The sequence below is a fragment of the Patella vulgata genome, chromosome 1 (assembly GCF_932274485.2).
Source record: "Patella vulgata chromosome 1, xgPatVulg1.2, whole genome shotgun sequence".
NCBI lineage: Eukaryota > Metazoa > Mollusca > Gastropoda > Patellidae > Patella > Patella vulgata.
In genome coordinates this window covers 10,653,995-10,798,173 of record NC_065879.2, presented here as the reverse complement: position 1 = coordinate 10,798,173, position 144,179 = coordinate 10,653,995, and the positions used below count along the sequence as shown (strand labels likewise).

General features: G+C 36.9%; 4 protein-coding genes and 1 long non-coding RNA gene across 6 annotated transcripts; 4 read left to right on the top strand and 1 right to left on the bottom strand.

The window, feature by feature from the left end:
* The first annotated feature begins 4,063 nt into the window (after nucleotides 1–4,063).
* Nucleotides 4,064–5,417, top strand: LOC126814714 (uncharacterized). Its single transcript, XR_007677721.2, has 2 exons — nucleotides 4,064–5,144; nucleotides 5,212–5,417. It is a non-coding gene; the product is annotated as an uncharacterized LOC126814714 (long non-coding RNA).
* Nucleotides 5,152–62,374, bottom strand: LOC126814502 (laminin subunit alpha-3). Of its 2 annotated transcripts, XM_050539681.2 has the most exons (25): nucleotides 61,477–62,372; nucleotides 42,968–43,602; nucleotides 42,144–42,328; nucleotides 37,583–37,750; nucleotides 36,774–36,956; nucleotides 35,761–35,912; nucleotides 35,131–35,450; nucleotides 33,921–34,114; nucleotides 32,902–33,099; nucleotides 32,088–32,231; nucleotides 31,199–31,345; nucleotides 21,230–21,551; nucleotides 20,117–20,347; nucleotides 19,231–19,391; nucleotides 18,453–18,593; nucleotides 17,698–17,862; nucleotides 16,422–16,685; nucleotides 15,762–15,905; nucleotides 14,783–14,958; nucleotides 13,681–13,897; nucleotides 12,700–12,881; nucleotides 11,788–12,051; nucleotides 10,280–10,517; nucleotides 9,347–9,525; nucleotides 5,152–9,136 (listed from the first exon to the last, which is right to left on the bottom strand). In XM_050539681.2, exons 1-25 carry the CDS (start codon nucleotides 61,756–61,758, stop codon nucleotides 8,645–8,647), a joined length of 5,784 nt encoding a protein of 1,927 aa, XP_050395638.2. In that variant the 5' UTR covers nucleotides 61,759–62,372; the 3' UTR covers nucleotides 5,152–8,644. The 2 variants fall into 2 exon arrangements, with proteins under 2 accessions (XP_050395638.2, XP_050395646.2); XM_050539689.2 differs by lacking the exons at nucleotides 5,152–9,136; nucleotides 9,347–9,525; nucleotides 10,280–10,517; ... (9 more) ...; nucleotides 20,117–20,347; nucleotides 21,230–21,551 and adding an exon at nucleotides 25,700–28,257 and having other exon boundaries at nucleotides 61,477–62,374.
* An 11,666-nt stretch (nucleotides 62,375–74,040) lies between these two features.
* LOC126814558 (mitochondrial-processing peptidase subunit alpha) lies at nucleotides 74,041–86,621 on the top strand. Its single transcript, XM_050539803.2, has 12 exons — nucleotides 74,041–74,134; nucleotides 74,984–75,192; nucleotides 76,123–76,202; nucleotides 76,486–76,568; nucleotides 77,193–77,295; nucleotides 77,856–77,948; nucleotides 78,547–78,828; nucleotides 80,168–80,379; nucleotides 81,210–81,300; nucleotides 82,364–82,426; nucleotides 83,176–83,320; nucleotides 84,741–86,621. The coding sequence occupies exons 1-12, from the start codon at nucleotides 74,079–74,081 to the stop codon at nucleotides 84,908–84,910; spliced, it is 1,587 nt and encodes a 528-aa protein (XP_050395760.2). The 5' UTR covers nucleotides 74,041–74,078; the 3' UTR covers nucleotides 84,911–86,621.
* Nucleotides 86,622–89,083: 2,462 nt separating this feature from the next.
* LOC130014428 (laminin subunit beta-1-like) lies at nucleotides 89,084–96,995 on the top strand. The gene is made up of 6 exons (XM_056103534.1): nucleotides 89,084–89,972; nucleotides 91,430–91,633; nucleotides 92,766–92,886; nucleotides 93,750–93,947; nucleotides 96,799–96,822; nucleotides 96,991–96,995. Exons 1-6 carry the CDS (start codon nucleotides 89,274–89,276, stop codon nucleotides 96,993–96,995), a joined length of 1,251 nt encoding a protein of 416 aa, XP_055959509.1. The 5' UTR covers nucleotides 89,084–89,273.
* A 1,590-nt stretch (nucleotides 96,996–98,585) lies between these two features.
* Nucleotides 98,586–136,017, top strand: LOC126814485 (laminin-like protein epi-1). Its single transcript, XM_050539656.2, has 30 exons — nucleotides 98,586–98,744; nucleotides 99,320–99,432; nucleotides 101,132–101,350; nucleotides 102,413–102,565; nucleotides 104,350–104,485; nucleotides 105,554–105,648; nucleotides 106,328–106,508; nucleotides 107,223–107,372; nucleotides 108,153–108,281; nucleotides 108,796–108,919; nucleotides 110,363–110,505; nucleotides 111,760–111,982; nucleotides 113,290–113,542; nucleotides 114,223–114,345; nucleotides 114,961–115,077; nucleotides 115,755–115,971; nucleotides 116,488–116,669; nucleotides 117,427–117,589; nucleotides 119,647–119,837; nucleotides 120,789–120,888; nucleotides 121,984–122,130; nucleotides 123,006–123,041; nucleotides 124,142–124,264; nucleotides 125,160–125,293; nucleotides 126,637–127,269; nucleotides 128,534–128,814; nucleotides 129,903–130,044; nucleotides 131,586–131,762; nucleotides 132,152–132,308; nucleotides 134,063–136,017. The coding sequence occupies exons 2-30, from the start codon at nucleotides 99,361–99,363 to the stop codon at nucleotides 134,200–134,202; spliced, it is 4,941 nt and encodes a 1,646-aa protein (XP_050395613.2). The 5' UTR covers nucleotides 98,586–98,744; nucleotides 99,320–99,360; the 3' UTR covers nucleotides 134,203–136,017.
* The last annotated feature ends 8,162 nt before the right edge of the window (nucleotides 136,018–144,179 follow it).

Here is a 144,179-nt window from a genome sequence, read left to right as displayed (position 1 = left end):
CAGGGTCCTCTGGTTTCCTCCCACTGCTAAAGAACCCTACGCACAAGCGAATTATTGAAATAAAATTGAACCATGTTAGTCCCGAAATGACCTAGACCCATCTCTCTCTCTCTCTCTCTCTCTCTCTCTCTCTCTATGTATTTAAGTAATTGAGTAATTAACTGATTAATTAACTGATTAATTAGGATTCCTAAGAGATAAATTTACCATATGAAAACGACTTTCTCAACTGGCCTGAAAATAGGCAACACCGAGTTGGTGTCAGTCTTTTAAATAGGCTACACTGAGGTAGTTGATGTAACTTTTTATAATTGACAACACTGAGGTAGTTGACGTAACTCTGTTAATTAGGCAACAGTGAGGTAGTTGATGTAACTTTTCTAATTGACAACACTGAGGTTTTTGATGTAACTCTTTTAAATAGGCAAAATCAAGATATTTGTTGTAACTCATTTATCGGCTATTCTTGTACCTTGAGTTAACTATTCTAGTCATTAAGAAACAAGTTTTAATTTAAATTTGTTCATGCAGATTATACGAGATTATTTTTCATGGATAAGTTTTTCTTATCAAACCACTGAGTCACAAAAGTAGTGGCTGGTGGTTTAATGTTTTCATCCACAGTAGTAATATCACACACAAGAGAGTCACAGAACCAAGACAGAGTCACAGAAAAAGTTCTGGAGCTTTATATTGGTGCTCCACCTAGAGTCACAGAACCAGAACAAAGTGACAGAACTTCTTTTTCTGGGGCTTTACATACAAGTTATTATTTTGCATACAATATTTGAGTGAAAATATTATCAATATGTTGTAATTTTATGATTTTTGTTATCGTTGATTTTATTATAGTGCTGAAATAACTTAAATATTCTTGCTCTTTAATTATTATTTGTTTAGTAGGTGATAAACAAGTTACTAATGTTGTTAAATTTCTTGTGAAAATTCCTTATTTAAAAAAAAAAGGTTTACTAATACAGACAATTTGTTGTACACCCACATTAGAATATAGTGGTTAACACTGCTTCTGTGGTGTTACTGTACCCAGTTTATTATGACTTGATTCCATCAAAGTTTTATGTTATTCAATTGTTTGGATTTTCTCTCGCCCTATTTTTATTTGGATTCATATTAAAATATATTCATATCTTGTCTCGACACCTACACCCCACCCACCCCTACCTATATCCATCCGACATCTTAAAATTCTTTTGGAGGTTTCGGAAGGTGAAGTTATCTTGTGTTTATGTTCATGAGAGAAGAAACCTATTGATTTTCCAGAACTCGAAATTTTTATAACTGATGCGTGTTTTATAAAATAATAATGAGTGGAAGCAAATCAAATTTTAATTATTTCTGATAATTATTTTATGGGTTGCTAATTACTCTGATCAGTTTTAATGTCTTCAAAATTCCCTATCCACCCCAACCCCCGTATTACCCACAAAGATAACTATGTAACAGCCTTTGTGGACTGTACATAGCTACTGTGGGCTGTATGTTTTGTTGCCTATAATGCATGCAATTCTATTTAATTTAGATGTGTATTATGAAATTATATGACCAACCCCACCACAACCCCCGTATTACCTACAAAGATAATTATGTAACTGCCTTTGTGAACTGCTCAGAGTACTTAGCTGCTGTTGGATGTGGGTGGGGAGGATGTTTTGTTGCCTATAAAACATGCAATTCCATTTGATTTAGATAAGTATTATGAAATTATATGAATAATGTTACAAAAAGTTAGTTGAAGTCAAATATATTACTACCATTGATCTATATTTAGTAACAGGTTTATCACTTATTACAAAATATATATTTACTTGGGGAATAAATTGACTACTTAATCTCAATTAGAGATGCCAATAATTACAATATGAGTTTTTAAATTTATGTTCTGTTTTTATACGCCCACATTGAAATGTGGACGTATATTGCCGTCGTCCCCGTCCGTCCGTCGGTCCGTCCGTCCATCGTCCACAATTTCTTGTGAACGCTCTAACGCCAAAAATTATCATCCAATTGTTTTAAAATTGATATATGTTGTTGACATTAGTGAGATGAAGAAGCCTATTTAATTTCAATAATTTCTGTTTATTATGTCTAGAGTTATGGCCCTTGTTTTTTTTTTATTTATTGAACCTTGTGAACGCTCTAACGCCAAAAGTTATCATCCGATCTTTCTGAAATTGATATGCATTATTTAGATTACTGAAACGAAGAAGCCTATTGAATTTCAGCAATTTCCGTTAATTATGTCTAGAGTTATGGTCCTTGTTTCACTTTATTGATCCTTGTGAACGCTCTAACGTCAAAAGTTATCATTCGATCTTTCTGAAAATTATATGCATTATTTAAATTAGTGAGACGAAAAAGCCTATTGAATTTCAGCAATTTCCGTTAATTACGTCTAGAGTTATGGCCCTTGTTTCACTTTATTGAACCTTGTGAACGCTCCATCACCAAAAGTTATCACCGAATCTTTGTGAAATGTATATGCATTATTTAGATTAGTGAAACGAAAAAGCCTATTGAATTTCAGCAATTTCCATTTATTACGTCTAGAGTTATGGCCCTTGTTTCACTTTATTGATCCTTGTGAACGCTCTAACGCCAAAAGTTATCACCCAATCTTTGTGAAATTTATATGCATGATTTAAATTAGTGAAACGAAAAAGCCTATTGAATTTCAGCAATTTACAATAATTACTTCTAGAGTTATTGCCCTTGTTTCATTTTGTTAAACCTTGTTAATGCTCGATTGATGAAAGTTATCATCCGATATGTATGAAATTTATATGCATTATTTAAATTAGTAAAACGAAAAAGCCTGTCAAATTTCAACAATTTCTGTAGATTACTTCCAGAGTTGAGACCCTTGTTTCAGTTTGTAGAACCTTGTAAACCCTCAAAACGACAAAATTTATAATCTGATTTGTATGGAATTGTCTTGTAAAGACCCCCAATTACCTACAAAGGAATAAATATTCGACCACTCGGACGATTTAGCTGCTGTGGGCGTATGTTTTGTTGCTTGGCAACCTATCTTATATCATCTGTACTGTCAAAAAGATATCAGATATTTCATATAATTTTATATTTTACAAACCATTAACAAAGATATGTTTTACTTATTAGCTGTTCGTTATTTGTTGTTTTTTGTACCCAATTGAGGTTTTCCGGGTATGTTTTACGGTGACTCAGTGAGTAACCACGAGATCTCGGTTCGAGAAATTTCATCGGTTCAGGACAGAGTGTATGGTAAGGGACAATGTATAGTCGTTCAAATGGGATATAAAAAAAAACGAGGTTATACACACTGGCGTACATGTAAATGAACCCCTGGCAGTTGTAATTTGATATAAGAGTAGGCAATGACAATGCTGTATGTCAGTCTTTATTAGACCAGTCGGCGCAGAAAAGTAGGACGTTAAAGGGACTATAACACTATTGCTGGCTTGACAGCTCCAGAAAATAAAAAATAGCCTTATTCTAAGTACTAGATGTGTTAGTGCCCTACCTGTTGTGTAAATTATCCATTAAATCCTATTTTACTTGTCCAGAGGGTTCAAAAATATTTTTAAATCCAAGTCAAATTTGAAAAGCTTTACGTCAGGCTTTTCAAATCATTTAGTTGAATTTTTCCAATTTTTTAAATTAGGTGTGTTAAGATGAAATTTGTATCATCAATTAATTGGAATATTGTAAAATAGTGCAATTTGTTGACCAGAATAAAGATTGGGACATATTATTCAGTTACAACAAGAGTGGTATTGAGCCTTTAAACCCTATTTCATTTCACTATACTTTTAATTTCACTATTTCTATATAATTACCCCGCTTTTTCACAAAGCTTCGATTCTGGAAAACCGAAGGTCCTTGTATACTATTGGCACCGCATGACAAACACAATTTATTTCCTGACACTCTACATTGTGTATGCCAGTCTATAATATCCAAGTCGGTGCAGAAGACTAACTTCCCATTTCCTTCCAGTTCCCAATGTTGTTTTTTCTCCCAAATAAAGTGTGACAAGATGTTATGTGCAAGTTTTTTATTTGTTATTTATGAAATATAAAATCAACATATTCATAGTAAATTATGAAATAATCAAGGCAGGTGCTAAATAATATATGTTGCATGATAAATTGCATCTTCAGTATCCCCAGTGGTCCTATTCCTGTCTACTCTGGGTTTATCCATGGGATATTCTCATAATCTTAATTATCTTCCCTTGATCGAACCAATAAAAAAAAGGTTACAAACCAGTCTTGGCCTCATTGTTTACGTTCACAACCCTATATGACGGCTTGTTCGCTACAATATGAAAAAGGCTAATAGAAAACAAATGACATGCACACAAAATGTATTTAACGATTTTTTGGATCGGTCGATAAAAATAGCACAATCATCAAGGGCAGATAATTATAATGCGTCTCTACCCCATGGATGAACCCAGTAGTTAGTGGAGTGGGACGGAATTGGACCACTGGGAATACCGAGCATAGATAAAATTGTAAAACATAAACAAACAAAAAAAATACCACAAATGTGCGTTGCGCAGTGGTTAATGCAATATGCCCCCTGAATCTCTGAACTGTCGTCTAGATAACTTATTTTATTTATTTATTTATTTATTTATTTAAAAAAAAAACAACCACGTCCAGTCTTTGCATGGAGTTGCAACATCTTTAAATTGATTGAATCTTACAAACCCCCTTATTTCTCAAATACAAACGTTTGAAATCTTTTTAAATTGGCGGTTGGCTTCCCAATTAATATTTGTTTTAATTGAGTGACGTTACGGAGCGCTGAACAATGGGTATATTATTCAGGAATATCACAAGTACCAGAGCTTTAACATTAAATATATGGTTATTTAACATTTGATAAACAGCTGATAAATAACAATAAATTAAACTGACTTACATAGGCTGACACCCAAATGTTGATAATAACAGCTAACCAATGAATACTTAATTAGGATATTAATATTTTTTTCTGAGATGATTCCACAAGGCCATACTGGGGAATCCATGATCAACTCCATGCCATAAAAGCATACTATTTGAATTTAATTTGTAAACCATCCATATTGCATTATCAAAATTAGTTGACAGTCAAGAAGTTCAGCTCTGAACGTAGGTCTCATTACACTCGAGTGTAACGAGACCTACGTTCAGAGCTGAACTAACAGTCAAGTGGAAGTATTTGTTAAGCATGTGAGTAGGTGGCACTAAAACCTACCCGAGGAGTTATTTCCCCATCTGAAAACTGTGTTGTTTTCAAATCATTATATTATATTTTTTTTTATTTCTGAGATCATTCTATCTAGACATTCTGGTATAATCACAAGAATTTGTGTCATAAATAGATAATTCAATTTGCAAACAATTCATGGCGTTATGAAAATTGCCTGACAATAAAATATTTGTAATGGAAGCATTGGTCAAGCATGTAGATCAATGAATTTTCAGGGATAACGTTTAAGTAAAACTAAAGTATTTTAAGAATTCGGCCCTTTCATTGATTATGAGCTACAAGTTGTTCTATAATTTCAGCGCTCCACCAATGAAAAATGAGTATACTTAGTTTAAAGAACTTGTTATTCTGTCATTGAGAGCTTCAGAGAGCATTTTACACAAACCGGTGAATCATTTTTAAAGACAAAGAAGACTGTAGTGGAAAGTAATTTTACAGTAAATTATTAAAAATAAAATATTTAGCAATATATATATGATTGACCAATTTTTAAAATACATATGTATTTTAATCAGCTTTAATCAAAATTTATAACACAGAAAATGACAAAAAATAACCAAAAATTTAGATCAATTCGAGGAAACATATTCAAAATAAGACAAATAAATGAAGCGAAAACAAAACACTTAAACCAATATATACAAATAATTTTTAAAATATCATTTGGAATATAGCTATCTTATTTATCGAAGCACAATAAACTTTCAGCACAGAATAGCAATTAAAGCCGTTGCTCACCTTTTGCGGATTTTAGACAATAAAACAATTTGAAAATATATAAGGTAGATAATCTGTCTTGGATCCACTCGACACAAACTAGGTCTTTTCGGGACTAACATATGGTTCAATTTTATTTCAATAATTCGCTTGTGCGTAATGGTCTTTAGTGGGAAGATCCGGAGAAAACCCACGAGGTTGGACAGCTGGCGACCCTACCCTTGTCACGTACAAGCGAGTGTCGATTATAGAATCCGCGTGAAGCTGGTACCACGGGGGTATAAATGTGAATAAAAACTTTGAGATCAATAGGTAAAAGCATAATACCAGGAGTGTAGTTTTACAGGAAATCGAAACTAGCTCCATGACGTGCCTTGTTTAATGACAATAAAATACATGTACAACCAATCTTAACCCTTTCCCTCCTCGGGCTTCCATAGACAACTATCATCGGTGTTAACCTGTTAGCACCCGGACTTCCAGAAACTCTTGTGCCCCCCATACTGCTCGAATAGCTGTCATCTATTTAAGGGCGCATATGTACTTTGGACGATATCATTTCGATGGAAGCCGGCGTTAAATAAAGCTATTTCACACGCTCAGGCGATTGTATTCTAATAACATGAGCAAGTTTCTACTCGTCTGCGATATCCCTACAGTGGTAGCAGACGTTAATCATCAACGAAGAAGAAGAATCGGACGATTTGAGGCGACTCGTGAGCCGTAGTTTCTGGCAGTTTTAGGAGGTTTAACGAGCAGCAGTTTCGGCGATTTCGAAAATTAGCTACAGATACAAAATTCAATGTAAAAACATCACCTTTCTTTAATTTTTACAGGGGACACCAAGTGCTAATAGGTTAACATGATATAAACATTATATTGAGGTTCTCTAATACGGTGGACACACTAGCCGAATGATTCGCCCAAAACAAATATGTTTGATACATTCCGCTTCGCCGAAGCATTCTCCCGAAAGTAGAATTTATTAGCCAATCACCACTCACCCACCATCCACACATATCGAAAAGTTATGTGATTGTTTGAAGACATGGTTGCCGCCAAGTTAATCGTGTGGCGAAAAAGGTGATGCAATCGACTGGTGTCCACCCATTCGGCCGAATAAAATTAGGCGCCGATTGATTCGGCTAATGTGTCCATCGCTTAACTGGCGAACCGAGAGTAAAGCTTAATAAGAGAATACAACCATGTTTCGTCTGAAATTGAATAAAAAAATATACATTTATATAACTAATATCTTAAGGTTTAAAAAACATGAACATTTTTATTTACATATGAACAGGTTAAAATAATGATGAATAAAGGTTGTTTTATGTTGCTTGGATTATGACGCTGATATCTGAACGTGGGGTATTAACGGATTCATAAATAAACGTAACAAGTTGTACAACCCACAGCGTAATTCAAACAATACAAAACATCCATAGTTTATACACAATATTCGACATACAATCTGATTACAACACAGATCTGTATTTTAATAAATCTGGTTAAAACACAGATCCTATTTCGTTTCGTTTTTATAGTTCAAAATTTAGTGTAGGCCATCGAAAGTATAAAAAAAACGAAACGAAATATAAATCTGTATTTTAATCAGATCGTTCGACATGATTAACAGCTCGACCACTTAAATAAAAATCTGAAAACGTGGGCTTTTTAAGACAAGAAGAACAGTGTTAGCCTAATGATTTAATCAGTAAGGAATAATTTATGAATTCTCACTTGGTAAACCTCGGCAGATGCCGTTACTCTACATCAAGCCTCGGTTGTATGGCAGTAAGTGATATGTACCTACGCCTATACAATTGCGATGCGGCATCGGTTTACTTATTAGGAAAACCTGTCGCTTTTAAAAAGAAGTTTTCAAAACCGAGTCGTTCGAAGCGAGTGGTAGTTTCTGAATGGTAACTCAGGCATGATAAACAGAATACTTTTTTTATTAAAACTTACAAGGTAGTGTAAAAATAAGAAAAATAACCGAAGCGAAACTGTAATCAAACATAGCCTGCACCATCGCTTTTTTTTTTTAAAAAAAAGAAGCTCGAAACCAAACAGGAAAGGCAGATGAATATGCCTCTTGATCGGAAAAATGTAAAATCAGAAAAATAGCAGAAGCGAAATTGTAATCAAATAAATAAAAAAAGTTTGAAACAGGAATGACAGATGAATCTGGCTCTTGATTGAAAAAATGTTCTTTTTAATAACAGAGCCGTGATGGTTTTGACAGCCGTTGCGTAGCGTGGGCGGGACCACCGGGTCAATTTCCCTAGGTATAAAATTCTTAGGGCACGCAAATTTCTAAAGAAATTAAAAATAAGCAGTAAAAATTAAATACTATAAATGAAAAATAGCGCGCCCTCTGCTGCCACAGAAAATCTCTCAATGTTCGAATTTCTACAAAGTTTTTCAATATGACGAAGCAAAGTAACGTTGCGGATACTCTTTGTGGGTGCAGTACTTGCTCTGCCCATGGCAACCCATGATATGCTACGCCACTGACAGACAGTACGTTGCGTTGTGAGGAAACAAAAAATACGTTTGAACCGATTGACTACTCAAACGTTTTAAAAAAATAAATATCACGGCGATGGTTCTAATAGTATCGTGCGTTGTGAGGAAACAAATAATACCGAGTTGGAAATGGTTATCTTATTTGACTGCTTAAACGTCTTAAATAAGCTATTTGAGTTTCCAGATCCGCCTTTTCTGTTCTAAGTGTTTGGAGCCACGTGCGTTGTGTGTCGAGGGACTGTTTAAGATCGGTCAGGATGTTTGTCAGATTTAAAGCAGTGAAGGCAGTTCGTGCTGCTTGGACATCGGACTGCAATTTAGCTAATCTTGTAGCATCCGCTGTGAAGTCGATATCTCCAATATTTTGAATCTCCAACAGAAGTTGATCCGACCGCGTTTTGGTCTTACTTCCAGCTGTCGTTAGATTTTGAGCCTTTTCGTCCGCCCTGGCAGCTCTGGTCTGGAGGTTTGTGATTGATGGCGTGAATGCTTCACAGGTTGTTGCCAACGGCCCAACTGTGGCGTTGGTAGATCCGACCAGCTGGGCTCTTTCCTCCAGGTTGGTCAGTTCCGTGTTTGTACGTGTTAAAAGAATAGATGCTTTCTCTGCAACTGGTGTCAATGCCTGAAATATACGTAGAATAGTTCATTAAAACCCCAATATACCAGATTAAAGCAAATTTCGACGTGATCTGAAAAGTCGATGCAAAAAAGTCGACCCTACTCCAATTGGCGGAGCTTTATTCCTATTTTGCAGAGCGTTGCACCCAGAGCAAGAACAAAGATTACCAAGTGTATGCAAGTAGTCCCTGGTTCACAAATGCCAATAACTTACCGTTAATTTAGTTTGAATGGAAGTATAAGCTTGTCGTGCAGCTTCTTTAGACAGGGAAGAATCTTGTTGGGCCGTGGTCAAAGATGATCTTAGATTTGCTGCTTGTGTTATGACTTCTTCGCTCAATGTTTTCACGTTATTTACTGCTTGTAATGAGTCATTGGCTGTAGATTCCACAGCTGTAAAATCAAAGAAGAAGAGTGATTGGACCAGGCACAATAAACAATTCGGGGGTGAGGGGGGTGGCCGAATGATTAGCACGTGCGCGCTGTATCATAAGGTCAGCCATTGAGTCAACTGGCGTGGTTTCGATTCCCCGGTTGTACGTGGCAAGGAGTAGGGATGCCTGTTTACCTTGTGGGTTTTCTGCGGGTCCCTTGGTTTTCTCCAACTGCTAAAGACCCCTACGCGTAAGCGAATTATTGAAAAAAAATTGACCTAGTTAGTGTCGAGTGGACGTTAAACCCCATCTCTCTCTCTCTCTCTCTCTCTCTCTCTCTCTCTCTCTCTCTCTCCCCCTCTCTCTCAATTCAGAAATAGTACGGGATCGATACAATATGCCGGATTACACAGTACCTCAGTACTGGAAGTATTATTGCACTTTCGAATACCGAAAGTATTATTATAATGCCCAAAACTTACAAAATATGATAACGCTGAATGCATAATCAATCTAGGGCGAATCAGGGAAATTAACAAAAAGAAATTGAAATCTGATTTTAATTAGACTGATTAAAGGGATGTTCATACTTCCACAAAAACATCGGTTATTCTAAACGAACGCCAGTTCGTTTACCCGATTTTAATTAGACTGATTAAAGGGATGTTCATAATTCCACAAAAACATCGGTTATTCTACCCAGTTATTATTCTACACGAATTCCAAGTAATTTACGGAAATGTTATTATCCACAATTGAAAAATCATGCCTACCAGCCCTTCTTGCATCAAAATTTCTCATTGTCTCCAGCATGTTCTCGGCATCTTCAAAAACTTTCAATTCGTTGGCTTTGGCCTGTTTGGCTAGATCCAGAGCATTGCTTGCCTTAGTATACATGTTGTCCACTGTAGTAGCCAGAGTTCTTGTATCTGACAACAGAGTACTGGATAATGTTCTGTCGACGGGTATCTCAGAATCTTTGCTACTTAGAGTTGTTTGTGCAGTTGTTAGCTACAATTAAACGTGATCAATAAAAATAAATAAATGTGATACATAAAGTCTCGATCACCCAATCCTGTCGCTTACAACTCATTGTTAGATTTGAATTCTTACTGCGCCTATGGTTGAGTCATGACGCTGGCGCATTCACTAGTCGGACCAATAGGTTCCGGGATTGATGCCGGCGTTGGCCGAGATAGTTCAGGGGTATTTTCCTGCCTGGTTTTAGGACACACGATCTGGCAATGAAAACGCTACGGCCGTTTGGGTGCAGGTTAAATGAAGAGTAGGTAAGTACACTGCATGGCGTATAACCGGTAGGTGCAGACGAGTAGGATGTTACACCATTTCATTTCCGTATCGGCATCTCTCTCATCTTGATGATGCAGAAAAGCGGGATGTCAATCTGATTAAAACATAGCTCCTATTTCGTTTCGTTTTTAATAGCTCAAAATTTCGTTTTACTTGTCTTTACTACACTGGGCTTCATGTAGTGGAGGGGGGGTTGGATGGCTGAATGGTTAGCGTGCGCGCGCTGTATCATAAAGTCTGTCATTGAGTCGACTGGCGTGGTTTCGAATCCCCGGTTGTACGTGACAAGGAGTAGGGTCGCCTGTCCAACCTCTTGTTTTTTCTCCGGGTCCTCCGGTTTCCTCCCACAGCTAAAGATCCCTACGCGCAAGCGAATTATGGAAATAAAATTGAACCATATGTTTGTCCCGAAATGACCTAGTTTGTGTCGAGTGGACGTTAAACCCCATTTCTCTCTCTCTCTCTCTTTCATGTAGTGGAAGAGTCGTCGAAGGTAAAAAAAAGGAAACGAAATATAAATCTGTATTTTAATCAGATTGAGTGGGACGTCAACCCCCTTTTCATTTTGTTTCATTAATACGTCTATTCCATTACTTAGTCTAAAGGTAATCATTGTAGTCATCTATGCCGGGCATATTTGTTACCGATTGACCGGTGGGTCACCCAAATCACCCAAAACTAGTGGGTCAGAATTTAGGGACTATTCATACCCTGCAACATCAACGGTTCATCAAAAACTCAAATTACCCTTTTGCAATCTAGTGTGGTTTTTGGATGGTAGGACACAAAAGCGATTAAGCAGCTGTTTGATCCGGGAGATATTTCAGAATGCTTCAAATCACGTCTGATCTTTCAAATGATCCTCGTCCTTCTCCATCCACACTCTCGCTAACAGGTCCACGTTTCACACGTTTAATCCCTACAAAAATGGCCCGTAGTTGTATAGTAAAAAACAATACGTGATAATTACCTGTGGTTTTAAACCATTCGATTTTTGTAAAATTTCTGCGATTCTTGTCTTCAAGGCAGCTATATCTGGATTAAAGCTTTCAATAGCTGACACGTCGGCGCTCAGTCTAATTGCCGTGTTATACGTTATATTACTTGTCATTCGAGCATCCCTAGACTCGGATAGAGCAGTCTCTCCGATGCTTTTCAAAAGATCATTTTGAGATTTTAAGGAGGATAACTGTTGAGTGTTGTTCTCGTGACCCATTAAAGATATCTGAACATCCTGAAATAAATAAAATGTTTAAAAAAAAACATTAAGAAAGTCTGAATATTTAGTGATATTAACTGTTCAAATCGGTGACAGACCCATCATATTACCCGTGAACTTGTCCCACAGTACATGTAATGAAAGAGAGAGATTGGGGCATATGTCATATTGAAGCCATATATAGTTAACAATGTATTCAGATAGCTAATAATGTATTCACATAGCTATCAATGTATTCATATAGCTAACAATGTATTCACACGGCTAACAATGTATTCACATAACAAAGAATGTATTCACATAACTAACCATGTATATATTCACATAGCAAAGAGTGTATTCACATAGCAAAGAGTGTATTCACATAGCACAGAATGCATTCACATAGCACAGAAAGTATTCACATAGATAACAATGTATTCCTCCTCTAATATCTGAGGAGCCGCGTTGGCTCAGTGAGTAAGATGCTTACCAGGAGGACTCGAGTTCTCTACCCCTGTTCACTGAGAAAGTTCCTCGGGATATTTCGACGTGCCTCCTCCCCCAGCAGTGGTGTATTACAGAGGGCCTGACAAGGACTGAGTCTAGTCGTTGAGATCGGACGAAAATCCAAGGTCCCACACAATAGTATATCTCTAATAAGTCTCAATATATATACCCTACCTCTAATATTTGATTAGCCTGTGCATTAGCAGTAGAACTGATATTTTCCAGTGATGCTATAGATTTCAATATGTCTGATAATCCACTTGTCGTATTCATGGATAACGTCTCTAAATAAGTCTCTGCTGATTTCAAACTGTCCATTAATTCACGTAGTCTTACCAACCGTTTTGATATGGGATCTGAAAATACAAATAATTTCTTCATTATTATTGATATATAAATATAGTTTGATGTATTATTTCAATTCTTTTTTTCATTTTAAATTGGTCGGGTTTCTTTTAGGTGTATTTTACTTTTTATTGCCCGATGGAGCTAGCAATATACCGGGTCTAATCGTCCCTCGCGTTCCCTTCTCGTTTTGTGAACAGTTCGCGAGTGACCGTAATTAACCGTATCTAGAACTCGACGAAGTTCGCTGGAAATCAAGGGGTTGATCAAGGCGGCGTCAAACTTGTTCAATTTATTGGTGTATCTTCTTGAATCAAACGTTTGTTGAAAAAATAATTCGAAATCACTTCTCAAATCCAGAGGAACATCGTGGAAGAACTCCCGGATCGAACCCGAACTTCTTGGTTAGTGGGTCAGCGCCATAGTCACTGAGCAATCGGACATATAGAAATATGGCCACTTATTCAGGTAGGGGGTTGGATGGCCTAATGGTTAGCGCGTGCTCACACTGTATCATGAGGTCAGTCATTAAGTCAACTCGCGTGGTTTCGATTCCCCGCTTGCACGTGACAAGGAGTAGGGTCGCCTGTCCAACCATGTGGGTTTTCTACGGGTCCTCCGGTTTTCTCCCACTGCTAAAGATCTCTACGCGCAAGCGAATTATTGAAATAAAATTGAACCATATGTTAGTCCCGAAATAACCTAGTTTGTGACCGTTAAACCCTATTTCTCTCTTTCTCTTTACCTTTTCAGGTGGTCTCTTAAATTTGTGAGCACACGAGAAATAAAACAAGAAAATTTTCTTTATACCGATATTGGCATTTGTGTCCTTGACAGTCACGTCTACCATGTCTTTCTTATCCAGCCCTTCTTGTAATTTTATATCTCCTTTTTGTAAATACATCTGTATAGAAACCAGTTTGGTTGATTTGGTGGTATCGATCCTAGTAGAGGCATCAACTGTATGGGCCTTAAAGGCGCTAATTTTAGTCTGAGTTGTAGTTTCTGCTTCTCCTGCTTGAGTTAACTGCAAACAAGATATATTTCACTGATGAGAGAGAGAGAGAGAGAGAGAGAGAGAGAGAGGGAGTTAAACGTCCACTCGACACTCGGGACTGATACATGGTTCAATTTTTATTTCAATAATTCGCTTGCGCGTAGGGGTCTTTAGCAGTGGGAGGAAACCGGAGGACCCGGAGAAAACCCACGAGGTTGGACAGACGACCCTACTCCTTGTCACGTACAACCGGGGAATCGAAACTACGCCAGTTGACTCAATGACAGACTTTATGATACAGCGCACACGTGCTAACCATTCAGCCATCCACCCCCACCCCTCTTTCACTGATGAAAGTAATTGGTTTGAAGTTGGAGAAATGATAATAAATAATCCATTCCATTTCTGACCAAAATAAAATGTTAGTACCATAGAAGGGGAGGGGTACGAATGGTTTAACACGTGTGAGCATTAGATCATAAGATCTGTCATTGGGTCAAGTTGTGTGGTTTCGATTCTCCGCATGTAAGTGACCAGGAGTAGGGTCCCCCCCCCCCCGGTTTCCCCGCAGTGCTAAAGACCCATATGCTAATTATGTCCCATGTTAACGTACAGACTACATGATAGAAGCAAGCCTGACCCCTGACCCCACCCCCTCCAAACACACACAGTCCCCATTAATCATCAATAGATCCAATCTTAAACATCTCTAGCATTAAAATCGTTAAAAAGCAGTCAGCCGTCCACCAACAAAAAAAACCCCACGCACCCACCCACCCACACCGCCCCGGCAACGCAACCTAAGCTTTTTCTGGTTGCCACTACCTGGGTATTATCCCATTCTAAAATATGTGCCCCCTCTCAAAATCCCAACCTTCTTCTTCAGCGGTCCTGTGAAATATATAATCAACTTACAAACGCCATTAGTTTATTCATGTCTGATTTAGTTTGGTCTATCCTTGTGGTAAAAGGTCCAAGTTCTTCATTCATGTCATTCTGTCGTAATCTTGTTATTTCACTGGTTAAATTATCTCTCTGTGATCGTAATACATCCACTTGTGTTAATATCAACTTGTAACATTCATCACACTCTAAAACAAAAAATCAAACATTAACCTATAACATGCATCACACTCTAAAACAAACATATCAAACTTGTAACATTCATCACACTCTGAAACAAGAATTCAAACTTGCAACATCCAACAACATCTAAAACAAAAAATCAAACTTGTAACATTCATCACAATCTAAAACAAAAAAAAACAACTTGTAACATTTATAACAATTTGAAACAACAATCAAACATGTAACATTCATCACACTCATATCGAGCATCAATTATAGCCACAAGAAATCAAACTTGTAATATTTGTCACACCCTGAAACAAAAAATCCAACATCAACTTGTAAAATTCGTCAAACTCTGAAACAAGAAATCAAACATGTAACATTCGAAACACTCTGAAATAGGAATTCGAGCACTAAATTACAACGTTCGCCACTCTCTGAAATTAGAAATAAATACAGTACCACACCTTCTTGTGGTTAGATAAAATTCAGGTACCTTAAAAATATGTCCATTTTCATCCGTGATTTAAATATTCTTAGCTAGCACTGCCCTATACAAAAAAAAGATTGTTAGTAAAAGTCGGACAGAAATAAGGACGGGCAGGTTTTTTGATGATTTTAGGTGGCATACTCAACACCGGGATCGAACACGGGACCTCCCGGTTAACGAGCAAACCCCTTACTCACTGAGCCACACCGGCTCCCATCACAAACCATTGTATTAATACACTACACAAACCGGAAATTATAGGGTTAAGGGGGGCTAAGTGATAAATAATATCCGTCTCTTCTGACAGAGAATATTCTAAGTTGCTCCACTCACCTGTACAGCCTGTTGTAGTCAACTGATTATAATTATCTTTGCATTGATCACATTTTCTTCCAACCACGTTTGGTTGACATGAACAGTTTCCCGAATCTTTAAGACAATCAGTACCAGTAGATCCCACTTTATCACATTCACAGGCTGTAAATATAATGATAAAACTTTATTACAATCAGTACTATCACATTCACAGGCTGTAAATGTAATGATAAAACTTTATTACAATCAGTACTATCACATTCACAGACTGTAAATGTAATATTAGAACCTTATTACTATCAGTACTATACATTATCGCATTCACAGGCTGTAAATGTAATAATAGAACCTTATTACAATCAGGACCAACTCTGTTATCCTTCCGCCTCAAAATAAAGATCATTCAATAAAACCTGGCAAAAATGTACACCCAAATCCTTTTTCTTCGAAATAGATCGCGAAACAAAAAGGCGAAATGGTGAAAGGAACAAAAGTCTCTAACTAGAAGGCATACTTATACATTTGTACAAAAGTAGTAGAAGAATTAATAGTGGTCAGAATCCACGAGAAATAACCGTCTTCAAAGTTTGGACAAGTGGTAGTCAAGAGCACCTGCTGCAAGATGATGGCGAATTGATTAAAAAATACGGGAAGAAAATCTTTAATACTATAGATTACCTTTACATCCATCTTTATCCAAACCATAGAAATCAGTCATACAGGCATCACAGTTTGGTTCTTGTACATTGGCTGAGCAGGATTCACAGTGATCTCCCATGGTCCCATTTCTACAATTCAGACAGACTCCGCTCCATTCATCACATACAGGAGGAGTTGTTGCCCCTCGACTGTTACAATCACAAGCCACACAGCTCGCGTAACTGGTGTCGTTGTAGGAATTTGGCCGTTTAAATCCAACAGCACACCGCTCACATGAGGTTCCTGCAATTGCAATATTATGAGGTTATCAAATCTAAGAATACATCCTGCTGCTTAATGTATCGAGGTTATTCCCTACCTGCAAATGGTTGAGAGCTAGATTTGGGTTAATTAGGTATTCTGGAAATAAACTCGTTCAGTGACGTCAAGATATCTGGCAATCCACATTCGGTCATAGTTTTGGCACCCAGCATTACCCCCTAAGTAAAAAAGTACCTCATATTTCCCAGGGGTCGTTCTATGACTCATTTATTTAATGTCTTTAAAAAGGCGTTTCTAGGCCGGGGTAAGGCATCATTGGGCGTACGTAGGAAGAAATCAGACCATGATGTAGCGTTTCAGAGGGCATGTCTGATTTCAGGGCTCGAGGACTTAAGACTGTAGAAAAACATTATTTAGAGCTCTTAGATACTATAATGTGATGTGTGATACCATAGCTATTAACTGTAACTTGTATATAGTTTCCCGTATTTCTAATATGAACAAGGTTTTAGAACAAAACGGTGTTCCAGAATTCCATGCATTGCTTACTAAAAGTACACAACATGAAGTCCTAAATGAAGTTAAAATATAGAAATCGAGAGGGGAGTGCAACAAGAAGGATGCGAGCGACACATGATAGTGTCACATCGCAAAGGATAGTGGTTTATTATCGATTTGTAAGCCGGATTGTATCTCACATGGTTATCGATCATTCCACATTGTTTATTTGAAAGCCCGTGATCAAAATATTCTTAGAGAAATCATTTTGGCTGCTGCGATCAAGGATCGTGTCACTCGTCATTCTTCATGTTATATACTAAGTTTCCCAGAGTGTATGACATGCAAAGAACCGAATATGTAACAGTTAATAATTTAAATGATCTATCTAAAGACACCGCGAACTTATTTTGGGCTTGCTATATCGATAAAAAGAAAAGGGAACTTGCCGAATTAGGTTTATTTAGAAAAGTGTTTCTAAAAATATATAACAGAAACTTGTTTGTCTCTTTAAATATATTAACCCTTGACCTACCTGCAACATTATCGTCGGCAGTATTACAGACGCATTGCTCAACAAATGTAGCTGTACCCTGACCTTCGACCTTCTGGGCTGTGGTCATCATCAACTCAGATATAAACACATTGGTTCCATTTACATCTTGTTTCACAGAAATCTTCGATACGTTAGATAGGATTCCTGGCAAACAGAAAAACTCACAATATTGGTATCAGACGAGAAGTACAGCAACACATTGACATCAAACTACTCGACCGTTAGTAATTCGACAATTATACATCAAACCAAGGGTGGAATTAGTGGGCCGGGGGCGCGGGGGACACCCGACTCAAGCTCCCCGCCCTAAATATGGATCCAGGGGCCGCACTTTAGAACCCGATTCGTGTCTCAGATCACTGGAAATGGCTTTTCCATGCTTCTGGTTTCTGAAATTTTTCGGATCCCCTGTTGTGCGCTTCGCGCCGTCGGCGCTCGCGGCGTGAGGCTTCGACGCTCGTGCCCCCCCCCCCTTCCTCCATGGTCTCTGGATCGCCCTGACATCAAGCATTACCAAGGGTAGCAACCGGGTTCGATGCCGATATTGGCCATGCAAAGAAAAGCGAAAAACCAGCTGTAAATGGAAATAAAAGTAGACTACAAGATATTTCAGTCACTTTGAGACTGGAACATTCTACACAATAATCTATGCTATGGCCTATGCAGCTCCACTACCACGTCCCGATATTCTTGAAGGCACGGAGAAAAAAACAACACTTTTTTATGAAACTTACTGTAAAATTCTATAGCTGTTGCCTGTGATTGTGTTCCGTTAGACATGTACATCCAGTTCCATTCGTACATAGGTACAACCATGGTCATCGCTGTTTGATTCAGTATTAATGATTCGTTTAGGGAGTACGTCATACTTATATCTATAATAACAAAAATAAATGGTTTTCTATACACTGCCAATAGAAGTATAAGTATAACGAGCATATTATATGAACCAGGACCCGAGCATAACGTCATCAAAGCCATCTTGGAATTAGAAACGTTATATCAAAAGTTCGTCAATCCATGCAATATCCAAAGAACACAAATACCAAGTTTCGTGTCTATCATACCCGCACTGGCGAGCGTCGCCCCAAGAAGAATAATAATAACACGGTTACTATATGATTGGAACAAGTTCTCGGTTTAAATGGCGTAAGTTCTTTAGACGGCGTAAGTTTTAAAAATCCTATATGTTCTTTAGACCGCGTAAGTTAAAAAATCCTGTATGCTCTTCAGAGGGTGTAAGTTAAAAATCATGTATGTTCTTTAGACGGCGTAAGTTTAAAAATCATCTTTAAATCATACACATTTGTGATTGTAAAAGCTGTTAAGATAATTGTTTTTGGAATTTTGAGTTTGACTCAAAACAGTTTCATGTCCTGATATTTTCCGCTTGTATTTCCACTATTCCAGACAATAAACGTCGAAATGGATCTACTTGATGTCGACATATGCGAATATATCTGCCCTATTTCGAACTTAATTATTATCATTTTCTATCAGTAAAATATATACCTTTGTTTTCTATTTTCACCAGTTCGACATTCTGGAGATTGATATCAGCGTCATTGTTTTGAATAACAAATGTAAGGGATTGACCATATGACCAATGGCGATCTCCAAGGAAACTCGGTGGAGCTGAATAATAGCCATTTTGAGGTACAAGACTTTCAGACCTGCAAAACATATGTAATATTCTGAAAATTACAAAGTTGCTTACAACACAGACATGTAGACATGGAATAAATTATTTCAAGTCGCTTATCCCGACGAGGTAATTTTTGGACAATAATTAAATTTTGCATGGCTTAATTAAAGTAGCTAAGTCCGTAACTCAATATCATCCAAAATCTTCGACATTGAAAACACGAATTTTTTTGCAATTTAAATCAGCATTGGTGTTGTGGACTTACCTGGAAAAGATGGGCTTCTGATATCCAATATTTAAGACAAAATAAACATTTTACCATTGGTACACGAATCGTGTACCACTATGCGTTTCGGCGCCATTTGTAACAAGGTGCTCACAGAATGAGGCTAGACATATTCCACAAGTCATGTCAAACGGTGATGCCATATTCTTATTTGGAGAGCGTACGCAATATATACTATCGGTGTTGACTGGCATAACCAGGCGCTAGAAACTGTCTTTCGGCTGAGACTTCTGGCGTATTTCGCCGAACATAACTGATGACAATTCACAGTAAAACGGAAACGATTGAATATAAAACAGTTTATATAAATTCATATTACATTATTATATGTGTTGCGACCCATTTGTGCCAATTTCTAGGCCCAAAATATTAGCTTTTTAGCTCCTTTAAGGTTAAAATGTACTCAAATTTTTATTTTAATTGGGCCAAAACAAGTAAACCGCTCTTGTTACAAACAAACGACTTACCCAGTAACCGTAAGTTGAAGTGGCGAATAACCGGAAGCTGAAGAACAAGTGGACCCATGGCGGAAACAAAAACATGGCTGACATCCTTTTGGTTTGGTAGTGACCAGATTAAAGTAACCAGATTTACACGTATCACACTTGTCACCCTGTACGTTATCTTTACAATGACACGCACCTGTTGTTATATCACATGATCCGGTTGAACTTCCTTCCGAAGAACAACTACACATTCTGAAATAATAAAAGATCGAGATCATGCTTTCAGAACTTGGTCATCCGTTCTTTCAAAAAATAGGCGCACTATATCCCGTTTGGTTCTGGTGTGCCATTAAACACCATTTCATTCATTCATTCATTTCTGTCTAATATATTAAAACAAACTCTAACACTTGCGAGGGAAAACTAAGATAATAACGGATCAACAATGACGAAATACTTAACGCAAGACCTGACAAACCAGAAGGAGGAATGGACTAGGCACCAGATACACCAAAACCCACAGAGGATTAGTTGTACCACTCAATCATTCTACTAGACATTGTCAAACGACCTTAATTGATGTATGTCTAAGCTTTTATTTTTGTAATGTATCATCTATGCCATATCTTTATTCTGTTAAATCTATTATCGTATTTTCGTAAAGGTCTGCGATATCACCACTATGGAAGCGGACGTTAAATAAAGCTATGGTGGGCAGATTCAGGTATTTAGCCAAGAACGATTAAGTGGGATACTTTATCTGGTGTAGTTGGACCTGACTTATACAACATAGTAAAGGACTTGACTAAATTATGATAACAATTCATAACGTTGATAATTATTATGTGCACTGAATGTAATTTTGCTTATCTATGGAAGCATTTAAAAAAACATATATTTTCCAGGCGAATACTTGCTAGAATTGAGATTAGGTCATGATAAAGATAATGGTTAATCTGATCTGTTATTTTAATTATTGATGAAACAAAGTCTACACCATTAAATATTCGTTTCGAAATATTAACCGATGAGGCTATTTTAAATTTACTAATTTTATTTTCGACATCGACCTAAATTTTTTTACCCAAATCAAAAAAGTTTAGCCATTTTGAATGGATTTTCTTTTGTACTTACACACATCCATCAGCGGAGAATTTAAAATAACCCGGCTGGCAGACATCACATTGTTTCCCGCCAATTGTTGGCTTACAAGGACATTGCCCGTCTGCAGCGCACTGGGAAGCGGTACTGCCACTTGAATTACAGGAGCATGATGAACAACCCTCTAAAGATCCAAATCCGTAAAAGTCCTGGACACAAGCGCTACACTGTTTTGAACTCGAGTTTCCAGTCACGTCAATCTGTCCATCAATGGCGACATTAGTTTTACATGGACATTGTCCATTATTTCTATCACACGCACCATTGAGTGATCCACCATCAACACAGTTACAGGCTGCAATATAAAGCAATACAGATAACACAAGATAATAAGCGAATGGTACAATAGGGGTTACTGGCATTGGTGGAATGATAAGATGTTACTGGCATTGGTGGAATGATAAGAGGTTACTATTATTGGTGGAATGATAAGGGGTTACTGTTATTGGTGGAATGCTAAGGGGTTACTGGTATTGGTGGAATGCTAAGGGGTTACTGGCATTGGTGGAATGATAAGATGTTACTATTATTGGTGGAATGATAAGAGGTTACTATTATTGGTGGAATGATAAGTGGTTACTATTATTAGTTGAATGATAAGAGGTTACTATTATTGGTGGATTGATAAGGGGTTACTAGTATTGGTGGAATGATAAGGGGTTACTAGTATTGGTGGAATGATAAGGGGTTACTGTTATTGGTGGAATGCTAAGGGGTTATTGGTATTGGTGGAATGATAGGGGGGGGGGTACTATTATTGGTGGAATGATAAGGGGTTATTAGTATTGGTTGAATGATAAGGGTTTACTAGTATTGGTGGAAAGATGGGAAGTTACTTGTGTTGGTGGAATGATAAGGGGTTATTATTATTGGTGGAATGATAAGGGGTTACTAGTATTGGTGGAAAGAAAGTCTAATGGGTTACTATTATTGGTGGAAGATAAGGTGTTATTGGGATTGGTGCAAAGATAAGCGGTAAGTGTTATTGGTGGTAAGAAAAGGCGATATAGTACTGGTTTTGGTGGAAAAATAAGGGTAACATTTATTGGTAGTCGCAGTGTTCAGAATGCCTTGTTTAAAGATCAAATTACAAACTCTCTTGGGAAAAGTCTAACAGGAAACTATGTTAATTAGAATATTTCGATTTACAACTGTCATGGAATCTTTAACATGCTGCTATAGAATGATATAGACGAGACCTCGGTTTTTCTTCTCGCTCGAACAACTAAATGCCGTTCCTTGTCAAGCTCCTTCCCCCACCCCCCGCATACATCACTGAGAAAGGGGATATCAGACTGGACAATCCCTCTCTAACAACATCGTGGTTGACCCCCCCCCCCCCCCACGGGAACCTCCTGGTTGATGAGCCAGTGCCTCTGCTCACTCAGTGGCGCATGCAGTCATTATAAGAATTGAAAGAGAGCGAAATGGGGTTTAAAGTCCACTCGACACAAAATAGGTCAATTCCGGACTAACACATGGTTCAATTTTATTTCAATAATTCGCTTGCGCGTAGGGGTCTTTCGCAGTGGGAGGAAACCGGAGGATCCGGAGACCTTACTCCTTGTTACGTATAACCGGGGATTCGAATCACGCCAGTTGACTCAATGACTGACCTTATAATACAGCGCGCACGCTCTAACCATTAACCCCCATCCCCGATTACAAGAAGAAATGGCTACACGGCCGTCCATGGATTTGAACACGGGAAAATCCATTTGTGGGTCCTAGCACCTAAACTCCATAGATTCATGCTCTCCCATAACCAAACAACAGAAAATACATGTAATTAAAATTCCACCATTAGTAGTTTGCACATTCTTCGCCATGTCAAATATTTACTGAGTCAATAGTAAGTTTATTAAATCCTGGATGTCAATCAATATATTTATTGCTCAATATCAAGCTGTTCTATTTATGCAGAGATTTTAAAAACATTAAATCGAAACTTCGCCATGTTTGTTCAACTTTGTCGACCAATCCTTGATTTTTAAAGCGATGGTGCATATTTGATTTATATCATCTAAAAGATTAATGTGATGAGAGGGAATACTACTACTACTGTCTGGTGCTTTAACGTCTGCTTCCACAGAAGTAATATCGCAGACAAGACATAGGGAATCTTTATACTCATAATTTCGCCAGTGTTTACTTAAGCTGTCGACAGTTTAATCAATTATCAGTTGATCGACATTAGTTTGTTACCACGAACTTTAACGTGTAGGGCTGTCCACCAGTGTTGAGATCTTATGGTTTCAGTAAACGAGAGGAAATGCTCAATTCTACCAGACCGCTTTATACTCATAATTTCGCTAGTTTTTACTAAAGCTGTCGACAGTTAAAACAATTGTCGCTTTATCGACATTGGTTTGTTATCACGAACTTTAACGTGTAGGGGTTGCCCACCAGTTAGGTGACGTTTAAAACATAGTGATTAAGGTCACAGAGGTTAGTGATCGCTTCCACCGAAGGTGACAGCACAGGTATGTGTAGGTGTTAAAGGCTCAATACCACTCTTGTTGTAACTGAATAATATGTCCCAATCTTTATTCTGGTCAACAAATTGTACTATTTTACAATATTCCAATTAATTGATGATACAAATTTCATATTAACACACCTAATTTAAAAAATTGGAAAAATTCAACTAAATGATTTGAAAAGCCTGACGTAATGCTTTTCAAATGTTACTTGGATTTAAAAATATTTTTGAACCCTCTGGACAAGTAAAATAGAATTTAATGGATAATTTACACAACAGGTAGGACACTAACACATCTAGTACTTAGAATAAAGCTATTTTATATTTTCTGGAGCTGTCAACCCAGTAAGAGTGTTACTGTCCCTGGTTAGGCTTAAGTATAAACCCCTGTTGCCGAAACGCCCTACAGATCTAAATAAATGTGAATAACACTTGGGGTGAATTGTTAAAATAATATATCAGGTCTAACTAGACCTATTAAAGCCGCATTAGGTAAGATTAAAGAGCTGATAGGTCTCGCTATAGTAGTTTAGAGAGAGAGAGAGAGAAATGGGGTTTAACGTCCACTCGACACAAGGGGTTTAACGTCCACTCGACACAAAATAGGTCAATTCGGGTCTAACACATGGTTCAGTTTTATTTCAATAATTCGCTTGCGCGTAGCGGTCTTTAGCAGTGGGAGGAAACCGGAGGACCCGGAGAAAAGCCACGGGGTTGGATAGGCGACCCTACTCCTTGTCAGATACAACCAGGGAATCGAAACCCCGCCAGTTGACTCAATGACAGGCCTTATGATACAGCGTGCATGTGCTAACCATTCGGCCATCAAACCCCCTATAGTAGGTTAAAAAATAGATATTGAAAATATAATATGCTGAAAATGATTTTTGTTGTCGATATTTAGAAAATACGACACCAGACGCACGTGCCACTGAGGTAAGACGTACCTACATCACCTCCGTTATTGATTTTAGAGGCGAACCTGGATTCTTTCTTTATAATCCATTTTGAAATATGAGTAATGGTATAAATTTTATTTAATTATACAAAATCACGCCACACCTATTTTAATAGCTAGATAAGTAAAACGTGTTACCTATCAATCAATAGTAATTGTTTGAGGAAATAATCAATAAAGTTTTATCTACATAATATACGTCATAAAGGTAACACTCGTTTGGCGCATGCACGGTGTTTAAAGTGGCAGTTAGGTCTATGTAGGGAGTCATTCGGCCATGGTCGCCAATTTGGTACCCAAATAAAACAAATATATGTCATATAGGTGACCAAATTAAACAATCATTTATATAAGGCGTGTTTAAAGTTCCCATAGGTCTATGCAGACAGACATATATTAAGAGAGTCTGGCCAAATGCGACCTTGATCTCCAGTTTGTCACTTATTATTATGTTGCAGCGCCGGGTCATCCGCTAGTATCCTTTAAACGAGTCCATGTAAACTAGCATAACTTATGGTCGTTGAACCACACAAACTGTTGAATATCCATATTAGATTTAAAAATGTTAGTTTAGGTTCTAGTACATTCAACATTCTGTTATAATATCCATTGATATCTCGATAAAATCACAAACTTTATTTTTTTTGCCAACTAATTAAAGTATTTAAGTTTTCAAAAGATTTATTTGAGAAATATGGAGGTTAGTAATTTGAACCCTATCAAAAAGCTGGACATGGTTGTTTTTTAAGGAACTAACATATGGTTCAATTTTATTTTCATAATTCGCTTGCAGGTTGGGGTCTCTAGCATTGGGGGGGGGGGGGGCGGAGGGTCCGGAGAAAACACACGAGGTTGGACAGGCAACCCTACTCCTTGTCACGTACAACCGGGGAATCGAAACCACGCCAGTTAACTCAATGACAGACCTTATGATACAACGCGCACGCGCTAACCATTCGGCCATCCAACCTCCACAAATTAATAAAAATAACGCTACTTTAATTTATCAGTATTTCAATTTGAGTTTATTTATTTACAGTTTTCATTGATCGTATAATATTTAAAGTACAGAGGCATTTTACAGAAGAATGCAGGAATTATAATTAAAATTTGGATTCATTTACATATAATTTTTAGTACCCGTATATTATTTACAGTTCAGAGACACTTTAACGAATAATTCGTGAATTATAATCCAAAATTTGATTTTGTAAAAAGACAAAACAAAACAACATTTGAAGGATATTAAACTAATAATGGAATGGGGTTTAACGTCCTACTTTTTTGCACCAGCTGGACTAATGAATACGGACAGGCGTCATGCAGTGTGCTTTGAGGGATTCTTTGCCCGAACAGCAGCATTTCAGGGACCACGGTCTTTGGTACCAATTCTTTACCACGCCCAAGACCAGCTGCACCACAGAGAATGCGAAACCAGAAAGGAAGATCCCGTGAAACTTTCTCGATTTCAAAATCACTATCCAATCACTGGTAAAGTGAAATAAAGCATTTCGACTTTTCAAGCCTTAATTAAAACGAACGCTATTTATCCTGCAGACTTGCAGATCAGTGTCAAGTCTTGGCCAGTGTATTAGAGCACAAAATCATATTACAATGTATTGCGATATAACTCTATTGCAACAGATTGTGAAATCCGTTTCATGAAGGAAACCCTTATTTTTATTAGATCAACAATCAATGTACTTTTAAATAACATTTGGGAATTAGAATCTTGAATGGTGTTATAAAATACGATACAAAAATTTAAAAACAGTGAAAACATAAAATCATTATGGTTTGTTAAAAAAAGGGCGTGTATTAGTATTATGTTGAGTGAAGCTTGCATCATTACAGGAATGTACTGCGCAATGGGCTATTATGCAAGAGGATTGACCGATCGTCCCGCTGCGAGCGGAGAAAAATATCTGATTTCGATGAAAATATTCAGAAGAATACGAAATTTACAAATAAACATAAATATGTGTAAAATCATTAATAGTGTATACAAGAATCTTCTTTTTATGCTATATTTCCGTAACATATAAATTATTGTTCATAATCAATTCATGGTAATCTGGCGAAAATCTGATGTTCTGATGACTCTTTGATACAACAGTAAGTCCACGAGGACCGCACCACACATAAATATAACCCATACGACAAAACCGTGGACAAGACACATAATATACACAGATATCGCAAGCTCTGAACAACAAACGTATATATCTGATCCAGTGAACGGACTTGGGGAGGGGAGAGAGGGGAGGCAGCCGTAAGAGTCCATTGCACTGTACAATCTTGTTATGATGCAGGCTGGACGAACCACTTACGGATGATTATAATATAAAATTTAAAAAGATGACAATATGTATAAAATTTTGGCAAATGTTCCTGGAAGACTAAAATTGTTTATTAAGTATTTCAAAGGCCGTTAAAATGAATACTTTGATCTTAAAAGAATTTTCGCAACTATCATAATATATTATTCCTATTTTTATTTAATCTTCGGCTACACAGGGCATGATGTCTGTAGGCCCGTTTGATCGAGTCACACAATCGAGCCGTTTACTTCATCGAATTCACCAAAGTCTGCATATTGGCGCGTCTTGTTTGATCGAGGCAACAGTTCCTGTCTGGGATTGTTCGTGTCCTTTTCACGATTAAAGAAATCTATCTTTTTACTCGGTTTATCTGTCGATATTTTCGGTCTAGCACCAGCTTCAGCCCCTAGTGATGGCCTAACGGGAGATTGTTCTCGTGGCGGTGTAAACCCATTGTAATCTTCTGGGTACACATATTCCATTGTATTTGACGCCGGATTGATCCGAGAAGCTCTCAACGATGGCATTGGCGACACATTCTTGTCTTTCGTGAGGTTTTTCCGTTTTGGTTTATCAGGCGCTTGTGTCTTTAACTTGTCTGCAAACATTTCTGGCACCCTTATTGGCGAGTTGGCCTTAAATGTATTAAACGGACTTTTCACTGAATCCTGCAAATTTGTTAATTTATTTTTTAGTTTATCCGCTTCTATGTTCACCGTTTTTGGAGCTTTCTTGCCGGGTTGAGATTCCGCATTTTGAACATTTGTTTTATAGGCCGCTGTATACGGTGAAGCTGATTCTTCATTTTCTACGGACGAAGATTCCTCGGGGATGCTATCTAAATCACCAGAATCTTCCGTGTCATATGCCACCCAGCCCCGCGGATTTATACGCACATCTTTGGGGTTTAGTTGAAAGCCTTTATTCGCTCTCTGTTTATTTTTAATTTTTCTGGTCGCTAAATGCTCATTGAAATCGTAACTGTTGGCATTTTTTGCTGGCACAATGTTGTCGTTAATCCTAATTGTTTTATTTTGTTTGGTGTAACACCAGCATATAATTATCAACAGAGGGATGAGCAGAATCCCGACACCAACACCAATAAATATCCCCAAATATTCATCAGCACCAGATCCTGCCACCAGAGGCGTTGTTGTCGCCATTGCTGTCGTAACTACGGTGAGTTCAACTGGAATAACGGGAGTTGTCGTGAAGACTGGACATGGCAACACAGGGCATCCTACCATATGCAAAAGAAAGAAAAAAAAAGCACCGAATTACCAAAATGAAAAAGAAAAAGAGTTCATCTCAAAATCTGCTTTATTTACAAAAAGTACATAGAAAATTTGCGAACTCCTCAAATGAGAAGTGGTATGGGTGGTTTTCAAAGTAGTGAGAATATCGTGCCTCGTGCTCCACACGTATCCGCCATTTATCTCTGTCTATTTCTTAATGATATGGATACTCATATACATGTACGATCTATTTATAGATAAATACCAAAAGCATCGACGCCAGAGGGTTATAAAAATATAAAAAAGCAAGTAGCAAATTCGAGTAACACTTACTCGAATTTTCCATAATGGAAAATAAAATATATTTCCTAAAAAGCTATGGCATTAAAATTATAATGGATTATATCAACATCGGGGCAGGGATTAGGCATGTATGGTTCGTTAAATTAACGGAATCAACAGGCTAAGATATGTCAGTCTACTTCCAAGGTTTGTTATGGTCACCTTTTGAAATTAACAGATTTAACAGGCTGTAGGATATGTCAGTGTTCGTCCTAGGTTCGTTAAAGTCACCTTTTGAAATAAACATTAACAGATTTTAACAGGCTAGGATTAGTCAATGTTTGTCCTAGGTTTGTTAAATTCGCCAATTCAAATAACAGAAATATATTTCCTTAAAAGCTATGGCATTAAAATTATAATGGATTATATCAACATCGGGGCAGGGATTAGGCATGTATGGTTCGTTAAATTAACGGAATCAACAGGCTAAGATATGTCAGTCTACTTCCAAGGTTTGTTATGGTCACCTTTTGAAATTAACAGATTTAACAGGCTGTAGGATATGTCAGTGTTCGTCCTAGGTTCGTTAAAGTCACCTTTTGAAATAAACATTAACAGATTTTAACAGGCTAGGATTAGTCAATGTTTGTCCTAGTTTTGCTAAATTCGCCAATTCAAATGACAGAATCAACGGACTAGGAGTCATTGTCTACGATATCACCTTAGGTGGAAGTGGACGTAAAACTCCAGAAAGGAACGACCGACGACTAGGAGTCACCAGGAAGTTATTGTCGCCTTTTTCATCAACATAATCTAAAGTGGTTATTCAGGGCTAGTCAACAGCGTGGGATTAGAGTTCGTCACTGCTGTGTATTCGATTGATAATCAAGATGCTGGGATTAGTCAGGGTGAGTCACTGTTGTCGATTTGATCAATAGAATCAACAGTGACATCATGATTTTCTATGGGTTTTTTTTTACCTAACAAAATATGTACAGTTTAAATGGCGGAAAGCAGATTTTGAGTTGTAAATCATAAAATTGTACCAAAACTGAAAAAGGACCAACCACCAAATAAGAAGGAACATTAAAAGAAAAGTGTAGGGGAGGGGGTAATAGACCGCGAATTGGGTTATATTAATCTACATTATTATTAGACAAGTTTAGTCCCAGCTCCAACCCATTCAATAAAATAGCTAGGCCTCTTCAAATTAGACACACACCCCGCCCCACACCAAATAAAAACTTTTAAAAAACAATAAGTAAATAAATGCCGATATCACTGGATTTTATGTGGTTTTGATCAGTTCAGTTCAAGAGAACTATTTTTGAAATTCTGCTCCAATTAAATTGTTTTTCATAAACGCGTTGTGTTTCATTCAATGTGACAAATTACTAAACGTCACTTAAACAACAATCTGCCTTCGCTCAAAATGTTTATATTCATAGCTAAAGCCAAGCTTTTCTAGTACTACAGGTAGTAATCACTGAACAATTGTCAGAATGGGTGGAGGTGGCGGGATGGAGCGGGATGGCCGAATGGTTAGCACGTGCGCGCTGTATCATAAGATCTGTCATTGAGTCATCTGGTGTGGTTTCGATTACCCGGTTGTACGTGAAAAGGAGTAGGGTCGCCTGTCCAACCTCGTGGGTTTCCTCCCACTGCTAAAGACTCCTACGCGCAAGCGAATTATTGAAATAAAATTGAATCATGTGTTAATCCCGAAAGGACCTAGTTTGTGTCGAGTGAACATTACCCCCCCCCCTCTCTCTCTCTCTCTCTCTCTCTCTCTCTCTTCGCGTTCAGAAAGTCCATTACTATGAGAAGTCAAATTGTTTTTGAGTGTGTCAACAGTAATTCTGTGTCAGTTTTAAAATTTAACCCCCAGAAGCTCCAATTCCTTCTTCACAACAGCATATAGTCTGTTGATCAAATAAATAGTCTGTAATACCTAACATGAAGCTAGTATAGTTAAAGGAGTATTATGGAAGATTGGATAAAGAGCTGGCAGATCTCACTTTAATAGTTAAGAACTAGATAATGTAAAGGGAATATGCTGAAAATTTCAGTCAAATTTCCTCCACTCTGAACCGAGATATTAGCGATTGAATTTTAGGCTTATCCTCGTTCATCATTACTAAAGTCGGTATAATAAAAATCATAGTCTCGATTATCCAGTTGTGCATTTAATCATCATTGACAGTTGAGCATGAGATAGGATTCAAATGCAGTGAAAATCGAAGACACAAGGTGGTATCGAGAGTTGATTAAGGTCTTTTCATGTTAATAAATGTCTAATTAATAGTTTATATAACATTTCAGGCCTAAAGAAAGACCTGCAATAGGCAGATTTAGCTCTTGCATAATGTAAGTTTAAGATTTGGGTAGATTACGCAGGATATTGTAAGTCTTTAGATGAAGACAGGCCCGGGGCTACTTCACTGATGATACCACCCCGATTCTTACGAATGTGTGTTTCTAAAACAACAGAACTGAGCAATGACGGATGTTTTAAGACCAAGATTGTGTAAGACGGGCTTTTGACAGTGCTATGATACTTTATATAAGATGGGATGAATAGACCACCACCTCCTTAATTAACTAGCATTCGCTTAAAGAATTTAAAGATACAGGATATTGATTGAACGGATAAAATCTACTTACGTTTGCATCCATCGATTGTCAGATTGTAATATCCCGATAAACATCTGCTACATGTCCTTCCTCCTACCCCTGGTTTACATTGACACTGTCCTCCCACAGCATCACAAACAGTACCAACTACAGTTCCTGTAGGATCACATCCGCAGACTGAAATATTGAGTAAATAAAACTATTAGACAGACAGCTTTTCAGAGCAGGATCACAAATCACAAGCAGTACCAACTACATTTCCTGTAGGATCACCTCCACAGAGCGAAATATTGAATAAATAAAACTATTAGCCAAACATCTTATCAGAGCAGTATGAGAAACATTATCAGCCACAAACTGAAACATTACAAAAAAAACCCCACCAATTAACAAACAGTCAATAGCCTATACAAAGTGAAACAAATGACGCCCTCCACCGAGGATTGGAACATACTCCGAAACAATGGAGATACAGCTTCTGTGAATATATAAAACAGGACCACAAGCAGTATCATCTATAAACTGAGGAACGTTGGTCGCTGGGTTCGTATTGCATTTAATGAAAACTTCGCCAAAGTCACCCATTGGGGGACTGATTCTTTCCCCAATGGGCAAAGGCACCATTGGGTGCGCCGATGTTTTCCAGGGGAGGCAGCTGTCCCTCTTGCACCCCCCCCCCTCCCCGCTAGCCAAGGACCCTGCTAATCCCCACGGACGAACTCATGGAACAGACTACAGATTCTATATAGAACAACAAATAACCAATCAACCACAATTACGATCTTCACAGAATGCTTGTACGATATGAATAATAATTCCAAGGTAAACGTAATTCGAGCCTCTAATCTTTATAACATAAGTCTGATTCCGTCTTTATAAAGGTCATTTGACGTACAAGACATATGATAAAATAACTTACCATTGGTTGCATTATTTATTTCAGCTCCCACGGATCTGAGAAGTGCACTGCACGTTGTTTCCTGAAGAGTCGCATCTCTCGTATTCAGTCCCACCATTTTACTTGCGCATCTCTGGTACAAGCCTGTAGTCGCTGCCATATTCGCTAAAAACAATTAATGGAAAGTCATCATTTTGTTAGTTCCCTTGATTAACTATAACAGTTGTACCATTTCTCTGATCATACTAATAATTAACATCAAATAGCATTTATTTAATCCCATTTCAAATTATCTTTCTTACGGAACGTTTTGATGTGGTCTAAAGTTTTACTCGTCTGCTCCAACTGGGCTAATGAGAAAATATTGTTGCCAGAACAGTGGCGCAACGCCCACCTGTTATTTCGGTTTTTAAGGGGGGTTGGATGGCTGAATGGTTAGCGCGTGCGCGCTGTATTATAAGGTCTGTCCTGGCGTGGCGTGGTTTCGATTCCCCGGTTGTACATGACAGGGAGTAGGGTCGCCTGTCCAACCTCGTGGATTTTCTCTGGGTCCTCCGGTTTCCTCTCACAGCTAAAAACCCCTACGCGCAAGCGAATTGTTGAAATAAAATTGAACCATATGTTAGTCCCGAAATGACCTAGTTTGTGGCGAGTGGACGTTAAACCCCATTTAACGTGCTATTGTTCTGCTCTAACATGGCTAATGAAGACGGACATGCACAGTGGGCTCTGTGGCCTACTCTTATATCGAATTTAAAATGTCAATGGATCTTTTACGGGCACGCCAATATGTACACGGTAATAGAAATAAGGAAACAGTGATAATTATACATACTGCTTTCCTCATAAGTCCGGAAGCTTGCCACGACCGTAGAACCATTCATCTTGGTTAGAGCTGGAACCAATATGGCGGAATCTATGTTGATATAACTGGTCGAGCCTTGAATACCTTGTATAGCTAGGGATACTGTATAGGTACTGCGTAAATCTATATCCACGGTAACACCAGTAACAAGTACTCCAGTTGATATACCTGTGTACATAATTACAAAATATTATTATAATATTATTCAAACAAAGAAAATGAAATGAAATTGGGTTTAACGTCCTACTGTTCTGCTCCGACAGGACTAATGAAGACGGACATACGTCATACAGTGAGTTATGAGGGTTATTTTGTCCAGACAGTGGCACTACAGCCTACTCTTATTTCGAATTCAGCTGTCATGGGTTCTTTTACGGGCGCGCCAATATGTACACGGGACTTCGGTTTTTCGTACCATCCGAACGACTATACGTTATCCCTACGTCCTGCACCACACTGATAAAAGGAAATGGCATGCATGGGGCATGTTTCAATTCCAACACGTGTACATTGCAAGGAGTAGGATCGCCTGCCCAACCCCTCCGATTTCCGCCCAAGGCCAACGGCCGCAACTGGCTAGCGAAATATTGAAGTGCAATTCAACTATATCTTAGCCTTAAACCCCGTTATACAACACTGGTTCCGAATAACACTCCATAAAAGTAAATCGTTAAAAAGAAGGTCTGGATAACTCGAATAACATCCCGGTAACGTAAATTGTGATAGACCAATGTATCGAATAACATCCGGGGTAAAGTAAATCGTGATAGACGTGTACCAATATCTCCAATAACATCCTGGAATATTGAGTCGTGAAGCACTTGAACGAAAATCCCGAATAACATCTCGGTAAAAGTAAATCGTGATAGAGATAGTCTCAAATAAGATAGCCCGACAATACAACTTGTGACTGGGATAATAAAGTATTTCAAATTACATATCACGGTCTATGTGGTTTCAATAGATTTACCTGAAAATGGCATACTCACCCATCGTTAAATTTAATGGTATCTCAACCGAAGAATTGTCCGGTATGTTATAATCAGCCGTAGGGAGAGTTACACCAGTTAGACTTCTAATATCTTCTACAGTGGCACCGCTCGCTCCAGTAGCTTCAATCATTAGCATAGCCAAAATGGTTTCTGTCGTGTTCACACTGTATCGTATACCCGCATAATAGGGCCTGTAATTCAAAAGGAGAGATATCACTTGTCTGCGATATCACCTCGGTGGAAGCGGACGTACAATACAACTAACTCAAACACAAAAGGAGAGAATACAGCAACTGGTCGTTGGTCATAATAAGGTTTCACTAGTCGTTAGCTACCTGGATAGGGGCTGCGAATTCCTGCTTCGCTAACCATTCATAAACTACGGTGGACCCGTCTCTCAGTCACCAATAGTAAGTTTGTTAGGAAACATATGCCCGCGATGTTATCCTATGTTGAAGCGGATGTTAATCCCTATAGTAGTAGTATTAGCAATATAGATCATCAATCAACAACCAGACGATTTGAAAGGCATTGGAATAGGATTTATCGGTTAGGTCTAAAAATTAAGGTCACCTGCAGATTTTGTCAAGGTCACGAGATGTAAACAGGGCTAGCGCTGACCCTATCTCTAACCATAGACTTAGCCCTAACCCTAGCACATAATCTCGTCAACAAGAGAAATTTATTTCAATTTCCAACTGCCTGAGGATCTTTATCGTCATATCTGTGGTATTTAGTCTTGAAACATCCCGTGGAACTTTCTCGTTCAACATCGGGACCTACGACGTGGTTGTTAAGAAATGCCATTTAGAGATGTAAGAATATTTTTCTCGGGACCACAAACTATCAAATTCTTACGCATATAATTGTGAATGTTATTTGACATTTTGTGGTGAGGGGTTGGGATGTTCTAGTAGTCATGGTTTCAATCGCCGATGTGTGCGTATGTGGCTTGAAGATAGGGGCACTTTCTCAATTTCGTGGGTTTACTTAGGGTACTCCAGTTTCCTCCCAAACGAAAGACCCCCTGCGCATGCTCTTAGCATAATAAAATAAGACAACTTGTCTGCGATATCATCATCGTTGGAAGTGGACGTTAAACATTAATAAAAGGAGAAAAGGGCATTTTGTTAGTAAAACGCTCTTGTATCTTGAGGATCCCTTTCTATGTAATTTTTAAAAGACCTAACCGGTAATGAGAACATACCAAGATACATCCATTTGTTTCCTGGCTGTCACGATTGATGCAAAATTCAATGTTACATTTTTCTCTAGAGGACACTTTGCAAACTGTGTTCCATCAAACGGCTGTTCTTGCGTCCAAAGATCCTCGTTGACGGTGCAATCAGATGCCACTCCCCCCTCGGGTTCTAATCTGAAGTCGTCCACGGTAGGAACATAAAAATTGGATTCAATGATGGTACATTTATCGTCGGTTATGTGGTCCTTACAGAGACACCTGCCAGTAGCTTTATCACAGGCCTTACTGACGGAACCACCTGGATCACAACCACAGGATAAACAACCCTGTAAGAATATAAACACACAATATAAAACATACATTATGTAATAGCTAAATCTGCCTACTGCAGGTCTTTCTTTAGGCCCGAAATCTTATTTAAATTATCACTGAAACATTTTTCAATATGCCAAGCCTTTAATCAACCCTCTAAAGTTGGGTACCGGGGTGGTGGTGGTAGGGGGGGGGGGGTTATTGGCAACTAATTTACGAAAGATATAATAATTAATGAATTACATATTCTAATGAAGGTATAATCCACACAAAATAAATCACATAACCTAAGTGTTCGAAATTTGGAGATGGCTGAAATCTAACCTGTGCCGGGATTCCTCGCGGGAACTGGTAAAAACCATCTTTACAGACGTCACATTTCCGATCATCTGTCGAAGGCTTACAAGGACATTGACCATCTGTTTGACCACACACGTTACTTCCATCTACAGTACCATCTGTATCACAATTACACACTGAAACACATTTCAAAATCCATGTAAATACATATAGCAATCACTCGTATCATTTAGGAAATAATAATCATATTATCGTTTACCTTGTGCTTTTTAACGACAAGAAGATTCTTGTTGAAACGTTGCACTATTAATGTTGCTAGCAATTGTTATCCATAAAGTTGTTATTACTATCACTAAATGCCTTATAAACAATATAGTAAATAATTGTCTATAACAAGTGTCTGTATTATACAATATACAGAAAGGGTTTGTATCATTACATTGCAGTAAGCATGCGTATCATTACCTAATATAACACTGCAGTAAGTATCTGTATCATTACATTGCATATGTGCATCGTTATCTAATCAAATAAGAAGCAAGCTTCTGTGTCATTGCATAATAAAATAAGCATATATACATTTGCATATCATTACATAATAAAATAAGCAGCAAACACCTGTCTAATTACAGAATAATTAAACATACATTATGCAAGAGCTAAACCTGCCTATTGCAAGTCTTTCTTTAGGCCTGAAATGTTATCTAAATTATTAATTAGACATTTATTAACTTATCCAGACCATAATCAACTCTAAACAGCGATATTTACTGGATTAGGATCTGATTTGCTGCTCAACTTTCATTCATGATTAAGTCATGAAATGGATAATCGAGACTATGTTTTTTTTATCGTACCGACTTTAGTAATGATGATCGAGGTTAGGCCTAAAATTCAATCGTTAAATTCTTGGTTGAGAGTGGATCAATTTGACTGAAATGTTCAGCAAATTCCCTTTACATTATCTAGTTTTTAACTGTCAGCATAATGTATTTTTAATAGAAACAGCCGCCAAACAATTAATAAATGAAACTCACTTTTGCAGGTTCCAGGACTGTCAGCCATTAACAGTCCATAATACTGGGGATCACATGCATCACATCTTCTTCCGGTTACTAATGGTTTACACTTACATTGTCCAGGTAGTTGTCCCAATACGTTGGTAGTCTGGATACACGAACTGTTTGTGTCCGTGACACCCAGTACTTCACATGAACACTCTGTAATGAAATGTAATGGGGTTTAATGGAAATGTAATGGGGTTTATAACGTAGTACTTTTCTACACCAACAGGGATAATGAAGGGGGCTATAAACCATTCCATAAGGCCTGTCATTGAGTCAACTGGCGTAGTTTCGAATCCCCGGTTGTACGTGACAAGGAGTAGGGTCGCCTGTCTAGCCTCGTGGGTTTTCTCCGGACCCTCCGGTTTCCTCCCACTGCTAAAGACCCCTATGGGCAAGCGAATTATTGAAATAAAATTAAACCATATGTTAGTCCCGAAATGATCTATTTTGTGTCGAGTGGACGTTAACCCATCTCTCTCTCTCTCTCTCTCTCTCTCTTTCTTGCCCTCTCTCTCTCTAAGCCATTCGGTACACAATGGACGACATTGTTGACTAATCCTTGTCGAATTCCAACTGACAAGGATTCTTTTACACCCACTCCAGGACAAGTTTCCATCGATTGTCCGTGATCACCTGGTACCCAGGGACTCTTCCAGCGATTGTTCCACGCACTTGGTGTACTTGCAATAAGAGTTTATTTCATTACATTCTTGGAATTTTGAATATTGGAAATCCTTGGATCTTTGGATAATGAATCACAAAATACAAATTATTCTTACCGGTACATCTCTGCGTATCGTTTAAGGGCAAGGTTGTATTAGGGAAAAATCCCTGTACACACTCTTCACAATGCTGGCCTGTTGTATTATGTTGACAGTCGATACACACGCCACGCCCTACTGTACTGTTATACATACAACTAGTCGCATGATCATTACATTCACATTCTGAAAAAAATAGTAAAACATCATCATTACATTCTGAAATATTGCAACACGATTATTACATTCTCACTATGTTCATTACGTTCTGTAATAATAGACCATAATCACAACATTCAAATTATGCAATTACGCACATTGGTATTACATTTTTATAAAAATAGCTCATGGTCATTACATTATGTAATATAGTACACCATGATCATTACATTATGTAGCCATACACTATTGACATTCCATTATGTAATAGTACACCACGGGCATTACATTATGTAACCACTAGAAGAATGCCTGGCTTCGCTCGGGGGTCATAACTCCGAAACCGGAAGTGGTAGACTAACGCCACCTGGCCTATGTTACTCCCCGGTCCGAGCTACCCCTATACCCCAAATTTCAGACTCGGGGCAGACCTAGTGTAGCCGCCAACCCCGAACAGACAGACAGACAGACAGACCAACGACAGTCACAAATATTAGTATATAATAGAATAGATACGGCATTACATTATGTAACAGATACGGCATTACATTATGTAATAGTACCACGTGACCATTACATTATGTAACCATACACCATGGTTATTACATTATTTAACAGTACACGGTGACCATTACATTATGTAACCATACACCATGATCATTAGATTATGTAATATTACACCACGAGCATTACATTAACATAAACTAGTAATAACTCATGGTCATTACATTATGTAATAATACACGATGATCATTACAATCTGTAATAGTACACCATTATCATTACATTTAAATAATGTAATGCAAACTCATGATCATTACATTCTGTAAAAATACTTCATGATCACATTCTGTAAACTAACCCATGATCACGTTATGTAAAATCATTTCATGATCATAGCATTCTTTTAAAAATACACTCACAGTCATTACATTCTGTAAAAATGCAGCATTATCATTGATCATTACATTATTTAATAATACATAAAATCGTTAAATATACACTCTGGAATAATAGAGAATGGGCATTACATTCGGTAAAAATAACCCATGATCATTGTCTAGAAAATATATTTATTTTTAATAACATTTCAACTAGATCTCATTTTTACATATTACGTGTAATGTCATTGGTAACGTGTAATATCCAGGGCTCGGGAACTTGAAATCTGATTAAAACACAGGTCCTATTTCGTTTCGTTTTTTATAGTTCAAAATTTCGTTTTATTTGTCTGTACTACACTAGAGAGAGAGAGAGAGATTGGGTTTAACGTCCATTCTATACAAACTAGGTCATTTCGGGACTAACACATGGTTCAATTTTATTTCAATAATTCTCTTGCGCGTAGGGGTCTTTAGCAGTGGGAGGAAACCGGAGGACCCGGAGAAAACCCACGAGGTTGGACAGGCGACTTAAAATACAGACACTCGCACGTGCTTTGCAATAAAATACGTCCAAAATTTTAACTAGTATAAATAATGTACGCTTGGCACATTACCCGTACCATTATTTGAAATAATGATACACCAACATCAAAGGATGACGTCACATCTGAATTTTAATATATATATAATGTATGACATTTCTAGTTCTGATATTGTATTAACGGGATCAGCTGTTACCTGTTACCATGAGTAGGTAGGCTTATTTCAAATAGGTAAATACCATATAAGTGGACCATTTTATTATCTGGGATATTAAATTTAATAGCTCATTGATTTTCTTGACTCAGATTTCAGTTAGTCGGACATTTCTATTAAACTTCCAAGATGTTTTAATTTAATGGAAATTAGTTTGCGTTTTTACAAAAGACTGGAAATTTAATCTCAGCTATTAAATTGGTAATGTCATTTTAATTTTTGACAAATAGTGCTTTTCGTTTATGCAATAAAAACCGAAATCCAGCTGTCGTTAGTTTTAGGTGGAATTAAACTTAGTTTCACAGAATTCGTTTGCACTTTCTCGAAGGAAAGAATTAAAATCTCAAATATTTAAATCGTAATGTCATTTTAATTTTGACAAAGAGTGCTTTCATTTTATGCAATAAAAACCGAAACCTATGCTGTCTTGAGTTTTAGGTGGAATTAAACTTAGTTTCATAGAATTCAAAAGAAAGAAATAAAATCTCAAATATTAAAATCGTTATGTCATTTTTTATTTTTGATGGATATTTCTCTTAGACTTTCATTGAATAAAACCCCAAACTACATTAAAGGCTCAATACCACTCTTGTTGTAACTGAATAATATGTCCCAATCTTTATTCTGGTCAACAAATTGTACTATTTTACAATATTCCAATTAATTGATGATACAAATTTCATCTTAACACAACTAATTTAAAAAATTGGAAAAATTCAACTAAATGATTTGAAAAGCCTGACGTAAAGCTTTTCAAATGTGACTTGGATTTAAAAATATTTTTGAACCCTTTGGACAAGTAAAATAGGATATAATGGATAATTTACACAATAGGTAGGACACTAACACATCTAGTACTTAGAATAAGGCCATTTTTTATTTTCTGGAGCTGTCAAGCCAGCAAGAGTGTTATTGTCCCTTTAATATCAAGCTGTCTGGAGGTTTACGAGAAATTGAACTAGTTTCACAGAATTCGTTTGCATTTTATCAAAAGAATTATATAAAATCCCAAATATTAAAATTGTAGTGTACTTTAATTTTTGACGGATATTGCTCTTAGAAGAAAAGTCTAGTTGATGAAATAAAAACAGAAATTAGTATAATTATATCAAGTTGTCTGGGGTTTTACGTGAAATTGAATTAGTTTTAAAGAATTCGCTTAAATTTCAAGTTTTGACGAATATTGCTCGTGGAAGAATAGTCTAGTTTATGAAATAAAACCAAAATTACATTTATATCAAGCTGTCTCGAGTTTTACGTGAAATTAGTTTTTACAGAAATTCGGTTTGGCTTTTTTTAATTGTAATTTTAGATATTTAAATCTTAACGTTTTGACGAATATTGCTCATAAATTTTTTTTGCACTTTCCCAAACGATATTAAAATCGTGATGTGATTTTAAGTTTTGACGAATATCTCTCCTAGATGAACAAAATTAGTTTAATGGAAATTCGTTTGCGCTTTGTTTAAAAGAAATGAATATCGTCTCAAATATCAAAATCTTAAAGTTACAATTTCATATTTTTTTAAGAAAGTCAAAACATAATTATTTCTATGTCTTTTGCTCAATAGGTTGTCAACTCACTATTATACGATCATAGGTTATCTTTCTCACACTTAAAAATCTTTACACCGGAAATAATAATACAATTACCTCCCTTGTTTTCTATTCTCCACCATGGAGTAGCTATCTTCAAACGTTTGAAATGGAAGTTGAAAATGATATTTTTGCCAATTTCTCAGCTGGCAATAGTGAATTATAGGATTAATAGGATTATTCTTTAACAAGGTAGGATTGTTTATAGATACCATCTATTTTAAGGGCTTTATTTTAATACATTTTAAAAATATAACTTAAAAATATGAAATTGTAACTTTAATGTAATTTTAATTTTTGACGAATACTTCTCATATAGATAAATAGTCTAGTTTGCGAAATTAAAACAAAACCGACAATAACATAAGATGTCGAGATTGTTACGTGAAATTTAACCAGGCATTATATAAGAGCTAAATCTACCAAATGTAGACCTTTCTTTAGGCCTTAAATGCTATATAAATTATTAATTAGACAATTATTAACATGACAAGACCATAATCAACTCTCGATGCCATCGGATAGCTCTGAATTTAGGTAGATTAGAACGGTTAGCCATTTAATGACTTAATTCAAAAATGGAGAAGCGAAGCTAACACCCGAATGATCAGTAAAGTGGTTACGATCAATGCACACATCGTGTCAAAACTACAGCTATTGATAACTTCGCTCAAAATAAAGTAATCTGAATGAAATTTTTAATATATTCATTTTGCATTATCTATTTTTGAAATGTTATATCGAGAACGGTCTGCTCTTTATCTAAATCTTACATAATATGCCTTTAACTAGTTTCATTTAATTTCGTTTGTGAATATTTAAAGAATGGAATTAATATACAGTAGAATCTGTGTGAGCAGCCACCCCTTTTCAGCGACATCTCCTTGTAAGCGGTCACGATAAATTGCCCCCATAAAAATTCTATTGAAAATCCTTAAGGTCATTTGAAGCTTCAAGCATACTGCTCGTAGAAGAATAGTCTACTTTATGAAATAAAAATCGAAAACTATATCATTTCAAGCGAGCAAAACCATAAATTTTGTTTCTAAATTTTAAAATTCTTATTTGTTAGACAGGAAACAAAAATTAAACCTTTATTTAAAACGCAAAATTTGCATTTAACATCCATTCTAGTTCCGAAAATCGTGTTTGTTGAGATGTAAAAAAATTAAAATGAAACCTACTAGTACATTCATTCGGTGTTCCGTTAGGATAGGGTGAATAGGTTCCGGCCCTCCAAGGTCGATCGTTGTACATAGGTAGACATCTTTCACACTCACGTCCGTCAGTAAAATGTTTGCAGACACACTTTACCTCGCCGTTTTCAGTTGAAGTTGTACACGATGAACCATGTAAGTTACAAAAACATCTGAAACGAAATGAAAAGGGGGTTAACGTCCTTCTTTTCTATTCCAATTGGACTAATGGAGTCAGGCATACACCGAACATTTCGAATTCAATCTGTCATGGGTTCCTTTACCCTGACCCCGACCCCGACCCCGATCACACACATCCCTACTATCACTTAGATAATTCAAGCTATTATGTCCTCACTACACCCTTGTTTATGTCTAAGAAACAGCAGGATTTAACATTTAAGTCAATTTGAAGTAAATACCAGTCTGAATCCATATTGCATTCCGAGAGTTGTCTCCCTTCATACCGGTATCGTAAATTGCATTATTAGGAGCAACTGTCCTTTGTCACTAACCGGTCCGTGCGAGCGATTGCTATGGGGGCGGGACGGGACGGGGCGCGGGGGTAGGTGGGTGTCATGTGCCCGAACAGCGGCGCTACAGCTTACTCTTCCATCAAATTCCAACTGTCAAGGGTTCTTTCTTTTACGAGCACGCCAATATGTACCCGGGATCTCTGGTTTTCGTCCCACCGAACGACTATACGCTGTCCCCTGCCATGCACTCGCCCTGCACCACTGTCATGAAGCTAACTCAATTTAATGTTTCCAGACCAATTATACAAACTTATATATTATACAAAATGTCCATACCTTCCTGTTATTTCAATATTAGAGATAGCATAGTAATAATTCATGAATTTAGTGACACTACGGGAAGTCTCGTCTGCATCTGTAGCCGGGTAAATAAGCCTAATTCGTAAATCTGTAAAACTCAGGAAATTCAGAATATCCGACTGCTCAATCGAGTCGTAGTAGGTTTTATAGTCGGTTCCTGCAGCTCCTAACAGTTGGAGTAATCGATCGTTGAACGCAGCAAACTTTACTTGACCTCCTGGCTGAGGGTTGAAGACGTTTCCACTGTATCGGGTCGTGCAGATTACTTGATCAAGTTTTTCTTTAGTAACCTGTGAAGCTACACCATCAATACTCAAATAGTTCGCACAGTTTCTCGCGTAGTACTGAAGAGCTGTCCATGTTTTTCCGTAATCCATAGATTTCTCTAAAATCATTTTTCGCGGTCTCCCGGAATTGAAGGTAATGGTCATATCATCGGCAAAACGATAGAGTTTATTGAAAGATAAGATTATACTGATTTCGAAGCTGTTGGTATTGTCATAAGTTGCAATCGGCCACGTGATGGACTGCCACCATGTTGCTTCATCGTCATCAACCATAGCACTCACAGGATGTTGACCGACGCTGCACGTTCTTGCGGTAATGGGGCTCTGAAAAATATATAAAAAATGTAATGGCATGTTTGTATAAAATATTTATCAGAATTTTAGGAGAAAATTCAAAGATACACAGGGCCATAGGGAATTTGTCTTGCATAATCTATTGACGATGTTATTCGTATCCACAGTAGGATGATGGTTGAATTAGGGTTAGGGTTAAAATTAGGGTTAGGGTTAAGCTTAGGGTTAGGCTTTTGTTTAGATGTAGATTTAGGGTAGGATTAGGTTTATAAACTTTGGTTTAGATATGGGTTAGGGTAACAGTGTGGTTATTTATTCGTAAACAGTGTGGTTACGTGAGTAATCTTTATTCGTAAACAGTGTGGTTACTGGAGTAATCTTTATTCGTAAACAGTGTGGTTACTGGAGTAATCTTTATTCGTAAACAATGTGGTTACGTGAGTAATCTTTATTCGTAAACAGTGCAGTTACTGGAGTAATCTTTATTCGTAAACAATGTGGTTACGTGAAAAATCTTTATTCGTAAACAATGTGGTTACGTGAGAAATCTTTATTCGTAAACAGTGTGGTTACGTGAGTAATCTTTATTCGTAAACAGTGTGGTTACTGGAGTAATCTTTATTCGTAAACAGTGTGGTTACGGGAGTTATCTTTATTCGCAAACAGTGTGGTTACGTGAGTAATCTTTATTCGTAAACAGTGTGGTTACTGGAGTAATCTTTATTCGCAAACAGTGTGGTTACTTGAGTAATCTTTATTCGTAAACAGTGTGGTTACGGGAGTAATCTTTATTCGTAAACAGTGTGGTTACTGGAGTAATCTTTATTCGTAAACAGTGTGGTTACGGGAGTAATCTTTATTCGTAAACAGTGTGGTTACGAATAACGTTATCCATTGGTTATACGCGCCGTTATTTTGCGACTGTCAGATTAAAGCTGTTAACATTTTCGAGGAGCACAAGCGCATTCACTGCATTACTTGCCTTTACGCATTTTTAAAATCATAAAACGCGAAAATAAGTGTTAATGCAGTGTTGGATAATTTATTTCTATTTTGGATGATTTCGGCGCTTTCGACTTTTATAATCAGTTAATCTTACGTAAAATGGAAATAAAATGGAGTTTAACGTCCAAGATTTTCTGCATCGACCGGGCTAATACACACGGGCATACACCATGCAGAATAGTAGGACGTTAAACCCATTTCAGAATAGTAGGACGTTAAACCCCATTACGGAAATAGTAGGACATTAAACCCCATTACGGAAATAGTAGGACGTTAAACCCCATTTCAGAATAGTAGGACGTTAAACCCCATTTCAGAATAGTAGGACGTTAATCCCCATTTCAGAATAGTAGGACGTTAAACCCGATGATTAGTTTATATGCTTAAACCCAATTTTATCAGCACTGACAAACTAGGACTGTGTATTTAATTGTAAATAACGGTATAAAATATAGTAGAACATCTAGATAAAATTTACAGCCGGGATTTTATCAATATAATACATAAAATAACCTTATGTTTATTATAATTTGATAGACTAGCCGTGTTCATAAAATTTTTATTCAGTATAAGGATCAGACAGTCGTATATTGATATTTCTCTCTCGCAATTTTAATTTCATTTAAAGGGCCTATCTCGATTATATTTTGGAGAATAAAACTACTTTATTTTGTGTAAAAAGCCCTTAAAATCCTCCAACTTAGGGCCGAACAACTAGCTCAATATACGTGATACGTTTTTAAACAACTTAACAGTCTTCATCTGGAAACAAGTACAGAACTTGGTCCCTGCACTGTATAGACCGCCAAAGGAACGGTAATCGATTCTCAGGTCACCCAACGAAAAAATGACCCGAAATCTGAAAAGGGTTACGTGTCCAGATAAGCGGGTTTGACGTTCACGTCGAAACGACTCAATATTTTGAGCTGAAATTTTGAGACAAGGTAAATACATCTTTCATCTGTATTTTGGCGCTTAAATTTCATACGTACACAGAATTTTTATTTTTGAGACTCTGTTCAAATCGGGATAGCCCCTTTAAATATTATATTATATTTTCAAACAAACTATATATATATACATGTATATATATATCCCCCTGGAGAAATCAAGTTGTACCGGAAGTAGGTGTGTATGTAGTTTTATGGTTACAATGACTATGCCTTCTCGATTTGGGTAAGAAACAAAATTGTTGATTCCATTGCATTTAATGTGTTTGTTAGTTTTGTGTGTTGCCAATCTGTCTTTGTTGAAATTTTAACGTCTTTTGACAAAGTTATCTCCACTGTTGACAGATTCAGACAAAATGTTAACCAGAATCAGTAAACATGCTTCCGCTTAATTGTCCCAGACATTTTGTTTTTAATCGTATAAAGCTTGTCCCATCACTAATTGAAAAATAATACACTAAATTCAGAATTTCTGAAAGGAATATAAAGTCCAAAGTTAAATTTCGTTTGGTATTTAAAAACATTGGGCATGTTTAGCATACGGCAGAAACATGCCAGTCGCATGTCCAACCTCGTGTGTTTACTCCTGTTCCTCCGAAAACAAATAGAGCCATATGTTAGTTCCAAAATGACCTAGTTTGTGTGAAGTGGATGCTAACAGCCCCCCCCTCTCTCTCTCTCTCTCTCTCTCTCTCTCTCTCTCAACGCCAAAATAATAATAAAAAGAAAAACGTGCAGAATAGACTGTCGTTCAATTAGAGCTGTCGTTCAATTATTTCACCGAACATACTTGTTTAAAAATTATTTTTCATAATTGAATATTAATCACTTTACATACACTCATATTACATTAATAATTATATGTTCTTTAAACCAACGCCATACGCCCTTTAAAAGGCCAATATGTTGGGGTTTTTTTCAAAATACTTTTGATCGATACCTGTTGTATTTTCAAATAATAAATTTAATACATTGTTATAAGTTTTCCTGAATTGATTTACTATATACCCATTTATCAACCGTACAATACAAACTTATTGAATTAAATAATAATATATAATCAATTAATAGAATAACATTTAGATCAAGGATCAACAAGTAATAAATATATCTACAATCCTTAGTCTCCATGGAAGAGACGGTAAATATATAATTTTCAATTTGAATTAGATAATTAAATCGGGGATGTATGAATAAGAGAGAGAGAGAGAGAGAGAGAGAGAGAGAGATGTGTTTTAACGTCCACTCGACACAAACTAGGTCATTTCGGGACTAATGTATGGTTCAATTTTTTTCAATAATTCGCTTGCGTGTAGGGGTCTTTAGCAGTATATACTATAATATTAAGTCAAGCAGTATATACTATAATATATAGTCAAGCGGTAGTAAGAAGTTTTATTTTAATCCCTTCAAGTGTCTGTGGTTTATAATATACTAAGCGACGTTAATCTCAGTAATTATGTATCTATAAAATTGTACCTTGTGTTAATATATTCAAGTAATAAATGCCAATCAAAAAAAATCCATTAAATGTGCTTATATGTAGGCGTTTATCAATAATTTTATTAGTGAAAAACTTCACTGAAACCTGTTAAGAGGCCGTAAAATATCTCATTATTTCAACACAAATTACACTTCTGTGTACTGAAATCAATAAAATTCTATCCAATTAAAACTTATTGTTTACTGTGGATATGCATCAATAACTTTATTGTTAAAAAATACCTGAAATTTATACAGCGGTGATAAAAGCGGTGGATGTTTATACAGAAATGAAATGAAATAGGGTTTAACGTCCTACTGTTCTGAACCGACTGGGCTAATGAAGACGGACATACGCCATATAGTGTGCTATGAGGTAAATTTGGCCCGGACAGCGGCGTTACGGCCTACTCTTATATCGAATTTCAACTGTCAAGGGATCTTTTACATGCACGCCAATGTGTACACAGGACCTCGGTTATTCGTCCCATCGGAACGACTAGACGTCTGTCCTTTCCAGCTCCACCGTTCTGCACCAGTGACAAGGGGAAATAACTCCGGAAAATTCAGAGGAACTTCTCGGCCAACACTGGGGTCGAACCCGTGACATCCAGGCTAGAGGGCCAGCGTCTTACTCACTTAGCCACCGTGGCACCCGAATGTATAAATACAAACTGACGCAATAATCATTTTCCTACTTATTAATGGATCTAATTAAAATGAATACTAGACTAGAAAAATATCAAGCATTTCGACGGGTAGGCCTATAACTAATCAGAAACGAAAAATGTGTTGTTTAAAATTTCAGCTCTAGTATATAGGAAACGAAATAAATTAAATATGCTGAATATCTAATAAAAACAACTAAAACTTTAGAATATTTTCAAAACTAAATACAGTTTAATATCTACATCAGGTCGGATAGCAATGCACAATAAAATAAGAATAATATATATAATAGCTTTTCATTTGAATATAATGGCGTTTTGATCACAGCTGGTAGTGAAACGAATTGGACCCCGAAACTAGGTGAGCCGAATGCAACAATATTCTAGAAAATCAAGCCAATTATGAAATCAAAGAAAAACAATTTGGGTAATAGAAAAACAAGGGAGATTATATCCTTCTGGGCACTGACCTCTCTCCATGGGATGTCCCGGGCTTCGAATCCTGGCGCGCAGGCTGATTGGAACGGAATATTTTAGGCCCTCGTGTTTTCGTCACTCGTCCTTCCTGAGGTCCAAATGTGTACATATTGGCGCGCAGGTAAAAGAACCCTTGGCAGTTGGAAATGACGTCAGTGTAGCCGGAAACGCCGGTGTCTGGACTAAAGTCATCGTCTTGAAACCATACAAGTAAATGTTATCACGTGACCTGAGTATTATGATGACGAGAGTTTAAACCCCATTCCTCGGAGCTGCGGTGGTTCAGCGAGTAAGACGTTGGCACGGTAACCTGGAAATCCCGTATTCGATCCTGGTGTTGGTCGAGAAAATTCTTCGTGATTTTTTGGCGTGGTTCCCCCTTGTCAATGGTTCAGGATAGAGGGCCTGGCTAGAGTAAAGGTATAATTGTTCGGATATGACGTAAAACTAATGTCCCGTGTACTCATTGGCGCACACGTAAAAGAACCCTCGACAGTTGGAATACGATACAAGAGTAGATCGAGGTAAACGCCCCTTCACAACACACTGTATGGCGTATGCCCGTCTTCATAGGACGTTAAACCCCGTTTCATTTTCATTTCATCTTATCAAAGCCTTCGCGTAATACTCTACATTTTTCGTCACTAATTTCGATTGGTCTAGGACCCAGCTCTTGACCTCTCAGATTGTTCGATATAAAATATCATTGCGCTTTCCAACGGAAATGTCTTGCTGTGATAATCGGGTTCAAGGTTCGTTCAATGTCAAGATTGCTGACAATTTTCCACTCCAACATCCGCTTTTCCTCTATGATTATGCTATGACCCACTTCACATCTTAGTCCAAACCTTTCTAATTCATTCTTCTGTTTTTCCATTCTGCTAGTAAATTTAATTTTTCGTGAGGTTTTCAACTAAAAAAATGCTTTCAACGGCTATAAATGTATGTTTTCCTTTGTGTTTTTGTATCACATGTCTGTGGTAAAGGGAGATAACGTACCTAAAAGTTTGGAAATTTCAGACTAATCTAGCAACAGCTAGATCTTGTAAGATTCGAAGCCATATGTATTTAGCTACATATCGGTCCTGTATTGATGCATTAATATTTTAACCAGGAACTCGTTACACACACTTGGTAATCTTCTTCTTCATCTTGGTGTTGATCTTTAGGCGATGTTCGTCATTTCGAATACGATCTTCATGAAAATCGGCATTCCTGTTATTTGGTAAATGCGTATCGTTACAATTCCAAGATGGCTGCAATGGCGTCATACTCGGTTCCTGATATACGTCTCTCGTATGTTTAATTTAGTTTCGTATATTACAAATTATTAGTTTAGAAGATTCGTTGAATTAAAAAGTATCAAACATTAAAAACTTATATAAATATTACAGCTGACGACATAAAGACGGGGGCGAAATGAATATTGTTCATAAAATAAGTTAGGCATATAATTTATATCTATGATAAACGATCTATATTCCTGATTGAAATTATAATTTTATTAATGAGAACCTGCTGGATACTGACAACATTAATAATGTGAGAGATTTATGTCTACAAATGAATGATTAATAACAAAGGATGTGATAGACGATAACAACAGGCCTTATGTACGATCAACAACTTTGAAGCCTCGGAACAACCTACCACGTCATCTTTCCTCATGAAAAAAGTCCCGCAGTGAGAGATGTATGTCTAGAAATGAATGATAAATTACAAAGGAAATGATAGACGATAACAACAGGCCTTATGTATGATCAACAGCTTTGAAGCTTCGGAACAACCCACCACGTCATCTTTCCTCATGAAAATAAAGTCCCGCAGTGAGAGATTTATGTCTAGAAATGAATGATAGATTACAAAGGAAATGATAGACGATAACAACAGGCCTTATGTATGATCAACAGCTTTGAAGCTTCGGAACAACCCACCACGTCATCTTTCCTCATGAACAAAAAGTTTTGACATAGTGGTCCCGCAGTGAATATGAGTTATGAATATGGATTAATAATAATAATAATAATAATGTACATTTATATAGCGCTTAATCCATCCAAGAGCATGCTCTAAGCGCTGTAAGTTTATAGCTCCTGTGGATAATACATCGTGAACATATGCGTCTTAAGTCTAGATCGAAATTGAGCAACTGTTTCTGAACACTTTATTTTGTCAGGTAAGTCATTCCATAGTCGTGGACCATATACACTGAAAGCTTTATCACCAAAAGATTTTAATTTAGTTGAAGGTACAACAAGTGATAGATTATTCTGTGAATGGAGTGGTCGGATTGGTACATAAGGCTGCATAAGATCTGTGATATAGGATGGAGCTGAATCATGCTGAGACTTGTAGACCGGTGTTAGGATTTTAAAGTTTATACGAGACTCTATTGGTAACCAGTGAAGCGATTTAAGGACCGATGTTATATGTTGACGTTTTGCTGTTCTTGTGCTGATTCTGGCACAGTTGGTCTGAATTATTTGAAGTCGCTTTAATAAATGTTGAGATATTCCAGCCAAGGCACTATTACAATAGTCCAATCTTCAAAAAAATAGAGACCGCACCAAAAGATGACAAGCAGCAGTAGTCAATAGATGGCGAATGTTTCCTATACTACGGAGATGAAAATTACAAAAACGGCATAACTGATCAACTTGTTTTTCCATTGTTAAAGACGGATCAAACATAACACCTAGATTTTTAACCCTTGTTGCAAATTCAATACTAGAGTCGCAAATTACAAGACAAGACCCGGGAGTTGATGCGAGACGCTGTTTTGTTCCAACAAGTATTGCTTCTGTTTTTTCATCGTTTAACTTCAATTTATTATTATTCATCCAGGATTTAACAGCTTTGGAGCAGCGAGTGGTATTTTCGAAGGAATCATGAGCATTGTCTTGTTTAAACTTACTGATTAACTGTGTACCATCAGCGTAGGAGAAATGGCTTATATCAAACTGGTCTATAACATCCCCCAGACATCGTGTGTACAGTATAAACAATACAGGGCCAAGAACAGATCCTTGGGGCACTCCGCAATTAAGGTTTGCCAACTCGGAATGAGATTTGTTTATAATGATCTTCTGTCTTCTGTCAGTAAGATAAGATTTAATCCATTGTAAGGCCGTACCAGTTATGTGAAAAGTTTGATAAAGTCTTCTTAAGAGAATTTCGTGATCGACAGTATTGAATGCGGCAGACAAATCTAACAGGGTCAAAGAAACAAGTTTACCACTATCTACGGAGCACAGCAGATCATTTAGCACACAAAGGATAGATGCCTCAGTGCTATGATGTGGTCTGTAAGCAGATTGAAATTGGTCTAAAAGATTTCGAGAAACTACGAAGGACTGTAGTCGATTGTTTATTGCCTTTCAATGATTTTAGAGAGGAATGACAAATTTGAGACGGGTCTGTAATTCTTAAGCACATTCCGGTCAAAAGAAGTTTTCTTAATAAGGGGTCTTACAACGGCATCTTTATATATTAAAGGAAATACTCCTGTGCTAAGACTTGTGTTCACAATCTGAGTAATGACTGGAAGAAGCAGATCAAGATATTCAACAAGGATATTTGTTGGAAGAGGATCGAGTAGACAAGTTGTCTTCTTAGATGATTTGATAAGTTTTTCAATTTCATCGTTAGAGAAGAACTCAAAATCTGTTAGATAATCTCCACATGTGGCTGAAAAAGGTGTAATGCTCTCAGCTTCTTCATTTTCACTGGGGTGATCTAATTGTTCACGTATTTGATTTATCTTGGATGAAAAGAATAGCAGAAAGCGTTTGCAAGATTGTCATCATCGTCAGATTTTGGTAGAATTGTCTCAGTTGTAGTACCAAGTAGTGATTTCATAAAATTATGACACTGATTGGGAGACTTAAATTCGTCCGTTAGCTTTTGGGCGCAGTATGCGGATTTTGCGTCTTTGATTGTCTTTGAGTATGCACCTCTTGCTTTTTGGTAGATTTGACGATGGACTTCTAGCAGAGAATGGCGATATTTTCGTTCCGCTTTACGGCGTTCTTCTTTTGCTATGAGAACATCTTTATTGTACCAAGACCTGCCAGGCCGGAGATATACCTTCTTAGTCACAAAAGGGGCATGCTTATCAAGTAGGGCAAGTAAAGTGCTATTAAATTTATCGCACAGTTCGTTAAGCTCTATGGGTATATTTGACAGGAGATCTGAGGAATTAAGGTCGTTGCTGAAAGCTTCCCTGTCTAATGACTTAATCTTCCTAAACGAAATGGTAACTGGCTGCAACTTCGGTTTTTCAAAATTCCATAGGGTTGAAACGAGACAGTGATCTGATATTTGAATATCAGTAACTGATGCACTTTGAATGAGGGTACATGGCTCTGGGGTCAATTAACGAATTAAAGATGCATTATGTAAGATTTAGATAAACAGCTGGCCGTTCTTTCTATAATATTTCAAAAATAGATAATTCAAAATAAATATATCAAAAATTTCATTCCAATTAATTTATTCTGAGCCAAGTTATCACTGCTTGAAGCTTTAACAAGATGTAGGAAATATTGTTTAGTACCGTAGCCCCGTTTTTAAATTAAATCATTAATGGCGATCGAAGTTCAGTCGGTTTAAGTCTCTGACATCTATCGGTCTGGTGAAGTGATTATAGGCTTGTCATGTCCATAGATGTCTAAATAATACTTTATGTAACATAATAAAAATCTGCAAGAGTCAGCTCTTGAATAATGGATCTTTAAACATATATTATGCAATAGCTAAATCTGCCTATTACAGGTTTTTCTTTAGGCCTGAAATGTTATCTAAATTATTAATTAGACATTAATTAACTTATCCAGACCATAATCACCTCTCGATGTCATCCCTAGCCTGTGATATTTACTGGATTAGGATCCGATCTGCTGCTCTACGCTCATTCATGATTAAATCAAGAAATCGATAATCGAGACTATGTATTTTATCGTACTGACCTCCACCGTCGTGAGTCTGTATAGAACAGAAGCAGGTGTACATATACATATATATAATCACACTCGGTTTATACGAGTAAATATCATTATATTTATTCTAATCTTTATACACAAAATAATCGATAACCGAGTTCATAGACCCACGAAAAGTGCGAATCTGGAAAAAAATCGATTTCAACAGAATGGACCGTGCAATAAATCTGACAAACCGAGACAGCAATAACACAAACTCATAAATATTACTTTATCTTTTAAAAGAAAAGTAGATTTAAGTATTTAAATCTGTCATAAATTTTACGGCACTTATACATATTTACCTGGTCTCGAATATTCCAAATATTTATTCACTGGGAAATTTTCTAGGGATAAGCTCAACGACAACGGCAACGGCAACGACAACGACGTTACGTAATTCATTTAAAGATGCATTATGTAAGATTTAGATAAAGGACAGACGGTTTGTTCTAGTGATCAGTTCAACGACAACGGCAACGACAACGACAACGACGTTACTTAATTCATTTAAAGATGCATTATGTAAGATTTAGATAAAGGACAGACCGTTTATTCTATAATAAAGCAAAAATATTCTTAGCGAAGTTATGAATGTTTGAAGTTTTGACGATAAAGAGAGTAAATAGTCTCGAATGTCAAGTAATATTGACAACCCATAATACAACAATGCGAGCTGACTGTTCTTGTTATATTAGTTCAAAATATTCTGAGCGAATTTATGTATGTTTGAAGTTTTGACAAGAAATAGGATAAATAGTGTCGATTGTCAAGTACTAATATCAACCCATAAATAACAATATTTAGATGACAAATACACACACACACACACACACGCACACACACACACACCTGCTTACGTGTGTGCGATATCACCCTAGATGGAAGTGTACGTTAAACCCCAGGAACGAATGAACACGCTCCGATTCTCAACTCGTGGAGGCAGACATGGACGGGGTATGATACTTTCTCTAGAACCCCGAATACCACTTCTCGTTGGCCGCGGTGGCTAATTGAGTAAGACGTTGGCTCGTTAAACTGGGGGTCCTATGTTCGATCCCGGTGTTGGCTGAGTAAGTGGTGAAAAATGGAGGGTGTGAGAAGGGTCAACGTATACCCGTTCGGGTGGGACGAAAGAGAGAGAGAAATGGGGTTTAACGTCCACTCGACACAAACTAGGTGATTTCGGGACTAACATATTTCAATAATTCGCTTTCGTGTAGAGGTCTTTAGCAGTGGGAGGAAACCGGAGGACCCGGAGAAAACCCACGAGGTTGGACAGGCGACCCAACTCCTTGTCACGTACAACCGGGGATTCGAAACCACGCCAGTCGAATCAATGACAGGCTTTTTGATACAGCGCGCTCACGCTAACCATTTAGCCATCCAACCCCCCAGGTGAGACGAAACACCGAGGTCCCTTGTAAAAGAACCATTGTCAAATGAAATGAAATGAAATGGGGATTAAAGTCCTACAACACCATTGACGGTTGGAATTCGATATAAGAGTAGGCAGTAGCGCCGCTGACCAAACAAAAGTTGCCTCATAGTTGCCCCTCTTCATTAGGCCAGTCGGAGCAGAAAAGTAGGACGTTAAACCCCATTTCATCTACACTTCTCATAGAGTTGTGAATGTCACAGTTAAAGATTTTCGTAGTAAACTTTATAATAGTTTAGAAACACATGTTGGATACTAGAAGACCATTATTTTATAAAATCAATCGTGAAGGTTGTTTATGTGGTTACAGATGTTTTTTTTATATATATTTCGTTCCAGGTGGTACATTTTTAATACTATTCGTTTATTTTATATAAACACTATCAAATACATTAACGCATTAACCCATTTCCCCAGATACACCCAAGTATTTTCAGTATAAAAAAAACGAAACGAAATATAGATCTGTATTTTAATCAAATTGTTTCCCTGCAAGAAGTAAGTACATCCATACATTTTCAGTAAATACTATCAAATTAACACTGCACTCTACTTATACACCCAAGTATTTTCAGTATATACTACCCTGTTCAAACATATTTACTTTGCACGCTGATACATACATGTATTTTAAAATATATATTATTATTATTAAATTAACTAATTTCCTCACAAGCAGTAATACACACGTGTGCATTTTCAATAAATATTCCTTGATGCTATCAAATTAACACATTTTCCAACAAGTAGACATTCCCACGTATGTTCAGTAAAAACTATCAAATTAACTCAGTTCCCTATACAAGCAAATACACTCACGTACTTTCAATTATGCTATCAAATCAACTCAGTTTCCTATACAAGCAAATACACTTACATGCTATCAAATTAACTCATTTTTCTATACAAGTAGATACACTCACGTATTTTCAATACATGCTATCAAATTACCTCATTTTCCTATACAAGTAGATACATTCACGTGCTATCAAATTAACTCATTTTCCTATACAAGTAGATACATTCATGTATTTTCAATACATGCTATTAAATTAACTATTTTCCAAAAAACTATTCCAATCGATCAATCCAAACGCAAATTATGTCATCTTATGTTCCCAATGCGTTCCATTGATTTTATGCCGCCATATTTTTTTTTCTGTTCAACCGTAAAACATGCTTCAACAAACCTTCATCCATGAAAATCGACCGGAAGTTGGCAGTTGACATTTACAGAATATTTTTAAAGCATTGTTTTTTGGTTAGATTTAAAAAAAAAAGTAAATTGACGCTTTAAGAGATTTGTTTTATAATGGCCAGATAGGAATTATTCAGGAGGAAATGAAATGAAATGAAATGAAATGGGGTTTAACATCCTACTGTTCTGCTCCGAACTTGGCTAATGAAGACGGACATACGCCATACAGTTTGCTATGAGAAAAATTTTGCCCGGACAGCGGCACTACGGCCTGCTCTTATATCGAATTCCAACTGTCAAGGGATTTTTTTACGTGCACGCCAATGTGTACACGGGACCCCGGTTTTCGTTCCATCCGAACGACTATACAGCTGCCCTTGATATTCAGGAGGAATAAAGTAAAAGTAAATAGTATAACATGTCGAATAAATTAACCCTCTTACACGTCTCTTGTCAATGTATATTTCAACCTAATGTGTCACCGACGTTTGATCTTGCATATTCCTGAAGCAAACACCCGAGAAACCCCTCTCTCTATATCTACTCAAACGAAACATTGCGAGGAATATGTTAATCTTGATGTTCTTATGTATGGTTTTGGTTGTTGTTATAATTGTCTTTATATTTGTCTCGTATCTCTGCATTGCTGTATTTTTTTTAAAAATAATATTTTTATTTCAAGAAGATTATTTATGATTATTTGCAACACTGATGTAATGGATTAGAAAACAAGCCGAAGCTTATGTAAATTCGTCTCCATGTAAATTATACATTTCAATACAATTACTAAAATATACAAAATGTACAAGTATATCATTCATATTTACATTGATAAATAAACAAGTCATCATCATCATCATCATCATCATCATTTAACATTAATAACCATTAATCACTATCATCTGCCAATCATAATCATCATTCATCTTCATTCATCATCATTCATCATCATTTAACACTTATAATCATCATTAATCACTATCGTCTGCCAATTCTTATTTATTCAAAGCGTTAAATTAGTTTAAAATACTTGTGAACTTGATTAAAAATGACCTCCTGGTACGAGTTACTTTCGCTGGGATCACCATAAAGAAACGCTTTTGAGTTTTGGATTTAAGTGGGAGGGTATTTAAAGGACAATATTGGTGCCAGTCATTATCACATATGTGATAGAATTAATTAAACACGTCCCAAATATAATTTTAACTCAGAGATCATTGCTACGATAGCTGGGTTAGTCCGACCCCATTCATATCTCGTGCCCACTCGGCCAAACCTCAGCAGATTCCAGTACCCTACATCTAGCCTCGGCTGTATGATGAAGTCCGCCATTGGAACTACTTTCAAGTTCCTGATTACCAACGCCGTTGCCCATGACGACGCATTTAAAGAATGTTTTACCATACAAAGATTTCAAAGTCTGAAGCTGTTTTTCTTTCAAGTTTATCCTATTTCCTTTAGACGCGGACCAGTTTGAACTGAAAAGTCTACATACGCTTCGAACGACGCAGTTTTGAGAACTTCTTTCTAAAAGCGGCAAGTTTTCCTAATAATACCCCCGTCAGACCGGGGTAGCGTCCTTACTTCGCTGCTACGGCGATGGAAAATAGTTTTAGAGCGGGTTTGTTCCTAAAAAAAATAAGTCAACGAAAGTGTTCTTTGGAAGCGATCGGTTGCCTGGGTGATGGGGTCTATGGATGTTATTGTGGGGGTTGGGATGAATTTAAGGCCTTTATCAAGAATGTTCATTTCTAGGGGGTTGAGAAGTCTGTCGCTCAAATTGACAACTGTCTGTCCTAAAGACGGCTTCTCATTCCTTTTCCCTAATCCTAGTTTAAATTCCTCATCCAGCAGTTGATGATCTCTCTGGCCGTGTCTGGGCTCCAGTGGATTGCGTCGTTACCTTTCAGTTCTATTTTGCCCTTGAAGGTTGGTAATGTGGTGGCGTTTGGTGAAGGTGCAGTGGAGATCAGTTGGTTGTAGCTGGTGATGTTTTGGTAGGCGATCGGATTTTCTTGTCGGAGTCGAGAAGAAGTGGGGATCTGTGTGGCGAAGAGCTTGGTTGTTGGGAAAGTTGCTCTGGTCACCTTGAGTCACCTTGAGTAGATCTAGCATCTGCTCGTGTATCCTTGGTCCACTTTCCTCCCTGTTGTTGAGCCCGACGTGTATCACTAATTCTTCTGGTGCAGGACCCATGTAGTTCTGGAGTATTTGTTTGATGTGGCTGATCTTGGCTCCAGAATAGCTCGTGATTGTTGGCGAGATTGTAGGTTAGGGTTAGGGTAAGCATTAGGGCTAGCTCAAGGGTTAGGGTTAGGATTAGCTCTGTTTACATCTCGTGAACTTTGACCAAACGTGAAGTTGGCCTTATCAAATAGACCTAACCAAGAACTAGAGTAAGGGTGAAGGTCAAGTTTTTCTCTTTGTTCGCCGAATTTTGTAGCCTGTATATGTTACCATCCAGGCCGGACGAAGAAATCCTCAAACTACTCGACATTTGTCTGAGGAGGAATGACTTCGCTTTTAACGACCAAGTATACCTTCAGTCTTCCGGAACTGCGATGGGAAAACGATTTGCCCCGAGTTATGCCAATCTCTTCATGGCGGAGTGGGAAAGGGAAGTTCTGCCACTCTGTCCATTAAAACCAGATTTCTATGGGCGGTTTTTAGATGACGTTTTCATAGTCTGGACGTACACACTAGACGAATTTTGGACGTTTTTCAACATTCTGAACAATCATCATCCATCTGTCAAATTAACCGCAAATGTAAGCCATAACAGCATAGATTTCCTTGATACTACCGTGTTTAAAAGTAGCAACACCAAAATCACAGGCCAATTGGAAACTAAAGTATTTTTCAAAGAAACCGACACACATCAATTATTGTTCAAAAGCTCCTTTCACCCAAAACATACATTCTCTGGCATCATAAAATCTCAGATTCTCCGTTTTCATAGGATATGTACTCAGAAGACCGACTTTGAGTCAGCATGTACATTGGTATTTAGCAAACTAAGGGAAAGGGGATACTCCAAACGCTATCTACGACGTATAAAAAACAACACTTTCGCTGAGCTTGTCGCCAAAGAAACAAATAATATACAATCAGCAGTCAAAACCAAACTTTGTGGCCATCCAAGATGTCAAACATGCAAAATCTTAAACATATCCGACCATTTCCATAATAAAACATCTGGCACAAAATTCCCAATATTAGACCAACTTTCATGCAGTAGTTCAAACATAATTTATCTAATTTCATGCAGAAAATGTGACAAGCAATACGTAGGGGAGACTCAAAATGCACTTATGGAAAGAATTAACGGTCACCGGTCAGACATAGTCACCAAAAAAGACAAACCTGTCTCAATTCATTTCAACCAACCGAATCATGACATTTCTGATCTCATTGTCACGCCAATAGAAAAGACCAAGAGCGACTTTGAAACTTCAGAAGAAATTAAAACGTTTAGGCTAACTAGAGAAAAATTCTGGATTGACAAATTGAAAACAACAGCCCCCCTAGGTTTGAATATTCATGCGGCTAGCGCAATAGCTCCTTTTGTAGTTCCATTTAGCGCAACAGCAGCAAGTGCATCCAAAATCATCAGAAAACACTATACTGATCTCCAAGAAAATCACCCGAAAATATTCACACAGAAACTTTTAATTGCATATTCTAAAAATAAAAATCTGAACGACATCCTAGTGCACAGTAAATTAGATTAAATAAGACCAGTCTCCACCCTGACCCAAAACAAACCATATATCAAATCCTATCCCTAACCGTTAGTAAATAAAATCAATTAGATATAAGAATCCCTAGCCCTAACCCGGTGACGTGGAACAAACACGATTTTTTAGAAAATCCAATCTGTAGTAAGAAACACACTAATGTGGCTCTCTCCCGAGAGCCTCAAATTTCTTTTCTTTTTTCTTCAGAAACAATAATACCAGAATACCAGAAGCACCACCCAAGGAAGACCATCAGCGCCACCAACACCAATAAACAGTGAAATCGCCTTTGTATATAAATCTAATGTATTGTATGTATTTTTAATAAAACTAGGAAATATCACGAACTAATTTTTCATCATCCTAGGTCAGTGCTTATGTGGAGACTTAACCTCTCCCCCAAATTCTTAAACCTAACCTACAATCTCGCCAACAATCACGAGCCCGAACCGTATTTACATCTCAGCTACCTTGACGAAAATTGAGCTGGCCTTAACAAATAGATTTAGCCCTGGTTCTTTCCAAAAGAAACAATTAAGAACGTGCCGAATTTCCCGTTTAAAGTCGCTGATCGCCTTTTGCATGTTTCGGGCAATATAAAATATTTCTCAGCATAATCCACGGGAAATTGTACCCAAATGGATTATTGAACAAAATCAAAATATCTCAGTTTTCATGTAGTTGAATAAAAAAAGAGACCCAACAAAAGATATATCTTATGAGATGAAATGCCGAATATTAACCATTTTATCATATATTTGTAAAGATTGAACATAACTGAACTGGTATTCCTTTTAGCGATTCAACTTCACAATATTGTGAGTTGCAAGCGATTCACTATAGAAAGTAATTCATTAATATAAATAATATGTTTTAGACTAGGGGAAGGGGGGGGGGGGCATTGTTCCCGGCTCCACTACCCGAATTGAACTTTGAAATAAAAAAAATCCGCATTTTGAAAAGTCTATGATTTTTAAAAATATCTTCTTGCTGTCAGGTTAATATGAATATGATTATTTTAAAACATTTTGATCATGTAAGTCCGTCAGCAGGTTCATGGCTTGAAAATATGAAATCATCAATATGATTATTTTAAAATATTTTGATTATGTAAGTCCGTCAGCAGGTTCACGGCTTTTCGGGTTAATGATTACCATTAACAGTATTTAATTTGTTCAACCCCCGAATTTCCAACAAACAAAATAATTACAACGGTTATTACACCCAAGAACAAGAAGAACAAGAACTACAGGATGAGTAGTGCTTGGGGCTCCAAACCCTGAGTTCACAAAGTATTCAACCCCCGTATTTCCAACAAACAAAATAATTACCACGGTTATTACCCCCAAGAACAAGAAGAACAAGAACTACAGGATGAATAGTGCTTGGGGCTCCAAACCCTGAGTTCACAAAGCATTCTTAGACTTTACTCAACTTTCAATCACAGTTTATGACAAATATCTTTGATCCAGAAACACTAAAACATTGCACATAGTTTCTTACTGATGCATTTGATACATTAAAACAATAAAAGTTTTACAAAAGGGGGCATTTTATCATTTTAGTTAAAATAAGGCGAACAATTTTGAGTAAATTCTTAACTTAAAGAGGCATTTAATTTAACAATGGAGAGAGAGAGAGAGAGAGAGAGAGAGAGAGGGAGGATAACGTCCACTCGACACAAACTAGGTTATTTCGGGCTAAAACATGGTTCAATTTTATTTCAATAATTCGCTTGTGCGTAGGGGTCTTTAGCTATGGGGGGGAAACCGGTGTGGTTTTGATTCCCCCTGTTGTACGTGACAAGGAGTAGGGTCGCCTGTCCAACCTCGTGGGTTGAACCATGTGTTAGTCCCGAAATGACCTAGTTTGTGTCGAGTGGACGTTAAACCCCATCCATCCATCCATCTCTCTCTCTCTCTCTCTCTCCTTTAAAAATCTTCTAAAAATATATATCTAGTAGTTCTTACCTCGCCCAATCTAAAATAAGTATTAGAAACCGTTTGACCACAGGTATATTCAGGTGGATCCACTCGGATAGTGTAATTGTCATTTTTAGAAATATCTAAAAACAATGGCTCGGTATGGCAGGCAGAAAACGTGCCGTTTTGTTCACATTCTGCGTAAGGTGCCACACATGTACGGAACATCGTTAATAACACAATAACGATGATTACTCGAATATTTAGACATCCAAACATTTTGATTTTTACTTGAGATTTGTTTATTTTTGAATTTGAATTGATATCCATTTTTCACTGTATTTTAGACGCGGCTTGTTTTTGGCCACAGAAACAGATTTGAAATATCACTTAGACACCGCCCTTTGCGGTTTTGATCACAGAATGAGATTTGAAATAGCAAAGCACACTTGTTGTTTATCGGAATTATTGTTAAATATTATAGAACCGATCTCTTAATTCATTCTATCATCAGTCACAGGTGATTCGTCACGACAGAACCTCCTAGTTTTTACGACACCATTTTGAAATATGAAGTCTGTTCCTCCCCTCTCTTGTTTATTGAGTCAGAAACGACATCCGCATTTTCTGTTATTAATGACGCAAACGTCCACGTGGTTAAAAATAAATCTGACTTTTTCAATTCGCAATTTACAGGTATGATTAATCCTAGAGACTTGACTGATGTTTACGTTTGATCACCTGTTGCACATACATGTATATATCCACAGAACAGCGGGACAATTGATCTCTTACAACTTACTATTTACCATATATTTTTAAAGTTATCCCCGAATGACTCTCTGTAAAAACGTCTCGAGATGGAATTCACCGCTTCCGTTTGGGTTCGCACTGCTTGTCACAATCTGGTGAACTCCCCTATTAATTATCGTAAGCGTGCGATAAAGCAAATTAATACAATGCATTAGCATATAGATATATACGTATAGGCCGTAACATAGAAAGCATATTTGTTGAAATATATACATTATATGACTAAACCTTATTGATCGTCACCATAGTCACGTACGTCACAGCTTACTAACTAAAAACTTTAAACAGCTGTTGACACCCACCCGTCAATCAAGGCGGCTAATTTGCATACTAGTGAATTCATTGAAATAAATGGGCGGGGACAAGTATATGAACGGTGTTAATATGTGTGTTACTTCTATCGCCATATCTTGTCAACGATATCAAATGAAATGAAATGAAATGAAATGAAATGAAATGGGGTTAAACGTCCTACTGTTCTGCTCCTATACTGGGCTAATGAAGACGGGCATACGCCATACAGTGTGCTATGAGGGAAATTTTGCCCGGGCAGCGGCACTATCGCCTACTCTTATATCGAATTCCAACTGCCAAGGGATCTTTTCCGTGCATTCCAATGTATACACGGGACCACGGTTTTCTGTTTCATCCGAAGGACTAGACAGCTGTCCTTGTCAGGCCCTCCGTCCTGCATCACTGACAAGGGGAAACCACGCCGAAAAATCGGGATGAACTTTTTCGGCCAATGCAGGGATCGAACACCCGACCTCCAGGCTAGCGAGCCAGCGTCTTACCCACTTAGTCACGTGATCCTCTCTACGATATCACCCTTGGTAGAAGCGGACGTAAAACTCTAGAACGAACGAACGAACGAATCGCCATATTGTTTAATGTCAAGTCCTTCGAATTCATACCGGGACATCATGCGCGGAGTGGGGTATCCCAGAACGAATAATATCCATACATCCTCGAGTGATAAGATCAGAATTTTAGCATGAAAGTATTTGTCAAAAGTCAAAACTCTAAAGGTGCGCAACAAAGAAAGAAATCTATCTTGTAACACAGATCAGTAGGCTGTACACAACAATTACATTACTTCATCATGAAGATTTCTGTCATAAAATCTGACATTTTACAATCATTGTCTGTCAATACAGCGTTGTTTTTTTTTTTTTTTTTTTTTTTCATTTTGGGAAGACGCGCAAAAACTAAAGGGAACGCAAAAACTCTAAACATATGACGCAAAGTGCGTCACTGCGTCCTCGTGACTTAACCATTGTAATATTATATCTTTATCAATAAAGGGTCTTAGTTTTCAAAATGTTATAGATATAAAAATTAACTGAAAGATAAAATATCGTTTTTCTTCTTTGGAAAAATAAAATGGGGTTTCACGTCTGCTCCGACTGGGTTATTGAACCATTTTAGTATTTGCTTCAAATAAGTTAAATATATTTAGGAACACGGGGGCAATATGCATTTATACCTCACAGTTGTATTTTACTAGTTAATCGAGATTTTCCGGCATGGCTGCCCCTTGTCAGTGGTGTAGAGCGGCGTGTCTGGCAAGGGACAGCGTATAGTCGTTCGGATGGGACGAAATACCGAGGGCCCGTGTACATATTGACGTGCACGTAATAGTATCATTGACAGTTGAAATTCGATATAAGAGTAAGCAGTAGTGCCGTTGTCAGGGTAACAATTTCGCGTCTTCATTAGCCCAGTCGGAGCAGAACAGTAGGACGTTAAACCCCATTTCATTTTATTTCTCTATAATGTGATTTATTTTTTTAAAACGGGAAACATAACAAATCGTGTGTGTACAGGCATTATGCTTGTGTGAATATTTTATAGATTGATGTTAATCATTAAACAAAAACGGCATCCCACTTTATTAATACAGTACTTATAGATAAAAAGGGCAAAATCTATTTGTTAAGGCCAGCTCAATTTTCGTCAAGGTCGCTGAGGTGTTAATAAAGTTAGGGTACATGATTGTTGGCTAGATTGTAGGTTGACCTTTGACCAAACTTGGCGCGGCAATCTGATTAAAATACAAATCTATATTTCGTTTCGTTTTTTTATACTTTCGATTGTCCCCACTAGTGTAGTAAAGACAAGTAAAACGAAATTTTGAACTATAAAAAATGAAACGAAATAGGATCTGTGTTTTTATCAGATTGTGGGCGTGTTGAGTGTTGATTTGCCCCCCACCCCACCACCACCACCCCCGTCCTGCACCTTAGACAAAGGAACACCACGCTGGAAATTCCCGAAGATCGAACCTGGGTCCCCCTGAGCCACCCTGGTTCCCAACAAAAGAAATGAGAAAATAAAATGGAATGAGGTATGATGCCCTACTGTTCTGCTCCGGCTGAGTTAGTGAAAACGGATATACGCCATACAGTGTGTGCTATGCTCGAAGAGATGCGTCACGGCCTACTCTTATATGGAATTCCAACTGCCAAGGGATCATTTACGTGCACGCCAATATGTACATGGGACCTCGGGTTTTCCTCCGATCCGAATGACTATACATTGTCCCTTAGCAAGCCCTCGGTCCCGCGCTCCTGACAAGTACACCAGAAAACCCCGATGAACCAAACAAAAGAAAAAAAATCGTTTACGTCAAACAGGGTGTGGTCATGAACACGTGTTACTTTACAGAGAAAGTCATTGGGGTCAATTGATTTGGATTGTGCAAAACAAATTATAGCTTGTCGATAATGCAGCAGCTCTTTTGGTCTTATACAAAACCGTCTAGTTAAGGCAGACCATTTGGGTTAATTAAATCAGTTCATACAAACCATTAGTATATAGTCAATAAAATGAAACAATTTCAAACATATTAATGTCTAACAAAATTATTGATCGATCCGGGGAAAATTCTGATAACATTGTAAGTTTAAATGTTTGGCGCACTATAGAACTACAGTACTCGCGCACGAGGGTCAATATCCACGGTAATATTCTTAAATTCAAGATAAGAACATAAACGTTCAAAACTGTTGTCAGTTTCCTCCCATTGCTAAAGACCCTTACGCGCAAGCGAATTATGGAAATAAAATTAGTCCCGAAATGACCTAGTTTGTGTCGAGTGGACATTAAACCCCATCTCTCTCTCTCTCTCTCTCTCTCTCTCTCTCCCTCTCTCTCTCTCTCCACCGTGTCCACCGACCGATCAAGACAAAATATACTGTTTTATCCACCCCTCCCCTCCGGTTAGTGCTAAATCATAAGGCCAGCTCAATTTTTTGTCATAGGTCACGAGATATAAACGGGACTAGCGCTAATCCCAACCCTAACCCTAACCCCGGACCTAGCCCCAATGCCTACCTTAGCCCTAACCTACAATCTCACCAACAACCACGTGCCCTAGCCTTATTTACATCTCAAAGACCTTAACAAATAGATTTAGCCCCTCCCCGTATCAAAAAATGGGCTGTATAAAGGTCAAATTTAAGAGCTAAGTCGGCAATTTATGAAGACGGAAGGAAGTTTGTGTAATATACTTAACTAATAACCTATCGTAGTATACTTAGTATATATAGACCTACATATATTGTTTTCCTACAATGTACCTTCAGTTTAAAGGGAAGCCACAGTGCCTCAGTGAGTTAGCCACTGAGTCACAAACCAGGCTGGGAATCCCAGTTCGAGCCCGGTTGTAAGCCGATAAAGTTCCTTTGGATTTTACACCTTGTCAGGACAGATGGTCTTGCACGGGACGTTATCTATAAGTCGTTTGGATAGGTCGAAAAACCTTGAGAATTGGAATTCGATGAAACGCCGATGTTTGGAAAAAAATTCTACATGGCGTATATACCCTTGTTGAAAAAAGCATAACACGGGACTTTAAATCTAATTAAGAAGCAAAAATGGCATCCACTCAAGCTCCTTGGTTTAACCCCATTTGATTTTATTACTGGTGTTTTATACTCAGACGTCATATAGCAACATTATAGAAATAAATCTGATCATTTTACTTATGAGGCAAATTTTGGCCCTGTTTGGACCTTTTCATCTGCCCCTACCTACTAAATGCCCAACTCAAATTTCGTCAATCTGATTAAAACACAGATCCTATTTCGTTTCGTTTTTTATAGTTCAAAATTTCGTTTTACTTGTCTTTACTACACTAGGATCTGGTAGAGTTGTTTTATTACTGGCGTTTTGGTTGAAGTGAGGGGTAAGCCAATGAAACGGTCTGTTACGGCGACTTCTTGGCGTGCCATGCACGGAACTGTGGTTAAACCACTACAAACGTCAACGCTGATTGATTAATCAATATCTGGCGTCATAGGGTCAAAAACCGCTTGAACGATTCCTGACACGACCTCCGAGTACATATTGTCAGATATTCATGTAGTGTAGGCCATCGAAAGTATAAAAAAACGAAACGAAATATAGGTCTGTATTTTGATCAGATTGAAACTTCGTAAGACTGGATGTTTTGAATTTGACTCAACAAGACCGGCCAATTAACATGGTCAAACCTTCTATTACTTATATAGTAAGTGCAGGGGGACTGCATCATACATAATTTACACACACACAAAAAAAAAACAACAACAAATATACGGACAAGACACATTACGCAGAAATCACAAACAAACGCACAATTCAAATAAAGTGAATGGATCCGGGGGCTAGCCGTAAGCATCCACTTTGCTGTAGTCACTCAAATTTGAAAACAATCAGGAATAAAACCCAGAGAAACCATTGTGTAATGCCAGCATGGGTCATGATCTGCTATATTATGTAGGCATGAGGCAGTTTTTTCGTCACTGACTCTTGGACTATTACTTTAAACCTAGATAGAACAGTAAGACGTTGACCTTATTTCATTTCTGGTGCTACTTATAAATTATTTATATATGTTATAAGACATGGATATCCGCCCCTCGCCCACCCACATACTTACACAATAGGATATCTTGAAGGCTATATTAATTAATTATGTCATTCATTCAAGAGCAACCGATTATAATGTTATAATACTTGTTAACATTCCTTGCATACCACTCTTTTTATTTGTATTTTATAATTTTCCCACCAATGATTGACATCAGCGCACCTGTGCGATCATTTGTCGTTGATTTAAAGTTTTTGGTGTCTTTTTAGTAGGTTGTAGCGTGTTCTCTGGTCAAAATTTCTATCATTACATCATAGCACACTGCATGGCGCATGCCCGTCTTCATTATCCTGGCTAGAGAATACATGTAGGACGTTAACCTCTACCCCACCACCCATTTTACTTCATTTACTTTTACATTACATACCACTTTAAATTGGGGTGTTGAAGGGTTGGGGGGTTGGAGGTCCGAGTAGTTGGATCAGACAATCTGTCATTGAGTCAAGTGGAGTGGTTTGGATTCCCCGCTTGTACGTGACAAGGAATATGATCGCCTGTCCAACCTCGTAGGTTTTCTCCAGGTCCGCGGGTTTCCTCCCACTGCTAAAGACCCCTACGCGCAGCGAATTATTGAAATAAAATATGTTAGTCCCGAAATGACCTAGTTTGTGTCGAGGTCAATGTTTGAGGTTGTTGGTGTTTATTGCTATGTGAATATGCTATTTTAACCATAACAATATTTTCTGTGCAAAATCCACCTTGTTTATAAATTCATATAATTATTGTATTTTGATATTGTAGCATATGTAACTATAGAGAACTTTAACAGAACATTATAAATACATATAGAAGCGATATTATCTCTGATCAAAGGGCTATAGTTATTACTACACAGATAGGATGTAATGTTTATTTTAAATAAATCTATAGATCTACCATTTTTGTTTATTCACCACTAGACTAATTTAACCGTTAAATGCCGGTAAATTGTCACGGGATACTCGTAGATTAGACTTAAACATACATTATGCAAGAGTTAAATCTGCCTATTGCAGGTCTTTCTTTAGGCCCAAAATGTTATATAAATTATTAATTAGACATTGATTAACTGATCCAGACCATAATCAACTCTAGATGGCTTCGAACAACCAGTACGGTGGTTGAAATTATTGCACACATCTTGTCAAACCTTCAATATCTTCGCTCTCGCAATAGAGTAATTTGAATGAAAATTTCAAATTATTCCTTTTACATTATCTATTTTCGAACTATTATAAAAAGAATGGCTAGATCTTTATCCAAATCTTACATAAGGTATCTTTAAATAATGCAACAAATTGTTGAAAAGCATGAAATACATTAACTGTTTTTCATTTAAAGAATTAAGCTGAACTTACATGGAAATGAAATGGGGTTTAATATCCTATTGTTATGCATCGAACGGACTAATGAAGACAGGCCATGTATTAATATGACATTTTTCTGGATAGCGACGCTACGTTCAACTCTTATTTCCTTTTGCAACAGTCAGGCAATCTTGAATGTACTGCCAATGGCATACAAGGGACCTTGTTTTTCGTCCCATCCGAACGGCTAGACGATTTTCTTGCCACGACTGCAAAGTGGAAACCAGATTCGAATTTTCTTGGCCAATATCGGGGCCTCCTTCTTAATGAGCCAGTGTTTTACTTCCAGGGTCGCCACGAAACTCCGATTTTGGAGCATTGTTGCCAATTTGATGAATAAATTCAACCATAATTATCAGTTAGCCTGGTGTCTGAAGTGTTCAAATTTGGTTGATGGATTTCCGGGTTACTTTGCTAAATTCCATGTTTACAGCCCTTGTGGTATCAGTTCCAGCGATGGACTGAAAAGGGGTATGATAGTTTCAAGGATCTCTAAACTGGCTAATGTTCTTATAGACTGATAGTAACCCACAAGTTCATTTAAGAAAATACACATTTAAACAACATTTAAATATGGCCTACCACCAGTAGCACTTTCCCTCGAACTAGAAATAAATTATTTATTGAAATTTTCGATGAAACGGAAAGGTTTGTTCCCATAGGAATTAGCTCAGAAGGGACAAATACAATTTGTAGAACCAGATATTTGATGTTAGTGAACCCATTTGTTTCCAGGACACAGCTGTTTAACACAAACTGTTATTTTCTATCCAGACAGACCTTCAGTATAATAATCCATCTGAATACAAAGTTTATGAAAATAGACATTTAAACAACATTTAATATGATCTACCACCTTCACACTGTTAGAAATTTTTGTAAAATTACAGTAGTACAAGTAGTTTTTGTACCTTAATTATCGGTATATTCTCCACAATATAGTAGTTTTACCAAATCTGGCGTCTTTTAACGGAGCTTCGTGTATGTTTACAGAGTTTCGTGGGTTTTTTTTTAACAATAGACGGTGATGAAATCAAAGACACATTCAAAATCAGTAAAAATACATTCTTACATATGTAATATTTCCAAACTGAACTGAAAATAAACAAGCAAGCATGTAATTTTACAGATCTTACGTTTATTCACATTATTTTGTAAATTTACTTTTAGGTTAGAAATATAAATAAAATTACAGCAGTTCTCACTATAATACTTAAAAACTAGATAATGTAAAGGGAATATGCTGAAAATTTCTGTCAAATTGCTCCACTCTGTACCGAGATATTAGAGACTGAATGTTACGCCTAGCCTCAATCATCATTACTAAAGTCAGTACGATAAAAAAAAAACATAGTCTTGATTATCCATTTTTGAATTTAATCATTAATGAGCGTTGAGCCCCAGATCGGACTCAAATCCAGTGAAAATCCAACACATAAGATGTTAATAAATGTCCAATTCATAGTTTATAGAACATATCAGGCCTATAAAAAAAGACCTGCAATAGGCAGATTTAGCTCTTGCATAATGTATGTTTAATTTATTGGTAATTATCGTATTCGGTAAATTTATTGTCTCTTAGCATGCAATTTTAGAGATTTTACGTTTACTCACATTATTTTGTAAACTTTCGGGTTAGAAATATAAGTAAATTTACAGCAATTAAATTATTTGTTTTTACCATAAAATGTTCGGAATGTTTACCAAAATGGTGTATATTTACCAAGTTTCATTCTTTTTTACAATAAACTTTGATGAAACCAAAGGCACATTAAACCCCGGTAAAAATACATGCGTAATATTTCAATATTGAAATGAAAATAGCAAAGCCAGTAGGTAATTTTACAGATTTACGTCTATTCACATTATTTTGTAGATTTACTTATTGGTAAATTTACTGTCTCTTATTTTATTTTAGTATTCCATAGCAACGAACCATTCCTAATAATTATTTTCTTATAGTATTCATTCTAATTTACTAACCATAATATGGACAATCACATTTTGTGAAATGTGGTATATTGCATGTTATATATATATCTAATTTCCATTATTTATACGATCTACAACGTGTATAATTATTCATCGTACGTTAATCAGATTGTAAGTATGTTCATAAACGTATAAAAAAAATGTTTTGACTTTCTAGCCATAGGTTGTATTATCTCGTATTCAAGCTTACTTGAAGACGGTTAATTAAACCGATTGGCCAGTGTTAGCTTGACTGTCTCTAGAGCAGAGTTCCAATGTCTGCAGTAGACAGTACCGCAAGCTTACATCTGAAAGCCTGGAACCGCCACAATCATTGAGCGGCGGTTTCGACTTGTGTTACCTATTGCCTTACAGGATGTATTAGTCTTATGTTTACAGTACAATAACAAGCCTCTTATTCAACTGAGATTTTATTTCTCTTACGGTGAAATTGTTGTTTAACTAAAAACAAAAGGGGGGGGGGGTAATTTTCATGTAAATTTACCAGATTTTTTCTAACAGTGTAGGACTCTCCCTTCAATTCAAAAATAAATAGTTTATTGGAATTTTCGATTAAAAGTAAACTTTCTTGTAGCTGTAAAGTACTCGACTAATATACCAGTTGTTAATTTGTAACACGTTTAACACCATATCTTTCTACGCGAATTAACAATAAATTGTTCATTCGATAAAACGGAAACATGTTTATACCTGTAAAATATTATACCAATTGATTCATATGATAAGTCTACCATGGAATGCGGAAAATTTGCAACACATTTTAACACCACATCTTTCTACACGACCTAACAATAAATTGTTCATTGAATAAAATGGATTTTTTTTATTTTTATATAACTGTAAAATAATATACGAATTATCATTTTTACTGATACATGTAATTAAAGTAATCAAGTAATTAGGGAATTTGAAACACGTTTTAACATCCTATCTTACCCCTCCCTTTTCAGGGATGGACTGAAAAGGAGTCTGGTAGTTTCGGGGGTCCCTAAACTAGTTAATGCTCTTGTGTAGTCATGAATTCGCGTCGTTTTTGATGAATTGTTAAGATATATGCATAAGCTAAAAACATCAGGATATACTCTAGAAAGCACGATTTACAGTCATTTTTTTCAAAAGAAATTTCGAGTCTGGTTGGAGAAAAGGTCTTCTGTTATCAAATTTGGCAGCCATTAGCCGTCCATGTGAAAAATACATTTTCTGTAGGGTTTTTGTTGGGGTTTTTTTTGGGCCAAATTCGTTTTTTCGGTACATTTCGCCTCTTTAGCTACTTTTTGTTTGAAGAATTTAAAAAAAAAGAAAGTTATTCTTCCACCACTAAAACACACTGGTTACGAGATATCGCTCTCCGAAACTTTCTGAAGACCGTCATATTGACTAATGTTAATTACGTTATTTCGCCTTGGCCGAATTCAGCCGAATTTGAATTTGATGTTGTATGACATATGTATAATTAAACTAAACTGCATTGGTTTCTTTATCAATTTGTTTTGGTAAGAAATGCCCCGGATCCTTACTCAAAGTCTAGGGAATGAAAGTATCCACTACATATAAGAGCCTGCTGTTTGTCTATTTTCTCAATGTGACTCTGAAAACCTTATAAAAGAGATATTACAAGCTATATGAAACAGAAAATTAACGATTATCTAAAAAATCATTTATTTTAAGAAAATTCTGGCCGTCATTTTGAATTTTCGCCATCTTGGATTTTCCAAACTCTCTGTTTTGGTTAATTCCAAGTTCAGCAACACTGGGAACTCTTTCAATTGGACATTACATGTCATATCAAAAAGTGAAATGACTATTATCTGACAAAATGTCTATCATAGCAAATTTGGTCGCCATTTTGAATTTACGCCATCTTGGATTTGGAACACTCATGTTAGAGATTATTTTTTATGATCAATGTTTCTGACGTCTAGTAGCTAACACATGGTTCAATTTTATTTCAATAATTGAAAATGCACGAGGTTGGACAGGCGACCCTACTCTTTGTCACGTATAACCGGGGAATCGAAACCTCGCCATTTGACCCAATGGCAGACCTTATGATACAGCGCGCTCGTGCTTACACCCCCCCCCCTCGTTGGACTAAGAGAACGACAGTATCTGCAAATTAGTCTTTTTGAGTAAATCGACTTGTCACTTTCCTACACTCATAGTATTCAATAAAATAATTAATGAATTTTTTGGAACGTAAGGAAATATTTTGGTTCTCTTTCGGTATAACTTCTCGATTTTCATATATTTCTCTGTGGGACTTAGATAATGCTGATACTGCCCATTTTATGACTCTGGACCACTTCCGGTGCCCATTGAAAATCAAGGTAAAATGCAATATCTACATATGCTCTCTATAATTGTTTCTGTGATGAACGGACAATTTACAAACTGCATATTTTATGCATAAATATTGTTCTAGACATTTCCACATTCAATTGAGTCTAAACCCTTGAAATAATTACTGTTTTCTCCTTAGTTAGGCCTATACCAGGGCAACTTACGTTTAATTTTTTTATCTGTAACATCTTAAAAATAAGTTAATTTAATACTATTAGAACTTACTAAACATACGCAGTCCAATCAACTGAAACAACTTTTATTTATCAGCAAATATTGACAAGCATTTTTTTTGTGAAAATTGATACGGACATTCATAAATACGATGTATTACTCCTGCGCAACTCGGATCAGGTTAGTACTTTGACTGGCTATTGTACACAAGGCCCCGCCTTTATGTGTTAAAGATGTAAATTTAAAATGTCGGAGAAAGCAATCAAAAAGAGCAATCTATTATCGCTTCGATTTAAAAAGAGGGGATTTGTGGCCGTGTCAGGTAGGATTTTCTGCTTAATTGTTGGTGACAGAAATGTTATAAATAATAATAATCAATCGTTCTTTTGAAGAAAAAATTGTCAATTTTGCTTATTTGAATTCCGTTGTGATTAGCGTTGGGAGTTTGACACTTGAAACCATATAGCACCATCTCTTACCTCGAAACATGGAGGGTTGTGAGATGAGGTTTCTTATCTAGGAGAACGTCACCGTATCTACACTTACTGCTTTCTCCGTATTTATACCAGTGCATTCTACATTTACTGCCAAAATCTCGTCCTGAGTTGTCATAGATGTATCAAGGAGAATGGCAGTAGCCTATCTACACTTACTCCCTTAGTTATAAATACCGGGGCAATTTACATGTACTGCCCAAATCGACACTGTATATCTCTTTACCTTATTGATATGCATGAATGAAATCTTTTACATGCGACAGAGCAGATACTGCTGATCACAATGATACCATAAAACGTATTTTGCCCTAAGTGTAGATACTGTCTTCTTCCTTTGCATAAGCATCGTTTTTGTGTTTTCCATAGCCTAAGCCTACATAATATACAGCCTTACTCAAAAGATTATTTTAGTGTATTAAGTTGTTTATTTCACAATAATTATTGAACTCTTGTGTGTTAATCTTTTGATTGGAGGCATTTCACATTTACTATGAATATAAAATTTAGGCCAAAACGGTTTTCCATAATGGTTGTATCATTGTCGTAATCGAAGACCTATCCACGACAAGCAAGATGGCGACTCGCATGGCAAGTCATGCTATCAACCGCACGTGCTGTAAATATGCAAGGTAATTAACTAGGTTAGACTAAAAATAAAATTTTGTTATTGATACTAAAAGGAGAAATATTTGTCGACCGATTAATATCGCCTTCAGTATAAAATATGTCACCACTTTAATTTGGCAACATCATTCAATGTCATGAAAAATAGAAATTCCACAAAATGTCATTAAATTTTTCTGTTCAAAGTCAAATGATTGTTTACAGACAAAATGTTATCATTCTTCTTCTGAACCGTACTTACTTTCTCTCCGCCATATCTTGGTCGATCAATGGAAATTGTGGTTAATATTGCTACAAAGCTGTCAATTTTTTTCAAGGAAATTCTTATTTTGTTTTACTATTACTAATAGTATTACCGGTACACAGACATCCAATTTCATTGACACTCACACTGGGACCAAAACTTGGTGACTGCCATGGTATTTTTTTCTGTTGTATTAAACATGCATTACATGCAAGAGCTAAATCTGCCTATTTCAGATCTTTCTTTAGTTAGGTCTGAAATGTTATCTAAATTATTAAATAGACATTATTTAAAGACCATAAACAACTCGATGTCATCGCTAGCCTGTGATATTTACTGGATTAGGTTCCGATTTGCTGCTCAACTTTCATACATGATTTATCGTACCAACTTTAGTAATGATGATCGAGGCTAGGCCGAAAATTCAATCGCTAAAGTAAAATTCTTGGTTCAGAGTAGATCAATTTGACTGAAATTTTCAGCAAATACCCCTTACATTATCTAGTCTTTAACTATTAGTATTATAACGAGAACTGCCAGCTCTTAATCTAATCTCCCATTATAATGTATCTTTAAACTTATATTTTGATGATATTTAATTTTTTTACAGAAGACGCTTAGCAAGGGCATTTAGCAGCGATGGTGGTAAATCAATAGAAAAAATTACAGATATTCCTCTATCGAAACCATTACCTAATTTGAAATTGCCCCAGTATTCAGTTTCTGGAAATACAACGCATGACACACATGTCACTGTGTTAGATAATGGACTTACTGTGACATCAGAAAATGTATTTGGTGAATTCTGTACTGTTGGAGGTTAGTATACGTCCCTGTCATTTCTAAGACCACAGTCAATAAAGTGGGGGTGGGGGGTGGATGGCCGAATGGTTAGCACGTCCACGCTGTCATTGAGTCAACTGGCAGGGTTTCGATTCACTGGTTGTACCTGACAAGAAGTAGGGTCGCCTGTCCAACCTCGTCGGTTTTCTCCGGGTCCTCTGGTTTCCTCCCACTGCTAAAGACCCCTACGCGCAATCGAATTATTGAAATAAAATTGAACCATGTGTTAGTCCCGAAATGACTAGTTTGTGTTGAGTGGACGTTAAACCCCATTTCTCTCTCTCTTTCAATAAGGCAGGGATAGGATTTGGGTTAACAGGAAAAAAAATCTTAAAGCAGACAGAAAAGTTCATCAATTTTCACAGGCAATGTCAAGAAAAAGCTTGTTAAGAAAAATGGCCAGTCATATTTGAGTTTAAAACTGGACCACAAAATCAGAAAATGGCTGATTTATTGTATATGCATGTACATTTAAAATCATACACAGACACTACAGTGTGAGAAACATAAGCTTAAAAATTAAATGAAATGAAATAGGGTTTAAAATCCTACTGTTCTGCTCCCTAACTGGGCTAATGAAGAAGGGCATATGCCATACATTGTGCTATGAGGGAAATTTTGCCTGGGCAGCGGCACTACGGCCAATTTTTATATTGAATTCCAACCGCCAAGGGATCTTATACATGCAAACCAATGTGTACACAGGACCTCGGTTTTTCGTACCATCCGAACAACTAGACAGAAGACTGGAAAATCCTGAGTAAATTTCACTGTCCACCCTGGAATTTAACCCAGTAAGCCTTTTGAAAGGGTACATGTATATTTAGTTAGAAATGTAAATTAACTTTGGTGAATCGAATTATTCTATAAGAATAAAAGACGAATACATTGTTATGTTATTTGCAGTTGCTATTGATTCTGGATCACGGTATGAAGTAGCTTATCCTAGTGGAATTTCTCACTTTTTGGAAAAGTTAGCATTTGGGGTGAGTAAATTTCATTGAATTGGTTAAATAGTATTTCGGGGAGAGGGTTGGTATATATAAAACTTTGAAAGACTGTTCAATAAAAAACAAATTAAATACATAGAAAAGATACAAATTTAAACTGTTCTAAGAATTGGTCACATAGAAAAACTAAAAATTTAGCAAAAGTCATCTTGATTAATTAAATTTGAAGATATATTTAAGATATTCAGGTTAATTTATTATAATTACTGTAGATAATGAAAAAAAATGTTCGTTTTTCTTTTTTTATATATAATTTTAGGAAACAAGTCAGTTTGAAAGCCGAGATCAGATTTTTCAAAATTTGGAGAAGCATGGTGGAATATGTGATTGTCAGTCATCAAGGTTCAGATGAATATTTTTTTGTATTGTATATATATCCATATACACTTGTGGAAAACAATTTTTATATGACCTCAAATGAATAATGTAAATCCTGCAAGACGATTAGATTGTTTTGTTTTATTAATTGCTTATTATTATGATATAGTCTAAACCTTTAGATATGCTGTTCAAAATAATTGTTTCCCATGCTTTATAGTGCTTACACAAATAAATAAGGAGGCACAGTATTTCAGTGAGTAACATTTTTGCTTGCTAACCCAGAGGTCACATGTTCGATCTCCTTGTTGTCCAAGAAAGTTCATGTGGAATATCCGGCGTGGTTCCTCTTCGTCAGTGGAGCAAGACCGTGGGCCTGGCAAGGTGCAACGTATGGTTGTTTGGATGGGATAAAAAAAAATCATGATCCTGTGTACACATTGGTGTGCACGTAAAAGAACCCTTGGCCGTAGCACACTGTATGGCGTATATGCCCGTCTTCTATAGCCCAATTTGTGCAGAACAGTAGGATGTTAAACCCATTTCATTACTCTTAAGGTATTCCTCCATTCCTTAAATGAGAATCCTTAAGTCTGTCGTTTAATATTATTGGTCCCAATCTTACTTAATATACTTGATTGCTTACAGAGATACGTTAATTTATGCTGTATCAGCTGAAAGATCTGGTCTACCAGCCGTCATAAATATATTGGGAGAGGCAATTTTACGTCCTAAAATTACTGACCAAGAGGTAGGTATTGGTAAAATTCTGAAAAAAATAGAACCATTACACAAGAGACACATCCTTTCGATGCTTGGACCCGAAGTTTCGTTATAGCACTTGTTCAGACTATATGTATTTGAGTCTGCTAACTGGGGTTTGGATGACCGAATGGTTAGCACAGGCACGCTGTATCATAGGTCTGTCATTGTGTCAACTGGCATGGTTTCCATTTTCCCGGTTGTACATGACAAGGAGTAAGATCATCTGCCCAACCTCGTGGGTTTTCTCCTAGTCCTCCTGTTTCCTCTCACTGCCAAAGAAAGACCCCAACGCGCAAGCGATTTATTGAAATAAAATTGAACCGTATGTTAGTCCCGAAATGACCTAGTTTGTGTTGAGTGGAGGTTAAAACCCATCTCTCTCTCTCTCACCTGTGGTTATCTTGCAATCTCAGAATTGAAATTTTGGAGCATAATAGAAGTTAGAAATGAACCGAAAGACTAGTTTGTTAAAGGTTGTATTTGTGGGGGTTTTCTGTGAATGTTCTGACAATTATTTTAACTCACTGTTTTTTATTTGTTAACCAGCTTGAAGATACAAGGACAGCTATAGCATTTGAACTGGAATCTTTACAGATGAGACCTGATCCAGAACCTATACTTATGGAAATGATTCATGCTGTAAGTTCATGTACACACTTGATCATTGTGTTCTGGATACAAAAGGAACTATGGTGGTTCAGCAAGTATGACCCTGGCTCACTAACCAGGGGCCTGTTTCACGAAATTTTAACTAAGATGAAATCCAGATTTTAGTAATTTGATTGGATAATATTAGATTGATTTTAGTACTTAACCAATCAAATTACTAAAATTTGGATTTTATTTTAGATAAAATTTCGTGAAACAGACCCCAGGAAATCCTCGGTTGAACCAGGTGATTGTATGAAAGTTGCTCGGGATTCCACATGTCTGGATTCCCCATGTCCAGAACAGGAGACCAGGCAAGGAAAAGGTGTTGAATTGTTTGGATGTGTCAAGACTGTAGATCATAGAACCCGTTATCTTTGCAAGTCATGGGTTTAATCCGTAGCTTTCAGCCGTGTAATCATTTAAAAAATTTTTGGGTATAATAGCAGCCACCTACTTCAGTTCTATGCCGAAGCAAAATTTGAAATAAAAAGTTACCATATTTTAGTCCCAAAATGACATGGTATTGAGTGGTTGTTAAACCCAATTATTCCATGGACATTAATTTTGTATTTTCTTTTCTTTTTAGGCTGCATTTCGGAACAATACTCTAGGATTACCCAAGTTCTGTGCACATGACAATATAGAAAAAATAGACCGTAATATTTTATATACTTATCTTAAAAACGTTCATATACCCAGTCGTACGGTGATAGCGGGTGTAGGTGTTGATCATGCACATCTTGTTGATTTAGCTCAATTATACATGGTGAAAGAAAAACAACCAATCTGGTTGGAGAATGATGATTTGATTGACAAGAAGAAACGAATGGATGAATCTATGTCACAATACACTGGAGGTGTTGTTAAAGTAAGTTTTTTAAACAAGCCATCTGAATAAAATACAGATCTATATTTCGTTTCATTTTTTTTTTTTATACTTTCGATAGCCTACACTACACGAAGATCTGATCAGATGTTTTGGGAGGTCCGGTCAGAGGTCATAAGAGCGACTTTTGACCCCATGGCGTCAGGCATTTGATTAACCAATCAGCATTGATGTTTCTAGTGGATTACCCACAGTTCTGTGCACCTCACGCCAAAAGCTCGCTGTAACAGACTGTCGCTCACCTCAACAAAAACGTGGGTTATATAACAACTCTTCCAGATCATAGTGTAGTAAAGACAAGTAAAACGAAATATTGAACTATAAAAAACGAAATGAAATAGGATCTGTGTTTTAACCAGATTGTTGACAGTACCTTCCATCTTGTTATTATGATTGACAATACACACTGTAACATGGGTGTTGTTTAATCTTGCGTATTTAGCCATTTTTCTATCACATTCATTCAATATCAAATCTTTCTTTGAAATTTCGAAAAAATCGCCTAAAATAACTAAAAATCATGTAAATTGTACGTGTATCAAGTGTAAAGCTGGCTGTTTAAATGTTACCTGGGTTACAGTGATATTTCATCACATTATCATTGGATTCACAGTGATTGTTATCATTAGAGCCATATTGGTTACAGTGTTTTCAACTAGTTATCATTCCACTTCGATATCATTAGAGCCATAGCAGTTGACAAGATCATCCACAGTGGTTGTTATCATTAGATCCTTGGTGGTTGACCGTATCATCAACCTCATGGTCATATGAGAGAGAGGTCTACTGGACATCTTGGTCATTAGAGCCAGGGTGATTGTTAATATGGCAATGTCTCACAAGTCAGTAGTTTTTGATTCTTGTTGTTGATAGACTTGTCTAACAAGTTAAATTATATTCACTTTGGCATTTAACCCAGACCCAAAGAAGCCTCCAATAAAGCTAGAACAACAATAACAAATTTCCAATGTTATGTGACAAACAAACTTTTGGGTCTACTGAGCTACATTGACTTTATTAGTATGGGGCATAGAGGCTCACGAAGCAGGAGCTCTCGAGGTCATAAGTTGAATCCCAATGTTTTAATTGAGAAAGTTCTTCTGGGGTTTTCTTGCCAGTATTTATATTCACACAGTAACTCCATGAGTATGTGGCATATAACGGCTCACGAATCAGGAGGTCATAGGTTGAATCTCAATGTTTTAATTGAGAAAGTTCCATTGGATTTTCTTGCCCGGTTTCCCTTTGTGTTTATCTTCACAGGTTCCGATGATAAGTCGTTGAAATGTGTAAATTGACAGTATGTTGATCATGTTTACAGGTTGAGAAAGATTTATCTAATGTAAGTTTAGGACCAACACCGATGCCAGAATTAGGACATGTGGTAATTGGGTTAGAAGGCTGTTCACATAAAGATCCTGATTTTATAGCCTTCTGTGTGTTAAATATGTTGATGGGAGGAGGGGGTTCATTCTCTGCTGGTGGACCAGGTAAAGGGATGTACACACGATTATATCTCAATGTCTTAAACAGGTAAGGCGTCAAGTACAAAAACATTTAATGTGGACTGTTGTTACCTCCTTCCAGCATCCATCCAGCGGGGTTGGATGGCCGAATGTTTAGTGTGTGTGTGCGCTGTATCATAAGGTCTGTCATTGAGTCAACTGGTGTGGTTTTGACTCCCCTGTTGTACGTGACAAGGAATAGGGTTGTGGGTTTTTTCTGGGTCATCCGGTTTCCTCCCACTAGTAAAGACCCCTACTCGCAAGCGAATTATTGAAATAAAATTGAACCTATGTTAGTCCCGAAATGACTCCACTATTTCTTCAGAGTTCTTTATGGAGTTTTTTTTTTCAAATTGGTCATTGTGTTATGAAGAAGACCTTTTAGGACCCCAATAACAGCAAGGGCTGTATATAGTTAGATAAGACTTCCTAAACCAGTGCACAGCACTTAACTACAGTAAAACCTTTTGTGATCAGAAGCACATCTCTTACTTTAGCTAGGGTAAGACTCTTAGGGATCCATACACAACACTTCCTTCAGCTAGGGCAAGACTTTTTAAGGACCCACTAGCTCTTCAGCTGACTCACTAACCAGGAGGTTGAGGTCTTAATTTTTCTTGAGAATTTGTCAATCTTGGACCTCCTTGCCAGTTGTACCGTTAGGAGAGCCTGGCAAGGAAATGCATGGGACAAAGACTTTAAGCCCATCTTTTACTGTTTGTCCCTTGTAGCAAGCACACTGCATGGCTTATGTCATCATCATTAGCCCAGTTAAACCCATTTTGTTTTACTGAAAGTAGTTGGACAAATGAGATTCCCAAAAAACATTTGATGTATCTGTTGTTGATTTTATTTCAGATATCATTGGATTTATAATGCTACAGCATTTAATCATGCCTATAATGATAGTGGTTTATTCTGTATATACGCTAGTGCTCATCCTTCTCAGGTAGGTTTTTAAAGGAGATGATCCATGAAGTTGTACCTTTCTTAATTACTTTCTTAACCCTTTGGACACCGGTACCCTGAAGGGCATTAGGCCTGCATACCAGTCTCCCAGGGTAAAAATGGATATTATGAACCTTCAGGACTCGAAAAACCAGCTTGAAAACCTTGGCTATAACTACATGTACCAGATCTTTTGAAATGGCATCCCAAAGCTTAAAAATGACAAAATTGCTAGTAAATTGGTCTGATTTGTTTATTTTGTTTGTCAAAATTAACTGTTTACTCATGATTATATCCTTTCTAATGGACAATAGTTACTATTGGTTCCGTCATGAAGACAATATTTAATTTATTGTAGATTTGAATGGAGTCATCTAGAAAGCTTTTAACAGTAGTAGCTGTCCGCCATTCACTGTTAAAATTGTTGAATATTACACTGGTTCAGCCATCCTGGATAGCGATGTTTAACCTTTTCAGGGGGGTTTGATGGCCGAATGGTTAGCACGTGCGTGCTGTATCATAAGGCCGGTCATTGAGTCAACTGGCGTGGTTTCGAAACCCTGGTAGTACGTGACAAGGGTTAGGTTCGCCTGTCCAACCTCGTGGGTTTTCTCCGGGTCCTCTGGTTTCCTCCCACTGCTAAAGACCCCTACGCGCAAGCGAATTATTGAAATAAAATTAAACCATATGTTAGTCCCGAAATGACCTAGTTTTTGTCGAGTTGACGTTAAACCCCATTTCTCTCTCTCTCTCTCTCTCTCTTTTAACCTTTTAATTGCGTGGGGCACCATCACAGAGTCATCACACACCACAGAAACATCTTCTTTATTAACCCATCCATTTTTTATGTCATATCTTAAATGTTGACAGCATTTTGCTTTTGATATTTTAATGTATAATTGTACAAAATCTTGCATCTTTTGATTGTTTGTTACTATTTTGTCTGTTTGATGTACCGGTATAATTGTACAAAATCTGGCATCTTTGGTTTGTTTGTTACTATTTTGTCTGTTGATTTGTAATGAGTATTTACTAATTAAGAATTGTTTTGGTTTTTTTTTCAGCTAAGGGAGCTAGTAGAAGTTGTTATAAAAGAATTAGTGAACACATCTGGTAATATCTATGAGGTAGGTCTATTGATTAGAACATTTGTCTACAAGAACAAAGGACAGTTTATAACAGTACAGTCAATTAATTTGGGAATTTTAAATATTATTCACCATATCTTGATGTCCGATTGAGCATATTCCTGGTAGGACGTTTAGGAAATAGCGTAAGGACGTGTCCGGAATATATGGGTGAAATAGCATCAATGTTATAAACCATTGCAAAATTCTCATCAACTGCAGGGGCCATGGTAGTTAAGGGGGCAAGACACTGGCTTGCTAGCCTGAAGGGCGGGTGTTCGATCCCTGCATTGGCCGAGAAAGTTCATCCTGATTTTCCGTCGTGGTTTCCCCTTATCGGTGATGCAAGATTGAGGGCCTGTCAAGGACAGCTGTCTATTCGTTGGGATGGTACGAAAACCCAAGGTCCTGTGTACACATTGGCGTGCATGTAAAAGATCCCTTGGCAGTTGGAATTTGATATAAGAGTAGGCCGTAGCGCCACCGCCCGGGCAAAATTTCCCTCATAGCACACTGTATGGTGTATGCCTGTCTTCATTAGCCCAGTTTGGAGCAATAGGACGTTAAACCCCATTTCATTTCATTTCATCAACTGTATTACACACTATGGGATAGTCTTAATATGATTGAAGTATTGTGTAGATTATTGAACTAAGACAGGAATACTCAAAATAATTGTTGCTATGTCTGAAAAAAAATAATGTCTTTAAAGTGAAATATATTATTTCTTTTTTTAATTTTCTAATTAGAAAGAATTAAAACGAGCTAAAAGACAACTTCAGTCTATGCTGATGATGAATCTAGAAGCCCGACCTGTTGTGTTTGAAGACTTGGCTCGACAGGTATTGGCAGCTGGAGTGCGTAAACCTCCAATGTATTATTATGAACAGATCGGTATGTCTATATGTTTTTTTTATTTTTGTCCCCATGCCTTTCGAAGAAAGCAGGGGAGACTATTAAATGGGTCTGTTCGTTCGTCTGTCCGTCACATTTTGTGGGACACAATAACTCTCCTTCTAATTGAGCTAGAATGTTTAAACTTGGTGTAGGTGTTTATTAGGGGAATGCCTTAACAGTGTTTGATCATGCACATTTTCCACTTGGGCTAAGTGGTCAAGACTTTGGAACATAATAACTCTGCTTTTAATTGAGGTAGAATGTTTAAATTTGATGTAGATGTTCATTAGGTGAATGCCTTGACTGAGTTCATTGATTAACATTTTCTGCTAACGCTAAGCAGAAGTAAGCCGTTTCATTGGTCGAGTGATAAAACTACCAGATCGTACTTCAAAACCTTTACTGAGTTCAATTGTGAATATTTTCTGCTTAGACTACGCATAGATAAGCAGTTTGATTGCTTAAAGGGACAATAACACTCTTGTTGGCTTGACAGCTCCAGAAAATAAATAATAGCCTTATTCTAAGTTGTGTAAATTATCCATTAAATCCATTATCCAGAGGGTTTGAAAATATTTTTAAATCCAAGTCAAATTTGAAAAGCTTTACGTTAGGCTTTTCAAATCATTTAGTTGAATTTTTCCAATTTTTTAAATTAGGTGTTTTAAGGTGAAATTTGTATCATCAATTAATTGGAATATTGTAAAATAGTATAATTTGTTGACCAGAATAAAGATTGGAACATATTATTCAGTTACAACAAGAGTGGTATTGAGCCTTTAATACTTTTGAAAAAAATAAATGTGCAATTAATTAATGTGTCATCTGTGTATTATGGGATTGTGGCAGAGGACATCAGCCTCACTGTTGGCTTGCGTCATTTTTTTATCACTTGGTATTTCACTAGGTATTTCTCCAGCCTGTCCGGATTTATTTTCCCATGAATCAAGTTCCTTAAAGATACATTATGGGAGATTAGATAAAGAGCTGGCAGTTTTCACTATAATAGTTAAAAACTAGATAATGTAAAGAAAATTTGCTGAAAATTTCAGTCATATTGACCCACTCTGAACCAAGAATTTAGCGATTGAATTTTTGGCCTAGCCTCGATCATCATTACTAAAGTCAGTACGATAAAAAACATAGTCTCGATTATCCATTTTTGGATTTAATCATGAATGAGCGTTGAGCAGCAGATCGGATTTAAATCCAGTAAATATCGAAGGCTAGCGATGACATCTAGAGTTGATTATGGTCTGGATAGGTTAATTAATGTCTAATTAATAATTTAGATAACATTTCAGGTCTAAAGAAAGACCTGAAATAGGCAGATTTAGCTATTGCATAATGTATGTTTAAGCACAAAAATGCCTTGGAAATATCATTTATTTATAAGATATTTTTTTCATATTTATAGGCAAGATTACAGCAGATGATATCAAAAGAGTGGCAAATCGAATGTTACGAACAAAACCAGCTGTTGCTGCTTATGGAACATTAGACAAGTTACCTCAATATGATGATATTGAAGGTGCCTTAGCTAGTAAAGAAGGAACTCTACAAAAACGATTCTCGTTATTTCGATAATGATAACTATAACTCGTAAAACATTTATAAACATTCAAATTTGTGTGTTGATTGAATCCAGAATCCAGAGATATGCCAAATGTGTGACTGTAGTTTTAATGGGATTTCTTATAATATGAGGATTATATGGTCCGAAATTTTGGGTTATTTCTTTTGGCATCTGGTACAATGGTACGTGTATATATTGACTACACCAGATCATTGAGTAAAATTGATATTTTTAATATTGAGTTTTGTAACTCATTTTTGAAACCACCCCAAAACCAATGTTACTTGACTGCCTCAAAGCCCTTCTGAGTTGCAGTATACATCCTTTAATAGTTTAGGGGTTTGGGTTGCTGAATGGTTAACACTGCATGTTGTATCATTGAGTCAAGTGGCATACAAAGAGTAGGGTCACCTGTCCAACCTTGTGGGTTTTCCCTGGAACCTCCAGGTTTCCTCCCACTGCTAAAGACCCCTATGCACAAGTGAATTATTGAAATAAAATTGAAACAGTAGTCCCGAAATGACCTAGTTTGTGTCGAGTGGATGTTAAACCCCATTTCTCTCTCTCTCTCTCTCCCTTAAATAGTTCACAGCTATTCACTGGCAGTTTGAGGGGCTAGAGGAAGCGATAGTTCTGGATGGTCCATTAGCTAAATGCTTAACACTTCTCCTTCCATGATGTTCAAGTATAAATTAAAAAGCATTAGAAATTAACAGAATTTATCACAGATTGCTGATTGGATATTTTATTCATGGAATTAATAGATAATCACTGCAGCAACTTTTGTTGATGATCATTGTGTGTTGTTTTGATGGATGTACATGACATAGCTACATGATTCTATTATAAAATGGCTATATTCTAAGAGTAGTATATACTCTATTTACTATTAAGTTAATTAATGTCTTGTATTACAATATTAATGAATAGATATCAAAATTTTAATTTGGAAACATGATATTTAGGTGTCAGACAAAGCCACAGGATCCCCTTTCCTATCTTTGGTTGTTGAGTAGATAAACTGAATATCATAAGATTTATTTACTATAATTACTTTAATCAAATGGTATCACGCACAGGTCAGTACTGCACCCCTCTGACATATGCACCTTATGTGGAAGCCTAGTTGGATTAAAGGCACCTTGGTAGACATCTTTTGTGGCCGCTGAATGGTCATCCTCTGAGATAGGCACCTTGCGTGGCAGCCTAATGGTCTCCCTCTGATGTTATCACCGTGCGTGACAGCCTAATGGTCTTCCTCTGAGGTAGGCACCCTACCTGGCAGCCTAATGGCCTCCCTCTGAGATACACACTTTGCATGGCGGCCTAATGGTTACCCTCTGAGGTAGGCACCTTGCGTGGCAGCCTAATGGTCTCCCTCTGATGTAGGTACCTTGCTTGACCACCTTATGGTCACCCTCTGAGGTAGGCAGCCTAATGGCCTCCCTCTGAGATACACACTTTGCATGGCGGCCTAATGGTTACCCTCGAGGTAGGCATCTTGCGTGGCAGCCTAATGGTCTCCCTCTAAGATATACACCTTGCATGGCAGCGTAACAGAAGCACAGACACTGACGATATTTTAACCAATAATCAATCATGTGTAAAAATGGAGAAATATTTAATCACCATGTGTAATAATTTGTTGTTAGAGAATAAATAGGAAAAAACAAAGGTTCAACTATGTAAGTGACAATGTATATAAACAACATCTAAACAATGGCTGTCTGTTATGTTTTATAAAAAAAAAAGTAGGACCTTAAACCCCATTTCCATTAGAAAACTTTTGTGATAAGGGTAGGGTCATGTTAAGGCATAGGATTGTCTGTCTGGGTTTTCTGGCTCTTCCCCAAACCCTACTACCCCCACCCCCTTCTGATGATCTCTAGAACCCTGATAGTCTGTGATATATACTATTAAAAAAAAGTAGGGGATATTTGATTTTTAAGTGTTATTAAAGTCACCTAATGAAACTGACGAAGAAACAAATGACAAAATGAAATGAAGTTCACATTCATCGATTTATTCCAAATGATCGTTAGACTAAGTAAGGCACAGACTGACCATTATAAGGGTAAAATGATACCCGGGGTCAAACAGCAAAGTTACCACAGCATTACAACCAAGTCAGTAACGGGTAAATCCTCCTCTGTTTGCCAAACAAGCATTGATCCGACGTGGCATACTCCTAATAAGACCTCTAAGGTCATTTTGGTCCAGATTGTCCCATTCCTGTTGCAACGCAGCAGCAAGTTCTTGGACATTGGCAGGACGTTGTTGACGTTGACGTAACCTCTGTCCAAGCATGTCCCAGACATGCTGGATGGGGGAGAGGTCGGGACTCAGTGCTGGCCAAGGTAATGTGGTGATGTTCTGTTGTTGGAGGTAACCTGTAACGATCCTTGCCCTGTGACATCTTGCGTTGTCATCCTGGAAGATGAAACGGCGGCCATGACGTCGTGCGAACGGCACAACATGGACTGCCAAGATGTTGTCCCGGTAGTACTGGCCTGTAACACGCCCTGCAACAACATGTAAAGCCGTTCTTCCAGCAACAGTGATGCCTCCCCACACCATAACAGAACCACCCCCAAATCGATCATTAACGTTAACGTCTTGGAAGCGCTCGTTTCGACGACGCCACACCCTCCTACGTCTGTCCAAAAACTCAACAGTGAACCTTGACTCATCTGAAAACATCACATTGCTCCAGCGTCGATTATCCCAGTGTTGACGATCCCTACACCAACGACGTCTTGCCTGAATGTGATGATCTCTCAAACAAGGGATCACGCGAGGACGTCGGGCGCGAAGGTGACCCTTATGCAGTCGATTCCGAATCGTCTGGCCACTCACTCTCACACCAGTGTCTGTTTGAAGACGAGCGCTGATCTGATTTGCTGACACGATTTCTCAAGGCCAAGGTACGGATAAATCGATCCTGGGCTTGAGTTGTCGACCTGAGCGTGGTCTGTCCTGTACAGATTGTGTATCACGGTATCTGGACCATAGCCTGCTTATGACAGACTGAGAAACATTCATCGTCCGCGCCACAACCGCCTGTGTTGTGCCGATCTGTAGCATGCCAAGGGCACGTAACCTTTCATTTTGGGTAAGCCGACGCATATCAAAATTTGTTTTCTGGTCACTAAAACAATTAAACTGATGTTTCCACCCTGGAATTCAATGCCACAATGACTGTAACATTCAAAGTCAGAGTCGTGCAAATCTTGGGTTGGACCCCCATGATGATCCCAAGCATCACCTGCATTCCATGCGGTAGCTATTGGTGCGTTTGGGCGTCACATGTAACTGGAAATGTTTCTTCTGTTAGGTTCTATAGTGACTTTTTTCGTAGTCATTTGCATATTTTAGTATTATGCCCCCAAAATCAAATATCCCCTACTTTTTTTGAATAGTATATAGTGCCCCCCCAATCTCTAGAACCCTGATAGTCAGTGATAGACAGTGATATTCACTCTCTAGTCCCAATAGTGTTTCTCTATCTCAGATCTCGAATGGTCATGTCCTCAATCTATAGAACACCATGATCTGTGATGAATAGTCCTACCGAATGGGGTTTAAGGTTCCACTTTTCTACACTATTCGGGCTAACGAAGACGGGCATAGCCATGCAGTGTGCAATGGGGACAATTTTGTGCCCGGACAGCGGTGTTACCGCTAACTCTTCAAAGAATTCCAATATGTACACGGGACTTTGGGTTTTCTTGCAATACCTTCTTCCCATGTGCCACTGACAAGTGGGAACCACGCTGAACAATCCCGAGGTACGTTCTCGGACAACAACGGGATCGAACCCGGGACCTTTCGATTATTGAACTGGCGTCTACCCACTGCGCCAATGTAACTTCCGAAAATAGGTTCCGAATCTGGCAATTGAAATAAGAATTCGTTTAGAACAAGCCTTAAAATTGTTTGTCAAATATTCATCATTACAACAGGTGTTCATTATAGCATCTCTCGTTTATGTACCATAATGTGTCATTCAAATCATAATCAATATCATATTCAAATGTATATATTAAGTCCCACCCACTTTTATTATGATTGACGTTTAGGGCTTCTAATGGGCGTGGTACAAGAAATCAATACTATCCCACATGTTACCTGTATGGATTTCTCACTGAAAACGATCAATTTATTTTATTTCAATTCATGGCGGACAACACCAAGGATATTTTATTTTGTATTTCATATATTTATCTCGGATGAGTTTAAACATCCATTTTGAAAAGTGATCGGGGTACCAAATCATATATTGTTGGGGAATTCAAACCGCGTTGAATCAGTTCGGTTTTGAGATTTTGAAACTTCAACGTAATCAATGTGTAGGCCTAGTGTTTGTGATTAAACATGGCGTGGATTGTGTCATATTTTCATATATTTTCACGTGTTTATGTGTTTTGTATTTTGATATCATCAACGAGTTCACAATGTCTGTCGACTAGAGGTTGTTATCCTGGTACCGTCGAATTCCTGAAAGAGGTAGCGAATCTAAAAATTACTTTGGATGTGAATTCGAATTGTGTTGTCGGGGATTCGTATGAAGGTCTCGGTGTAACAGATAATAATACACAATTTGCTTGTTCTGTGGATGCTGACAAGGCCAAGATGAGAGACAAAGAGACGACTATTATTCCTGGTACCGGTACTAGCCCTGATCTGACAATTACCAATCCAAATTATCAAACGTACTGGCAGTCGGACAAGACTGTATCTGCTAATTTAGCGACTGCCACCACTGTGCAGATAACGGCGAAACTGGGCAATAGATTTACTATTAAACACACCCGGTTGTATTTTAAATCTATTGGCGCACCTTTTAACATAAAGGTTGATTCTCGACCCAAGGCCATGTTTATAGAGAGACTGGACAATGACAACGTTACGTGGAAACCATGGAGATATTATGCCGACAACTGTGCGGATTTTCCTGATGTAATAGTACAACCAAAGAATGGCCCTAGCAGGAATGCCACCACACCATTCTGCACCGAAGACAAAGAGATATTTGGTGGATTTGCTTCTGGAGGTCATAATGATACCTATTTTGTAAGTAAAGATTTTGGCCTTCATAAAAAGGGCCTTACTTAGGCGCGGATTCAGGCGGGGGAGGGGGGCGGTGGCGATCAATTTTGTATTTGTACCCCATATATTCTCGTGGGAAAGGAATTAACAGTCAGTTTAGGTTGGAAATCGTAATTTACTCCGAAACGAGTCGGTTGGTGACTTAATTGATTGCCCGTCAGTCCGGGCTTCGCACTCCCAAGTGGGGGCAGCACGCCCCCCTTTCTGAAAATTCTGGATCCACCCCTGTTACTTACAAAAAGCGGAAAGTTAGCTAGTTGTATAAGCTAATATATACCTAATTAAAATTTCGTTTCGTTTGTTAAACACTAGGATTAATTTGAATATAATTATTGACAGTTGGAAACGTCGCTCACGGTTCATTATTCTCGATTGTCATCATAATAAACGATGTCTCGATTGTCCGGTCATGTAAGCGTTAGGGGCGTTGTATAATCCACTCAATATCTAAGCCACCCGAGTTGATTATGGTCTTGTCGTGAGAAAATATCTCTAAATACTAGTCTATATAAACTTTGAAGCCAGACAAACTTTACTCCCGACAATAGGCAAGGTTAGCTAATAGCTACATTAGTAACTAGCATGTTTGAGCACTAATACGAAAATGAAAAGGTGTTTAACGTCCTACTGGGCTAATGAAGACGGGCATACGCCGGACAGCGGCACTACGGCCTACTCTTATATCGAATTCAAACTGTCAAGGGATCTTTTACGTGCACGCCAATTTGTACACGGGACCTCGGTTGTTCGTCCCATCCGAACGACTAGACAGCTGTCTTTGCCAGGCCCTCCGTAGTTGCCCAAGCAGAATTCTCCTCATAGCACACAGCCTGGCACATGCCCGTAATTCATTCGCCTGGTTGGTGCAAAAGAGAAGGGCGTTGTGTGTGAGTTAGTTGTATTTTACGTCCGCTTCCACCGAGGTGATATCGCAGTGAAGCGAAGGACGTTAAAACAAGTGTCCTTTTATCTCTACCAAAAGATCGGATTAATTCAATATGCCTCCGTCAGACCGGAGGGGCCTCCTTACTGCGCTGCTGCGACTGTACGACGACCAGAAAATGCACATACGGTCGCCGGCAAACGTGAACATAAATGTCCAAAAATTACAAACTTGAAAAAAGCCACATTCTCACAGCTTTCCAGGTCACATCGCAGAACATTGGCGTTTATTTTGAAAATGCACAAAACAAACGCCGCCACTCGGCGATCATATTCGACCATGGAGCATGATGGAGACCACAGCACGATATCTGGCTTTACCACAACGCTGATGGCGATCTTGAGGCGCTCTGATACCATTTACCGTCGACGTAGCAGCGCAGGAAGAACACCACCCTGGTGTGATGGCGGTATTAGTCAACCATCGATCATCAAATCACAATTATTTATAAACTGTATATATTTATCATTTATTCAAGGTGGCATTTAACCCAGCAGCGGATTACGGGGAAGAATTTACTGATAATAAAGCTGTTGTTGATTATTATATTACGAGTGGAGTGAGAATAAACCTGGTTATACCACGATATGAGACACCACTACAGTCTTACTACGCCGTGTCGGATTTTCAAATAGACGGCCATTGTTATTGTTACGGACATGGTTCAAAGTGCACAGGTGGCGTAAGTGTTTCAAGTTATATTCCCTTTAAGATGAATCATGTAAAAATTTAGATCAAGAGCTGATAGTTCAAAATTAATATACATGTATTGAAAATTTCAAAGATCGAAGTTTTGACATAAATTGTTTATTATTGCAGCCAAGTTACTTGTTAATCGAGACTCAGCCTCGCTTCTCCATTTTGAAATTATATCATTAAATGGCGACCGTATTTTAATCCGTTTACATCTACGCCATCCAATAGTCTAGAGAGTTGATTATAGGCCTGTCGTGTGAATAAATGTCTAAATAATAATTTATATAACATTTGAAGCTAAAATAAAAACCTGCAATAGACAGATTTAGCTAATTTAGTACACGTCCACTCGGCACAAACTAGGTCATTTCGGGACTAACATATGGTTCAATTTTATTTATAAGTATAATTTATTTTTTATGTGTGTATTAGATTTGGGTATGTTGTGTATTTGTGTACTTATTGTTCAGTAACAAAGCACTAAATTCAAAGCCCAAATGTTAGCTCATGGCCTATGAAAATGCCACATTCTTATAATTAGTTTAATTCTTTTTTTTTAAAAATAAGAATATGTTTTAAACCAGTCGTTAATTAACAAATTCGAAATAAAGTGTCAAAATATATTTTGTTCCCTATGGTTGTATTTTGTGGGGAGTGAAGACAAGGGGTGGAGTGATGGCTGTCTGTTCTGACTGTTGGTTGAAGATATATATTCTGTTTGTTTTTGCCTTTAATCTGATTAAAACACAGATTCTATTACGTTTCGTTTTTTATGGTTCAAAATTTCGTTTTACTTGTCTTTACTACACTAGGATCTGAAAGAGTTTTTTTTTATATAACCCTTGTTCTGGATGATGTGAGGGATTAGCAAATGAAACGGTCTGTTACGGCGAGTTTTTGGTGTGAGGTACACGAAACTGTGGGTAACCCTCCAGAAACATCAACGCTGATTGGTTAATTAAATATCTGATTTCATAGTGTCAGAAGCCACTCGTATAATCTCTGACGCGAACTTACACTACAACCGGTCAGATCTTCATGTAGTAGAGGCCACCGAAAGTATAAAAAAACGAAACGAAATATAGATCTGCATTTTAATCAGATTGCCTTGTTTGTAGAATTTGGCTGAATGTGAATGCGGACATAATACAATGGGGACACACTGTGAGACTTGTCTACCTCTATACAACAATAGAACATGGCAGATAGGCAAACATGACAAAGCTAATGAATGTCAGAGTAAGTATTCTTGTATACTTGTCCATTTTAAATAGCTTGACCTCCTTGATGTAAGTATTTTTGTACTTGTCCATTTTAAATGGCTTGAACTCCTATTTTAAATGACTTGACCTCCTAGTTGTAAGTATTCATGTACTTGTCCATTTTAAATGGCTTGACCTCCTTGATGTAAGTATTCTTGTATACTTGTCCATTTTAAATGGCTTGACCTCCTTGATGTAAGTATTCTTGTATACTTGTCCATTTTAAATGGCTTGACCTCCTTGATGTAAGTATTCTTGTATACTTGTCCATTTTAAATGGCTTGACCTCCTTGATGTAAGTATTCTTGTATACTTGTCCATTTTAAATGGCTTGACCTCCTTGATGTAAGTATTCTTGTATACTTGTCCCTTTTAAATGGCTTGACCTCCTTGATGTAAGCATTCTTGTACTTGTCCATTTGTACTTGATGTGAGTCAAAATAAAAAGGTCGATTTAATTGGATTTCATGCGTTATTTTGTTTACAGGATAATAATCTGCCTTTGTTGAAAATTTTACGTCTATAGACGAAACATGCTGAGATACAGCCGACTTCTGCTTAATATTTCGGAACATAAAAAAATATAATCGTATAATGAATTTTAGAAATTAAATGGCCGTAATCGGCTCAATATCCGATACATTCAGATACGTTTCGATACAATCAACACAATTGTTACGTCTGACCACGATATATGATAAGACCTGATAGGCTTACCATGATTACTCCACTATTAAAACCACGATTTCAATCTTAGCGCGAATCGTGATAGCGGGAACCTAACCCATTTTATTACACTCCATTTCACTTTGACTGAAATTTTTATTTCTGTTTTACCAGAGTGTGCATGTAATGAGCACGCTACAAGCTGTAGATATGATGATACATTAGGCTATGGTGTATGTGAGGGATGTGCTCATAATACCAGGGGGGAATTCTGTGATCAGTGCAATCCAGGTTATACTATGAATCCCTATTTCTCTCGGGATACCACCAACGAAACGACACCATTACCAAAACCCATCGGAACGTGTGAAGGTAAGCCAAATACTGAAATGCAAGTTTAACTTAATTTTTTTAGGACACAATGTTGTTTTGGTCATCGCATATTTTTAAATGATGAAATTAGCTGCAAAATTGTATTCCTAACCGAGATATTGACGATTGAAGTTTACGCATCACATGGGTCTTGATAGTGTTTGTGTATGTTCAATGCACGAATGTGCTACAAACACCTACATACTACGCTACAGTACCGTATACGCAAATACAATACAATACAATACAATACAATACAATACAATACAACACAATACATGTCACTGCAAGTATTTTGGCTTACATGAACGTTTTGACAAATTTAAACGCCATTTACCGATCAAGAGTATTATGTGTTGTGATGGACAATAATTAAATCCTCGAATTGACGTAAAATAGTTTTAATGTGTCTTTCAATAAGAAAATAAAAAATTATAATATATAATTAAATTTGAAAACAGTTACGACACTATATACACTCCCCACGAAAATTATTAACATTTATAAGCGGCATTAAGTGTTGGAAAGAAAATGATTCTTTTGCCGAATTGACACAAGGCATTTTAATGTGTCTCTCAAATGTTATATAAATCGTTATTTATTCATTTATAGTTTTAATATGTCTAACAGTGGGTAAATTTTTAACAAATGTTAATAAATAAATGATTGAATTTCAATATTAAAAAAAATACACCATAGATATATAAATTATTGAATTTTAATACGAAAACAAAATAGATAATACGAAAGAATAAATCATGAATTTGAATGTAGATACAAGGTACCAAAGATATTCAACATAAGAGACAGCGATAGTTACGTATGTAAAGATATATGACTGAGACCTAAATAAGGTTAGGACACGTGATTGTTGGCAAGATTGTAGATTAGGGTTAAGGTAAGCATTGGGGCTAGGGTTAGGGTTGGGATTAGCGCTAGTCCTGTTTACATCTCAGAATCTATGACAAAAAATTGAGCTGGCCCTATCATTTAGCACTAACCGAACAAACATGAAAACCTACAAACTTATTATTAACACCCTTCAGTAAATATGACAGAATTAATGATAAATTCCCAGAACTGACACAAAACAGTGTTAATCTGTTTCCCCACAAACTAAGTTTAGTAAAAAATAAATGATGTAAATAATTAGGTAAATTATTAACTTTGATACAGAATAAGGTTTTCAAAGATACTCAAAACAATTTTAATATCAATCCTAGTTACGAAGCTTTAAAATATAAATATATTTATAATATAAATACATAAAATTGTTAAATTTGAATAAAACCAACTTTAGTTTATCTACCAGTAAATTAGTTTCAATATAATTTCCATCTTATTTATGTATAGATAAATTATTAACTTTCAATAAAAAAAGAAGCTTTTTTTTGTGTCTCCTACTAAGTCATTTTTTTAAAATGAAACATGCGTCATATAACTACATAAATTATAAACTTGGAATATAAAAAAAGCTACCAAATATATGACTACATATGACTCACCTAAAAATACAAACTGTATTTTTATTATGATTCATTTGCAGCTCTTTTTTATTAGTATTGTGTGTCTATAGTAGGAGTATAATAAAGAAGTAATAAAAAAAGACATGCGTATTATAAATTTCCTGTTTATACAGTTGCGTATTGATTAATTTAAATGAAATTGAAAGTAGAATAATGTTATATTTATTCTAAATCAATATTGATATAATAGAACTGTTCGTTTAATATGTATTCAATTGTGTACAATTATACTGTGTATTGTGGCTGGAGGTTTTCATTAAACTGCTGTGACGGGTGACTATGAATGAATGAATTAAATGGTGTTTAGCGTCCTACCTTTCTGCACATTTAAATGGATGGAATAACCCGGTCGTTGAACTTATGATCAGAGTAGGTTTACAAAACTAGAACCAGGTTAAACATACATTATGCAAGAGCTAAATCTGCCTATGGTAGGTCTTTCTTTAGGCCTGAAATGTTATCTAAATTATTAATTAGACATTAATTAACTTATCCAGACCATAATCAACCCTCAATGTCATCGCTACCCTGCAATATTTACTGGATTGGAATCCTATCTGCGGCTCAACATCCATTGATGATTAAATCAAAAAATGGATAATCAAGACTATGTTTGTTTTATCGTACCGACTTTAGTAATGATGATCTAGGCTAGGCCTAAAATTCAGTCGCTAAATTCTCGGTTCAGAGTGGATCAAATATGTGACTGAAATTTTTAGCAAATTCCCTTTACATCATCTAGTTTTTAACTATTATAGTAAGAACTGTCAGCTCGTTATCTAATCTACCATAATGTATCTTTAAACTTCAAAATTCAAACTTAAAATGAGCCGGGTAATGTGAGCATAAAATACCCTCTAAAATTCCTTGTCTGCTTGGTCTTTGGAATACATTATTGAAAACCCCCAAAAGGTTTGGTTTTCAAAAAAAGAAAGAAAAGAAGACCACCACGGTGACAAAACTCTTAAATGGTTGAACGCTGAAACAAAACCCTGTATACAAATATCTGAATCTAAAACTATGGAAGACTTAAAGTATCAAATTTATCCCTACTCGTTAAATCTTTGTATGGTCTGCTGCCTTTCTTGAGAAGTTTTCAAGAAGAAGTTTTTCTGGTAACCAAGGTATAGAAATGTTCTCACGCCAAGAGTTAGGCTTTAAAAAAAAGGACATGGTTATCAATCCAAATTACAACTGGAACGCGGCAACGATAATCAAATCAAAATTGTGTTGTGCGTACTGGACATTAGGACGTTAAACACTATTTTAATTCATTAGTTTTATTGTTGTTGAGGCTATTTACGGAGATTGTTTTATTTTTACAGCTCTGGTGGGAACGACGTTAACAAGTAAGTTATTACATATTCGCTTTTCTACAAACGCAAACGGCAATCTTCTATTTAGTAGTTTCGGTTAACTGTCTATTCCAAAAATACGACACTGTTATCTACACGAACACAGTCGTCATCGGCAATACCCCATAATACTATTTTTGTAGGATGTCATCTTGGCTTTAGAATAAGAAGTATCAATGAAAATGGCGATTCGTGATGACCATATTGCATGTAGAACGCGGGGAAATGTTGTTGAATCAGGCAGAGAACGGGTCCTGAACTCGGGGTCGGTTGTTCACATAGATCTTTAGTTTTCTCTTCATTCTAGACGAATTACGACTAATTCACTGGGTTGTAATTTGGTTAGAATACTGAATAATATATTAGTCTTAATACGATTAGTGATTATAAAGAATTTGGAAATCGTTCCAAAAATAAGTTCCACCACTTAAAGTATCCGATCGTCATTTGAAGGATTAAGGAATTCCTTTAGAAACCACAATCCTCTCTAAAAGAAGTATAAGTCCAAGAGGGGCTAAATTAAATTCCGATAGATATTTACAAAGAAAAGATTGAATTTGTCATCATTCGGCATCCACTGCGGACAATGTATAAGATATAAGAAACGGTCACAGATATCTTTTGTTTTAATCCCATTGAATCCAACCCAGGAGATTAACTTCCATTTATCATTGATTTTGTTTTCTTAATTAAATAATATATAATGAATTTGAGTTCAATTTAGCTTGTATTAAGCCATGAAAAATAAGATATTGTTTAAACTGTTTCAATGGCATTTAGTAATTGAACTAGACTATACAGGTCACAATTCTATGGAATACAATTACTGCTTTTTACTGAGCGACGTTTCGACTAGGCTTCTCTAGTTATTATCATAGCTTGATAATGACTAGAGAAGCCTAGTCGAAACGTCGCTCAGTAAAAAGCAGTAATTGTATTCCATAAAATTGTGACCTGTATAAGATATTGTTTGACAACTGCTTATGTCGATCGTTGGTTTTAACATATTGTCTGCTATGTTACAGGTTATAATTGTGGCAGCTACTGTATACGTGAGTACTTGATTTTAAAGAATTTCACTTTGAAGTCCAAATGCAAACTAATATGCAATCATGTGTGTATGGGGAAAATGCAGACTCTTTACATTTATTAAATTGCCAAAAATGTAATATCAGGAATTTGTTTTTAGATTACGGATTGAATTTACACCAAAAGATAGATAACCCTAAACTTAACCATTAGGGATGAAGCCGTCTTGCATATGATTGTAATGACACCAGAATATAGTCGACTATTCCCAACCCTAACCCTAACCCAACCAGTTTGGGTGAAGCGTTCTGGCGTATGATTCGTGTTATTCCAATGAATTTCTCTACGCCAAGCAACTCGCTGGGTGTGTCAGATGAACAAACATGAACGCCACCACACACGCCATTTTCCATGCATGGAAACTACATTAGACCCGTTTATGGTGACGCCTTAAGAGCCAAAAGTAAACTTTGGGAATGAATTTTATTACAAAAAGAATGTTGCTTAACGGTTAGGCCATTAATGTTTTTCTTCAGCTTGTGGATATAGTAAATGAAATACTGTAGCAGATGAACAAAAATGTACACCATTTTACGTCATGATCTTTTACGTCACTTACACGGTATGGAATTAACTGCAAGAGTTAAACATATACTTTAGTAATCTTTAGCAAATTGATTTTGTTACAGAAAGGGTGTTGATTGACTATTATTAATGTTTTTCTTCAGCTTGTGGATGTAATGTAGATGGAACTACTGTAGCAGGTTTAACTAATTGTTCATCATCCGGGGACTGTTATTGTAAGACCAACGTGCAGGGACAGAAGTGTGCCGAATGTAAGGATAACTATTGGGGACTTGCTGAGGCTAAAACAAACGGGTGTGAAGGTAAGCCAAGGGAGATAACCTCATTTTGTGAATGAACAAATCAGGATTTTATTCGCATTATATTTTGTGGTCATTTTGCGACTAGCTTGTAGATAGTTTTATTTACTAAGTCCCGATTTTTAATGCCAGAGAGCTTGTTTATACTTTCTGTCTTTGAGTAGAGCGATGTTTATGACACGTGTATTTGAGTAGTGTGATGTTTATGCTGTGTCTTTGGGTACAGTGATGTTTATGCTATGTGTCTTTGAGTAGAGTGATGTTTATGCTATGTGCCTTTGAGTAGAATGATGTTTATGCTATGTGTCTTTGAGTAGAATGATGTTATTGCTATGTGTCTTTGAGTAGAATGATGTTTATGCTATGTTTCTTTGAGTAGTGTGATGTTTATGCTATGTGTCTTTGGGTAGAGTGATGTTTAAGCTATGTGTCTTTGAGTAGAGTTATGTTTATGCCATGTGTCTTTGAGTAGAGTTATGTTTATGCTATGTGTCTTTGAGTAGACTGATGTTTTTGCTATGTGTCTTTGGGTAGAGTGATGTTTATGCTATGTTTATCCTATGTGTCTTTGTTTATAGCGTGTGTATGTGAGTTAAAAGGGATTCTCAATAATACCAACATGTGCAATAAAACCACAGGGGACTGTTTCTGTAAAGAAAATACAGAGGGACGTGCATGCGATACATGTAAGGTAAGAGAAATGAAATGAAATGGGGTTTAACGTCCTACTGTTCTACTCCTATACTGGGCTAATGAAGACGGGCATACGACATACAGTGTGCTATGGAGGAAATTTTGCCCAGGCAGCGGCACTATCGCCTACTCTTATATCGAATTCCAACTACCAAGGGATCTTTTACGTGCATTACAATGTATACACGGGACCTCGGTTTTTCGTCTGATCCGAAAGACTAGACAGCTGTCCTTGTCAGACCCTCCGTTCTGCACCACTGACAAGGGGAAACCACGTCGGAAAATCCAGATGAACTTTCTCGGCCAATGCAGGGATCGAACACCCGACCTCCAGGCTGGCGAGCCAGCTAAGGTAAGCGAAACCATTCCACAGATTATTGACAGGGCCATACGTTTGGGGTGGTGTTGTAATTTGCTACTGGGTGAATACAGCGCTAGTTCAGTAACCAGAAAGACTGGAGTTCGATCCCGGTACCCCTGCCTCTTGCAGGAGGAGAGAGGGCCTGGAAAAGTACAGGTATCTAGTCGTGCGGATGGTACTGAAAACCGTGAGTCTACCCGTGTACTCGTTGGCGTGAATGTACAAACCCGTCGGTGAAGAATAAGCGGGAAACACTATCTGGACGATATTTTCTCCCGGTAGAACACTGCATGGGATATGATTGTTTTCATTACCCATGTTGTTGCAGAAGAGTAATTGTGGAATTTTTCAGACTAAAGGTTATTTTTATTATTTATTCCATTACAGGCCATTTATGAAATTTTTAATGGTAGTTGATTTTCGGAATGCTATTATGGAATTTAAGATTAAATTATTAAGCAGTTTAAAAGCCCTGAACTTATCACCCCACCCCCCTCCTTATTATCTTTCCAATTACCGAAAAGGTTAACGATACAGAGACAATCTGATTATAATACAGATGTATATTTCGTTTCGTTTTTTTTATTCTTTCGATGGCCTACACTACATGAAGATCTGACCGGTTGTACTGGAAGGTCGCGTCAGGGATCATACGAGTGACTTTTGGCACTACGACGTCAGACATTGATTAATCATTCAGCGTTGACTTTTCTAGAGGTTTACCCACAGTTCCGTGCATCAAACGCCGTAATAGACCATTTCATTGGCTAACCCCTCACTTCAACCAGAACGCGGGTTATATAACAACTCTTCCAGATCCAAGTGTAGTAAAGACAAGTTAAACGAAATTTTGAACTATGAAAAATGAAATGAATTAGGATCTGTGTTTTAGTCAGATTAAGACAGAGATTTATTGTCCAATTGTGAAACAGTCTATACCATATACTAAACTAGTTGACACTAAGCTAGTTGACCGACATTTTATGTCCTAAATCGACAATTTTAATCGAAAACACTGAGAATACTTCGAGAATTTGGTTGAGGATTTATTCTGTATGACAGATGTCAAACGGAGTAGAAACCCATCACAAAACAGTATACTAATTTTTGGATATAGCAGCCATTTAGGCCAGAGATCTATTCACGAAGAATAGAGTAGGTAGATCTCTGTGTACAGAATGAGTCTGTGCTTGTCGGGGGTAGATAGAGTCTGAGACCTTTCACTACAATGTTCAGCCCAATAGATCATTTGGGATGATCCAGTACTACATCATCACCCATTTGTTTTAAATTTAGATAAATATAATTAGCTCTTTATTATCTTTTATTTCTTTAGGCAGAGACGTGGGGTTTATCCGAAACGAAAGATACCGGATGTTCACCGTGTGATTGTGATCCAGGAGCTTCTATTAGTAATGTGTGCAATGATAACGATGGTCAGTGTACATGTAGGTCGAATATTGCGAATAGAGACTGTCGGACAGCTGTTACCAATTTTTTTGCTCCCAAGTTAGATCATTTCAGATTTGATGCAGAATTCCAGCTTAATGTGTTGGTAAGTGTCAATAGATATTTGGATAGCATATTCAGTGATGAAAGCCATCTCGGATACAGTGTACTCGTATCGTTAGTTCTGGTGGGTGTCATGCACAATGCCGTGTATGCTTATTCGTTCAGGATCATCTGGCGCAGCTTTCGGATCTCCTGCTTATATCAGGGATGAAAGCCATCTTCCAGATATAGAGGGAGATATATAGTTCTTGTGGATGTCATACACAATGCCAAGTATGCTAACTCGTTTAGGATCATCTGGTACAGCTTTCAAAAACCATCTTCAAAAGCTAGTACCTCTCGGATATAGTGTACCCTAATCGATTGAGGCAGGCCACATAGTTCTGGTGGGTGTCCTGCACATCAGGAACATTTGATAACACTTTGCTATAGGAACACCCACCGAATTGACACATTCTGTTGGCTAACTCCACATACCATTACCCCGATTTGTCAATTTGTATGGGCTCGTCTCGGCAAGTATGGCGCTGATCCACCAACCTAGAGGTACCGATTTTGATCCTGGTGTTGGCCGAGAAAATTCCCTGGGAATTTTCCTGTCGGGTTTTCCAATCAAATTATGTGAATAACGGAGGGACTACCAAGGAATATCGTTTAGTCTTTCGGATGTCCCGTTTATATCACTGGCAGCATGTTAAAGATGAATTGACAGATGAATTGGCACGGTTAGTGCCAAAACGTCGGAGAGAGAGAGAAATGGGGTTTAACGTCCACTCGACACAAACTAGGTCATTTCGGGACTAACACATGGTTCAATTTTATTTCATTAATTCGCTTGCACGTTGGGGTCTTTAGCAGTGGGAGGAAACCGGAGGACCCGGTGAAAACCTACGAGGTTGGACAGGCGATCCTACTCCTTGTCACGTACAACCGGGGAATCGCCAAAACGTCGGAATTTAAACCCCATGTATATGATGGTATAATATGTGCCTTCTCGTCTAATAACCAGTTCTCGATCATATGACAAGTTCACATAGCTAGAGTGTATTAGAAACTAATTAACTAGTGCTTTTGGTGGTGATATTTATTATTTATTATTAACCAGGATGAGAATAAAATAGATCGAATTGGAGAAGGTGTTGCAGTTGGAACTGTAACTGGTCGTGGTCTGATATCCTTACCCACTTCAACTAACATGGTACAGCTACAATTCACAACTAAACTTAATAAACAATTTGATGTGGTTCTTAGATACGAGGTAAGTAAATTTTATTTAAACTTCATTTATTTGGACTCAATATTCGCACAGCTTTGCATTTCGTTTCACTTTGAATCCCTACATTGCTGCATTAAATCATCCTTTGTAGTTCGTATCGAAGAAGTAATATACTTGTATTTGTTTTTTCACTTTGTAGCTACATTGTTGTACCAAGTAATTATTTGTCTCTGATTTTATGTTAGGGTGACCCACCATAAATAAATATCTCCATATATCTCCTTATATCTCGACAATTACGCCACAATATTTATATATATGCCAAGCCTCAAATCAGTTTCACACAATTATAGTCACTAAATAAACGATCATGTTGTACTTAATAAGCTATGACCATTAATCATCTTTAAAATACAGATGTGACGTCACCCTTTGATGTTGGCGTACCATTATTTCAAATAATCGTACGGGCAACTTGCCAATAGTACTTTATTCATACCAGTGAGATATTGGACTAGTGTGACGTAAAAGCTCGTGCGGAGTGTCAGTATTTTAAGATGTTTAATGGTCTCGAGCTTACGACATTGCGTAATATATTGTAAAAACATTCGGGCCTACGGCCCTCATGTTGTTACAATATATTACTTAATGTCTCGCTCTCGACCATTAAACAATACATAAATAATAGACTGAAAACTGGTTCCAAGTGTCGTCCATTACATCCAGACACTTTTGAGTAAAAGATAGGTTACGTGCCCTTGTTTTGAAATTAGTCTCGCTTAACCAGTCTATCGACCATTCTACGTCTGATTGACAGGTCGGGATAATCAAGACTACTTTTTTACGAAAAATAACAGAAAGCTAGAACAAGAAATTGAATTTAGAAATAAGCACGTTAGGTAGCTCAACAATCGTTTTAAGAACCTTGTAAAAGTAAAATGAAACTACTGCAAGTATCATGTTCCTGTCTAATCCGAGTGATTCAGAGATATTATTTGTACTAAACCAAAAGATGCCGCTCTTAACGGTACAGTTAATGATAAAGCGATTTAAAAAATGAAACGAACGTAATTTCTAAATCTGCTGTAATAACCAAGAAGCTTAATTTCACTGCTATTCAAAATCGTCAACAATAAATTTTTTACGGCTGTAATAGTTGATAGATTTGTAGAGAATTGCACGTGCCATGGCTATTTATAGTATCATATTGTCAGAAAGTTGGTCTCGGCACGGCGAATGTGTACGCTTCAGTGGTAGTCTCGAACTATCAGCGGTGGACTTTATTTCTGTAGAGCACATGGGCCACCCTATAATTTATGTAATTATTCCCCTGATCGATTTCCCCGTATTTTGTTTCTCTCTGTAACTTTACATTGCTGTACAAAGTCCTTTATTTGTCTTTGACTTTATATAGTTAGTTAACATTGTAGAAGGACTAATTGCATTTTGCTTCGCTCTGCAGTCCTGCATTGCTGTACTAAGTCGTTTTTGTCTTTGACTTTATGTAGTTGTAGCTTTACATTACGCGGCCAAGTCACTGATGACGTGTAGATAGTTCCCTTTGCAGAAGAACCATGTACAATCTACTGGCTAAACAATTAGGCCTATCACTTTTATGGTTTTAACTAGATCACGTTTCATATGTTCATATGTTTCATATGTTGCCCAATCGTAATTTGGCGTTCATAAAATCCTTGTAGAAAATGAAATCGAGGGAATGCATGAACGTAGGTTATGTTGTTGATGAAAGGTTAGAAACAAACAGTTTTCCCACATACATATTAATGGTTGCACCCCAAAATAAATTAATATATTTATATATTTAGACACCAACAGAGATAACGGGTATAACTGGTGACATTAAGCAACTTAATGGCGTGGAATATACATGCAATGGTGCCACCATAGCAGCAGCTAATACATGGACGATACCAGCAACAATACAAGCAATGGCCTCTAGAGGTGAAGCATTTATTAATAAGCCGCAGCCCCTGTAACCAGTGTAGATTAGCTGAACTCCATGGTGAGAATAAACAGGTTTATTGATTAGACGTTTCTAACCATGGAGTTCGTCTAATCCACACTGGTTATAGGGGTTGCATCTCGTTATATATCGTCTTCTACCTGAACCCTTATGTATCACTGAGATCCCAGTATACATGTCCTCCGATCACTAGTCTCCAGCTATCCGGACACAGCTCACCAAATATTTCTACGGCGAAAGTTATTTTTAGTCTTTCTATCCCATTCCCTCCCCCCCCCCCCTTTTGCATGGCGATATTTTGGCTGTAGAATCGAATAAAGGGGCTTGAAAATACATTTTCTGCCAGGTTTTGGTGAATATTCATAATTTTGAGGCGGAAGGATACAAGAGTTGAAAGGTTGGTTATTTTTATATGTAGGGCCGAAAATTGCATGAAGAACCTCATACGTGCTTTTGGGCAAGAGGCTGCCACATGTTGCTCCATCTGTGGTAGAAAGCGTTCTGCCCAACGAAAATTTGGGAAAAAGTTAGAGCCGGTTTAAGAGACGAGAATTAACATTAAAGTCAATGGGGAAATCATTAGTGATCTGTGGCCATCCAAGGCCTCGCCTTACGAGAGTTGTCGTCGTCTTCTACTGCATTAATAAGCTTAATGAGAACTTAAGTAATCATTACAAAATGGCTGTGCGACTGTGGAAGTAGGACAAAGCTCACGGGTGAGGTTTTTGGTAGGACACGGTTGATCTTCTGGTAGGGAGGGGAAAACACCAGAAGAAAAGTACACGTGGGTAAGATCACAAATTATTCCGCGTACAGAATTGACTCCCGAGGCCAAAAGATATTGATGCCATAAGATATGCGGTTATGAACATGTCGAGAAAGGGTACCAAATCGGCAAGAACGGGAATATTAAAACTGTACAGATAGACACTGCCCTGACAAGTGAGCTGCACTTGAAAAATCGCTACTGTTCTTCTCTTATCCATGAAACTGATTTTAATCCGTGATATTCTAAATATTATATTTATGTATTGTATTGTGTTTAGGTGGTTTGATATTAACTCGTTTGTGTGGTAGAATTGACCAATCATACACGTTAACACTGACTACACCATCAACTACAGGACTACTCATTGATTCGGTAAATGGCTTTTATTTTAACGAAATAATTTAAAGATACATTTTGTAAGATTTAGATAAAGAGCTGGTGGCCTGGCCATTGTTGCTTTATTAGTATAAAAATAGATAATAAAAAGGGAATGTGTTGAAAATTCCAGTCAAATTACTTTATTCTGAGAGAAGTTATGAATGTCTGAAGTTTTGATAAGAATAGCGTAGTCTCGATTTCCACCGCTAGTATAAATCTGATTTTGGTATTTTCATCATATCCTATTTTAATTATTATCAGTAAGCTTACTCTGCATTGTATTAGGTTTTTTAGGTTTTGGTTATTTTGTAACTAAAAATTGGTTGCGAGACTGGGTGCGTCGGTATGATAAAGAATCTTTTAAATAGAGCAGTGGACATGGGCCTACTTATTTATTTGGGCGACGTATCGCAAGAAGTGACCGAAAATGAAAGATATCTTATCCAATATTTAAGTAATTATTTAAAACAAAACAATTTTGACAAAGGTTTAGATAAATTCTTCATATTTTAATATCCATAACATATCTTTCCTTGGCAGTCACTTTAGGCTTTGGCCATTTTTGACAACAACTAACCCGGCACCTGTCGGTGATTAGTTGTACCGCTTTGAACTGTCGGTAAACAGGAATCAAGACGCTGAAACTTCATTATGTTTTTTTAATTATTTAAAGATTGTACTACTACCCGTAATAACTGAGTTACAGACGTATATAAAAGCTGATAATGATACTAAAGTAAAACTAGAGATGTGTCGGGAGGCGTCTATAGGAGTTAACATGCCAAATCGTCTTAGTTTAAACTGTACCACACTAGAATATTCACTGATGACCGAGTTAGTTGGTGGTGCGATGGGTACGTTTTTATATGCCATTTTATATCTGTATGTCACACTTCCGTGTACCCATTGTGCAGTTTTAGTTGTTGACTGCATGAGTGTTAACATGGCCGATATCGATGTTGAATTTTGAATTATTGCCCTTAATCAAAAGGCTTGAATGAATTATTTTTAATTATGATTTCAAGAAATGCAGGAAGAAGGCACCACACGTTACACAAAAAAAATGTAAAGCTATAAAAGAAATGCACAGGAAACTAAAATCTACTGTTGAAAGTCAGAAATAAAACCAGGTGCAACATATTGTAGCATACTTCCTCGGCTGTACCACTTAATATTAATTTGCCAAGTTTTTAATTCGAAAGAGACTCCCAGTTTCGGTTGATATCTAATAGTGTACCCGATTGGCTGCAACGTGTAAGTCAGCCAATGATAGAATGTTTAAACTAAGTATTGTTTAATGGTCGAGAGCGAGATATTAAGTAATATATTGATATTGCACAAGGCGTTAGCCGAGTGTTGTTTCAATATATTACGCAATGTCTTCAGCTCGAGATCATTAAACAACTTAAATTACAGACACTATCCAGCGCGTGCTTTTCAATTAAATACGTCATGTTTCATCTAGTATAGATAATGTACGATTGGCAAGTTGTCGATACATTATTGGAAATAATGGTACGCCAACATCAAAGGATGACGTCACATCTGTGTTTTAATTCTATTTATAGGTTGTGCGTGTAGTACAACCGGTGCCATGCCTGACACGGTGTGTGACCAATATGGTGGCAAGTGTGTATGTAAAGACGGTGTTACACTTCGAGATTGTTCAATATGTAGAGTTGATTCGTATGGACTAGATATTACAGGCGGTTGTACTTGTAAGTATTATATTATATAGATATTACAGGCGGTTGTACTTGTAAGTATCATATATAGATAATATAGGTTGTTTAATTGGGAGCCGCGGTGGGTCATTAACCGGAGGTCCCGCTACGATCGTCCCTGGTGTTGGTCAAGAATGTTCTTTGGGATTTCCCCGTCTGGTTTCCCCTTGTCAGTGACGTTAGTTACTCTGATGGGAGAAACAATCACGGTCCCATGTACACAATAGTGTGCACGTAAAAGAAGCCGGGCATATGGAGAGTAGGCGTAATTGTGTGATTTAATGTAATAGACTATTTTATTACAGTGTGTACTTGTGACATTAATACAAGCATTGTTTATTACATTGTGTAATGTAATACATTGTTTTATTAATAGCGTTACTTGTGACATTAATGTAATATATTGTTTAATTGCACCTTGCAATTGTGACATTAATGTAATACGTTGTTTCATTACAATTTGAAATTGTAACATTAATGCAATTTATTGTTTTATTACAGTGTGTAATTCTGACATTAATGTAATGCAATGTTGTTTTACAGTGTGAAATTGTGACAGTAATGTAATACGTTTTTTACTTACAGTTTGTAATTCTGACATTAATGTAATTACATTGGGTTTTTTTTCAGTGTGCAATTGTGACATTAATGTAATACGTTATTTGACTACAATTTGTAATTGTGACATTAATGTAATGCACTGTTTTATTTGCAGTATATAAGTGTTTGTAATTGTGACATGAATGTAATTGTTATGAATTGTTTTTATTACAGTGTGTAATTGCCACATTAATGGGTCAGTAAAACAGTCGTGTAATATGACTGGTGACTGTTCGTGTAAAACTAATGTGACAGGTCAAAAATGTGATTCCTGTCTACCTGAACAATATGGCCTCAGCTCAGGTAAGATAACATATATTTAACTTATTTGCTGAATATCTCAATTAAATTGAAATAACGTGCGGTGCTGTATTTATATTACGTATATTGTGGGGGACTGTTGAATTGGGGTATAGGGTGATTCTGTACGCTGTATTATAATAGTGGGGGGGGGGGCACGGTGGCTAAGTGGGTAAGACACTGGCTCGCTAGCCTGGAGGTCGGGTGTTGGCCGAAAAAGGTTCATCCACATGTTCCGGCTTGGTTCCCCCTTGTCAGTGATGCAGGACCGAGCGCCTGTCTGGTCGTTCGGCTGGGACGAAAAACCAAGGTCCCGTGTACACATTGGCGTGCACGTAAAAGTTCCCTTGACAGTTGGAATTCGATATAAGAGTAGGCCGTAGTGCCGCTGTCCGGGCAAAATTTCCCTCATAGCACACCGTATGGCATATGCCCGTCTTCATTAGCCCAGTATAGGAGTAGAACAGTAGGGCTTAAACTCCATTTCATTTCATTTATATTACAATGTATATTAAAGGTAATGGATGTCAACCGTGTACCTGTAATTTGCAATATGCTATAAATAACACCTGTCAGGACGATGGTCAGTGTTGGTGTAAACCAGGTATAGGCGGTCAGAATTGTGATAAATGTTTATCTGGGTAAGAATACTCATTGATATTTTTTACCCCGTAGGGTGCTAGTAACATAAGGGGTCAAATCCCAATCTGATTCAAATACAGATCTATATTTCGTTTCGTTTATTTATACTTTTGATGGACTACACTACATGGAGATCTGATCGGTTGTAGTGGAAGGTCATGTCAGAGGTCATACGAGCGGCTTTTGATCCTATGACGTCAGACATGATTAACCAATCAGCGTTGATGTTTCTAGTGGGTTACCCACAGTTCCGTGCACCTCACGACAAAAATTCACCGTAATACACCGTTTCATTGACTAATCCTTGACATCATCCAAAACGCGGGTTATATAACATCTCTTCTAGATCCTAGTGTAGTAAAGACAAGTAAAACGAAATTTTGAACTATAAAAAACGAAACTAAATAGGATCTGTGTTTTAAACAGATTGGGTCAAATCATCGCATTATCCTCTCCCTTCTCCCCTCTCGTCGCTTTGCTACTTGCTTACTTGCTATTTTAAACCATTAGTGTGGTTATAAAATCCCACCAAGTTTGTTTACTAAATAAAACCAGCTATATCTCAATGTTGGCTTTATTTTCAGACCGGAAATGATCAACGAAGAAAGACAAATCAATACTAAAATGATCACAAGGATATAAATCAACATATAAAATCTACTGAAATCAACCACTTTATTTTTCACTCAAATCAAAGAGTTCTAGCCATTTTAAATATACATACCCTTTCTGTTTTGCTACTGATCTATCATATTTTCCAATTTATCAAGATTTGAACATTATAGTCATCATTTCAAAGCAACACGTTTCACAGTTTTAAATAGATCACGTTCAAAATTTTGATATCGCGTCTCCAAATATTGTACATCTTCGTTTTTTTAATATAACAACCACCAAATCCATTTCTGGTCTTCTCTGCTCGTGCTCTTTTCGTATCTTCTATTGCAGGGGATTGGGTGGCCGAATGGTTAGCGCGTGTGCGTTGTATTATTAGGTCTGTCATTGAGTCAACTGGCGTGGTTTCAATTCCTCGGTTGTACATGACAAGGAGTAGGGTCGCCTGCCCAACCTCGTGGGTTTTCTCTGAGTCCTCCGGTTTCCTCCCACAGCTAAAGACCCCCTACGCGCAAGCGAATTATTGAAATAGAATAGAACCAAAAGTTAATCCCAAAATGACTTAGTTTGTGTTGAGTAGACCCCCCCCTCTCTCTCTCTCTCTCTCTCTCTCTCTCTATCTCTATTCGAACAAAGATCATCTATTCCTGGTGGTTAAACTTGACCGATACGCAGAGTACCGAGAATTTGCAATTGCTCATTGTTAAATTTAAATTCTTAATGACAGAGCATGAATATTGATCGTTTCAAACTGACTGTACGTTTTGTTTTATAAATGTTTGTTTTAAGATGGCACAACAATTTTTGTTATATTGTTGTAATTTCAGATTTTATAACCTAACCAGTGACAGTTGCACGGAATGTGGCTGTAATATTGACGGTAGTGTCAGTGACGTATGTAATGACGTCACCGGTATCTGTAGTTGTAAAGCTAAAACAATGGGAGACAAATGTGACCAATGTCAAACAGGTTTGTATTCCATATTGTTCGAATAATTATATCTAGCTATATAGATGCGGAAATTGGAACAACCGAAGATAAGACTGTAAGCTCTAGGATAGCCGAATATGTCAGTGCATGTGGACCGCAGTACCCGATATACCTACAGATTTAACAGACTGGTGTAGTACCATGGGTCTTTTGTCAGACGTGGAGAGCGGACCACACCACACCGGTCGCCACATCCTACGTATGACCCATGAATCTTTTCTTACTACATATCTTAGTAGCCTTGTGATCATCTAGTATTTTCACTTGTCGTCTTTGCTTCCACTGCACGTTGTGTATTTACTTCTTACTGTGTATTTACTTCTGTTAGTTACCAGGAATAACAATGCAATAGTTCGTTTTTACATTTTATATATCATAGCTGGATACATATAAAGCTTACTTTACAATAGATTGCAATAATAAAGTCATTCTCTCAAACCCTATCCAGCCAGACTCGCTGGGGCGAGTCTGCTCATAGAAATTTCTACATCTTTTCCCTTCTAAAATCAAGCTGCTGTCTGACATTGCCCACAAATATGATAGTTTTGTAGTTTTGGGTTTTGAACCTTCAATTATCTAATTGGTCAAATATGATGTAAATAATTATAGAGATTGGTTAATTAAGCCAAATGATGCAATCGTAATTTTCCGATCACGTGTTAAACATAATATATTCTCCTTCCCACGCAACCAGCTAATGTTTATCAAATTATAACTTTTTATGTATCAACTATCAATCATTCATTTCAGTGCAGGCAATCTGACCTCCCTTCACAATATAATACTATTATTAAATTAAAGAGCATAAATTCTAGCAATCTTGGTACGTGAAGCCTAGGGCCTCAAGGAGGGTGCCCGACCGGCCACGGTGTATAATATTTTTGAAACTGTCATAAGTCTTTCTTACGGGTACTGTTGTCTTAAACATCCGTCAACATCCTAGGATTTGCTCAATTGTGTTTATAACATCCATTCATCTTCCTCTAATTTGTGAGGGTGGTGGATTGGAAGGGGTCTCATCTAAATCGGGCCCTGGTGGTTCAAAACTATAAGCCAAACTTGATGTAATTAACTACATACCAACGAGGGTTGACCACAGGACATAGATGGCATCAGTAGAATGTTTGGTATCCTATATGAAAACATTGCTTAGTAGTAACCGAATAGCTGTGTCAGTCATGTAAATAATCTTTAGAAAATTAGAATCTTCCTTTTTTCTAAAAATTCTTCCAGGTTATTTTGGAGTTGGTGGTTGGAGCGATGAGGGTTGCATTAAGTGTTTTTGTAGTGAACACACGACGAACTGTACGACAGGTAAAGGTTGGTACAGGTCGGAGGTCATCAGTTCCTGGGGCGTCACAGATTCAGCAGCTGTAGATGATAGATGGTTGGGTATTGATAGTGATGGTAATAATGTAATGGTTGATGATCCTCTTCAAATTGGTCCTCCACCTCAGTAAGATATAGTTACATGTCTTCCTCACACTGACTTTCATTTTGTTATGTCTTCCTCACACTGACTTTCATTTTGTTTCCCTTAAAATAGATCATAAATTTTATCTAAAAAATAATTGTCCATATTTATTTTCCCATCAACTGGAATATTTTTTCTGTCAAAGTCGTACGATAATTTGCATGCCTAATCTTATGCTCCTGAAAACAAAATTGCCTCTGTGGGAGAATCATCACCAACAACAGTCGTTTGATATTTGACTTCCTCAAAGGAGAAGTTTTATCGGTTGTTTTTTTTTTAAGAAAGAGCATGTATAGCATGACCCAAGTACGACAGTCTTCATCTGCAATAAATAATATTGTTTTCAAATCAAAATGTTTTCATATTTTATACGTGGACGTACATTGTCGTCGCCCCCGTCCGTCCGTCCACAATTTATTTGTGGACATTCTACAGGTTACAATTCTTATCCGATTTTGACGAAACTTGAAATATAGGTTTATCTTCAAGATATCGCGGTTCCTTTCGATATTGGCATGTATGGGATCGATACTTCATGGATTATTGCCCCTGATTGTACGAAAAATCACGTTTTTAGCTTGTGGACACTCTAGACGTCATGATTTTATCCAGTTTGGATGAAACTTGAAGTGTATGTTTATAACCCAAAGATCTCGGTTCTTTCTGATAATCGCGCATATCGGACCGCAACTTCCTGGATTATGGCCCCTGATTGTACAAAAAATCGTGTTTTTAGCTTGTGGTCACTCTAGAGATCACAATTTTTATCCCATTTAAAAATACCCTTCAAATATATGACACTTACACCATAATGATTGAGTTCGAATTTCATGAATATCGAACCAAAACTGCCGGACAAAGTGGCCGCTCCTTGTTCGCATTAAGTGTTAAAGTATTAATATCAAGTTGTGGACCCTCTAGAGGTCACAATTTTGATGAAACTTAAAATATATGTTTATATCCCAAAGATCTTGCGTTCTTTCGATATTTGCGCATATAGGACCGTAACTTCCTTGATTGTGGCCCCTGATTGTACGAAAAATCGCTTCTTTTTTGAGCTTGTCCTCTGTCCATCTCTTGCAAAATGTGGGCGTATCTTGCAGGACATCCACTTTTTTGAACACCTGATACCACTTTACACACAGCCAAGAATTGTTGCTTCATGTTTGTTTGATCTTTCGACTGCTCACACTGTCAGCATCATCCCCACTATGACCATCATGAACTTTATCATCGTCGCCATCATCATCATCATCATCATCATCGTATTATTTTTTTATTATTATCAGATATGTGATGAGAATAATGAACTCTGCTAACAACCTCAATAAAAGTCATCTGTATTTCCTGGCACCAGCTAAATACATAGGTGGTAAACGTACGGCTTATGGTCAATTCTTTACTATGGCCCTCCGTTTATCTACCCATGAAGATTTGTTGGGTAATTACACAGAAGGAGATGTCTGTATGAAAGGGAGGTACACAGATTTTGTATTGGCTAAAGACCTTTCTTTACCTGGTACGACGATTACACATTACAACGTGAGTAAATTACTATTCTTTATTTAGTGTGTGTGTGGGGGGGGGGGGCGACGTTGGGTGACCGAGAGCACTTTGGATCATAAAGTCTGTCATTGAATCAAGTGCCTTGGTTTCCATTTCATGCCTGTACGTGACAAAGAGAAGGGCCGGATCCTTGTATTCCGCCCACTGCTAAAGACCTCCCTAAGCTCAAGTGACTTATTAAATAGAATTATACCATATGTTAGTCCCGAAATAACATAGTTTGTGTCAAGTGGATGTTGCCCCCACCCCTCTTTGTCTTTGTTTAATGCTATAACTGTTCGTTCGTTATTTGGGGTTAGTGTTTGCTTGCACCGAGGGTCATATCACAGATACATGTTTCCTAAGAAACTTTCCAGAAGGCAAAGGTTATCCTGCAGCCTGCTTTAATTTTGATTTCCAACTACCAGGGGATGTTAAAGTGTATGTTTATAACCCAAAGATCTCGGGTCTTTCTCATATTTGCGCATATCGGACCGCATCTTCCTGGATTATCGCCCCTGAGAGATTCGGAAATGCCACCAGAAACAGATATGCTGATTGGTTATATAAACAGTTGACCCCTGACAAATAGTCAGCTCCATAGATATCGAGGCCATATAAAGATTCAAAAACGAAATGAAAAATTCTACGTTTAACACACTGCATGCTAATTTCAGGTAACATTAAAAGAAAGCGAATGGTTTATTAATGGAACAGAAAACAGACAACCTACCTATGAAGAATTTATGCAGGTTTTGACGGATATACAGTTTATCAAGGTTCGAGGAAAGTACAGCAATGTAAGTGATCATTCGGTGGGCCTTGGATTTTGTAATACGTCGGGAAGCTTTCGTGTTCTCTTCGGTTGGCCCAGTCGCACCGGAACACAAGTTTGCGGTTGTCAAGTCTTTAAAGTCTTTTTTTAACGCCTATGTTCTGGCTCACTAGATAAAAGGTTACGCGCTTTGTAAGACGTCGGGGGGGGGGGATTGCCGAATGGTCTGTCATTGAGTCAGCTGGCGTGTTTTCGATTCCCCGGTTATACGTGACAAGGAGTAGGGTCGCCTGTCCCACCACCTGGGTTTTCTCCGGGTCCCCCGGTTTTTTCCGCTGCTAATAGACCCTTACGCGAAAGCTAATTATTGGAATAAAATTGAACCATATATTAGACCCGAAATGACCTAGTTTGTGTCGAGTGGACGATAAACTCCTCTCAGAAAAGTAAACGGGCGCCACTGTCCAGTCGAAATGTCACTTATTGGGCATTGCAATGTGTGTCCGTCCCCATTAAGCCGGTTGGTCAAAACGGTTGGATGTAAAACACTATTTAGTTTTAGCTTTGTCTCTGATATTATTATGATTCCTAATGTACAATATTAACAGCAATTAAAACCCCGCTCCTTTTATATTTACAGGCCAGTGAAGCAGAAACAGATTTATTTGAATTCAAATTATATACTGCTAGTAAAAATAACGAATCCATGGTACCAATAAATAATGTGGAACTGTGTTCCTGTCCACCAGAATTTACTGTAAGTTGTCCAGTCTTTGTATCCTTGTTGACAATTAATCCTAAAACAAGGGTGGTTTGACAATCGGCTTTCCTTAATGAATTCCGGTAATTTGTGTTTAGCGAGAAGTGGTAGATTTCACATGCTATTCAGAGTGGATTTCACATGCTATTCAGAGTGGATTTCACATGGTATCCAGAGTAGATTTCACATGGACTCCAGAGTAGCTTTCACATGGACTCCAGAGTAGCTTTCACATGGTATCCATAGTAAATTGTACATGGTATCCAGAGTAAACTTCACATGGTATCAATAGTAGATTTCACATAGTGTCCAGAGTAGATTTCACATGGTATCGATAATAGATTTTACATGGTGTCCAGAGATAAATGTGACATAGAAAGCAAACTAGACTGATAATATCCTATAATTAAACCACCACTAGATTATATTACTGGAAATGAGAGGGGGAATGTTTAGCCCAAATCAAACACCAAATAATATTGCAATTATTTTGTCCCACAGTTTCACATCAATATATTGATACAGTTGCCCAAGACTACGATAAATGTTTTGAACAGTTAGAAATAACCAGTTGTTTTCACCAAGATAAATCGGGAAGACGTGAACGTAAAGGACATCAAAATCCGCCAATTTGATAAACGTCTTGAAAACACGATGCTCTTTTTTTGTTCCAGGGAGAATTCTGTGAGATGTGCGCCTCAGGGTATAAAAGAGAAGTTCCAAATGGCGGACCATTTTCAACATGTGTGGCCTGTAAATGTAATGGGCATGGCGGAGGTGGCCCGTGTAACGTCACAACAGGTGCTTGTACGTGTACACACAATACCACTGGTCTCCATTGTGATGTCTGTATGGATGGTTTCTATGGTAACGCTTTAGCAGGAACACCAGGTATATAAAAACATGTGTAATATTGCACGGCAAATCGCGAAAAGACGCTTTGTATTTTATAGAAAGTCCAATAGCTGATAAACCCCCAATGAACTGAGGTTTATATCTCGCCAATATAATATTTCGATTATTTGGAGACTAACATGGCATGTGGTAAATTTCATTCCTGTGGATACATGTGAAATGAGAGTGGAGGTATTTTTGAACCGCCAGTGCTTCTTTTACACACACCTCTTTTTCGTCGCATCCACACAACGACGGCCTACTCTTATTTCTTATTCCAACTTAGTCGCTCGGATGGTACGATAAGCCGATTTCCCGTGTACACATTGGCATGCATGTAAAATATCCCTTGACAGTTGGAATTCGATATAAAAGTAGGCCGTAGCGTCTCCGCGGTCCGGTCAAAATTTCCCTCATAGCACACTGCATGACGTATGCCCGTCTTCGTTAGCCCAGTCGGAGCAGAACAGTAGGACGTTAAACCCCATTTTCATTTTTTTTTATATTAACCAGATGATTGCAAACCATGTACGTGTCCAGGTAATGTTATTGTGGAGGAAGTTAACGTATTTGCTTCAATGTGTGAATTGGACGCCGGTGGTGGACCAAAATGCACCAACTGTACGGAAGGCCATGGGGGTAATAGATGTGAAACTTGTGTAACTGGTTATTATGGACAGCCAGAAAACACTACCGTAAGTTCAGCTTTTCCTACAAGCAAAACATGAAACATTTAGAGATCTCGGGAACTAGTACCATGACGTGGGAGTATATATTGCTGTCGTCGCAGTCGGTTCGTCGTCCCCAGTTTCTTGCGAATTATTTAAACTCTACATTTATCATCCCATCATTGAAGTTTTAATATATTGATTATATTGAATTTCTAATAGCTACTTATAGAGTTATTACACTTGATTATTTCTTAGTATCTTTTCAACTCGCCACTGATGTTATACGTTCTTAAAAAAAAATAATTTTGCAAGTTATTTATCTAGATATTTATAATAACCAGGGGCTAAGTGAGAGAGGCGCAATGACGAGCTTTGCGTCATGGTTTTGAGCATTTGCGCTCACTTGCGTTTTTGCCTACCTCGCAAATGTGGATTTCAACATTATATTCATAATGCTCAACCAGTGTCAAACATATACCGTGGGTCAGATATACCACAAATCGACTCTAGCATGTCCCACAATATTACTCGGAGGCACTGGGAGGGACAACCCCACCTCCCCCGCACACACACATATAAATATTATTTTTTGGAGGGGCCCCGAACTGAATCTTGCTACTCATGCAAAATCATGGGTCACCACGCCCTTGACAATAACACATTCTTTGAGGACGGCACAGACGGTTTAACCAGTGTGGATGTATGTTTTGTAGTCTGACAACTCATTTTTAAAAACAGATCTGTTAAGATTACTTTATTTGTTTTTTAATGATTGATATAGATGAATGGGGGTAAATGTGTGCCATGCTTGTGTAATGGAAGAGCCGATACATGTGATACAGTAACCGGTATCTGTGAGAACTGTAGAAATAATACAGCAGGAAAAGAGTGTGAGATATGTGCTGCTAAATATTCCGGTGATGCCATGACCGATTTCTGCCAGCGTAAGTTTGATTCTTTCAAGATTATTACATGCCGAAGTGGCTTTAGCGACTTACTATTCTGCACCAATTCGACTAAAACCCTATGCTTATTCTGAGCGTGGGGTTGACCGAGACAGTTCGTCGGAATATTCCGGCGCGGTTCCCCCTTGTCAGTGGTGTAGGACAACGTATAGTCGTTCGGATTGGCGTACACGTAAAAGAACACGTGACAATTGGAATTTCGAATTCTTTAAAAAGAGTAGGCCATAGCACCGATGTCTGGTCAAAATTTCTCTCATAGCACACTGTACTTCGTATGCCCTTCTGTATTAGCCCAGTAAGAGCAAAACAGTAGGACGTTAAACCCAATTTTCTTCACTCTTAGCGCGATTTCAAACTGTCAGGGCATCTTTAACGTGCTGCTGAACGACAAGACGTATAATTATGTTCGTGTCAGCCCACTTGGGAGTACGATCCCGGAACTCTTGGCCCCGAGTTCACAAAGTATTCTCAGACTTCAGTTAAGAATTTACCCAAAATTTTTCACCTTATTTTAAGTAAAATATAGCGCTTTACAAAACTTGTATTGTTTTAATGTTTCTGGATCAAAGATATTTCTCATAAACGGTGATTGAAAGTTGAGTTAATTATTAACTAAAGTCTGAGAATGCTTTGTGAAACGGGGGCCTGGTTACCGAGCCAGCGTCATATTCAACAAGCCAACTGGGCTCCCATATTCTATTTTTCACTATATGTCCTCCATGAAAGTCGACGACTTTGATTCGTTTACGTTTTTGAGGGTGATGAAACGAAACGAAACGAAACGAATTTTTAATTTTGTATAATTATTCTTACTTGATAGTAATTCTACATATTATTTTGTATTATTTTATTCGTTTTATATTTGTCACTGTATATTTGTCCCCATGAAAGTCGCCGACTTCGATTCGTTTTAGTTTTTGAGGGTGATCAAACGAAACGAAGCGAATTTTTAATTTCGTATAATTATTCTAACTTGATAGTAATTCTACATATTATTTTGTATTATTTTATTCGCTTTATATTTGTCACTGTATATTTGTCCCCATGAAAGTCGCCGACTTCGATTCGTTTTAGTTTTTGAGGATGATGAAACGAAACGAAATGAATATTTAATTTCGTATAATTATTCTAACTTGATAGTAATTCTACATATTATTTTGTATTATTTTATTCGTTTTATATTTGTCACTGTATATTTGTCCCCATGAAAGTCGCCGACTTCGATTTGTTTTAGTTTTTGAGGATGATGAAACGAAACGAAATGAATATTTAATTTCGTATAATTATTCTAACTTGATAGTAATTCTACATATTATTTTGTATTATTTTATTCGCTTTATATTTGTCACTGTATATTTGTCCCCATGAAAGTCGCCGACTTCGATTCGTTTTAGTTTTTGAGGGTGTTGAAACGAAACGAAACGAATATTTAATTTCGTATAATTATTCTTACTTGATAGTAATTCTACATATTATTTTGTATTATTTTATTCGTTTTATATTTGTCACTGTATATTTGTCCCCATGAAAGTCGCCGACTTCGATTCGTTTTAGTTTTTGAGGATGATGAAACGAAACGAAATGAATATTTAATTTCGTATAATTATTCTAACTTGATAGTAATCCTACATATTATTTTGTATTATTTTATTCGCTTTATATTTGTCACTGTATATTTGTCCCCATGAAAGTCGCCGACTTCGATTCGTTTTAGTTTTTGAGGATGATGAAACGAAACGAAACGAAACGAATTTTTAATTTTGTATAATTATTTTTACTTGATAGTAATTCTACATATTATTTTGTATTATTTTATTCGCCTTATATTTTTCACTGTATGTTTTCCATGAAAATCGCCGACTTCGATGCGTTTTAGTTTTTGAGGGTGATCAAACGAAACGAAGCGAATTTTTAATTTCGTATAATTATTCTAACTTGATAGTAATCCTACACATTTTTTTGTATTATTTTATTCGCCTGGGTGTGTAATGCAGCAATATATATAATATTCTAGCATTTTATCTCTTTTTTATTAGCTTGTGTGTGTAATGCTACTGGTTCTGATGGCGAATGTGATCCGTCTACTGGACAATGTAAATGTTTCCCTAATGTTCAAGGCTTCACATGTGATCAATGTGTCCAAAATTCGTATAATTTTACTAGTGGTAGAGGATGTGATATGTGTGATTGTAATTCAGAGGGTGCTATCGGTACAACATGTGATCAGGTATTTACAATTATTAAGGATGCATTATGCAAGAGCTAAATCTGTCTACTACAGGTCTTTCTTTAGGCCAGAAATGTTATCTAACATTTAGTGAATTATGAGCCAATTTACTGCATAACTTTCCTTCACGATTTAACGATTAAATGGATAATCGAGACTATGTTGTTTATCGTACTGAATTTAGTAATGATGATCGAGACTAGGCGGAAATTTCAAATGTTTAGTTCTCGGCTCATAGTAGATCAATTTGAATGAAATTTTCAGCAAATTGCCTTTACATTATCAGGTTGTTAACTATTATAGTGAGAACTGCCAACTCGTTGTCGAATCTCCCATAATGTATCTTTAAGGATGTTAAATCCCATTTCATGTCATTTTATGAAAACTAAAATATTTACGCCATGCAAAAATAAAATGAAATAAAACGAGGTTTAACGTCCTACTGTTCTGTTCCGACTGGACTAATGAAGACGGCATACGTCATACAGTGTGCTATTAAGAAACTTTTGCCCGGGCAGCGGCACTATGGCCTACTCTTATATCGAATTCCAACTGCCAAAGGCTCTTTTACGTATATGTCAATGTATACACGGGACCTCGGGTTTTGTCCTATCCGAACGACTAGACAGCTGTCCTTGCCAGGCCCTCCGTCCTGCACCCTCCTACAAGGGGAAATCATTTACGCCATGCCGTGTGCCGTGGTGTTATTAATTTTGCCCTAGCAGCGACATTACGGTTTCTTCCCACACCTAAAGACCCCTTCGCGCTAGCCAATTATTGGGATAAAGATGAACCATTGAATGTTAGTCACGAAATGACCTACTTTTTGTCGTGTGGACGTTAGACCCCCATTTCTCTTTCTGTTCCGAAAATTTGTGCAGGGAATCCTCTTTGGCTGCTTACGGCTTTGGTGTCCATTGTCATGTACCTTATATGTTCTTATTGTTTCAGACTAGTGGCCAGTGTACGTGTAGAAATAAAGTAATCAACCGACGATGTGATGGTTGTGAAGACACTTATTTTAGATTGAATAAAGATACCGGCTGTGATCGTAAGTATTGCTTAAATACTAGACATGGGATTATAAGTATTAGTTAAATACTAGAACTCTTTTTTAAACGGGTCTTACGTATTAGTTAGATATTATTATTAAATCCAAATATATTGGCTGGGATCGTAGGTAGTGGTTGAATATTATTCCTGAATAAAAACTACTGGGATCATAAATATTAGTTAAATCATATATATGTACGTTTTATGGTTGAATACTATAATTCTTTTTTAAATACTGACTTTGATCATAAGTATTAGTTAAATACTAGAAGTTAATAAAAATAAATACTGGCTTGGATCGTACCTATTAGTTACATACTGGTACTTACTCAAAATAAATACTGGCTTGGATCGTACCTATTACATGTAGTTAAATACTGATACTTAATTAAATACTGATACTTAATTAAATACTGATACTTAATTAAAAAAAATATTGATTGGGATTAAAGTATTAGTTAAATACTGATACTTAAAGGAGATAAATCGCTAATATTTGGGACCTCGATATTGACACAAATTTGTCGCAACGTATATAATAATGTAATATGAATGTATATAAACTGATTTACATTAAATCCTTTCTGTTTTTACTGTAATTTCTAATCAGTTATGTTCGGCGAAATACGCCAGAAGTCTCAATTGAATGGCAATCTTTATCTTCTGGTTATTCCAGTCTACACCGATGGTACTTATTCCGCATGCTCTCCAGATAAGAATATAGCGTCACCATTTGATATGACTTGGAATATGTCTAGCCTCGTTTTTTGAGACCCTTGTTCCAAACGCATTATGGTACACGATTCGTGTACCAATGGTAAAATGTTTATTTTGTCTTGAATATTGGATATCAGATGCCCATCTTTTCCCTGTAAGATCACAAGACCAATGTTGATTTGAATTGACAAATAATTTGTGTTTTTAATTTATTAGTTAAATACTGGTAGTTAATAAAAAATAAATACTGAATGGGATCATAAGTAATAGTTAAATACTATTACTTAAAACAACGAGCGACTGTCATGCAAAAGATACCACGGAGTATCGATTTTAATTATAGACTGTATTATAAATTTTGATATAAATGTTTCAGCGTGTGGGTGTAAAGAGCAAGGTATCGCCGAGGCTGTAGTAGGTGGTAAAGCTAAAGGATCATGCGATTTAGCAACAGGACAGTGTTATTGTTCACAACCAGGTATAATCGGTCTCAAGTGTGACACGTGTTCGAAAAACACTAAAGGTACGTTATAAAATATAAACACTGTTCTGTTTCTTAATAGAGTGGTGGGGCTGGAGCTGTATACAATATAACCACTATTCTGTTTCTTAATAGAGTGTTGGGTCTGGAGGTGTATACATTATAACCTCTGTTCTGTTTCTTAATAGAGTGTTGGGTCTGGAGGTGTATAAATTATAACCTCTGTTCTGTTTCTTAATAGAGTGTTGGGTCTGGAAGTGTATAAATTATAACCTCTGTTTTGTTTCTTAATAGAGTGTTGGGTCTGGAGGTGTATAAATTATAACCTCTGTTCTGTTTCTTAATAGAGTGGTGGGTCTGGAGGTGTATAAATTATAACCTCTGTTCTGTTTCTTAATAGAGTGGTGGGTCTGGAAGTGTATAAATTATAACCACTGTTCTGTTTCTTAATAGAGTGGTGGGGCTGGGGGTGTATAAAATATACCCACTGTCCTGTTTCTTAATAGAATGGTGGTTCTGGGGTTGTATAAAATATAATCACTGTTCTGTTTCTTAATAGAGTGGTGGGGCTGGGGGTGTATAAAATATAATCACTGTTCTGTTTTGTAGTAGACTGTGGGGTTCGAGGCGTACAGTTCTAGGTGTTTCGCAATGCATCACTACTCTCGGTCAACTATGCCAATTGTAAATTTCGTCTTAGTTATTATGTGGGAATGGGTAATGTCGCCTGACTAACATATTGGGCGTTTCTAATCTGCTATGGAATTTCTTAGATTTGAAAAACAAAGTCTTTGTAGGGCTAGAATTTTGTGTTGGTTAAAAGTTTATTGAGCAGGACTTACATTTTAAAAAAATAGCAATGTAAATAGTATCATATAGGAAAATTTACAAAATATCTCTTGTCTTTTTTGTTTCAGAGGTATATTCTGCTTATATTAGCGTATTTAATATCGGTAAGTGTATTTGTTATCGCCATGAAACATTGATATATAAAAAAATTTAACCGAATAATTAATTAAAAATCAGACAATCACGGTGGCTCAGTGAGTATGGCACTGGTCCACTAACCAGGATGTTCTTGGTTCGATTATCGTTTTTTCCAGATCTGCTTTCCCTTGTCAGTGATACAGGAGGGCCTGACAAGGATCATTGTCTAGTCACTCGGATGATACGAAATATTTACCATACACGAAAAAGAAGCTTTGACAGTTGGAAAAGTAGCCCGTCTTCATTATCCCCGTTTGTGTAGTAAAATATGACGTTAAACACAATTAAACAAAGTTGGCGTTTCAATAAATAACTTTTAAAAAGTTAAATAACGTTGAACAAAGTTGACATTTCAACAAATGATCTTAAACGAAGTCTACGTTTGAACAATAACATTAATCATAGTCTACTTTTTAAGAAATAACGGTAGAGTTGCCGTTTTAACAATGACAAACAAATTGGTGTTTTAACAAATAACGTTAAACAAAGTTGTTGGGGTTTTTTAAAATAAATAACGTTAAACAAAGTTTGTCTTTTTTTTTTAAATAAATAACGTTAAACAACACAGTTGACGTGTTAACAAATAAGGTTAAATGGGTTTGGCGTTTGAACAAATAACGCTAAACATAGTTGGCATTTGAACAAATAACGTTAAACGGGGTTGGCGTTTGAACAAATAGCGCTAAACAGAGTTGACGTTTAACAAATAACGTTAAACAGAGTTGACGTGTAACAAATAACGTTAACAAAGTTGATTTTTTATAACAAATAACGTTAAACAAAGTTGACTTTTAACAAAATATAACGTTCCATAAAGTAGTATTTTAAGAAATAACCTTAAAAGTTGACGTTTTAACAAATAATGTTTAACATGATAAATACAGCTGATATTTTACACATGTTAAATACAGCTGATATTTTAACATGTTAAATGCAGCTAATATTTTAACATGTTAAATAAAGTTGATATTTTAATATGCTAAATAAAGCTGATATTTTACACATGTTGATATGTTAACAAAGTACATGAAGCCAATTATACTGTATCAATATTTCTATTTTAAAGGTACGTTTCCCGGTTGTGTTTTATGTGGTGAATGTTTTGATGGCTGGGCGAGAAAAATAGATAATATTGGTCTGGAATTTGATAACGTTACCCAACAAACTAATGTAATAAATTCCCATTACGGTAAGTCTATACAAAGCATTTGAACTTTTCAAAATGATTTTTAGTTTTTTAAGTATTTGTATCAGATTTCTTATATACTGGAAGGCCGAGAAGCCTGGTTTTTCGCATGTCAGGGGTGACGGACAAGGAAATTCTACCTAGTCGTTCAGATAGGTCTCTAAAACGAGGCCTACTGTGTATTGGTCTACATGTAAAAGAACAACTGACAGTTGGAATTCGTACACGTAACCATAGAAAATTATATTACATGTTAGTCCCAGAATGACTATAAAAGTCGAGAAAGTTAGTACTCAGGGGCTTTAATGGAAAATGTGTATAGTACTTGCCCTTTAAAGCCCTTATTGTCATTTGGATTTCGAACAATAACTAATTTTCAGCCACGCTCAAATGCACCCAGGTTGACGATTTAACATTTATTCAAGAAAACAAAATGAAAATGTCAACGGTAGATAATTCCCAAGTTTGAATTCAATCAGGTTAAAAAGAGGCCCTTACAAATATATTATCCAACACTTATAGGTGGCGCTGGTTTGTTTACATCGTCTACAGAGGATGACGAATGTTAGGAAATAAGCAAGGAATTGAAAATAACTCAAATTAATGACGATCAGCGAATTTAAACATACATTATGCAAGAGCTAAGTCTGCCTGTTGTACACGTCTTGTCAAACCTTCAAAGGCTTATATCTTCGCTTGCAATAGATTAGTTTGAATGAAATTTTCAAATTATTCATTTTACATTATCTATTATCGAACTATTATAGCAAGAATGGCTAGCTCTTTATCTAAATCTTAGATAATGTATCTTAAAGATAGACTGTTCTATATTTTATTTTATTATAAATAATTTATTTTTTTCTATGTTTAATTGTATTCTATGTTTTAATATTGCTAGGTTTAGAGACTAGTGAATCAGTACAGGCGGATCTAACTGAGATAGAAACTAGCATACAGAACGCTAATCAATCGGTAGCAAGAGCACAAAATATAACAAGCATCGTAGAATCCATCAAACAAGATTTAAATAAAGTAAGTATTTGATCCCCGTCGTAGGTAAGGTAAAACGTTTGAAACCATTGGTTTTCTGCTTTTCAGGGGTGAAATATCGTTGGTATTCGATTACGAGTAGAAATAATAAATCATATGATGTTAATTTAAAAATGACGGAAACCATATTCTTGCTTTTCTAAAAGAGAGAGAGAGAGAGAGAGAGAGAGAGAGAGAGAGAGAAATGGGGTTTAACGTCCACTCGACACACACTAGGTCATTTCGGGACTAACATATGGTTTAATTTTATTTCAATAATTCGCTTGCGCGTAGGGGTCTTTAGCAGTGGGAGGAAACCGAGGACCCGGAGAAAACCCACGAGAGAAATGGGGTTTAACGTCCACTCGGCACAGACTAGGTCATTTCGGGACTAACATATGGTTTAATTTTATTTCCATAATTAGATAGGAAATGACTAGGTCATTTCGTGACTAACACGTGGTTCAATTTTATTTCAATAATTCACTTGCGCTTAGGGGGTCCTTAGCAGTGGGAGGAAAACAGAGGACCCGAAAAAAAACCCCACAAGGTTGGACAGGCGACCCTATCCATTGTCATGTACAACCGGGGAATCGAAACCAGATGACTCAATGACAGACCTTATGATACAACGCGTACGTGCTAACCATTCGGCCACCCAACCCTCATACTCCTCGCAGTGTTTCGTTTGATTATACCTAATACCACTAAACACTGCTTTAACGAAAGCAAATTTATGTTCCAAATTATGACTGGTCAATGGTCCGATTAACAAACAATAGCTAACTGCGTTACAAAAGCATTACGTTTGAAACAGAGCTCCAAATTGGACCAAATATGTTTACATAACGTTACGTCATGACACACGATTTTATTATGCCCAATGAACCAGGGTACATGTATAGCAGAATATTGCAGAAAATCTAACTGCGTGACAATCGAGGCTATCAAATCGAAAACAGTGTAAACAATACTGTTTGGAGGCGAACATACATTCACCGTTTTTAATACCCTAAATCATTGTCCAAAGTTTTATGGAAGACCCAGATTAAACGAAGGACTGTCAGGTTGCTGTACTTGGGATAGATTTGATTGAATGGAAAGAATAGACATACTCCTTCAAAAGCTCAAGTATCATAAGTCGATCCAGCAGAGAGTTGATTATGGTCTGGATAAGTTCATTAATGTCTAATTGATAATTTAGATAACATTTCAGGCGCAAAGAAAGACATGCAATAGGCAGATTAAGCTCTTGCATAATGTTTACGAAATAATCGAAGCCTAACTAGTATCGGTTGTTCGGTACTGTCCTGCTTTATAAATCCTCTCACTCTGTTCTTTTCCAGGTATTAGAAGATATGATAAATGTAAGTGCAAGTATAATGGAAATGGAAACACGTCTTAATGCATCACTGGTAACCCTGGAAACCGTCTATCAATATACCGGTGTTGTCAACGTCGATAACGTATCCGTTACGGCGGACATATTGGATACAAAATTAACAAATTTGAGCGCCGAGATTAGAGACGCTTTTTCGAAAGCTAACGCTTCCTTTGCTCACATTAAAGAGTTGTCTATCCTTGTCGGTTCCGCCGAACAGACAACAAACCAGCTCCAAGCACGTGTCACCACTAGCATGTCAATACTTTCAGCCGCAGAACAGACGTTGGCGACGGCCGTCAACGTCTACAACGGAACCTTCTCCGAAGGATACAACGACAACGAAGGAAGTATATCAGAAATTAACAGCGTCATAAATTCTTCTAAAGTTACTTTAGCAGACTTGAACGCCGTTATAGAAGAAATGACATCGCAATTCAACTCGGCTAACGAATCTGTGACCATGGTTATACAGAAAACTAATGAAGTCCGAGACAGCACACAGGCCAAACTACAAGAGAGTCAAGAAGCCTATAACCAATCAGTGGCTTTATCGACTGCATCGATGGAAACGTATAATTCTGCCGTGAAGTATAAGGTTGGTAAAGACGATATTTTATTATCTATTGAGAAATGCACACGTTGGGGTATTTTGTTGCTATTTGTAACTAGAAAATGCCGGGTTCGATTCCCGACCTGGCCTTCGCGTGTTAGTAGTTGCGCATGTGGGGCTGTCATGGATAGTGTGTCTAGCCGTTCAGATGGGACGAAAATCCGAGGCCCAGCCGTATACAGCTGTTCTGGCAAATTTCCATCCATGACATTGCACACCCAACTACATACTCCTCGCGGTGTTTTGTTTGATTAGACCTAATCCCACCCAAGACTGCCGTAATGAAAGCAAATTTCTGGTCAATAGTTCGATTAACAGCCAATACCTAATTGCGTAACAATATCATTCGGGTTCAAATATGTTTACATAACGTTACGTCATGACTCACGAAATTTATTACGCCCAATTAACCAGTGCATAGCAGAATATTGAAGAAAAAATAATTGCGTGACAAACAAGGCTATCAAAACGGCTGCAATGTAACAATACTGCTAGGAGACGAACAATACTTTCTCCGTTCTTAATACCTTAAATCACTGTCCAAAGTTTTGGGGAATACCCCAGATTAAACAAGGACTGTCGTGCTGCAGTACTTAGTATAGATTTGATTGAACGGGAAGAATAGACATAATCCCCCAAAAGCTCAAGTATTAGTAGTCAATTCATCAGTGGCAAGCGAGGGATTTCCCGTGCCATTGCTTCAGGAAGATGACCCAACTATAGAAATAAATTTTCTTCATTTTTGTCTCGAAAATGAACAATCTGATTAAAACACAGATCCTATTTCGTTTCGTTTTTATAGTTCAAAATTTCGTTTTACTTGTCTTTACCCACGCTAGGATCTGAAAGAGTTGTTATCATTGACATGTTCTGAATGGTGTGAGGAATTAGCCAATGCAACGGTCTGTTACGGCAAGCTTTCGGCGTGTTTTGCACGGAACTGTGGGTAATCCACTAGTAACATCAATGCTGATTGGTTAATCAAACGTCTGACGTCATAGGTCAAAAGCTGCTCGTATGACCTCTGACGCGACCTACTGCAAGAACTTGTCAGATCTTCATATAGTGTAGACCATCGAAAGTATAAAAAAAAACGAAACGAAATATAGATCTGTATTTTTTATCAGATTGGAAAATGATCGAGGCATTGTGTTAGCGAGGCATTAAAGCCCATGTTATTCGGTACTCTTAATTATTTAACTATTTGATATTTTAAAATTTATATTCTTCTACCCTCTTTCTTTCACAGACTGACGCAGAAGCAGCATTGAGAAATATAACTAGCTCGTTCGAGGCTATTATAGCAGGTTCCAAGATGTTGGTTGATGTGAAAAACAAGATGGCGCAATCAAGTACGAAAGTGACTGACGTGAACGCCTTTACAATCCGACCCAATGCAGATATGACGACTATTACTGAACAGATTGTAAATACGTCCATTTCCACCGCAGACGTAGACGCAGCGAAACTCAGCGCTCAAAATGCTTTAGAAACGGCCAAGACTGTGTTGAATGTAACTGAAAAGGCCGTGTAAGTAGACAACTCTCACCTGGAGAGGCAGAATATGTTAACAATCATTAGGCAAGAACTAAAGCTGCCTATTGCAGGTCTTGCTTTAGGCCTAAAATGTTTTCTAAATTATTAATTGGATATTAATTTAACTTATCCTGACCATAAACATCTTATGTGTTGTATTTTCACTGGATTTGAATCCGATTTGTTGCTCAACGCTCATTGATGACTTAATCCAAAACTTTAGCAGTGGTGATCGAAGGCCTATAATAGGCCTAAAATTCAAACGCTAATATCTCGGTTCAGAGTAGAACAATTTGACTGAAATGTTCAGAATATCCCCTTTATATTATCTAGTTTTTAACTATTATTGTGAGAACTGCCAGCCCGTTTTATAATATTCCATGATGCCTCTTTAAGGCTTTCAAGAAGACGTTAAATATTATAATCAATATTCTTTCTTCATAATGCGAGCGGAGGACGGAAAGCATCGAATGATTCCGTATGAATGTTTCATTTTAAGTGCACGAAAATAACCCATTAATAAACGGAAGAAGAGTAGTCGGCAAACGCCGCTGGTCAGATAAAATGTTCATACCATGCATTGCAAACGTGACCGTAGAAATAATAAGTACCACAAGATTTTCTCAAAATGACCTAAGTATTGGGAATCCTATCCCCAAAATTCAAACATTTATATAAAATAGTATGGCGAATTGCCACCATTCCAAAATGGGCTTTATGAAGACGCCACAAGCCATGTAGAGCAAAATATGTTTCCGGACACCCGCGATTCCACTTATTCTTCCAACTTTCAGGGGTTCTTTCACGTGCATAACATTGTGTATAAAGATGGACCACGGTTCATATAGGGAAACGCGCTGACATCCCCCGCCCGCCCCAGCCCCCCCCCCCCCCCCCCCGAGGAACTACCTCGGCCAACTCCCAGTTCATTGTATTCTAAACTAGTTTGCGCATAGTTAAATAGTTTGCTCAAAGTTAACTAGTTTGCGCATAACTAGTTAATCACTCATTATTCCAAAAGTTAGCAAATGGTTGTTGTGTACGGGCAGTTAGCAGTATGCTTTTGTGATTCTTTTTTTCAGAGAGGATTCAAGATTAGCGTTAAATGAAGTGACGGGTATCCAAAAAAGTATAGATGATGCTAATACATTAAGATCTAATGCTACCACACTGAAAGTCCAGGCTGATACCCATAATACAACGATATATCAAGCCCTTTCCCAGGTAGATTCCTTTACGTTCTTATTATAAAAACTCTGAATAATTTAATTATAAATCTATAGACATCATTTACTCCAAAAATAATAAAACATTTCAATGACATATAGTAATTTAACTGATTATATACAAGAAAACTATCCAGTTCAAGGTCTGTGATTGGCCAATCGGATTAAAATACAGATCTATATTTCGTTTCGTTTTTTTTATACTTTTAATGGCCTATACTACATGAAGATCTGACCGGTTGCAGTTGAAGGTCGCGTCGGGGTTAATACGAGCGAATATTGACAACATTACGTCAGACATTGATTAATTAATCAGCGTTGACGTTTCTAGTGGTTTACCCACAGTTCCGTGCACCGCACGCCAAGAAATCACAGTAATAGACCGTTTCATTGGATAATCTCTCTCATCAACCAGAACGCGGGTTATATAACAACTCTTCAAAATCTTAGTGTTGTGAAGACAAGTAAAACGAAATTTTGAACTATAAAAAACGAAACGAAATAGGATCTGTGTTTTAATCAGCTTGGCGATTGGCCATCAGTAAATAAGTTGTTGTTATTTTTGTTTACATGTTTATAAAGTCTCATCATTTTCTTAATATGCTGTATAAATTATCAGTGACCTGTTTTTGTTTTAAAAAAATAATAAAAATTTATATTGTATACTCAGCCAGGGGCGGTAAGTATATTGCATAGAAAGAATTAGAAATAGATTAGATCTCACCCTCTGGCCATTGTGAACGTATATCAAACTAAACAGAATACTGATCAAATCAGGTTTAGAATTAGGGCATTGACATTTGTTCCCAATCACTTAGTATGCTTGTAAACCCACAATACATTGGCATTGGTAATCCCCAGCTTGAGTTCCCTCTAGTTGTAGTGATAGTCCATTGATACTGGCAGTATAGAATGGTCTAGTTGTAGTCCATTGATACTGGTAGTATAGAATGCTCTAGTTGTAGTGATAGTCCATTGATACTGGTAGTACGGAATGGCCTGTAGTCCATTGATACTAGTAGTATAGAATGGTGTAGTTGTAGTCCATTCATACTGGTAGTATAGAATGGGCTAGTCGTGGTCCATTGATACTGGTAGTACAGAATGGTCTAGTTGTAGTATATTGATAGTATATAAAGCTATAGATGTAGCAATAGCCTGGTAATTCGAATTATTTTCAAAATGATTATTAATCTAATTGCTGATAATATTAGGATAATTTACATTACATTGTATTAACAAATTAAACCAAATTGGTTTGATATACTCCTACCTGACATTCTTTGACCTGTACAGAAAGACCCACAAATGCAAGTATAGAAATTAGTTTTTCTAATAGTTACGCTTGGACATTACAAGAGAAAATTGTCGGTCCCATAGCAATGTAGTAATAGGCGCGCCGAAAAGAGTCAGTCTACTCTGTCTCGAGCACAACATCAGATAATAAGAGACTGAATATTGAAAATATCATTCTTGTTACCAGTCATCAATTTGTTATTAGAAAATAAATTGGTAAAGTTCATTGAATTTTATTTTCAGTCTTCAACAAAAGTCAACCAAGTGAGAAGTCTGGTAACAACTACAACAGCGGATGTGACGAATGTACAGAGTTTCATAGCAACCGTTACCAAGTGTTTCCAAGAGAAAAACAGCCAAGTATCATCAGCCAGAAGCCTTGCAGCAGAAGCACTTGCCAAAGCAGAAGCCTTAGAAACGGTAGTGATTTTAAGATATTTCTCCGAAGTGCCCAGGTTTCGATATACATTATGTTATGTAAGCTTTTCAAAGCTGCAAAGGGGTACAAAACGTGTTCCAAACCATCGCGAAACTCCCTTCCTCCAACTACTCGATTAACTAAAGAAGATTTTGCCAAAAATTGGTTGATTTTAAACTGGGCTAATGTTCTCCTCGCGGTAAGTAATCTCTAGTTTTATCCAGGCGAGGATTATGAAAATCTAATAATCCGGAATATCCTGGGCAAAAAGACTTAATTTTTAAACCTCCGCATTACTCTTATTCAGTTTTATCCTGTTTTTGGTGAGTCGTGAGTCTATTTTTACGACTGGCTGCTGACGCATTCCATATCTATTTTATATCTATTTCAGAGCCAATCAGACTATGGAGAGATCCAGGCGAGTTTAACCCAGGCAGTGACTAATAAAACGACTAGTCAGGCTGTAACAGATCTACAGAATACTAATACAGAGTTAGAGTCCATAAAATCAGATCTTGCTACAGCTGAACAAATAGCAGATTTAACAGGTAATTATGACGTATGCCAATAATATCGTGTATACTGTAGATACCAATTTCTACTGGAAAAAATTTGTTCGTTGACGCCAATCTGTTTCACAGAGGAATACGAAAGTCTTCTAATATCTCTGTAAAAGATGACTGCCTTCAACACCTGACGTCACATCACGCGGCGTCAATCATTGGCTCAATGGCGCTTGCATTGTTTACATAAGAACTTACTGGTTCGGACAAAATGGTGCCTTTTACTCATTTTAATACCCATTTACACTAAATAGGAAATAATTTTTACCCACAAATACTTCAAACGACTTTATTTATTGTTCTAATACATAAATAAAATGTTTTAGAATTTTGTCGCAGGAAAAATGTTAATATTTGTGGCTCATTAAGTCGCATCAATGTCATCCTTATCAGTGATTGTGGCGGCCTTTATAACGAATATTCACGGCTGATCAGTGTGTAATATCGCGTATACTGTAGATACCAAATTTATACTGGAAAAAGCAGTTCGTTGACTAAGCCATTCACCGTAAAACAAAGGCCTTGGACGGCGTATATTCGTTTACATCGGTTTTCTTGCATCCCGAGTTCACGAGTTTTGATGTCACATAACAAAACGACAGCGTAATGTTATTGGTAATTTTTTTCCAAGCAACCGGTTAGGAATTTATTTGCTATCACTAGAGATAGGTTAACACTAAGTTATTTAGAGACTAACATATTGTGCATCATAATCAAATATGTCTGTGATACGCCGTGGTCGCCTGCCCAACCTCGTGGGTTTTCTCTGGTCCTCCGGTTTCCTCGCACTGCTAAAGACCCCTACGCGCAAGCGAATTATTGAAAAAAAAATTAAACCATATGTTAGTACCGAAATGACCTCCCTCTCTCTCTCTCTCCTCATTACACCGTGGGTGCGGGGGTTTGGTTATACCCGGGTATGCCCCCTAGATAGTTTTCAGAAAAATTTGAATGGACAACATTAAATTTTGTAAAAACAGACGAAACAAACTTTTTAATCGATTTACATTCAAAAATGGAAATCAGCCCTATCAATTAAGTTCGATTATCCAGTTGGTCGCCCCCACACTGAAATGTATGACCGGGGCCGCCGCTCCCAACGCCCCAAACTAGGTAATTTCGGAACGAACATATGGTTCAATTTAATTTAAATACATTCGCTTGCGCGTAGGGGTCTTTAGCAGTGGGCGGAAACCGGAGGACCCGGAGAAAAGCCACGAGGATGGAAAGGTGACCCTACTCCTTGTCACGTACAACGCCAGTTGACTCAATGACAGACCTTGTGATACAGCGCACACACGCTATCCATTCGGCCATCCAACCCCCAAATGTTAAAAGATCTAATTTGCGAAAGTTTTAGAACAACCTACAGAATTCTTGATAATATTTGGTAGGTATGTTCATTAGAGTGATCGCTATCAACGCTTTCAAAATTCAAATCCTAAAGGCATTTCGCGGAGTTATCTTTCCATCAACATTTTTACTGGAACATTGTAGAGGAAGGCGGGTGGGGGAGGGGCGCTATTGAGACATACATAGCCTAGGAATGGTTTGGGTATTAAGGATAGTATTAAGAATATTTTGATCATGATGCTTGGAGTTATCTGCCCGTTTATATTTTAAATCTGGAGAAAGAGGGGGACCTACGTGAAATGATTTTAGAGCCATCACGGACGACCTTGCTGCTGGTGGCGAACCTGACAATCCCACATCAATGTTTTTTTTTCATATACTTTCAGCCATGAGTCAGGAATACGCTGCGCAGAAACAAGAGATGACGCAACTTGAAACAGAAATCAGGGCTTTAGAGACAGAACTAAATGACATGTTACAGTCTCTTGGAACGACAACAGATGCTTCCATGTGCCTTAAAACTTAATCATCTGCCTTCTTTATATTTGGTTTACTTTTATCTCGCACAGTAATTATTTTCTAATTTTTAATTTTGGCTTGATTTCACTACAGTTCCATCGGGCAACCTCAGATTGTATTGTGTGAAGAAATAGATCTACTGATCCATGGCTGAGATCAAGACTTGTGCTGACGTTTATGATGATAAGTGACGTCATTGTTATTTTGAATTTAGTGTTAGATACAATGAAAGACGTTTATTTTTATTTGGGAGTGATAACTCCTCTTTAATCCGCCCATAAGTGACCCTCTCAACTCTTTACCATACCGATAATTGTTCGCAAATCTGAAGGCGGAAACACATAAGAGTCGCTGGAGACGATATTAAACTCCAGAGATGCCTTGTTGTGGGTAGGCCTATTCCCTAAAAGAGTTGTCCAATATTTCTTGTTTGTTTATATTTAATGCATCTGATATTAAAAAAGTCATATAAAATACAGAATTTATTTAGTTCCACCTTAAACCAAGAGATTACTCGCCTTCAAACTTTTGTGACTTTAAGCTGGGAAATGAGACAACAAATTAGAGGAATGCACGCCCTCCCCCCACCCCCCCACCAATCTATTTCATTCCGTTTTATTCTTATTTCTTGCTTTAAGTCATTTCTTTATAGTCCAACTTCTGTATCGTACAGATTGTTATTGGTAGATTCCATATCAACCTACCAATCAAAACCTTTCTGCTACACAAAATTTTGCGAAACCTTTTAGAAGTATCGAAACAAGTAATTGGATGTCTAATCAAGGTCAAGCGCATTATGTTGTTGTCGTCACAGACCGAGATTGCGCTTTCAAAGCTAATTTCTATTTTTGCACCGAAGTTCTTAATATATGTACATTTTAATTATTGGAGTTTTGTATTTTTGAACGAAAGATTTCGAATTATTCTACCAATTGTTGAAGAACTTTTATATTCATTTTGTGTTTCCTTCCTTTAGATAATACGGGTTGAAATTTCTTTCTGGCTTTGTTTAATCTACACAGCACACCTCACGCATCTAGCGTAAAGCTCGAAACAACAAACCATTTCATTGGCTAATCTCCCATATCAAACAAAACCAGACTTTTAAAGTCAAACCAAATGATACCAACAAGCAGCAGCACGATACTAGATCTTTGTACGATCTGGAAAATATCTTTCTGTGTTTATACCCACAATTCTAACCCTAACCCTTCAGAATAGTTTTACCCACAATCCACCGTTTTTAGATCTTCAATTTGTACGTTTAACATGTAATTTGTAAACCTAACCCGAACCCTAACCCTAGAGAAACATATTTTCCAGATCGTACAAAGATCTAGTGGCCAGCGCTTTAGATGGGACCGGAAATGAACCTGGGGCCTGTTTCACGAAATTTTAACTAAGATAAAATCCAAATTTTAGTAATTTGATTGGATAGTATTAGACTGATTGTAGTGCTTAGCCAATCAAAATTTAAGTATCTACTAAAATTTGGATTTTATCTTTAGTTAAAAATTTCGTGAAACAGGACCCCGATCAGTTTCCTGAAAGCGAATTCTTTTTCCTCCACTAATACCTACTCAAGCTGGACTTGATTATCAGTCATGAACGATGCTATCGTAAAGCACCACCCCAACCCCACCCCACCCCTCCAAAATAATAATGAAATAAAGTAGGATTCTGTGTTTTAATCAGATTGATTTTAATTTTGACAGCTATGAATATCCATGGTGACGGATTCATTTAAATATATTTGTTATTATTTGATACTGTATATTTTCAGGCACATAATATTATTGTAAATAAATATTTTTATCTATTTTATCTATTTGTTTATTTCGTAATATTAAACATACATTATGCAAGAGATAAATCTGCCTATTGTCGTACAAACTCCTGACAATATGACAATAGAACTGTTTTTGTAATATATCATTGTTTTGTCTAAAATGAAAACCAGTCTAAATAACAAGAAGTATGTTTATAATTGATACAGTTATTATTGTGATGGAATCGATAATTTAATGATACAAAATACACAAATAGAAATAGTTTAATTATATATATATATCATTGTTTGGTATAAAATGAAACCAGACTAATTAAATAACACAATGTAATATTATGACATTTTCATTTACACGATAACATTTTTCATTGTCGTAGTAAATTTGTCATAGATGTTGATATAAATGAAATTATCTAATCGAGTCCCAATATACATTAGTTAATTATACTCTTTAGGATCGATTCTGCTATGTTTTATATTCAAGATATTGTATTTGTCATTAGTGCTTAACGAACTCGACAGTATTAACAAATTTAATTGTTATATCAAATAGTTTTTTGTTAGTCTAATATGTACAAAATTGCACAAGCCCATGGTCGTTAAGTGTGGTTAAATGGTCGAGAGCGAGACATTAAACATTTATGTACATTATGTAAGAGCAAAATCCGCCAATTGGGGTCTTTCTTTAGGCCTGAAATTTTATCTAAATTATTAATTAGACATTAATTAACTTATCCAGACCATAACCATCCCTCGATGACATCGATAGCCTGCGATATTTACTGGATTAGAATCCGGTCTGCTGCTTCTGATTAAACCAAAAACTGGATAATCGAGACTATGGTTTTTTTTTATCGTACAGACTTTAGTAATGATGATCGAAGCTAGGCCCAAAATTCAATCGCTAAATACTCGGTTCAGCGTGGATCAATTTGACTGAAATTTTCAGCAAATTCCTTTTACATTACCTAGTTTTTAACTAGTATAGTGAGAACTACCAGCTCTTTATCTGATCTCCCATAATGTATCTTTAAGTAATATATTGAAACAACACGAGTGACGTCACGAGTTGTTTCAATATATTACACAATGTCTTAAGCTCGAGACCATTAAACAACTTAAAATAAAGACACTCGCACGTGCTTTGCAATGAATTACAACACAGGGATCCAAAAGTTTAACTAGTATAAATAATGCACGCTTGGCATATTGCCCGTACCATTATTTGAAATATGACACGCCAACATCAAAGGATGACGTCACATCTGTACTTTAAAGATAAAGATAACACATTAAAATCAGAAAGAAAATAAACAAGGATAATTAGTATGTCCAATAGTGCTTTGTTAGCCTAAAGTATGTACAAATATTGAATATAAACCATTAAAATCAGAAAGAAAATAAGCAAGGATAATTTTTATGTCCAATAGTGCTTTGTTAGACTAATGTATATACAAATATTGCACATACCGTATCAAGTACACAAAAAGGTATACCGGGCAATGAAACATAGTGTTTGATGTTTATACAGAAAATTGAATAACCTATACATAGATGTAGGTGCTCTTTAAAACAGTAATTTTAAAAGAACGCCTTGTCTCGTCATATAAGCGGTGCATTCGTTTTGCCAAATTGCCAAAACCGCCAAATGCCAAAAATGTGTTATTTATTGTGTTACGTCGTATGTGACAACACATAAGTATAAATATTCTATATTTAATGTTATAACGCATGAAAGTGATGCATAAAAATATGAACAACACATATGTATACATATTAAAATATTAACACTGTACTATATTTAGTACTATAACGTGATATACAAAAATATGGACAACACATAAGTATAAATATTAAGATATTATCACTATTCTATATTTAGTATTATAACGTGATATATAAAAATATGGATAACACATATGTATAAATAGTTAAATATTAACACTATAACGTGATATATATAAAAATATGGATAACACATATGTATAAATATTTAAATATTAACACTATAACGTGATATATAAAAATATGGACAACACATACGTATAAATATTAAAATATTATCGCTATTCTATATTTACAATCTGATTAAAATACAGATCTATATTTCGTTTCGTTTTTTTATACTTTCGATGGCCTACACTACATGAAGATCTGACACGTTATAGCGATAGGTCACGTCAGGGGTCAAAAGACCAACTTTTGACCTATGAAGCCAGACATTTGATTAACCAATCAGCATTGATGTTACTAGTGGATTACCCACAGTTCCGGGCAAAAAAGGTCGAACACTCGATTCGACAGACCATTTGATTGGCTGACCCCTCATTTCAAGCAGAACACGAGTTAAATAACAAGTCTTCCAGATCCAAGTGTAGTAAAGACAAGTAAAACGAAATTTTGAAAAATAAAAACGAAACGAAATAGGATCTGTGCTTTAACCAGATTGATGCTGTCCGCTACATAATACTCCCACTGTCATTATCTTGTGGGCGAACAGAATTGATTTTTTGAAAATATATATTTGTAGTGAGCTTTTAAATGAAAACACATAGTGTTACTATTTTATGTGTTTTCTATATTGTATATCGATAGATCACATTCAAACGTTATGAAGCTCAATATAGAACAGTGTTAATATTTCAATATTTATACGCATGTGATGTCCATGTTTATAATGTATATCAAATTCATGCGTTAAACATTCGTGCACTTAATATGGAATAGTGCTAATATCTTACTGTTTATAGGCATGTGTTGTCCATATTTTTATATATCACATTAATACGTTATAACACTAAATATAGCAATCTGGTTAAAACACAGATCCTATTTCGTTTCGTTTTTATTTTTCAAAATTTCGTTTTAATAGTTCAAAATTTCGTTTTACTTGTCTTTACTACACTTGGATCTGGAAGAGTTGTTATTTAAATCGTGTTCTGAATGTTGTCAGGGATAAGCCAATGAAACGGTCTGTTACGGCGAGCTTTAGACGTGTTTTTCACGGAACTGTGGGTAATCCACTAGTAACATCAATGCTGATTGGTTAATCAAATGTCTGACGTCATAGGGTCATAAGTCGGTCTTTTGACCCCTGACGTGACCTATCGCTATAACTTGTCAGATCTTCATGTAGTGTAGGCCATCGAAAGTATAAAAAAACGAAACGAAATATAGATGTGTATTTTAATCAGATTGCTATGTCTGCGTCCTCCAATCCATCTACAATTCCATATGTACAATCTATAGATAAGAGGACTTGACATAGCTTCTAAAAGTTTGCAGAGATTAATCAATGGATGATAAGAAAGAACCACGATTATCCCATTTAAATGTTAAGCGAGAAAGAGAGAGAGAGGGGGGGGGGGGGTAACGTCCACATACTAGCTCATTTCGGGACTAACGTATGTTTCAATTGTATTTCAATAAATTCGCTTGCGCGTAGGGGTCTTTAGCAGTGGGGTGGAACCGGTGGACCCGGAGAAAACCCACGAGGATGGACAGGCGACCCTACTCCTTGTCACGTACAACCGGGGAATCGAAACATACGACAGTTGACCCAATGATAGACTTTGTGATACAGCGCGCACGCGCTATCCATTCGGCCATCAACCCCCCAATGTTAAAAGATCTAACTTGCGAAAGTTTTAGAAGAACATACAGAACTCTTGATAATATTTGTTAGGTTTGTTAATCATATTGATGGCTATCAACGCTTTCAAAATTCAAATTCTAAAGGCATTATCTTTGCACCAAGTTTTTTACTGGAACATTGTGGAGGGGGTGGGTGGGGGTGGGGGACGCTATTGAGACATACATAGCCTAGGAATGGTTTGGGTATTAAGGATATTATTAAGGATATTTCCATCATGTTGCTTGGAGTTATCTGCCCATTTATATTTTAAACCTGGAGAAAGAGGGGGACCTACATGAAATGATTTTAGAGCCATCACGGACGACCTTGCTGCTGGTGACGGACTTCACAATCCCACATCAATGTTTTTTTCATATGCTTTCAGCCATGAGTCAAGGATACGCAGCGCAGAAACAGGAGATGACGCAACTTGAAACAGAAATCAGGGCTTTAGAGACAGAACTAAATGACATGTTACAGTCTCTTGGAACGACAACAGATGCTTCCATGTGCCTTAAAACTTAATCATCTGCCTTCTTTATATTTGATTTATTTTTATCTCGCACAGTATTTAATTTCTAATCTTTAATTTTGGCTTGATTTCACTACAGTTCCATCGGGCGGTAGTTGCCACTCAAGGATTATAGTTCCATGGGCAATCCCATATTGTATTGTGTGACAAAATGGATCTACTGATCCCTAGATGAGATCAAGACTTGTGTACATGTAACACAAGTTCGGCTACATAGACCAGTGCTGACGTTTTTGATGATAAGTGACGCCATTGTTTTTTGAATATGAAAGACATTTATTTTTATTTGGAAGTGATAACGCCTCTTTAATCCGCCCATAAGTGGACCTCTCAACTCTTTACCGCATACAGATAATTGTTCGCAAATCTGATGGCACCAAAGTTCCTAATATATTTACATTTTAATTATTGTAGTTTTGTATTTTCCAACGAAAGATTTCGAATTATTCTACCAATTGTTGAAGAACTTTTATATTCATTTTGTGTTTCCTTCCTTTAGATAATACGGGTTGAAATTTCGTTCTGGCTTTTTTTAATTGTAATTATTTCTTTTAACCTCTCTACAGCACTCCTCTCGCATCTAACGTAAAGCTCGAAACAACAAACCATTTCATTGCTAATCTCCCATATCAACCAAAACCAGACTTTTAAAGTCATACCAAATTACACCAACGATACTAGATCTTTGTACGATCTGGAAAATATCTTTCCGTGTTTATACCCACAATTCTAACCCTAACCCTTCAGAATAGTTTTACCCACAATCCACCGTTTTTACATCTTCAATTTGTACGTTTGACATGTAATTTGTAAACCTAACCCGAACCCTAACCCTAGAGAAAGATATTTTCCAGATCGTGCAAAGATCTAGTGAGCAGCGCTTTAGATGGGACCGGAAATGAACCTGATCAGTTTCCTGAAAGCGAATTCCTCCTCTAATTCCTACTCAAGCTGGACTTGATTGTCAGTCATGAACGATACTATCGTAAAGCACCACCCAACCCCACCCCACCCCACCCCACCCCTCCAAAATAATAATGAAGTAAAGTAGGATTCTGTGTTTTAATCAGATTGATTTTAATTATGACAGCTATGAATATCCATGGTGACGGATTCATTTAAATTTATTTGTTATTATTTGATACTGTATATTTTCAGGCACATAATATAATTGTAAATAAATATTTTTATCTATTTTATCTATTTGTTTATTTCGTAATATTAAACATACATTATGCAAGAGCTAAATCTGCCTATTGTCGTACAAACTCCTGACAATATGACAATAGAACTGTTTTTGTAATATATCACTGTTTTGTCTAAAATGAAAACCAGTCTAAATAACAAGAAGTATGTTTATAATTGATACAGTTATTATTCTGATGGAATCGATAATTTAATGATACAAAATCAACAAATAGAAACAGTTTAATTATATATATATATTATTGTTTGATATAAAATGCAACCAGACTAATTAGATAATACAATGTAATATTATAACATTTTCATTTACACGATAACATTTTAACTGTCATATATAGTAAATTTACCATAGATGTTGATATAAATGAAATTATCTAATCGAGTCCCAATATACATTAGTTAATTATACTCTTTAGGATCGATTCTGCTATGTTTTATATTCAAGATATTGTATTTATCATTGGCAACTCGACAGTTTTAACAAAGTTAATTGTTATATCAAATAGTTTTTTGTTAGTCTAATATATGTACAATATTGCACAAGCCTATGTCGTTAAGTGTGGTTAAATGGTCGAGAGCGAGACAAAAACATACATTATGCAAGAGCTAAATCTGCCAATTGCGGGTTCCTTTTTATGCCTGAAATTTATCTAAATTATTAATTAGACATTAATTAACTTATCCAAACCATAACCACCCCTCGATGGCATCGATAGCCTGCGATATTGACTGGATTAGAATCCGGTCTGCTGCTTCTGATTAAACCAAAAACTGGATAATCGAGACTATGTTTTTTTATTGTACATACCTTAGTAATGATGATCGAGGCTAGGCCCAAAATTCAATCGCTATATACTCGGTTCAGGGTGGATCAAATTGACTAAAATTTTCAGCAAATTCCCTTTACATTATCTAGTTTTTAACTATTATTGTGAGAACTACCAGCTCTTTATCTGATCTCCCATAATGTATCTTTAAGTAATATATTAAACAACACGAGTGACGTCACGAGTTGTTGTTTCAATATATTACACAATGTCTTAAGCTCGAAACCATTTAACAACTTAAAATACAGACGCTCGCACGTGCTTTGCAATGAATTACAACACAGGGGTCCAAAGGTTTAACTAGTATAAATAATGTACGCTTGGCATATTGCTCGTACCGTTATTTGAAATATGACACGCCAACATCAAAGGATGACGCCACATCTGTATTTTAAAGATAACCATTAAAATCAGAAGGAAAATAAACAAGGATAATTATTATGTCCAATGGTGCTTTGTTAGACTAAAGTATGTACAAATATTGAAGATAAACCATTAAAATCGGAAAAAAAATAAGCAAGGATAGTGCTTTGTTAGACTAATGTATATACAAATATTGCACATATTTTATGTATCAAGTACATAAAAAGGTATACTGGGCAACGAAACATAGTGTTTGATGTTTATACAAACCCCTTTGATCTTCTTGTTGTCCTGTATGGTTTCATGAATTGTTGTTATAGTTTTCTGTATATATTGATCTCATAATTCTTGCATTACTGTATTAGCTTGATAACGTTGAGAGAATACTCTTCGAAACGTCGCCCAAATAAATAAGTAGCTGTTTTTTCCATAAGTATGTGTTTTTGTGTATTACTTATACATATATAGATGCAGATGCTCTTTAAAACAGTATAAAAGGACAGACACCTTGTCTCGTCATATAAGCGGTGCATTCGTTTTGCCAAATTGCCAAAACAGCCAAATGCCAAAACTGCATTATTTATTGTGTTACGTCGTATGTGACAACACATAAGTATAAATATTCTATATTTAATGTTATAACGTGTGAATGTGATGCATAAAAATATGAACAACACATATGTATAAATATTAAAATATTAACACTGTAACGTGATATATAAAAATATGGACAACACATAAGTATAAATATTAAAATATTATCACTATTCTATATTTAATATTATAACGTATTAATGTGATATATAAAAATATTGGGGGGTTGGGTGGCTGAATGGTTAGCACGTGCGCGCTGTACCATAAAGTCTGTCATTGAGTCAACTGGCGTGGTTTCGATTCCCCGGTTGTACGTAACAAGGAGTAGGGTCGCCTGTCCAACCTTGTGGGTTTTCTCCGGGTCCTCCGGTTTCCTCCCACTGCTAAAGACCCGTACTCGCATGCGAATTATTGAAATAAAATTAAACCATACGTTAGTCCCGAAATGACCTAGTTTGTGTCGAGTGGACGTTAAACCCCATTTCTCTCTCTCTCTCTATAAAAATATTCTATGTTTCGTGTTTAACGCATGAATTTGATATATATTATAAACATGGACATCACATGCGTATAAATATTAAAATATTAACGGGCTATACTATATACCGGAAAACAACCGGAAAACACCATGTTATACTGAATACCGGAAAACACCGGAAAAACAATAAATACCGGAAAACACACTAAATACCGGAAACCACCCTAAATAGGTAACCCGGAGAAGGGCTATACTATAAACCGGAAACTAAGCCTAACCCTAAGCCAGGCACACAGAGGAACTGGCTCCCGGTTTCCTGTTTAGGGTGCCAGTTTCCTGGTTACCTATTTAGGGTATTTTCCGGTATTTAGTGTGTTTTCCGGTATTCAGTATAAAATGGTGTTTTCCGGTTGTTTTCCTGTGTTATCCGGTGAGTTCCGGAATATAGTATTGCCGAATATTAACACTGTTCTATATTTAGCGTCATAACGTTTGAATGTGATCTATCGATATACAATATAGAAAACACATAAAATAGTAACACTATGTGTTTTCATTTAA

Coding starts and splice junctions, on each gene's coding strand:
- LOC126814558 (XM_050539803.2), top strand. CDS start 74,079: ATGGCGACTCGCATGGCAAGTCATGCTATCAACCGCACGTGCTGTAAA. Junction 75,193..76,122: donor TGAATTCTGTACTGTTGGAG/GTTAGTATACGT, acceptor TGTTATTTGCAG/TTGCTATTGATTCTGGATCA. Junction 76,569..77,192: donor TGTGATTGTCAGTCATCAAG/GTTCAGATGAAT, acceptor GATTGCTTACAG/AGATACGTTAATTTATGCTG.
- LOC130014428 (XM_056103534.1), top strand. CDS start 89,274: ATGGCGTGGATTGTGTCATATTTTCATATATTTTCACGTGTTTATGTG. Junction 89,973..91,429: donor GTCATAATGATACCTATTTT/GTAAGTAAAGAT, acceptor CATTTATTCAAG/GTGGCATTTAACCCAGCAGC. Junction 93,948..96,798: donor ACCCATCGGAACGTGTGAAG/GTAAGCCAAATA, acceptor TTATTTTTACAG/CTCTGGTGGGAACGACGTTA.
- LOC126814502 (XM_050539681.2), bottom strand. CDS start 61,758: ATGGATATCAATTCAAATTCAAAAATAAACAAATCTCAAGTAAAAATC. Junction 35,913..36,773: donor CAGTCCTGGAACCTGCAAAA/GTGAGTTTCATT, acceptor AATGTGTTTCAG/TGTGTAATTGTGATACAGAT. Junction 14,959..15,761: donor GACTACAACAGGCTGTACAG/GTGAGTGGAGCA, acceptor TTTTTGTTTTAG/AGTGTGATGAATGTTACAAG.
- LOC126814485 (XM_050539656.2), top strand. CDS start 99,361: ATGTGCAATAAAACCACAGGGGACTGTTTCTGTAAAGAAAATACAGAG. Junction 102,566..104,349: donor ATGTGGTTCTTAGATACGAG/GTAAGTAAATTT, acceptor TTATATATTTAG/ACACCAACAGAGATAACGGG. Junction 122,131..123,005: donor GTGTTCGAAAAACACTAAAG/GTACGTTATAAA, acceptor TTTTTGTTTCAG/AGGTATATTCTGCTTATATT.